The sequence below is a fragment of the Carcharhinus amblyrhynchos genome, chromosome 16, assembly GCF_965287045.1.
Source record: "Carcharhinus amblyrhynchos chromosome 16, sCarAmb.v2.hapA, whole genome shotgun sequence".
Classification (NCBI taxonomy): Eukaryota; Metazoa; Chordata; class Chondrichthyes; order Carcharhiniformes; family Carcharhinidae; genus Carcharhinus; species Carcharhinus amblyrhynchos.
Window position 1 is genome coordinate 23,356,739 of NC_137339.1, and position 138,237 is coordinate 23,494,975.

Here is a 138,237-nt window from a genome sequence, read left to right on the forward strand (position 1 = left end):
TATAACATTTGTGTGGTGGCACCTGAGCCACCTGGTCTATTGAACAGCATGAGTGAAGCAATGCAGTGTATTGGCGCTGTTGCGCCAGAATGATACCTACCAGTTTCCAGATGAGAGTTATTTTTGTCTTTTGACGCTCATATATCTCTTGCTAATGGGCTTTCATTGTAACTGCTTCCTTTATTATTGTTTGTCACCCTTTGCTAGTTTCTGAAATATTCCATTCTTCTGGCTTACCACTAATCCTCACTGTTGTAGAACCATGGAATTCCTAAAATGCAGAAAGAGGCCAATTGACCCATTGAGTTTGCACCTACTCTCTGAAAGAGCATCCTGCCCAGGCCCTCCCCTCTGTCCTAGACTCGTAGCTTTGCATTTACCATAGCTAGTCCACCAAACCTGCACATCTTTGGACAGTGGGTAGAAATGGAAACATCCAGACAAAAGCCATGTAGAAACAGGGACAACATGCTGACTGCACAGTCCCCAAAGGCTGAAATTGAAGCTGGTCCCTGGTGTTGTGAGGGAGCAATGCCAACATGCTGCCCCTTTTCAATTGATACCATCCTTGGGTCAATTTTGACCTGTCATTGATGTATCTGTCCATGATGGTATTGGTCTGAGTGAGCAATGTCTAGTCCTTTGTGGAGATTTGATTTATTATTGTCATGTATTAGTGTAGTGAAAAATATTGCTTTTTGCATGCTATACAGCCAAAGCATAGCAGTCAGAGCACGAAAGGAGAGAGTGCAGAATGTAGTGTTACAGTCATAGCTAGGGTGTAGAGAAAGATCAACTTAATGCAAGGTAGATCCATTTAGAAGTCTGATGGCAGCAGGGGAAAAGCTGTTCTTAAGTCGATTGGTATGTGTCCTCAGACTTTTGTATCTTTTTCCTGATGGAAGAAGGTAGAAGAGAATGTCTGGGGTGCATGGGGTCCTTAATTATGCTGGTTGCTTTTCCAAGGCAGTGGGAAATATTATCAGAATCAACAGATGGCAGGCTGATTTGCATGATGGATTGGGCTACATTCACATTCTTTTGTAGTTTCTTGCAATCTTGGGCAGAGAAAGAACTCTACCAAGTTGTGATTCAACCAGAAAGAATGCATTCTATAGTGCATCTGTAAAAGTGTTGTATTTGCATTGAAGATGCTCTAGTATTGATAGGAGTGAGCATTGCCTGGTCCTTGTGGAGATGAAGTGCTGCCTTTGCGTTGAAGATACCCACTGCTAATTGGGATAAATTTTGAATGAGATCTAGCAACTCGAATCATGATATGCTGCGGATCATTAACTGCAGACTATAATATCACGGCCTGGTATACCTCTCACTCTCCTATTACTGGGTATCAAAGCTGGTTCTCTGTATGCTCTCCTGCACGCTTCAAAGGGTAGGACCAGGCATAGCTAAAAATGAGGTGCTGATCTGGTTAAGCTCCAAGATAGGATTACATGCCACATCCTGTCATGAATGGTAATGGATAATGTCCCCATCCTCAGTGATGGGGCAGCCAAGCAGATCAGTGGAAAAGACAATACTGAAGTGCCAATTGGATTATCTAAATCTGTGTCCTGAGGACTCCAGCATCACAGATGCCAATCTTCAGCCAATTCAAATAAAGATTTGGGGCAGACAACATTCCAGCTTTAGTTCTAGATCACAACTCTTCAGAACTAGCTACACCCCTAGCCAAGCTGTTTTAGTAGTGAGAACACTGACATCTGTTCAGCAATGTGTAAAATTGCCCAAAAATGTCCTCTCCACAAACAGCAGGGCAAATCCAGTCCAGCCAATTACTGTCCGAGTGAGATTGCAACAAGAAATGTCCTAGAAAAGGTTTACATCAAACCAAGCTTGCCACTACATAAGGAGCATACTAATCCACCTGCTTGCCTCCCATCACACCAGCCTCTAGCTAAGATCACCATGCCAAGGAATAACAGCAGAGCCCCTGTGACAGCAGGAATGGAACCAACACACAACCATTAAAAAATACTTCCTCGCCACAGATCCCGCAACCCAACCAGCTTCAATCCACAGGCCAACGCTGGACACTTGACAACTATTCCCACACTGACCAAGGTCTTTGTGCAGCAAGTGGAGTCTTGCAGAATCCAGACTGCAGCTGTGGTGCACCCAATCCATGACTGATATAATTGAAGCCTGCCCTCTGACAAAATTCAGCTGAGAGACAATTCCCTATTGCCTAGTCTGGTGATTACTGGATACACTAAAAGGTTACCATCAACTGTGTTATCAAGCAGCACCTAATAAACTGAGAGCCAGCCAGCAGGTTATGTTCCATCAGGGTCCATTTCTGACCTCATTAGAACTTAGATCTAAACATGGACAACAAAGCTGAATTCAAGAAGTGAGAATGACTTCCTTGACATCAAGACAGCATTTGACCTACAATAATGTTAAAGAACCCTAGCAAAACTGGAGTCAATGGGAGCCTACCCTGATTTAAGTCACTCAGTCCTGGGACTCACTGCAGGAGTTTGTCAGGGTAGTTTTCTAAGGCCCACCATCTTCAGGTTTTTTTCACCAATAGCCTTCTCTTCATCATGCGGTCAGAAGTGGGGCTGTTGATGGATGTTCGGCACTATCCACAACTCCTCTTACTGTAGCAGTTCATGTCATTACACAGCAAGACCTGGACATGATTCATGCCAGGGCTGATCAATGGTACATAACATTAACATCACACATTTGAGGAATCAGAAGATGAGTTACTCTCCACAAAATTATGACCTTGGACCTACTTTTGCAGCCACAGCATGTATGTGGCTGTTCCAGTTCAGTTCCTGGTAAATGGTAGTTCAAATCAAGGCACCTCAAGTATAAAACAACTGGTTAAAGCAAAGAGCATGAATCATGTGGAAAAGGAACAGTATTCTTGACATACTGATTCAACCTCATCCTCTCCAATTTTGGTGAGTTTAGAAACACATGTTTTAACTTTTTTACAATAACCTACAAGTTACAGCAATGGGTAGAGTACTGCTTTGGGACTGATTTATGTCAAGAAACGATTTTTTTAAAAAAGAAGTTCCCCATTAAGATATTTGTAAATATAAGTAAAAGACAAGAAGCATCATCAGATTAGCAAGATTATTTATTTAAATTTTAACAAATTTTCTTATCTGTGCTTGTAAAACATCAATAAATCTCAAAAATTATAGTAAGGACATTTTTTGTTTCCATATATTTGTTGAGTTATTTTTCATCTTGTTGGTAAGCCTCGATATATTTAAAGCCCTTTATTTACTGGTTACCTGTGCTAAGAAGAAAATTCCACAAATATATACCATCATTAGCTGTAATGGATGGCTATCACTAGTTTCCTCATACAAGTTACTACCAATTAAGTTGTGCAGCATATTAAACTATAAATCATGAAGAAAAATTAAGGGACAGAATTTAATTTGTCTTATACATTTGTTCTAGAGTCAGATTGGCAATATAACTCACACGGACATCTTGGTTCCCTTTCAACAAGAATTCGCACTTACCTGGCTACCTTCTCATGAAAGCATTCTCTGCTGATCAGATCATTTATTATATTGGCTTTGAGCTACTGGAGCTTTGTTGTTACTGTGCCATCATCATTGAATTCAGAATTTTAATCTGCATGTTTAAAGGCTCAAAACGAGATGGAAAATAACATATCATTGCAGTCACATGACCGTATGAAGTTGGGACCAAATGATTTTGCGACAACTGGTGGAACCATAGCAGCAACACTGGTGTTTTTTTTTAAGATGCAGGACTGCACTCATTACATTTTTAAACATTCTTTTTTGTGCCTTCTCTGAAACAATGTGAATAGATAAAGTAAGATCCCTTTATTTTCAATGCAAATGAGCTCAAACAAATCTGTTCTGAAATTATTGGAATAAGAGCAGTGTTGTTTTCAGATCTCATTTTTATGTGGTTGGTACCTGACACATATAAGGGTTTTATGCAAAACTGTTTCTCCTGCACTAGGTTTATTTACTAATGCTTACAAAAACATAAAATTCAATATCATTATTTAAGCCATCACTAGAGTTTTGCACAGGTTAATCTGAAGCTGTTAATATTCAGTTCTTTAGTGCTTCTTGCATTTTATTAGGCAACAGGAAATCAGTAGTAAAATAAACCTGAGTTTAATTCTTTTCTCTTGGTGATGACCCTGTACCTTCAGTAGACAATTTGATGCCTGTATACAAAAATTGTTTTCTTTTCTGCAATGTATAGTTAAATATCTAGGATTCTGAAGATGTGCTGGTTGGCCTCGGAAACAATGACTTGTATATAGAAGAGTTCAGGAACCTTGGATAAGAGTCTCTGTGCATTAAGGTATAAATCTGAAGCTGTGCATCGTCAAATGTATGAGTTGATGGCTCCACCATTTTCTTGTTAATGACATCACGGACCCGTGAATCGAGGCTAACCTGGATATGAAACAAAGTATATCTGTATAAACTCCAATAACATATTCTTTACCTATTTAATTTCAAACAAACATTCATGTTTCTCAATACTATACTCTTATTATCCACATTTGCTGCAAGTTTAATGACATTTTCACCTTTATCCCCAAATTCATCCTGTGAATCATTTTAATCGCTTCTGCAAGTCTGGTGGAAACTGATTTATAAATCTGATTATATTGAATCATATTAAATATAGCTTCTTCCTCTACTAGCCATGATGAACAGTGGCACAGTGGTTAGCATTGCTGCCTCACAGCGCCAGGGACCAGGATTCAATTCTGGCCTCGGGAGTTTGCACGTTCTCCCCGTGCCTGCGTGGGTGACTTTGGGGTGCTCCAGTTTCTTTCCACAGTTCAAACATGTGCAGGTCAGGCTGATTGGCCATGCTAAATTGTCCATTAGTGTCAGGGGGATTAGCAGGGTAAATACATTGAGGTTACGGGCATAGGGCCAGGTAGGGTTGTTGTTGGTGGGATTGATGGGCCAAGTGGCCTCAATCTGCACTGTAGGAATTCTATGAATTCCTAATCTAGCACCATAGCCAGTATTGCACATTGCCATCAACTGTAGAGGCCTAGATGTTGGGCGTAGATAGTTCTATAAATTACATAATGTGTTGGTACCTTCATCACCTCCAGAATATAATTGGCTATCTGGTCATTTTTGATTAACCTGGTGATTTCTTCTATAGGTACCACGTTATTAGTGACCATCATTCATAGCTGCTGTTTGTGCTCTTTATATTCTAAATATTGTAATATATATAAGAACTGAAATGCTGAGATGCAAGAAAATGTAGTTGCTGTTGGCCCCCTTGTGGATACACTGGTTACATCTGCAGTTGTGGCTGTGATCATAGCAATGGCTGGGTTTTTTTCTGCATTGAATGAAAAAGGCTTAAAGAAGCCAAAATGTTGAGAAGGATATCAGTCTGCTTTTTTTTCTCATTTTCTTCCATTTCTTTAAGTTCAGGAGGACAACTTCTGATTGCTGAAATTCAGTTTCAAATGCTTAATGCAATATGAAAATGTTCCGCATAGGAATGGAGTATGAGGGTATTTAGGTGCTCACATATAAACTGCATTGATCAGATCTTCCCTTTTCAGACTTAACTGGGCTCTAATGAAATATCATTTTGTTACTAGAGTGAACAGTGTGATGTACCAAATTTAATTGAAATGGACAGAAAACGTGTTGATTAAATAATTTTATGTCCCTTTTAGAACAGCTCAAAAAGAATATACAGTTTTCAAAAGGGAATATGCTGGGTAGTCTTGTTGCAAGGTGGCAGATTTTAGGTTGGACCCTTTATCTGGCGACCTTTCTGGCCCCTTTGGAAATGTTAGTACTACTGGAGCTAGTTCCAATTGTGAGCGGGAATATTACAATCCAAAGAAAATTGGGGAAATGTACAATGCATTTCCATCATTAATGTCCTAAGCAATGCTAGATAACTGAAGGAGGGGATGTTCTAAAATTGGTAACTAGAGTTAATTTAGGGCAATAATTATTTAACTCTTAAATTGATATTATTTATTGATGTGATAGTCAATTTTCCAATGAGTCTGCGCAGGAGTAAAAGCCAGTGCACTGCTCAGCTCAAGTCAGGATAGAGAACAAGGTGAAGATAGGAGAGAGATGAATGGGAGGGGAAAATGGAAGTGAGGAGAGTGAGAATAGAATGAGAAAATGGGAGGGGAAGAAAGAGGGAGAATGAGAAAGGAGAGGAAGAACAGAAAAGCAGACTCACTGTCTCATGGACCCTGAGGAGATTGAAGAAGATTTTTCTTAGATTTTTCTTCTCCCTTATTGACCCAGGTGTTTTGGAAGGGGGATGGGGGGGGTGGATTATCTTTTCTAGGTAGTTACATACATACAGGGAGATTAGTCTAGTCATGATATTTCAGGTATCATGGACATTGAGCAGGCTTGATAAACCAGCCAATCGTCTCCTGGCCCTTAGTTGTGTGTGTTTGCAAGTGACTCCTTGAATTCAATTAAAAAAATCTGGAATTAAGAATTACTGATGACCATGAAACCATTGTCGATTGTCAGAAAAACCCATCTGGTTCACCAATATCCTTTAGGGATTTCCTTCCGTCCTTACTTGGTCTGGCCTATGTGCAACTCCAGAGCCACAGCAAAGTGGTTGACTTTCAACATCCCACGGGCAAGTAGGGATGGGCAATAAATGCTGGCCATCCAGTGATGCCCATGTCCCATGAATGAATGAAAAAAACCTCCTAGCATAGGACCCTCTTCTCCTGATTCCACTGCTGATAACGGTTGCCATCAAAAGGGATGTGAAGAGGTTTTACCATTTAGGCAAGTGGGAAACTCTGAAGACTGTGTGATCCAAATGGGTAGGATTTTCTTTTTGTTGTGTATGCACGCGTGTGTGTGTGCGCATGTGGGGGATGATTTGATTTGGTGAGGCCTGATCCTCACCGAATTTAAGAAAGAAGTCAAGCAAATCATCTGGAATTTGGTCCCAAATATAGTTTATACAAAGGAAATTGTTAATGTTTGCACCCACTGCTGCTGCTAGCATTAAAGCCAGAAGGCCCTTACATCTTGTATTCTCCAAATCTCACCAAAGTAACTATAAGGAAACTAAAAACAGTATGTTGTAAAGGGGTGCAGCTTGTCATCAACTCTCCTGCCCAAAGAGGCTGGAGGGATGCTTGTTGTCTGTAATTGCTGAAGCAAAATTCATGCTTTAGAGTCCATCAGTATCCCCTGATCTAATACTGCAGTTTTTCAATTTTTAAGAACTGAAATGCAAAAGATTGTCAACTTAGTTTTGCAGAGTTAATGCTATTTTGACCAACATCAGTTGTCAAACCATCACAGCAAAGCATTTGTGTCTCTTTAGAATAGCCAGCACCCTTTGTGATAACAACCACAGAGATGGGGAAAAAAAGCACTGTCATCAAATACTATTACTCCTTTTTTATCAGCTGCAGACATTTAAGGTAAAATGTCTGCAGCTAAGACACAAGTCTGCTTGGAGTGGTCGAGGCTCAAAGTAGAAAAAATACCCTGGGAAGAATTAAACAAAAGAAAGGCAGTGAAGTGGAAAGAAAAAAATTGAAGAGGGAGAAAGATGATAAAGCTAGAAATCATCCATGTCATGTTGATGGATAAATCAATAGTGCATTCAAATGACACTCCTTTGTCTGTTACTTAGTAAAAGCAATAATTCATTTATTTTAAATGGTTGCATCCCTTTCCTAAGATGTGCAGGTTTGTTGAATTGGCTGTGCTAAATTGTTCCTCAGCATCAGGGGGACTAGCTAAGGAAAGTGAACGGGGTTATGGGGATAGGACCTTGTTGGGATTGTGGTCGGTGCAAACTCAATGGGCTAAATAGTCTCCTTCTGCACTATTGGGATTCTATGATTTCTTAACATAGCAAAAAGTGGAACTTCATATCAACGTGCTAGTCACTCCCCTGCTAAAAGCAGCAATGACGATCCGCATGTTTGTGTTCATTAAAAACTAGCATGTTTTTGTCAGTGATTTCTAAGTTAATTTGATAAAACAATTAGCAGCCCTTAATTCATCATTCATCCTCTGTCAGGCCCTGTTGTTACTTGTGGGTGTTTCTTCAGATTTTCAACCCAAGATGCACCACTGGTTCATCTGAAATTGCTATACTAATAACATCGCAAAACAGAGCTTTAGGTTTAAGAATAAAGTTTACCTCTTTAGGAGAAAGTATTGAAATAAAGTCTTCATATATCATCCGTGCTTTCTCTTCAATAACACTTTTGTTTGCTTCATTTTTGAGATCCTCACATGCTAGCCAAAACAGCATATTTTCTTCACTGTATTCAGTTCGTAAGAATTCTCTGAAGGTATTTCTGCCTGCAGGTGTTTTCATTAGCTTGTCAAAGGATTCGGCCCATGAATACACTTCTTCTGCTGTTGGTGTTGTGCTGTATGTGGCATAATTAAGGAAAACAATATGAGTGCAAACACAACAATAATTTTATTCATAAACTGCTTTACTGGACTGGTTCCAGATTGTATTACTATTCTGGTGCAATTAATTCACAACAGCAGAGATTCACATGTTTGTGTTTATTGAGAGTGGGCATGTTTTTGCTATTGTTGACTTATGCTGGAATACAAAATGTAGGTTGGCCGTGGAAAGAACCTGAATAATTGTGGTTTATTTCTTTTAACATCTCAGTTTGCAACTTGTCCCTGCTATTTGTACACCAAATATTGAATTTCCTTGCTCGTTTATGCCATTTTGAGGTATATTCACCAACACCCTTTAAAGTCTATTTATATAGCTTCACATCCATGTCAATGATTTGGGAGGTCTGTGGATTTATGTGAAGAATCTATGACCTATGCCAGAAATATCAGTGCAACATGGTCCCAAATCATCTCATTTTCATGTCAGTGAGATTTCTGGACATTGATAGCAAATTTCTTTGCAACTTTCTAACGCTTTTTACTGAGAACCGCACCAGAGTTACCAAAGTGTTATGGAACATGCCTTTTATATTATGGCAAATTAACCCAATGGGTGTAGGTTTCTATTAGTGGAGAAATTGGTGTAAATTTTGAAACAATTTCTGCTTAATTAAAACCATTTCAGACTAATCCATAGGAATTATGCTGCTTTTTAGAATGAGAATTCATCTGATTGCTTTGTATAACAACCATGCCATAACATTTATGAAACATTCATTGTTAATACATTTTAGGAGAACAAGCTTGCAATATTTCTAATGTTCCTGAAGGGATATTATTACAGATGTACTTGTCATATTACTTCACATAGTAACTGCATAAATGTCTACCCTCCATATTTATTGTGCTGTTATTCTTGCCAAAAATTTTAGAAAATAAAATTATTTATACATTTCTTGAATATTCTGAGTTGTCTTTTATTACCTCTGGACATTTCAAATGTAAACCAACTAATCACAGTGCCCTGTGAGTGAGGGCAGTAAGGTGCACAGTGGATAGCACTTCTGCCTCAGCGCCAGGGACCCGGTTTCAATTCCCGGCTTGGGTCACTGTCTGTGTGGAGTTTGCACGTTCTCCCCACGTCTGTGTGGGTTTTCTCCGGGTACTCTGGTTTCCTCTCACAGTCCAAAAGATGTGCTGGTTAGGTGCATTAGCTATGCTAAATTCTCCCTCAGTATACCTAAACAGGCACAGGAGTGTGGCGATTAGGGGATTTTCACAGTTACTTCATTGCAATGTTACTGTAAGTCTACTTGTGACTAATAAATAAACTTTACTTTTAAAAATAAGCAAATTATCTAAAGGTTGATGTTATAGGTGTTTTATTACCTTAATGGATGTCTGGGCTCTCAGTGAAGAATACATAATGCAGCTTTACTGAGGGCTCAGTAATCCATGATCCCTTCGAAACACCTGAGCCCTGGAGAAAATATTGCTTTATTTACAGCTCTGGTGATCAATGGTGTTTATTTACACAAGATTAAGTGGTTTTAAGTATTTGCAGTTTCAGCTATTGATACATTAAATGATCTAGATGATTGCTACTTTTAACGGGATATAGCAAAAAGGATATTTTTAAGAAAGTGGAAAGTTGTCAATGAATGACTTTTCAATGTTGTTACTTAAACACATTCTACTGTTATTACAAGGTTCATGGATTCTAAATAGTATTCTGAGTAAATGGGCATTAGTTTTAATATGATGTAAATGTTAACAAAACATATGTTAGTTAAATGGATTTCTGTTAAATTGATGTTTGACTTCTGATCACTTTTTTACGTGGAATAATGAGTTGCTGGAAATGTGTTATTAATTACCTGATAGTCATTGCTTGTTTCGAAGCTGGTAACTATATTGAAAAGCTCAGTGCATGTTACAATGGGAATTGGATATCAGTGCCCAAACTGGCACTGAATGTAAACAAAGCATGATTCCCCCCTCCAAGGAGTTTCATTTATGTTTACACTCTTAACTATAAAGTTGTGCAATGTGAAACCACTTTAACTGAAGTGAACTTTTAATGATCCAGTTTTGCCCAACTGTTGTTTTATATAATGCACAGAACATCTTTGTTTAAAAGAAATTAATTTTATGTGAGAGTTGAGCCTTGAATTTGTTCTTTTTAGTTTTTTCGTCCTTGGGATATTTTCCAACAATTTATAACACCAATATTTCAATGGTTTGTTGTCACAAGATACAGCGAAACATCAATCTTGTGCACTCCCATTTTATGAGTTTTCGTTTCTAACGAAGGATTTTCACAGCTTTTGGGAAACAAGTAGAAATTGGGATTCCCAAGATCTTTTGTCACTCATTACTCTGCTCCTGCCAGAAAAATCAGATGATGTTGAATGGCTATCAGCTGAGTTGAAGCTTGTAGCTCCTACAAACTCTTGGGTCATGGCTCCAGCCACTGAACCTGTCAAGCCTCCAAACATTAGAGTCAATATAGAGCCTATTTGTTGGTATTTTTTGCTGTTGAGAAACTCTCTCTAATTCAATGTGTACTCTATGCATCACTACAACAGTACGTTATTGATTTTAAAGCTGGAAGTTCCTTAGCATAGATCTTATTGACATTGCAAGTACGTGCACTATCTTCCATACTCATTTCCGTGGTTACTGTCAGTGTACTTTGAGTCAGCTCTCTATTGTAGTCCAGCAGCCTGAGTGATGAATGGGAGCATAGGGGAGTTCTAAATCAACTATTGCAATGCAAGCTGATCTTGTCTCCAGAAATAGGACAACGAATGAGAATAATGCTGGAAAAGACTTGTGGTATTAAGCATTATCCATAAATTTCCACAGCTCATCTACGCTATGGTTGCCAGGTCTGGTGAACTGTCAGTGTGATGGCTGGCTCATTTGTCAATAAGCAGTTAGCAGTTGCTACATGAGTAGATATTTCAAGAGTTATTACGTTAGTTCTCATCGGTGGCGGTTTGGGTTTAATCATGTGCATTTAAAATACACTACAATTCCTCATTAAATACATTACTGATGTCTGATTCAAGCCACAATGACGGTGAATCCATGTACTCGTTAGATTAAACAAATGAGATAAGCTTAATTAGTGTGATATGCTTGTAACTATGGGCTATTAACTAATGGCATTTTAAAATTAAGACCAAAACCTAGAAATGATGCTCAGTGTGTTTATGACGTTCTGTTATTATACTATGTTAACACAGTCATGAATCCATTTCTTAAAAAGGATTTATTCCTGTGTTGAATTAGAAAATGAAAGGAATGCCACTCAATTTAATTATGCAATTGAAGCTATCTCGTTGAATTTTTTAAGGCAATGATAGGTAGATTATTGAACAGTAAAGGAATTGAAGGTTATAGTGAGTGGGCTGATAGGTGGAGCTGAGGATCAGCTATGATCATATTGAATGGCTGAGCAGACTCAAGTGGCCAGATGGCCTACTCCTGTTTCTAGTTCTTATGTTCTTGATTGCAACAGGGTCATCTATTCATTTAGCCAACTCTAATTTCTAATTTTAAAGTTCTTCCAAATGCACTTGCTGATCTCATTTTGCTTTAATTCTGATTTGTTATTTTAAAATATATGTAGACCTGCAGTGATGTTCTGGAGCTGAGATAATTGACCTCCAACAATCACAATAATCTTCCTTTGTGCTAAATATAGCTCCAACCCTTGGAAAGCTTCCCCCTTATTCCCACTGCCTTTAATTTTTTTTAGGTTTCCTTGAAGTCACATTTGACCAATTGCTGTCTTGATCAATCTCATCTCCTCCCTCGAATTTGTTCTTTTGTCCATGTTGGGATCAAGGCTGAAATGAGGTCAGGAGCTGAGAGCCCTGGCAGAACCTAAGCATCAGTGAGCAGGCTGTTACTGAGTGCATCTTGATAACACTGCCGACAACACTTCCCTTAACAGAGAGTAGAATGATGGGATAGTAGGCCGGATTGGTATTAGGATTGGATTTGTCTTGATTTTTGTGGGCAGGGCATACCTGAGCAATCTTCCACATTGTCGGGTAGATAGCTGTGTTGTAGCTGTGCTGGAAGAGTTTGGCTAAGTGCACAGAGAATGATTCAGAGCACACTGACTGCCACATGACTCTTGTGGCAGGCTGGATATGATTGGACTGAATCTGGACATTCCCTACCAGGAGGTTGCGTGAGTAGCTCTATTGTTTCCTGGCAGCAAGGTACAGATGCACAAAGGACTAGGGTGCCCCTCCATCGCTTCCTTCTCAGTTTCACCCTTTGCAATTCCTCAGCAGTGCTTCAAACTGCACATCATCATTTTCTGAAAATAGTTTGAATTGTTCTTGTTTACTGCTATAAAGATGGTTTGGAACTTTTTACTGTTTTAAAATTGTGTAATATTTGAACAAATTTACATTGAAGGTGTTCCAGTTTTTTTTGCACTCTTTATAAAACTAACCATTACTTTTCAATTGACTGCCTCAATCAGGCTAGGTGGATTGGCCATGCTACATTGCTCCTTAGTGTCAGGGAGATTAGCAGGATAATATTGTTAATGTTCATTAGATTGATTCCAGAGATGAGGGGTTTGCCGTATTAAGAGAGATTGAACAGTTTAGGCCTGCACTCTCTGGAATTTAGAAGAAGGAGGGGAGATCAAATTGAGGTATACAAGATGATAAAAGATCTGAATAAAGTAGACATGGTGTGGAAGCTTTTTTTTGTGGGACATTCTAGAACAAGAGGCCATAGTCTTCGGATATAGGGTAGCAAATTTAAAACACAGTTGAGGAAAAACTACTTCTCCCAAAGGATTGTGAATCTGTGGAATTCCCTACTCCAAAGTGTGGTGGATCTGGGACAGTGAGTAAATTTAAGGAGAAGTTAAATTTTTAATTGATAACGGGTTGAAGGGTTTTGGGGAGAAGGCAGGAAAATGGGGATGAGGAGCATATCAGCCATGATCGAATGGCTGAGCAGACTCGATGGGCCGAATGCTCCTAAATCCTTTGAATTTATAATTCATGGTGTTAAGGGTTAGGGCCTGGGTGGGATTATTGTCGGTGTAGACTCGATGGGCCAAATGGCCTCTTTCTGCACTGTAGGGATTCTACAATTGTATGATTCAGCATTACCACTGATGTTGCTTAGTTCACAGACAGCGCTCAACGCAAGTTCCTTGCAGCACAGTTGTTACTGCTGTTAGCATTTTTATTGAAAGAATTGCCACAGAAAATGTATTAAATATTTACTTTGTTAAAATGCATGCCACTTCTTGTTGCTTGTTCCTGATGAGACCTTATGGCTGTTTTGTTTTAATTTGCTGAAGTTGGTTAGCTGCTACACTGATTAAAGTTCAGTTGCTTCTTGTTTCAGTCTTGCCTGTCCTTTATTGACTTCACAACTACCTGATTCCACAGAGAAATTGTTTCTGTCTTCCTGCTCCATTCTGCGAGTGGAACTCAGCAGAGGACAGTGGGGAGGGCTGGGGGAGTTTGTGTTGTCCACATTCCCCAACGACTAGCTGCTATCTCCTCTAGGAAGATACCTTGTTGGTGAGATGGAATGGTGTCATCAATCATAGCCCGGGGCCCAGGATACATTCACCTCCTTATCCCTGTGCTGAGTGTGATAGAACGACAGATGATAAAGGACATTGCGAGTGTTTCCCCAACTTGCCGCATTAACATTTGGATCCTCAGTTGGGCAAAATAGGAAATCAGCACAAAACTAGACTTCCAAAAGTGAGAATGTTTTAAAAATTTTGAGGGCAATTTGTTGACTGCTTTAAAGGCATCTTTGTTGAGCTCCCAAGAGGAGTCAGGTGAAAGCCATAAATCACATTAGCATCAAGTGACCAATACACTTCCAGTCTTGGGTAGCTTGATTAGTAATGAATAATTATATAAATGAAACAAATTGACCACCTCCATTGACTGCCACGACAGATTGAGTGACCAGAACAACACTATATCAGCTCTGAGCCTTTTAACAGAACAGTGCAAATGTTTAAGCTGGTAATAGCATAACACACTCTTGCTAAACCTTCACATAACGGTGCACAATGTTAATCTCTAATTACTAAAGCATGCATTTCAGCAAATTTTACAATACTTACAACAGGATTCAGTACAAAAGCAGTGAATACATTGATATTCCTCCAAGGTATACATATAAGGTCCTTTCACCCTCCAGAGTAATAATCGAAACTTACCTTGCCTCACAATTCTGCATGGGTTCCAATTTGACATCATAAGATATCCTTCGATTTCGATCGTCATCATTTCTCCTAACGAGAAAACTGGAGGTTAGTATGTGAAATTTGAAAAACAAATGTTCGTCATGCTATGGTAGCACCTGACAAAGATGTTTGGTTTACAATATGCTGCTTGCTTCTTGGGCAGTTTATATTGCAAATTTGGTTTTAATACATTTCTGTGTCCCGCACCAAAACAAAATCGAAAGGTACATCAGTTTCACAATGTAAATATAGATGAAAAGGTCATTTCTATTGTTAAGGACCATCAGAAACTTCAGGGTATATTATAATGTTAGCCTAGACTCTAACTTTTACATTTGATTTTGGCATTAGGGTGAGCATAAGGTGTTTTACTCCAGGTATGACTGAAGTGACCCATGAAGAAGCTTTCATCAAAACAAACCAAGAACATGGTTAGAATATAACAAAAATAATTAGCATAACTTTTAACAATTTAAATACTTAAACATGGCAAAATATAATTCTAGATTTCTGGTTTTATCACACTTCTGGATAGAGACCCAGATAACAACTTTCAGAGAAGGATATATCCTCAAAACAGCAACACTTCAGAGCAGTAATCCTAGTCTCTGGAACTCCCAGTCCCCAGATTCAGAGACAGAAAGGGATACCTCTCTCCGCAGCTTCCAAATCAGCAACTCTCTGAGAGAGATCCACTCTCGTACAGCTGAATCTCTGAGAAAGAAACTTATCTCCTGGAAAATTTCAGTCTCCAATGTCAAAGAGGGGAAAAGAAAAGGTCTCTGGGGTAAGGTACATGGTCAGCCAGTGCCCTGGCTAGACCATTGGCATGGCAAATTTGCCTGGCAGTAGCAATCTGTGCCAGAGACCAGTACCAGGAATGGACCCTGGGGGTGGAGCCTCTCACGTGGGGAGTCATCGATTTGTGGAGGGGCAGAGCAGACACAAGAGTAATGGGGATGCCAATGATGATTGGGAGGAAACGGGTGAAGCTGGCGATGATGGAGGGGGCAAGTGATATTGGTGATGGTCATGAATGGGGGGAAGGGGTGAAACTGGCGATGATGGAGGGGGCAGGCGATATTGGTGATGATCACGAATAGGGGAAAGGGAAGCCAATGATGATCGTAGTGTTGGGGAGAACGTTAACGGCAATGATCGACGGGAGGGGTCGATGGGGATGTCAGAGATGATCGAGTTGGGGGGAGGGGGGATATCGAGTTGGGGGCGAGGATGGTGCCCCGATCTCAGTGGAGCCGGTTCCTGGCTTAAAAGTCCGCACCTCACCAGAGTGACGACACAAACAATGCCAACTCTTTTTTTTAGCAGTTAAAGGAACAAGACCTGGAGAGAAAACCAAGGATTGTTCCACCTGGTTTTCTCATCAAAACTGACACTCTGCCAAATTCTTGTAAGATTCCGTCCAGAGTGTAGGGTTATTGAGCAGTCACACTAAATTGACGCACTAAGGTGACCAGTAGTATCCTACAAAGATCTCTGTTGGGGTTTTAACCATTTATTAACAGCTGAGATGGTAACATTAAAAAGCCACATATTCAAACTGGACAATGAAGACAGCTGGCACTGTAAGCACTAGATGGAAGCATAACATTACAAAGCAAAATTAATAAGTTAACTGAAAGGGGAAAACTGTGACATATGGATTTCAAAGTGACAAAATGTCTTTGGACCCAGACTTCCTAATCAATGAAAAGGCAGAAAAAATTGAGAGATTTGTGGGTCCTGGTATATAACTCATTAAAATGTCATGAACAGGTATAGAAAATAATTAAACAGTTTAATGGAGTTCTGGCCAATACACCTAGACTTCTAGAATACAAAACAGTAGAAATAAATACAAGGCCTTAGTTAAACCACACCTCGAGTAGTGTGAACAGTTCTGAGCAGCAGCCTGCAGGAACAGATATACTGACCTTGGAAAGAGTACAGTTGATATTTATCAGAGTGATACCTGGGGACAACAGTTAAGGTATGAGCAGCTATTATGCAAACTAGGGTTGTATTCCCTGGAATTGAGAAGGTTAAAGAACAAAGAACAACACAGCACGGGAAACAGGCCCTTCGGCCCAACGAGCCCACGCCGCCGTCCTACTATCTCAGTGACCTATTCATGATTTTAGTCTACGTCTAACGTGCGAGGATCAGGGAGGTCCAATTTAGGGACAATTTTAGTACCCAATCAATCAGCCTAAAAGCACATCTTTGGGGGATGTGGGAGGAAACCGGAGCACCCGGAGGAAACCCACGCAACCACGGGGAGAACGTGCAAACTCCCACAGACACAGGCCCAAATCCATGTGTCCGCACAGCAACAGAGATAGTCTCTGAGCTGTCATGTTGCCCTCGAGATGGTCCAGTTTAAGCACACTAACGACATGAAGCAATAGGCAACTCCCGAAGCAACATCCAAGAGCAGCCCACTACAACCTGCCGCCTGCATGCCCCTTGCTGGACTTAAATGCCTGTGGAGACAAAAAAATTCATTATTAAACAGGCAAAGACTAACATTCCTGAGGCAAAATGTATTCCCAAGCCTACAATGTTCAGTAAGGCCTACTATATCCCCCTATATGTAGCCCGCTCATATGGCTGTCCAAGTGACTCTTAAACAACCCTAGCGTGCCTGCTTCCACCACCTTACTCGGCAGTGCATTCCACACCCCCACTACCCTTTGCGTGAAAAACTGCCCTCTAATATTTGTCTTATACCTAGCCCCCCTCACCCTAAGCCCGTGACCCCTCGTTCTATCCATTTCTAGTAGCGGAAAAAGCTTACCACCATTTACTCTATCTATCCCCTTCATAATCTTATAAACCTCTATTAGATCCCCCCTCAGCCGACGTCTCTCAAGGGAAAACAGCCCAAGTTCATCCAATCTTTCCTCGTAAGACAGCCCTTCCATACCAGGCAACATCCTGGTAAATCTCCTCTGCACTCTCTCCAGGATCTCTACATCCTTCCGGTAGTACGGCGACCAGAACTGGACACAGTACTCCAAGTGAGGCCTAACCAACGTTCTATACAACTGCAACATCAAACTCCTACTCTTATATTCTATACCTCTTCCTATGAAGGCTAACATACCATACGCTTTCCTCATCACATTCTGCACCTGTACCGACACCTTCAGGGACTTATGCACTTGCACCCCCAGGTCTCTCTGCGTATCTATACTCCGGATAGTTCTACCTTTTATCGTATAACTCCCCTCCACATTATTCCGGATGACATGATCAAAGTTCACACAATATCAAGGGGGAGAGATAGAATAGGGAGAAACTATTTTAGCTGGACAGGGATTCTGGAGCTGGAGGGGTACAGTGTAAAAAACTGAGCCAGACATTTCAGGAGTAAAATTAGGAAACACTTCCACATTCCACAGGAATGGCTAAAGTTTGGATATTGTTCATCTTAAATTTGACATTGATACACCAAAGCTATTAAGGGATTATGGGGCAAAGGTAGGTATATGAAATTGAGTAGCAGATCAGCCATGATCTCATAGTATTACAGAACAATCATGGGGGGCTAAATGGTATAGAATCCCCATCCAGCTAAAATAGTCTATCCTACCTCTTTCCTTAATATTGTGAAAATTTCGATCAAGTCACTCTTTAACCTTCTAAATTCCAGGCAATAAAACCCTAGCTTGTTTAATAAATGGTAAATTCTTGCCAGGCAAGACTGTTGTAACTTGAACAATTAACTGAGGGGCTTCTGTCACTGCCTCTTTCAAAAATCTAAGCTTTCATATGTACACTTTTCCTCAGGGAACAGCAACCTTATTGCTCTGAGCCAATGAACTATATGGGGTGGGGAGGGCGGTTTACTTTAATTGTGTGTGCCTCCTACTATTTGGTCTCCTTCCACCTCGAGTGCTGTGAGCCCTTTCCTCCTGTTCCTCCTGAGCTTTCTCGTCTAAAAATGGAATTCCAATAAGCAAACCTCCTGAGGAACAGATGCAATGCCAGAATTTAACAGTAGCAAGTGCAAGCACTATGAAATCTTTTAAGTTCAAAACCTCACGAGGTTCTGAAAAATTTGTAACTCCTAAAGCTCACTACGCTTTATGTGAGAGCATAGTGAGAAGTCTCACAACACCAGTTTAAAGTTCAACAGGTTTATTTGGAATCACGAGCTTTTGGAGCTTTGCTCCTTCATCAGGTGAGGGGGCGGCGCTCCTAAAGCTTATGGTTCCAAATAAACCTGTTGAACTTTAACCTGGTGTTGTGAGACTTCTTACTGTGCCCACCCCAGTCCAACGCCAGCATTTCTACATCGTGGCTACCTCAGAGCAGATGATGGTAAGTTAAATAACATTTGAATTGATTGTCTCAGCACTTGTTCTCCTTAGATTGATAGATGGGAGCAGGGTACGGTGCTCAAGTGACTAGATTGGAAAGTGGTATTTGAGACTTTACGTAAACTGATTTTTATTTATTTATGAGATTCCCATCTGTTTCAGTTAGGAGCACTGGGCATCAATGCAAATGTCCCCAGATTTTCTCATCCTTTCCTAATAACTCAGTTGAAATTTTCTTTGTGAAACCTGTTTTTCCTCTCTGTATGCTTTATAATATTGTAACAGTATGTACTGATTATCCAGTCACTGCTTCAGGCTGGACCACATGAAGCACTTTTGATTCCTGCTCACTATTAAAACTTTGGCCTCTTCTATTTCCTATCTCCATGCTATTCCTCTGTAATATTGTCCGAAAACATTGCAGCACTGCTGCCTCACAGCGCCAGTGACCTGAGTTTGATTTCTGGCTTGGGTCACTGTCTGTGCCAAGTCTGCACAATCTCCCCATGTCTGCATGGGTTTCCTCTGGGTGTGCCGGTTTCCTCCCACAGGCCAAAAGATGTGTTGGTTAGATGCATTGACTATGCTAAGTTCTCCTTCAGTGTACCCGAACAGGAGCCAGAGTGTAGCAACTAGGGGCTTTCACAGTAACTTCATTACAGTGTTAATGCAAGCCTACTTGTGACACTAATAAATAAACTTTAAAACATTTAAGCTGATGACACTCAGCTCTACCTCAGCATCCGCCTTCTTGTCTAACATCCAGTAATGAGTGAGCAGAAATTTCCACCAACCAAATACAGGGAAGACCAAGGCCACTGTATTTAGACCCGCTACAAACTCCGTTCCCATTCCATCTCCCTCCCTGGCGATTTGAGACTGAATCGGACTTTTTGTAACCTTGGTGTTATTTTGACTCTGGAATGAGCGTCGGACCACATGTCAATGCCTTTATACAGACTGTCTACTCTCACTTCTGTAACATCTCCTGACACTGTCGCATTTCAGCTCATCTATTGAAACTTTCATCTGTTACTTCTAGAGTTGACTGTTAAACATGCAATTCTAATCAGCCTTTCACACTCCACCCTTCATAAAGTTGATCATCTAAAACTGACCTAACTCACACCAAGTCCCATTCAGTCATCATCCCTGAGCTTGCTGAGCTACATTGGCTCCTAGTTAAACAATGCCTTAATGTTTAAGATATCATTTTTTAAAATTCCCTTCATGCTCTAACCCTTCTCTATCTCTGTGACTTCCCCCAATTCTACAACGCTCTACCTTTCAGCATGCTTCCAATACTGGCCTGCTAAGGATCTCCAATTTTGATCACTCCACTATTAGAGGCTGTGTATTCAGTGGGCAAAGCCCAAAATTCTAGGATTCCTCCTGCGCCCCCCCCCCCCCCCCCCCCCCCCCACCGCCCACTAAATTTATTTGCCTCTCTTCCTCTCTTTACTCTTTTAAACACTCCTAAGCCTACCTCTTTGATCAAGTATTTGGTCATCTTTCCTAATATCTCCTTAAGTGGTTAAAAAAATGTTTGATAACTCTCCTCTGATGCACCTTGAGGCATGTTGCACATTAAAAGTGCCCTATAAATACAATAAGAAGTCTCACCACAGCAGGTTAAAGTCCAACAGGTTTATCTGGTATTCAAAGAGTTTTCGGAGTCAACTCACCCAGTGAAAGGGCAGTGTTCTGAAAATGCGTAATACCAAATAAACCTGTTGGACTTTAACCTGGTGTTGTGAGACTTCTGACTGTGCCCACCCCAGTCCAATCCCAGTATCTCCACATCATGGCTATAAATACAAGTTGTTGTAATAGACTATGTACAAAGTCACCATAGCCCCACATTTGCCTCATAGTCCCTTTGAGGGGGAGAGCTGACTGGTGGTGATTTAACCTGAAGATCACCACTCCTCAGACGAGGGGCAAGTTTGAGAAGGCAAGACCTTCATGAATAACCTCAGCTGGTACAGGAATTGAATCTGCATTGTTGGCATCATTCCACATCACAAACCAGCCATCCAGCCAACTGAACAAACTGACCTCTCAGTTGACTACATCGACTATATAATAGACTATGTAATCAATTTAAATGGCATGAAAGTACATGCTAGTTAACCAGTTCTTGAAAGTGTTTCATTACCACTTACTTTAATGATCAAAACTGTTTCTATTTATTATTATAAAAATGTTTTTATAAAAATTATTGTAAAATTAATTTATTATTATTTTTACTTCTATTTTTACTTACAGCATGGCTTTGAGTGTGGAAAATCATGTCCTATAAATTTGATTGAGTTTTTTGAAGGGGTAACCAAGAAGGTAATTGAGGGCAGTGGAATCGATGTTGTCTACATGGACATTAGCAAGGCCTTTGACAAGATACCGCATGGTTGGTTGTTGCAAAAGATTAAACCTCATGGGATCCAGGGTGAGGTAGCCAAGGGGATACAAAATTAGCTTGATGACAGAAGCCAGAGGGTGGTTGTAGATGGTTGTTTTTCAAACTGGAGACCTGTGACCAGCGGTGTGCCTCAGGGATCAGTGCTGGATCCACTATTATTTGTCATTTAAATTAATGATTTGGATGAGAGTACAGGAGGCATGGTTAGTAGATGACACCAAGATTGGTGGCAGAGTCGACAGTGAAGAAGGTTATCTCGGATTGTAATGGGTTTTTGATTAATTGGGCCAGTGGGCTGACAAATGGCCGATGGAATTTAATTTAGATAAATGTGAGTTGATGAATTTTGGTAGATCAAACCAGGGCAGGACTTATTCAGTTAATGGGAGGGTGCTGGGGAGAGTTATAGAATAAAGAGAGCTAGGGGTACATGTTCATAGCTCATTGAAAATGGAGTTGCAGGTGGGCAGAGTGACGAAGGAGGCATTTGGCATGCTTGGTTTCATTGGTCAGAACACTGAATACAGGTGTTGGGACGTTTTGTTGAAGTTGTACAAGACATTGGTAAGGTCACTCTTGGAATACTGTGTACTGTTCTGGTCACCATATTATAGAAAGGATATTATTAAACTAGAAATAGTGCAGAAAAGATTTACTCGGATGCCACCAAGATTTGATGGTTTGAGTTATGAGGAGAGGCTGGATGGACTGGGACTTTTTTCTCTGGAGCGTAGAAGGCTTAGGGGTGATCTTCTTGGGGTCTATAAAATAATGAGGGACATTGACAAGGTAGATAGTCAATATCTTTTCCCAAAGGCAAGGGGAGTCTAAAACTAGAGGGCATAGGTTTAAGGTGAGAGGAGAAAGAAATATAAGGGTCCAGAAGAATAATTTTTTCACACAGAGGGTGCTGAACAAGCAGCTAGTGGTAGTAGTAGAGGCGGGTACAGTTTTTTCTCTTAAAAAGCATTTAGACAGTTACATGAGTAAGATGGATACAGAGGGATATGTGTCAAATGCGGGCATATAGCTTTGTTGTTAAAAAAAAAGGCAGCATGGACAAGTTGGGCCGAAGGGCCTGTTTCCATGCTGTAAACCTTTATGACTATGACTTTGTGTATTAATGACCAATTCAATATTGGAGCAATAACTAAGAGGGATCTCAGTGATCCACAATCATTCGCATGATGTGGAAGAAATCCAGTTTTACTTTCAATAGGATTCACAGAAGTGGTGTGATGCCACCTTGTGGAGATTATTTTACATTGCTTCCTTTTTATTGTTTACAGTATATATTCTCTTCTAAGCAGCATAAAGTGAATTTTTTAAACAAGATCACGCAATTATTGCCAGTAAATTCAAATAACAACATGTATTTACACAGTGCTTCTAACAAAGCAAGGAACGTAAACAGGCAAATTGTTGAAGGAGAAGGGGTAAAGAGAACACAGGGAACATTTCCAGGCCCACATACAAATGATTAGCACTGCTGCCTCACAGTGCCAGAGACCCGGGTTCGATTCCCGGCTTGTGAGGAGTCTGCATGTTCTCTCTGTGTCTGCGGGGGTTTCGTTCGGGTGCTCCTGTTTCCTCCCACAGTCCAAAAGAAGTGCTGGTTAGGTGCATTGGCCACGCTAAATTCCCCCTCCATGTGCCCGAACACTGGAGTGTGGTGACTAATAGAACATAGAACATGTTGCGCCGACCAGTGGAACCAATCTAATGACTCTCTAACCTAAACTATTCCAATGTTATCCATATGCCTATCCACTGACCATCTGAACGCCCTTAAAGTTGACGAGTCCACAACTGCTGCAGGCAGGGCATTCCACGCTCTTACTACACTCTGAGTAAAGAACCTACCTCTGACATCCATCCTGTAATTACCACCCCTTAATTTAAAGCTATGTCCCCTTGCGTTAGCCATCACCATCCGAGGTAAAAGGCTCTCACCGTCCACCCTATCCAATCCTTTGATCATCTTGTATGCCTCAATCAGGTCACCTCGTAACCTTCTTCTCTCCAATGAAAATAACCTCGAGTCCCTCAGCCTTTCCTCATGAGACCTTCCCACCATACCAGGCAACATCCTGGTAAACCTCCTCTGCACCCTTTCCAATGCCTCCACATCTTTGTTATAATGCGGCGACCAGAACTGTACGCAATACTCCAAGTGCGGCCGCACCAGAGTTTTGTACAGTTGTAACATGACCTCACGGCTCCGAAATTCAATCCCTCTACCAATAAAAGCTAACACACTGTACACCTTCTTAACAACCTTATCAACCTGGGTGCCAACTTTCAGGGAGCTATGCACATGTACCCCGAGATCTCTCTGCTTGTCAACACTACTAAGAGTCCTTCCATTAGCCCTATATTCTGTACTCCTGTTATTCTTACCAAAGTGAATCACCTCACACTTTTCCGTATTAAAATCCATCTGCCACCTCTTGGCCCAGCTCTGCAGCTTATCTACGTCCCTCTGCAAACTGTAACATCCATCCTCACTGTCTACAACTCCTCCAACTTTGGTGTCGTCAGCAAATTTACTAATCCATCCTTCTACACCCTCATCTAGGTCATTTATAAAAATGACAAACAGCAGTGGCCCCAAAACAGATCCATGAGGTACACCACTCGTAACTGAACTCCAGGTTGAATATTTCCCATCAACCACCACCCTCTGTCTTCTATCAGCTGGCCAATTCCTGATCCAAACTGCTACATCACCCTCAATCCCATGCATCTGCATTATCGGCAATAGCCTACCATGGGGATTTTCACAGAAACTACTTTGTTACAATGGTAACGTAAGCCGACTTGTGACACTAACAAATAAACTCTAAACTTTATAATTCGAACTAATAAGAGGAGGATATTGATGAAACTGCAGCACACCTTAATATGAACATCAACTGCATAAATCTATGAAAAAGAAGTGTAAAACCTGTCTTTTCCTTGGTAAACTTGGTAAAACCCTGAGAACCTTGGGTCCATCTCAACCTAACGTGATGGAACGATACCTTGGGCATGTTGTAGAGGAATTGACCTCTAACCTCCCCACCCCACCCCACCCCCCCACTGGGTTGGGGGATTGCTTTCAGCTTCCTGAATCCCATGGTCCTGCCTACACCATGTCCCTGCCAACACCATCACGCATACATGGTTTAATCAACCTTAACAGTATAGTCCAAGAAAGTATGTGATGAATTTACATCATAAAACACGGCTTTCTTTCACATTTCAATTGTTATTTTTCTTCATTTTAAAAATTTGTTTCATGCAACTTGCCTTCTGAGACATTACATTTTATTATGACATGAGGGAAAGCAACAGACAGCACACCAAGCCAGGAACAATGAAGAGGCAACAAGAAAATGTTGACAGAAAGTGACATGCAGCAAGTGGAGAAATGGAAGTTAAAGGGGCTGGAGCAGAATGCAAGAGCAACCAGTGCTGGATCTAAGAAATTAAGAGCCTTTAAGGAAGCTTTGACTTAGGATGGGCAGCACGGTGACACTGTGGTTAGCACTGCTGCTTCACAGCACCAGAGACAGGGGTTCAATTCCAGCCTCGAGTCACTGTTTGCGTGGAGTTTGCTCATTCTCCCCGTGTCTGCGTGGGCTTCCTATGGGTGCTCCAGTTTCTTCCAACAGTCCAAAGATGTGTGGGTTAAGTGCGTTGACCATGCTAAACTGCCCTTTAATGTCCCAAGATATGTAGGTTAGATGGATTAGTCATGGGAAATGTGTGGGGTTACAGGGATAGAAAGGGCCTGGGTAAGATACTCTATCAGAGAGCAGACTCAATGGGCTAAATGGGATGTAGGGGTTCTAGGGAACATAATAGTTATGAGTCAAACCTAGAAAATGATACTAATAGTAAATCAGAGGCATATGAATATTGTGATGCAAAAATGCAAAAAAAGAGCCAGCTTAAATGTGTTGTGCAAATGGTAAAGTACGATTGCCACTGAATCTTCTTATGGGAGAAAGTTCACCAAGCAATTTCTTTATTTTGGCCCAAAAGAAGAATTTCTAATGTGGTCTATCATGAAATATTTAATGCTTCAACAAGCACCAAAAATGCAGACAGCCACACTAAAAATGCAGAGAGTGATACAATGATGTCTTTGACACTGACGTTAAACTATTCAGAGTATTAACAAATATAGAGGAACGAGGTGTAGATGTGGATCTTGATCCTTAGGATTTTCAGAATGAGACTGAAGATGTGGAGGATGATTATTGGAAATCATATTGCAAAAATTTTAGATCTAATTAGAGTCAAACCAAGGAATGTAAAGCAACTACATTGTGAAAAACATTTTTGTCAAATATTATTTTTGAGCATAATAATTTTGTGTGAATTTAGGCATTTGTTTCAAATTTGTGGGATTAACATTGTTGATTAAAATAATTGTGAAATACGCTGATTAAGTGAATTGTTGAATGAAATTTGTTGAATATAAGAAATTACTCCATAGAAACATTTTATGATCTGGTTTTCAGCTTTAATACACACCTCATTCAGTCCATATGCTCACAGGGTGAATATCACATCTTAACATTTCATAAAAAGATAAGATCATAAGAACTAGGAGCAGGAGCAGGCCATCTGGCCCATCGAGCCTGCTCCGCCATTCAGTAAAGTCATGGTTGATCTTTACATGGACTCAGCTCCACTTACCCGCCCGCTCACCATAACCCTTAGTTCCTTTACTGTTCAAAAGTTTACCTATCCGTGCCTTAAAAACATTCAATGAGGTAGCCTCAACTGCTTCACTGAGCAGGGAATTCCACAGATTCACAACCCTTTGGGTGAAGAAGTTCCTCCTCAACTCAGCCCTAAATCTCCTCCCCCTTATTTTGAGGCCATGCCCCCTAGTTCTAGTTTCACTTGCCAGTAGAAACAACCTCTCTATCTTATCTATTTTCTTCATAATCTTATACGTTTCTGTAAGATCTCTCTTCATTCTTCTGAATTCCAGTGAGCATAGTCCCAGTTTACTCAGTCTCTCCTCATAAGCCATTTTCTTTAATTTTTTTTAAGATTTATCCCTTTATTTCCCAGGCATAGACGGATAGCCCAACCTGCTAATAATATCCTAGAAATCTTAAATATTTATAGATGCAAAAATAGTACATTTATGCAAGATGGTACTTTAGTAGTAATATCAGGGGGCGAGTAATCCAGAGGCCCTTGCTAATGTGCTGGGGAGACAGATTCAGACTTCACCATGGCAACTGGTGGAATTTAAATTTGTCTACTTAATAAATAAAAAAAAACTGGAACTGAAAGCAGTAATGGTAACCACAAAACTATCATCAATTGTTGTAAAAATCCATCTGGTTCACTATTGGTCCTTTAGGGAAGGAAATCTGTGTCCTCACCTAATCTGGCATACATGTGACTCCAGACCCACAGCAATGTGGTTGACTCTTAACTGTGCTCTGAAATAGCCTAGCAAGTGACTCAGTTCTAGCACAATTAGGGATGGACAACAAATGTTGGCCTTGCCAGCAAAGACCACAACTATGAAAGAATTTTTTAAAATGATAAATATTGAAAAGAAGGAAGCAAACAAGGAAGACCTAATGGAAAGTATTTAAAACTTCATCACATGTCATGGTGGCTCAAGTGAGTTGCACCACTGACATCACCCCTGTTTTAATGAACTTGCTGCAATGCTGTTTACCAAACTCACGCGCAGCAGGACTTGAGGAATGATGCAAGCAACTGAGCCTTCATAACAAGCTTTATTACAGTTAATATGGAAAGAGGTTCTGGAAAGTACGAGAGCAATGGATGTTAAATTGAGATGCAGACTAGTTACTACATAACACGGTAATCAGAGACCAAGTGGGTGGTGGCGAGGTGAGATTTCCGCCTTCTGACTGCCCACTTCTAAGCTAAGAAATTATGAGCCAGCAATTGTAAACCAGTGTGGTGGTGAGTGTGGGGAGAGGAGGGTTTACCTGCTTTGGGAGCCTATAGTTTCTCTTTGCTTTCTCCACTGCGATACCTAGACAAATCAGAATTTACTTGCCAACCCTTTTATCCTGCAGTATTGATTGTTGTGATCGTTTGAAATTTGGTATCCTTGCACTTATCCTGATAAGTCCAAGATAAAAAGCTTCTACAACATGTCTCTCTTTTCAGCAGCTTCTACAACATGTCTCTCTTTTCAGCAACTTTAAAACAACATTAACAACATCAACAGCAACATTAACTGGTTGTTAATGTGATGAATGCAAGCTTCTCAAAAAATAGCTGAAGAAACTCTCAATTAATTATTTTGGTGTGTTTAGTAACAGCTGAAGCACTCCTCCTCATCTCCTAAGCTAAAGTCACCTAAGTCACGACAGTAACTGATTTCATAAGTAAGTGTGTAGAAGACTGTGTGCTAAAGAAGCAAGTCTGTGTGTTTCCCAACTGGAAACCATGGATGAACAGGAATGATATGGAGATGCTGGCGTTGGACTGGGGTAAACACAGTAAGAAGCCTCACAACATTGCGTTGAAGTTCAACAGGTTTATTGGTAGCAAAAGCCACTAGCTTTCGGGCCTCTGACCCTTTGTCAGGTGAGTGGAGAGTTCTGATCACAAACAGGGGATATAAAGACACACACTCAGTTTATAGAATACTGATTAGAATACGAGTTTTTACAGCTAATCAAGTCTTAATGGTGCAGACAATGTGAGTGGAGATTGCATTAAGTGTATGTTAGAGATGTGTGTTGTCTCCAGACAGGACAGTAAGTGAGATTTTGCAAGCCCAGGCAAGTCATGGAGGTTACAAATAGTGTGACGTGAACCCAAGATCCCGGTTGAGGCCGTCCTCATGTGCGCAGAACTGTGTGCGGCCTTCATGACACATGACAGCGCAGAACTGCTGAGCAGAAACTGATAGCCAAGTTCCGCACACAAGAGGACGGCCTCAGCCGGGATCTTGGGTTCATGTCACACTATTTGTAACCCCCATGACTTGCCTGGCTTGCAAAATCTCACTTACTGTCCTGGGTGGGGACAATACACATCTCTTTAACCTATGCTTAATGCTATTTCCACTCACATTGTCTGCACCTTTAAGACTTGATTAGCTGTGAAAACTTGTATTGTAATCAGTATTCTGTATACTGAGTGTGTGTCTTTATAGCCCCTATTTATGATCAGAACTGTCCACTTACCTGACGAAGGGTCAGAGGCCCAAAAGCTAGTGGCTTTTGCTACCAAATAAACCTGTTGGACTTTAACCTGGTGTTGTGAGACTTCTTACTGAACAGGAATGTCCACTGCTTACTGAAGTCCAGGTCTCAAGTGTTCAAGTCAGACAACCCTGACCTATATTAGAAAGCCAGATATGACCTAAGAAGATCCATCAAAGATACCAAAAGATCATATCAGACCAAGCTAGAATCTTATGCTAGGCACACAGACTCCTACCAAAAATAGCAAGGTCTACAAGACTTAACAGGCTACAAGATGAAAGCATGTAAAATTCCCAGCTCTAACGCACTTCTCCTTCAATGCATTCTATGCCCATTTTAAACAAAAGGTCAGTGAGAGCATGCCCTCCATCCCAAAAGCCTCAGACGAGTCTGTATCTGAGATCACCACTGCAGACTTCAGAGCAGCCTGGTATGGCTCCTGCTCTGCCCAAGACCACAAAAAACTACAAAGGATTGTGAACAAAACCCAGTTCCCCATCACTGAAACCAGCTGCCCACCCATTGATACTGTCTACACTTTCAGTGACCTAACATGGGAGCCAGGTGTCCCAGAAGTGAAAAGTAGGGAAGTTATGCTGATCTTATTAAGCCTTAGCTAGAATATGATGTGCAGTTTTAGTCATCCTTAAAAGCTCATTTATTGGTATCACAAGGAGGCTTATATTAACACTTCAATGAAGTTACTGTGAAAATCCCCTAGTCACCACTCTCCAGCTCCTGTTCAGGTACACTGAGGGAGAATTTAGCATGGCCAATGCACCTAACCAGTGCGTCTTTTGGACTGTGGGAGAAAACCAGAGCACCCGGAGGAAACCCACGCAGACAGGGGGAGAACATGCAGACTTTGCACGGACAGTGACCCAAGTTGGGAATCGAACTCAGGTCCCTGGTCCTCTGAGGCAGCAGTGCTACCCACAGTGCCACTGTGCCGCCACTAAACTTATAAAACTTAACAGAGGCACTGGAGAGATTTACAAGGATAATACCAGAACAGTATGGCATATTCACCAGGAAAGGATTGCGAGATTGGGCCTCACCTCTCTTGAAAAGAAGATGCTTGAGAGTGATCTAATAAAGGTCTTTAAAATGATGAAAGGTTTTGATCGAGTGGATATAGAAAGAATGTTTTCTCTTTTGGAGAAAAATGTAACTGGAGGCCATGAAAATAAGTCAGTCGCCAAGATATCCAATTTGGAATTCAGAAGAAACTTCCTCACCCAAAAATTGGTTAAGCATGTGGAACTTGTTGCCACAGGGAATAGTTTAAATGAATATTATAGACAGATTTAAAGAGAAACTAGATAAGCGTATGATGGAGAAAGGAATAGATGGTTCTTATGGTAGATTTAGATGAGAAAAGATGGGAGGAGGCTTGAGTGGAGCATAATGAGTGGCTTATTTCTGTACCATATTACCCAGAGTAATACGGTATTTGCAAGCAGGGAGCAGAAATCACTGCGTCCTTTGGACACTGGGGCCTCCGCAAATCTGGTGTCTGCTGAAGTTATATTAAGTTCAGCCTTTACTATGGGAGTTGGCAGCTGGGCCTGGAGAATAGCGAAGGCACCCTGAGTCACTTGGCATCTCTCTGCAGGTCCTCCTTTTCCTCGGCACATACCATTTCAGAAGATCTCAATTGCCAAAAGCTCCCTTGGCAATTAAGGGACAAATTAATGGAACAAAAAATAATGACACCTATCCTTGAGGCCCTTCAATAGCCATGAGTTCAAAAGGAAAGCAATTCATAGCAATATCTGTTGGCTTTTAAAAGGCCTTCCTGCTGGCAGGTTCACTGGAGGCCTCTTTCACATCAGGATTCTACTAGTGTGCCAGGGATTCAGTGTGGTCCACCTCTGCGGATTGGAAAGTGACAGATACCTTTTCCTTTCCTTATTACATTGGTTATTGAAACTCCCATCTGTTTTAGCCAGAAGCCAGCTGGGCGAAACTTTCAACTGTGGCAGGTATATAATGGAGTCTAATTGGTCGGCTGTCTGTTAAACACCCCACTTAATTTTCCATCACATTAATGTTAATGGGGAATTGGGAACCTGTGACTAATGGCCAAATCATCCCCTACTTACACTCCCATCTTAAAACTGTCATCCTCTGCATCATTAAAATCCTCATCCCAGAAATATAGACAGTGCCAAAATCATAGAATCCCCATAGTACAGAAGGAAGCCATTTGGCTCATCGAGCCTTACACCGACAGCAATCCCACCCAGGCCCTATCTCCGTAACCCCACCTATTTCCCTGTTCATCCTCCTGACATTAAGGAGCAATTTAGCTTGGCCAATCAACTTAACCTACACATCTTTGGACTGTGGGGGGAAGCTGGGGTACCCGGACGAAAGCCACAGAGTCACAGGGAGAACATGCAAACTCTACACACTAAGAAGTCTCACAACACCAATTAAAGTCCAAGTGGTTTATTTGGTATCAGGAGCTTTCGGAGCACTGCTCCTTCATCAGGCCTCTCACCTGATGAAGGAGCAGTGCTCCAAAAGCTCGTGATACCAAACAAATCTGTTAGACTTTAACCTGGTGTTGTGAGACTTCTTACTGTGCCCACCCTAGACCAACGCTGGCATCTCCATATCAAACGCCACACACACAAGTGACCCGAGACCAGTGCTAACCATTGTGCCACTATGTCATTGAAAGAGGAATTAACTGGGTAAGATTAAATCTTCCTTTAGTTTTCATGTCAGATGCAAATAAGATGGTGAAGAAACCAAATTATCATTGGAATTACCACGAGCAATAGTGTAATTTAAAATTCTTGCGTGAGAGAGAGTTAAACAGGCAACATTATATTACTGAGAGTTCTTTCATATACACAATTGTCTTTATCTTATGACATCACAACAGTGACTATACTTCCAAAGTTAAAGTTAATTCATTTGTCACAAGTAAGTCTTGCATTAACATTGCAATGAAGTTACTGTGCAATTCCCCTAGTCGCCACGTTCTGGTGCTTGTTTGGGTCAATGCATCTTTCAGACAGTGGGAGGAAACCAGAGCAGCCGGAGGAAACCCACGCAGGCACAGGAGAACGTGCAAACTCCATACGGACAGTGACCCAAGCCAGGAGTTGAACCCGGGTCCCGAGCTGCGAGGCAGCAGTGCCAACCACTGAGCCACCATGCTGCCCGCATCTCTGACTGCAAAGCAATTTGGGCCATTATGTAGCCACAAAAAATGTTATGTTTGTTATTTATTTTGCTTAAAGGCTTCATTTGCATTGGGTAATTCCCACCTCCCTAGCATCTTGCTCAGAGATCATTCTTTTCTTTACAGTAACTATTTTCCTGTTGAATGATATGATTAAAGTTTGTAATTAGTGGTTACAAATCATGAGCTAGAGTTTAAATATTTTCAGGAAATTTGTTTGCAAATAGAGCAGTGTTGGTGCTGATCATAGTGACACTGGTCTTGTGACACCAGTTCCCCAATTATGAGTCATACATCCAGGAATGAGTGTTGCAAGATTTATGTCGCCAAGCTTGTAACATTCACCAAAAGCTTACGGCAACTGTGATTTTTGATCATGAGTGCTTGTATTTGGAAATTGCAGACAAATGTTTAATTACAATGTGATTTACAATAAATACTGGGAGCAAGTTAACAAAAACAGTTATGTGCCGAACAGGATCCTGACACAGTTATGGTGCCCAGTGAGCAGTGCCAGTGCTAGATGGACACTTCCAGGCTAGCTCTGCCTATGGGCACTGCCCACTCTGTTCCCTACCACCCAGGGAGCTTCAATGGTCTCCAATTTCCCCCTCCCTGCCAAACCTCCAGTGAGGCCACCACATCTGGTGTCCTGCTGGTGGAGACCAGCTGTGATTCTTGCCAGGGAGAACCTAGACTGGCAAAGTGGTTACAGTAACGCTAGCATCTGGAACTCATTAATGGCATGCTAAGCTTGGATCATGTAGATCGAGCCCAAGACAGGAAGCGGCCATCCTGTCTTGTCAGCTCGGATCTGGAATGTCTCACTTGTTGAGACTTTGAATTGGACTTTGCTTGGATTGAATTGGATACAAATAAAATTTTTAAAAATGGCCTCTTCTGCACTGTAGGGATTGTATGGTAAATGAAGGGAAAGGTGATTGTCATCCTACACTAGCTAGGCGTTGATAGAGTAAAATCCACTGCTGTTCACAAAATCAAGGATTGTCTCCACAAGCAAAATACTGGATGCTGGAAGTCTGAAATCAAAACAAAAAGCGCTGGAAATGCTCAGCAGTTCTGGTAGCATCTGTGGAAAGAGAGGCTGAGTTAACATCGTGAGTTGAATAGAAGAGTCATGGGGTTAACTCGCTTTTTCTCTCCATTGACACTGCATTTTCCAGAACATTCTATAATTCTGGTTCAGTTCTTTAGCAGCAATCTGAGGCAGTAGCCTCAAAGAACCCATTTTACTTCATTTTAAAATTGCTTCAAAGTAGTCAGTTGTTCAGAGGTGAATCCAGTCCCACATGTATTCTGTGTCCTTTTATTTGCATGTTAAGGAATATCAAACATGATTATATATTCATGGCAGCAAAGAAAGCCTGACACCTCACTGTCATTTGAATAGCAAATTGGCGCTATTGTTCTGTACTATAGGTTGAGATTAGCATACGTGGTTAGTTTGGATCAGCAGCATTGAGAAGTGCACTGTTCTCTGTTGAAATGTGGAAGCAAAACTGCATTGTTCTTGTTGAATTTGTCTGGATAATTTTCTCTTCAAACTATTGAACTGGAATTTGGAGCCTACGTTTCATTGTACAGTAGGAGAACAATATTTTGACAAAGCATCATTGAAAATCTTTAGCCCTCTAATTAATGATTTGAATCCTAATGAATTGGCTGGAAAAGGTAAAACAATAAAAATGCATGCATATTTTCGCAACAGCAAATGTGGAATTAAAGAGGTAAAGTAATTTGGAGTAGCCATTATAGTGTGGTCTCCTTGCATAAGGAAGATTGTTCCACCTTCAAGGGCATGCAACAATGGTTTACTAGACTGGGAAACCAAATTTCCTGGTTTGAGAGGCTGTCCTGTAATACACTGAGTAGAATGGGCCTCAATTCTTTGAAGTTTAGAAGGCCGTGTAGTCATTTAATTGAAATGTCTACAATTCTTAGAAGGCACAGCGGTTAGATGCTGAAAGGCTGTTTTGCCTGACTGGAGAGTCTCAAACTAACGGTCATAAGTCCTAGAATAAGGCGTTGGCTATTTAAGACCTCGATGAGAAGAAATTTCTTCACATAGAGGGTTATGAATTCTTGGAATTCTCTAGCCCATAGCATTGTAGATACTCAACCGATGAGACTGGGGTGAATAGATTTGTGAGCACCGGGGGAATCAGTGGATATGGGGATAGGACACTAAAGTGGAATTGATATAGCCATTATCTTATTAAAAGGTGAAGCAGTCTCAAAGATCTGTATGGCTTGCTGTCATTTCTTCTGGAAGGAAGACTTGCATTTATCTGGTGCCTTTTACAACTTCAGGACGTCCCAAAGCATTTTACAGCCAATGAACTATTTTTGAAGTACGGTCACTATTCTAATGAAACATAGCAGTCAATTTACACACACCAAACTTCCACCACGGTGGCACAGTGGTTAGCACTGCTGCTGCACAGCGCCAGGGAACTGAGTTTGATTCCCTTGGGTCACTGTCTGTGCAGAGTCTGCACATTCTCCCTGTGTCTGCAAGGGTTTCCTCCAGGTGCTCTGGTTTCCATCCACAGTCTAAAGGAAGTGCAGGTTAGGTGCATTAGCCAAAGCTGAATTCTGCCTCAGTGTACCCGAACAAGTGTTGAAGTGTGGCAACTAGGAGATTTTCACAGTAACTTCATTGCAGTGTTAATGGAAGCCTATTTGTGACACTAATAAATAAACTTTAAAGAGCAGTGCAATAATGATCAATCTGTCTTTGAGGAGGGTAGCTGGTGGGATGATGTGTCTATTCCATCTAAGGAAGGGATTCTAAATGAAGGGGCCACAAGGGTGAGAAAAGTTCAGCAGCACCTTGATTTTTGAGGTTGTAGTAACTGCAGGAATGAAGGGGAGACCTGGACGCTGGTGCTCTGACTCCCACCTGGAGGCTCTGCTGTGGTATCTCAGCTGAGGTACAGGGAGGTGACCATGTCCAAGAACAACCTCTCCAAACAAGTAAAGGTGGATGAAAGTTGTTAAGAAAGTCAGCACAGGATTATGGTCCCTCCAACCTGCAGATAGTGCATTAAGAGAATCTAGCCCCAGAAGGGCATGCCCTGGCATAACACTCTGACTCTCCCAGCACTTTCTGCTATAGCACATCTCAGATCAACATATTGTGCAGATCTGCCCAATCCTCTTTCTGCACGGACTTGACATCCCTATTTGAACAGCCAACATTCACCCTCAGCCTATTGCTTCCTCCCAACCATCCCTCACAGTCACTCTCGACTAATGGTGGCCTTCCTTCCGCTCCATACAAGCCAATATGGCCTTTCCCTGCAGAAGTGAGAACACAACTAGGAGGCAAAGGCTCAACAGGTGGTGACGGGGGTGGGGAGGTGGGGCAGGGTGAATGGGGAGGCAGGGAGTGTCTTGATGCCCATTGTCAATGCACGCCCGACTGCTCCACTGAGAAGGAGGATATAGCCTAGGAAATTGCAGATATCAGCAATGTCCAGCTCTGAGATCCTGAGCCTCAGCTGCTTAGACATACTGGCAGGGCTGCTCCTCCATGTGTAGACACTGGCCAGGATTTTCCAGCTTCCCCACGTTGGGTATTCCCACAGCAGAGGTGGCTCGCCCTTGGCCACCGACGCGATCTCCTGGTCCCTCCAAAGTCAATGGCCATTGGCGTTGCTTGCTGGCTATGCCGTCGGGGAACCCATCGTGCAGGCAGGATGGTGAAGGGGGCAGGGGGGGATGGGGTGGGGGGGGGGGGTATCTTTGTTGGGACTGGAAGATCCCACCGGCAGGAAGGGCCTGAAAACCTGGGGTTGGAAATCTCATCTCCTCTTGACTGGATTTTGGCGTGCATCCCCTCTTAGCTGTGGAGGTGTGGGCTGCTGAGGAGAAGGTATTCTGTGCCGTTGCTGGGGTTTCTCTGGCTGCTGTTGAAATAGCTGGGGTGATGGTGGTGGATCATCATCCGACAGGGAAAGGGGAACTGCACAGGCCATAGTGAAGGCTAACAGCAGGGAAGTGCAGCTGGAAGTGAGTGAAGTGCTACACAAATGACATGCCTTCCAAGAAGCTGGCAATTTCCTGTCTAGCAGTGATAGCATCACTAAGGGAGGTGCTTTTAACAGCAGCCTTTCAGCAGGCACAACTGGAGCCCTAACTGACCAAAACATTTCCAGCTTAAAGTTTCACTAAAGGAGCTCTTCTCACTGTGCATTTGCCTTGCTGATCCTGGTGAATTTGCTGCTGACAGGACGGAAAACATCCGGGAAGTCCCGGATTCAGGGTCAAAATGGCTTCTTAACGACTGCAACCACTTTTTAATCACTTAGCTGATGGATTCATGCAGATTTTTCTCTTCACCTTCAACTCACTCCAGGGAAAGCTGGAAGAGGTTTGGATCATACTGGGATTCAGACAATTTCCAGAACTAACCCACCCTGCACTCTTCCAAACCCACCTCCACCCTGCTGGGAAATCTTTGCCAATTAAGTGAGTGGCAGATAGAGCATAATGTGGAAAAGTGGGAAGCAATCCAGTTTGCTGGGGAAAATAAAACATCAGAATACATTCAGACGGTGAGACTGGGAGATGTTGTATTTCAGTGTCCTCAAATACAAATCAGATAAAGTCAATGTGCAGATTCAGCAAGCAATTAGGTAAGTGAATGGAATGGTGGCCTTCATTACAAGCAGTTTGGAATATAAGAGTTAAAACGTTTTACTAGCCTCACTAAGGCCTCAGTGAGACCCCTGTACCTAAGGAGGATTGGAAAGTTATGGCTTACGCTGCCATCGTTTCTACTCTTACTTCCTAGCATGTATCTCAGACTGGGTGAGTTAGCCACTTCATCTGGTGCTAGCCTATCGAGTGCCTCCGCCTCTTCATTTTTATCCTATCCAGTATCCCTACAATCTCCTCACTCAATATAATTTTGACAAAGTCATCTCCTTGAGAAATACTGCTGCAAAGCCACTCCTTTAGTATTTCATACATGCCTCGTGGCCAATAGCAATTAATTTCCATTTTGGAAAGGTGTGTAGGTTAGATGGATTGGCCATGATAAATGCAGAGAGTTACAGGAATAAGGTGGGGGGTGTGGGCCTGGGTAGGATGCTCTTCTGGAGAGTTGGTGCAGACTCAATGGGCTGAATGGCCTCCTTCTGCACTGCAGGGACTCTATGGTCTCTGACAATGTTACTTAACTTTTCACTTTATTTTTATTCATTCCATTATCTTAAACCCAGTAGTCTTAGGAAAATTAACGTACAGGCGGATCTGGGCATGCAGGTCAACTGTTCCCTAAAAATGATAACACAGGTGGCCAAGAAAGCATATGGCTTCATCAGCCAAGGCACCGAGTACAAGAGTTGGCAAGTCATGTTGTAGCTATATGAAACTTTGGTTAGGCCGTACTTGGAGCATTGCATGAAGTTCTGATCATCACATCAGCAGGAGATGTGGAAGCTTTGGAGAGAGTGCAAAGAAGGTTCAACAGGATGTTGCCTATCCTCGAGGGTTTTGGCTATGAGGAGAAATTGAATAAATTAGGATTGTTTTCACTGGAAAGATGGACGCTGAGGGGAGATCTGATAGAGGTCTACAAAATTATGAGAAACAAAGACAGAATGGATAGTCAGAGGTTTTTTCCAAGGGTGGAAGTGTCAATTACAAGGGGGCTCAGGATCAAGGTGAGAGGGGAAAGTTTAAGGGACATGAATGGGGGGAAGATTTTCACACAGAGAGGAGTGGATGCCTGGAACATGCTGCCAGAGGAGATGGTGGAAGCAGGTACATTAGCAACATGTAGGAGGCATATGGATAGGTGCATGTATAGGGAGGGAATAGAGGGATACAGACCAAGTAAGGGTAGAAGCTTTTTTTTTAAGTTTAGTTAGAGCATCATGATCAGCACAGGCTTGGAGAACTGAAGGCCCTGTTTCTGTGCTGCACTTTTTTTGTTCTTGTTCTAAATGTTGGTTGGCACCACAGTAAACAGAACAGATTATTACGTTTGAAGTTATTCTAAACACAATTTGTAGTTTTCTCACTCGCATCTTTGAAACCACATTGCTATAAGGAAATCAGTCTGTCGGAGAAAGTGGTTGATACCCTTCCACACGCAGAGGAAGTTGATAGCCACGGTGTCATAGGTCACTGCATATTTATAAGGAGGTGATATATCTTGACCTCAAAATTCCAAAGGTTGAGTCACGTCACTCATACACCAATAAAAAAATACATTGCACCACTTTGTGGAAAGGAGGGATAGTTACGCAATGTTTCCTGAGGCAGCTCGTTTCATAACCATTGGAACAATACTTGGTGTCAAACTTGTGCAAAATCTATGAAATTGGCTCAATCACACCACCCCCTAAAAAGGGATAGAATTCAGCCTAGTATAAAGACAAAATACTGTGGATACTGGAATCTGAAACAAAAGCAGGAAGTGCTGGAGAAACTCAGCAGGACTGACAGCATCTGTGGAGGGAGAATAGAGCCAAAATTTTGAATCAGGACAAACCCTTCATCAGAGCTGGTAAACGGTCATCCAGACTCAAAGCGTAGGCTCTATTCTCTCTCCACAGATGCTGATACAATTCAACCTGCCTACTTCAGCAGCAGATAGAGGTCCAACAAAGGAAGGAAGGGAATAGTGCTGACTTGGGTCACTCAGTTGATTCTCCAATAACTTCCCTTCACGTCCTGTAGATCTCTTTACTATACCTTTCAAGAGCTATATCTACAGAATGACCACCCCACCAAGCAGCCAGGCAAGGCAGCAGGGCGTGACACCAAGGAGGATAAAAGGATTTTGAAAACCTAGCACTTCAAGCCTCATTGGAGGAAACTGAAGTTAGGGGGCACAGAATCATGCAGGAAAGTAGCACTGGTGCTGAATGGTAACTTGTTCTCATGGCAGCTTCACCAGGGCAGACAAAGTAACATTCTGGACACCCTTTCATTTTCACCTGGGCAATAGCACATTCTTTCTCTTCAAGCAATGCCTTCATAACTATTTCTTCACACTGCAGACTGGCCAACTTAGGATCTCGCACTATAATCAGCTAACGATTACATAAAATTCTATCTTCAGCTTTAAGAACTCTCAGCAGCACCTTAGGAGGAAGACTTTGCGGTTTTGGGGTTAATCACTCAGTCCTTGCCAGAGGAGCCAACAAGTCATTATGATTGTGTCCCCCGTATAGACCTCGCACCACTTGAGCTTGGACTTTCTCCCTGCAGGGCGGCACAATGGCACAGTGGTTAGCACTGCTGCCTCACAGTGCTAGGGACCAGGATTCGATTCCCGGCTTGGGTCACTGACTGTTTGGAGTTTGCACATTCTCCCCGTGTCTGCATGGGTTTCCTTCGGGTCCTCTGGTTTGGTGGATTGGCCACGCTAAGTTGCCCCTTAGTGCTAGGGGGACTAGCTAGGGTAAACATATGGGGTTATGGGGATAGGACCTGGGTGGGATTGTTGTTGGTGCAGACTCGATGGGCCGAATGGACTCCTTCTGCACTGTAGGAATTCTGTTCAATGATAATATCAAACCAAGCCATTCTTAAATGATAAAACTGTAAAGGACATAATGCTGCAGAACCCTGACAGAACAGTCCAAGCAGTGACTGTGCCATTGAGATCTCAATGGACCTTTTGATGATCAATCTTGTAGAAGGATGCGTCATGTTGTACTATCACTCAGTTGTTGGCCTGGTAATTCCTACTGGGGTTATTATACATGGAAACTGGAAGAAAGGTTTTGTCAATGAGAATCCATCTGCTAATGTGACTTCTGCCCTGACAAGATCAGAGGAGACAACGGGCGCAATCTTACCAGCTCACTGCGCCAGTCAATCAGTGTGGTGAAGGGAAGATGTAAGGGGAAAAACCCAATTTGCGCTGGTGTGAATCGGTTTGCTATCCTCCTGGGCCTGCTTTGCCGGCGAGAGCAGCTTCTCACCCAGAATAGGCCGCAAAACCCTATTAACATAAATTTAAATTGACCTACTTGGTTTGGCACGGCTGCTTCCGCCTCATTGGTGAAAGTCATGTCAGCGAGAATCATTACTGCTCTGCAGTTGCGAGCACCAAGCGGCATGACGGGCAGTGCCAGCCTTATGGAGCCCAGTTGACACCCTGGCAGCATCCACCTGGCACCCTGACAGTGCCCACCTGTGAGGAGTTCTACTTTCTGTCCCAGAAAGGACCCCTGGGCCTTCACTGCCTGAGGGTTCCACCCTATTGTTATTGAATGTGGAGTCCTCACAATCTCCCTTGAAACCCGTTTACCTGAAGTTTAAAGTTTATTTATTAGTGTCACAAGTAGGCTTCTATTAACACTGTAATGAAGTCACTGTGAAAATCCCCTAGTCGCCACACTCCAGCACCTGTTCGGGTACACTGAGGGGGAATTTAGCACGGCCAATGCACCTAACCAGCATATGTTTTGGGCCATGGGAGGAAACCGGAGCACCTGGAGGAAACCCATGCAGACATGGAGAGAATGTGCAGACTCTGCAGGGTGACCAAAGTCAGGAATCGCACCCTGGCATTGTGAGGCAGCTAACCACTGTGCCACTGTGAATGCTATGATTGGTTCCCTCAATCCTCAGCAGTGACCTCCTTTGACCCAGAATCTCACTTCCGCCTGCTGGCCAGCTACCACTTCCATTCAGGTTGAGAGGCCAGCCTGAATGTTAGAATATCCTGGGCCTCACACTGCAGAGGGCTAGTCAGTCTTCCATCTGCTTCTTCCTGCAGAACTCCATGCTGGGAGTAAAAACTGGAACATAATTTTCTTTGTGAATTACCTTGCTTATTTCAAACATCATTTATACTCACCTAAAAAAATGCATAGAAAAATAATACGAATATGACAGGTATCTGAGCCAAAGAGAATTAAAAAAATCAAATTTATGTATGTGCATGCATGTATGTATATACGTGTGTGTGTCTACATGATTATATGTGTAAGTGCATGTGTGTGTATGTATGATTGGAATTTAGAAATTAAGCAAGGGCTGTAACAGATTTAAAACAGGCCATAACCTCTGCGCTCCAGGGCAGTGTAACTGGCAAGGGGACTCCAAAGATGTGCTGGGGAACTACCCTTTGGCAGTGTAAGGTTTTACAGCAATTGCCTGAGAAGTGTAAACTTCCAATGGACAATTACTCTGCAATTTGAACTGCAAAGTTTGGATGCTCCCATTAGTCTTACATCAATAGTTACCCAGAAATATTAGAAGAATTAAAACCAATTCCAGATTCTGGCTAACTAACGTAACGCAACTCTCCTCCCTCCCCAGGCACACCACCCCTTCCCCCCACTCTCCCCTCCCCCAAATATCTCAAATCCTGAAGGGACCCCAGCCACCCAGGCCTGACTCCCAACTCCTATCCCTGCCAGCCCAACCCTGGTCACACCTGACTCCCCCCACACTCTACCTCCATCCCCTCAAAATCCAAGGCTCAACCCAACCAATGCAAGATTCCATAACCCAGCGAGGGCCCCAATTTGTGCAAGCATAGCAGCAGTTAAAGCTTGCCTGCGGTACTTGAAGCCTCTTGTACCTCTTAAAGGGAAGGTACATTCTGATTGCAACGGGTGCTGGAAGTGACTGGGAAGAATACCTGCACAGATGTAAAAGGGTGGGGGCACGCTACAAGCTTCTCTGATACAGCATTGGAGGCTCTGGTGTATGAGAGAGGTCCGCTATTGATAGGAATCCAGCAAGCTTGAAGGCACTGGGAGCTGGACGGATTGTGATGCGTGATTAACTTGTCAACTTAAGCCAGAGAATTCCCTCCAAATCGGCTCCAATGCGACCCTGCATATTAGTATGATTTCAATATGCTAATCTGGATCACACCTTCGCCAGATCTGAACCAGATGACTTCTGGGCAGATGGATGGGGGGGTGGGGGGGGTTGGTGCTTGGAGAATTCCAAAGGTGGTTCTTCAGCGCTAAGCATGCTAAGGCCCCTTCTCCACAGGATTCTCTGGTCTGAGCGCGATTTACACAAGAGTACCAAGGAAGCAAGCCTGAGGTGTGCACAAACACGAGTGTGGACAGCTTGTGCCACTCTGTACCAGGGGGAGGCGCACTACCCTGGCAAAGCCTCGTGCATGCTTCAGTCACTCTCCAGTCAGAGACAGAGCTCCCTTATCCTGATACATAGAGTGTCAGTCATCTCCCTTGTGAAGCAGTGGAAAGGGAACTGGGTGATGTTGCCTGTTGCAGCCTGCAATGAAGCCAACATAGAGGAATCCAGAGCCCCATTCATCATCACAGCCACTGGCACAGTTGCTCATGTCCTGTGCTGAGGCTGTAGATCTGCTTGCAAGAGGTGACAGATATCTGTGATCACCCCCTTCGCAAAGTGGAACTAACACACACTGCTGGCTTAGGCTGAGGTCAGAGAAATCCTTCTGGAAGAGCCTGGGTGGCTAAAACCTGCTGATGTCCCTTCTCCACCTCTTCCTCCCACTGTGAGCAGCTTCTCCTCCTCAGCGCTGTCTCGGTTCCATTTCCCTTTTATGTTGTCGAGAAGGGGAATGGTAACTGCAGGAGCTGTGACTGAGAGAATGTGATCATACCAGAACCCTTGAAGCTAAAATCAAGACCTGCTCCACATGCAGGCACCACTCCCTGTGGACTTTGTCAACTTTGAAGAACTGTGCAAATCACCAAGTCCTTCTGTAGACTCCAACAGGGCCATTAATCAGCAGCTGAGGTGACAGTAGTTGATGTCCGCTTCGAATGGCATGGGTGGGGGAGAGATGTCCTTCCTGCTGGTGACTGTGTACTCCGTGTGTGTGTTTAACAGAAGACAATAGCTGGGGCGATTATGTCAAAAATAAACAAAACACTGGCATCGAATCAGTGTGGCATGTTGCCGGTCATCAAAATCTGCCATTTTTATAGATTAATTGTGCAATGTGATCATCACTGGTGAGGCCAGTGTTTGATGCTCATTCCTAATTGCCCTTGAGAAGGTGATGATGGTGATCCAACTCCTTGAATTGCTGGTGTCCATCTGGTGTAAGCGTGCCCACTATGCTGTCCGGTAAGGATTTCCAGAATTTTGACCCAGCGACAATGATACAGGGCTGAAGCTTCCCTAAACATTTCGAAGTGTCACAATGATGAGAACAATGGGTGAACCGTGTCGGTGCCTCAGGCGCACTCAGCATCACCCTCAGCTGCAATGAAAGCTCCATCCCACACGGCCACAGCTGTGCGCTGTTAAACTGGGGGAGCTGTGCATAAACGCCCCTGCTGCTGCCACAGTCAGTCAGGGCAGGAAGATGGCACCGTGCAGAGCAGCCCCGCAGTTCACCGAGGATGAGTTGAGATGGCTGCAGGACCTCTTACAGGAGAGGAGGGCCATCTTCTTCCCTCAGAGCGGTTGATGGCCCAGGGGTCTATAATGCAGCCTGGGAAGCGGTGGCCACGGCAGTCGATGCCAGCGCACTGATACGGAAGGCCTGCACCCAATGCCAGTAAGAAAACGAGCGATCTCGATCGGACAGCAAAAGTGGGCGTCCACCCTGTCCTGGCATCAGTTCCATCTGTCATGCCAGGAATGTCCACATTGATCCACTCCCTGATACCCCGCAGCATTCCAGCAGCCGACCTCCTAGTACCTTCCTCTAACCCCTCTGGCACCTCACAGGGAGTCACGAACCCCAAGATACCCAAAGAGGCTCAGAGCGTCATTCAATGCGACTGAGATTCTGTAGCCTCACAATGAGACACAGCCTGGGATGGCATCCGCATTGCCCACTCGAATCTAGGACCAACGTCCCCCCACCTCCTCCTCCCCCACCTCCACCCCCCCCACCCCACACCCCAGTACCACCTCCCATCTCCAGAGCATTTGGTTGCATGGTGGTGCTCCTGATCCTCAGTCAGATGTGCACCTGGGTGCCACTGTGCGGTCGGAGAACTGGCAGGAGTCAGACTTGTGTGGTACTAGGACTGCATCACATTGTGTGCATAGCGAGTCATCACCAACCCCCTGCTTGGACCAGTAACTCACTAACACGGCCAACCCCGGCCCATCATTCTGGTGTGATGTCAGTGGGACCTATGGCAAGTTATTTGTTATAGAAAACCCGACCTCTGACCTGCTCTCCCTCCTCTGCACACTTTCAGCACATGCTCCTAACATACGTGCTTGGACCTCCTCAAAATGGCTGTCAGCTCGAGTCACACCAGAATTGTGCATGCACAGCACAGCACTGTTGAAGTCATGAATGTCATGTTGAAACTATACAGTAACTGCACAACCGAACAACACAGAAATGTGAGTCTTGACAGTGAGACAAAAGGGAATTAGTGCAAACTGGTGAAAAGGGCATTTGAACGGAAGTGATTAGCAGTTGGAATGGACTTCCTGGTAACGTGGGCAAAAAAATCTTGAGGTATTTGTGATGTTTTTGGAAGGATGAGTTCAACGGGGCGTATAAGGCTTCCTTATCAGTATTTATCTTGTAACTTTGTGAATAGCTGTTCGGTAAACATTAGGCCTATACATAGGTCCAAATTATATAATGATTTATTGAATTCTAAACAAAAAGGTTATATTTGATGGAGTAAATAAAGGCAAAAAGACAAAGAAACTTTTAAAAATAATCTCCCTAGTTTCATTTCTCTTTAAATCGTTGTAAATTTCATTTGCAATGAAAACCACATAGGAACTAAATTTCCTGTTTCATGGGTGTTTCAAAAACTTTCTTCCTTTGCAAGTAGGCATCAACTGAAACAGAACCTGAACTCACTTCCCTAAAACACTCCTCAAGAAGCAGTGCATTTTTTTCCCCTCCAATGACTTCTGTCAAGCCACTTCTGCTTCAGTGTACTGGGATGTTGCAAAAATTCATGTAAATTCATTTTCCACTGAATCTTACTCAGAGAATGAAAGCCACGCAATCAGTTTGTGTTTTATTTTTAAATTATTTGAACTGATTAGACATATCGAACAGCAAGAATGCAATGTTCAGCATGATATAATTGAACATAAACCTAAATGTGGAATAGGTAGTATGGAGAAATTTATTTATTTATGTTTACTCCATCCTTACAAAGCCAATGCTCAGAATGGACTGGACAAACCCAAATCCATTCCTTGCTTGCTCCAAAAGCCAAATTCAAATTCCAATTGAATCCAATTCAGAGCCCCACATGAGAGAGACAAACAAGATCTAAGCTGACAAGATAAGGCATTGCACCCAATCTTGGGTTTGATCTGACACTTGGGCTGGAATTTTACAGGCACGTCCACCTGAGGCTTGTAAGATTGCACCTAAGTTCACTGGAGAATGCCATTCTGCTGATTTTGGGGTGGGTGTGCCTGAAAAATCAGGGCCTTGATCTTGGCCAAAAGGCCAAGAAGCAATTCAAGGAAATTTATTCGGGACTAGGCTAACAATAAGTACTTTTCACTTACAGGACAAAATCTCACAAATGAATTAGTAAAACAATTAACAGAGAGTGGCGAGGTTTGCTGAATAAGTTGCCAAGTTAGTATCAGATAAAACCATGACCCCTAAAGATTTCTTTTGATATCAGTTGTGGCTCAATGGTAACATGCTTGCCTATGAGTGGGTAGTTTATGGGTTTTGCCCCAGTCCATTGCTCTGAGTGCATTATGTAGTCTGCACCTCAGTATCGTATTGACAGAGTGTTCAGTACCTGCGATGCCATCTTTTGAATGGGATGTTAAATTGGGGAAAACAAATCTCATTGCAATTTTCAAAAGAAGGAGGCGTTCCAGTCTCCTGGCTGATATTTATTCCTTAGCCAAAGTTCCTAAACCAGATTTTCTGATGATTTATCTCATTGATGTTCAGGGAATTTTGCTGTGCTTACATTGGATGCTACAACCTCCTACATTGCAATTGTGACTACTTTATTGGCTAATAAGCAAGTTGAAATGTCCTGGGGTCATGAAAGTTATTTCTTTTACTTCCTGTTAGGAGAAGCCAAAAGTCTGTTTGCATTGGGTTGGTTTTAGAAGAAACTTTTCAGTGGCCGAAAATTTCTGGCCGTTCATGCCGGTGGAATCTTTCAGTCCCACCGATGGCCAACCCCCACTGCAGGTACCCTGGCATCAGAAGCTGTGAACAACGGGAAAACCTGTTGACAGTGGCAGGATTGGAACATGCCCACTGGGGCAGGGGGGCAGAAAATCCTACTGAATGTTTTGAATCAAGGGACCAAATTCTTTTCTAATTTCATTTATGGGATGAGGGGGTTATCAGCTGAGCCAATATTTATTGTCCATCCATAATTGGCCTGGAGAAAGTGTTGGTGAGCTGCCTTCTTGAACCATTGCTGTCCATGTGGTGTAGGCACATCCATAGTGCTGTTAGGGAGGGGGGTTCCAGGATTTTGATCCAGTGACAATTAAGGAATGGCAATAAAGTTTCAAGTTAGAATAATGAGTGGCTCAGAGGCAAACTTCCAGATGGTGGTGTTCCCACGTACCTGCTGCCATTGTCCTTCTAGGTAGTATTCCTTGTCCTCCTAGATATCCTTCATGGATTTGGAAGGTGCTGTCTAAGCAGTCTGGGTGAGTTTCTGCAGTGCATCTTGTAGGGGGTGCAGGTTGCTGCCACTATGTGGAGGCAGTAACTGTTTGTGGATGGGGAGCCAATCAAGTGATGACCCCCCATCCCTCCCCCACGGGCATCAGGATCACCACCGCCCCCCTCACTTTAAGCTTTGTCTCCCCTCCCCCTTTCCCAACAGAGATTTCCCACATCGGGGCATTGGGGACCTCTATAGGACCACCACCAGGCCCCACCCCCCCCCCAGACACCCCACCACCACACTCCTCAGGCTCCCATTCCCCACCTCAGGCTTCTTCCTCTCAGACCCCACTCTCCTCAGGCCCCAATTCCCCCCTCAAGACCAAACCCTTCCCCCCCCGCCTCAGGCCCTGTCCCCCATCATACCCTGTGCCCCCTCAGGCCTCAACTCCCCCTCAGGTCCCAACCCCCCTCCTCAGGCCCCAAACCCTCCCTCAGGCCCCAGCCCTCATCATGTCCCAACCCCCCCTCAGGCCCCACCCCCATAGCACTGTTTTGGCACTCTGGCAGTGCCCATCTGGCAGTACAACCTGGCAGCTGATACTGCCTGGCTGGTACCGCCAAGGTGCCAGGTAGGCACTGCCCAGCCGTGTCCCCAACCCCCTAGGGGTTTCAATGGCCTGCGATTCCCACATTGTAGCTGTTTGTGGAAACCAGGAGTGATGCTCGCCAGGTTTCTGTGGCGCCCAAAGGTTGGAAAATCCTGGGAGCAGGGAGAATCTGGCTTGAAACAGACAACGAGGCAGGAATTTTACTGTCCTGCCCACCACAAAATTGGAGTGGGTGAGGGGCGGACAATGGAAATGTCCGTTGAACTCTGGTGGGATTTTATGGTTTCAGGGTTTATGAGTTTATGAGGTCATAAAATCCCGCCCAGCATATTTAAATATGCTAATCTGGTTCCTGATCTCACTGGGCGGGAACCAGATTATGTCCAAGTGCGGTGGCTGGGAGATTCTCAATGGGGGTTCGCGCCACAATTCTCGACTCCCTGCCATCCCAACATGATCCGCGCCAGATTGACACAGCTGGAAAATCGCGACTACCTTGTGTCTAGAATTAGCTGATTAAGGCACTTTAATTAATGAGAAATTATAACACAACGCCCCAGAAGGCCATTAGTGCAAAATCATTTGAAATGATTAATAGTTGAGACTGAACCTGATTTGGGAATTAACAATATTAAAGAAAAGGTTGGGAATTGTGTTGAAAAAATTGTGCTAACAAGGCCAACAAACATTGGTGCAAGTTTAATCGGCTGAATGGCCTATTTTATTTGATTTTTGAGAATGTCTATATAATGTAATGTCTGTATAGTGAATATTGAGAGAAAAAATACTTCTTCAACTAAATCCAAGCCTTGTGCACATTCTAATTATGAGTTGATCGAAAAATCCCTGCATATATTCCATATGGCAGGAATAAGGAATAATTGTCATGTAAAAGAAAGAGGGTTCGAACACTTTGCTAAAATGTACTTATTCTGAGAAAATATAAGAATTTGGTTCACTATACTGTTAGGCTTCAACCATCTGCTCAATCGTAGGATCTCTACAGTGCAGAAGTGGCCATCCAGCCCATCAAGTCTGCTCCAACCGAGTATTTTACCCAGGTCCTTTCCCTCACCCTGTCTCTGTAATCTCACACGTGGCTAATCCCATCTAACCTACACATCCTTGGGAGGAAAACGGAGCACCTGGAGGAAACGCACGCAGACACGGTGAGAACATACAAACTCCAGACTGACAGTCATCCAAGGCTAGAATTGAATCCGGATCCCTGGCTGCTGTGAAGCAGCGGTGCCAAGCACTGTGCCACCCAAGGTTCAGATGTGTTTAATAAAGATTCCATGGCACGAATAGAAAAGAACAGGAAGTTTTTCCAATATCCTCACTCACATCACCTCCTCAAGTAACATCACTAGAAATAGATTAATCTGTCATTTGTGAGACCTTGCCATGAGTGACTTATCTCTCCCCAGTTTGCCTGCTAAACAGGGACTGCACTTCAACAGTAATTAACTGGCTGTGAATTGTTTTGGGATATTTCGTGGATTCAAGGGATGCTTCATAAATAGAAGCTTGACCTTTCTAATGGTACAAGTAGACTGTGAGTAACTCAAAATCGGAGTTTATTATTCATTCAAACCTTTATGTCATTTCGAAGATGCTAGAATCTGTATCCAAAAATACTAACTGACAATACAGGCCAAATAGACAATCAAAAGGACATACCATGAGCAGTTGCAGCAACAGCACCAACAGATGCAGCATGTATTTGTTGTATAGTTGCGTGCAGATCGGGTTGTGGTGGAGTTCTCATTCTGCGACATCTGCTGCTTCTTCTCTCTCTGTTCAGATCTTGCGGACTAAAATAAGAAATACAGAGTTTGGAAACACGGTACCAATTGAATGCGTGCTACAAGCTCCCTTTTTAACATACCAGAGGAAAGCAAAGGTTCTGGTATTATACATAAAAATGATTTCCAATCATTGCACATTTTCTGGAGTAATAGACTTCACAAAGAACTTCTGAGACAACTTCCTGCTTCCTGTGGTGTAGTAAGCACTTTCCTGTACTATCATATGATTTTTTTTTCCTTACTGTAATATAATTGGAGTACACATTCTAGTGCGTGCTGTCTTTTACGACTGAACAATAAGGTATTTTGAATATACAAAGAAAACAGGTACAAAAATGTACCTCTTGTTACGATATACAGAGTAGGATGGGGTTCTCTCAAACTCTGCATTATTTAATCCAGAAACCTTGAAGAAACTGTGCGTTTTGGCTTTGCTTTAGTAAATAGTTACAGCCTTCAGTAGGCTTCAAAGAGAAATTAGGCCTCATCTGCTGTGAGTCCTACTGAAGTTTTTGAAATGAAGGATCGAATTCCCTGGTAAATCCCATGGAACTACACCTGACACACCCTTGATTTTATTCCTGAAGGAAGTTGGTGGCAGATCTGTCCAGAGGCCTGGCTCAACCCTAAATCAGAACAACCATGCGTGACTACTGGCAGTGGGGGATGCCACTCAGCCTTGGCCACTTAGCTTAAATGAAGTTCAGACCATTTGCACTCATTCAAATTACTTTGGACAAAAATGACTAATAATTCAGTCAGTGAACATCAATTCAAGGACAGACTTGCAATCATATAGCACCTTTCATATCCTCAAGACTATTGTAATGATGTTGCTTACAGAATGTGTCTGTTAAACAACCCTTCATAGTTTTCTGTACATTAATAGCAAGTCTTTATTATCTACTTGTAACTATGTACACATATAATGAAGGGCAGGGAGCTATCGCCATATCTAAATCTTAATCATTTCTGCCCACACTGACAGTAGATCTGGATGATTAGCCTTCTTAAGTATTGGCAGTACTTTACTTAGTCCACATTAATCCTGTATTTACCAGACCCTTATACTATAAAGCCATCACAACTATTGAAGTACTTTTGAAGTATAATCACCTTTGTAATGCAAAAAAATGCAGTCATCAATCTGTGTACAGAAAGCTCCCACAAACAGCTGAAGCAGGGTGATAATATTCAGATAATCTGTGTTAATGATGTTGATAGAGGAATCATTATAAACAGGGCACCAGGGAGATTTCCCTTAGTGTCCTTCCAAGTGTGTTGTGATGATATGGTGCCTTTAAGAATTGGATTATACCATGCTTCTTGTGAGGGGTATGTTTAAAATTCAGCTCTGTTTATACAGTGCCACTTTGTATGTACCAAGTGGCTCACATGCTGAGAATGCAGGTTAAAAATTAATCTTATCAAATGGGATGTTTGCTTTAATCTAAATAAGTGCATTTTTTGTTTATTTTGGTTTTTCCCCTGGGGTTTCAGAGTAGGGTTTTGATTAGGTTGATTGACAAGAGACAGAATCATGTGCTAATGAGAATAGCTGAGCTTACAGGGAAAAGCAAGTAGTTTCTATTTGGTTCTGAAAGAAGCAAGAGGTGTCTCTGTCTCTCTCTCTTTGGAGGCTGCTGTTATGGAGCTGTCATAAGACAGATATCTCTCTCTCTCTGTCTTTGTCTCTCTCTCAGAAGGCTGTAGGTGGTAAACAAGTACAAACACGTAAGCCTGTGTATAGCTAACTGATTTTGAGATGGGGTTTAAGTCAGTAAGAGGAATATTGCTTAAATTGGATATAATAGAGATCAATGTGCAGTTAAGAACTGTATCTTAACATATTTGAATATTTCAATTGGTAAAAGTTAAGCTCGTGCATTTGTTATATTAAACTGTATTGTTAAAATAAAGTTTGTTTTGATAAAAAGCTTCCTGGTGTGTCATTAGAATCACACTTGGAGTAAACTACCTTATCCTCAATTCATGTCAAAATAAAAATACTGTGGTCTGGTCAGGCTTTATAAAACATGCTTTCAGGTTTCTGCTCAGGTACCGTAATAGTATCATTAGATCTTTTATAATGTTTATGAAAGACAACATACCTCACAGTGCAACACCTTCAGTACAGCACTGAAGAGCTGAATCTTCCTGACCAGAAAAGATGAGTCAGGAGATGGAACCAGGAGGAAACTTGTAAATTTGCACATAGGCCTGACTGAGCATACTTGCCAGAAGTAGGGTCAAAGCGAGCGCAGCTACCCACCTAATAGCAGCGGGTAGCCAAATGTCCCAATAGGAGGCCAGCTACACACATGTCTATGGAGCAGTCTGGATCTTCCTGATCACAGACAGGCCCTCTGATGACACTGGAACACGACAGGGTAAGTGGAAGTGGCCGACCAGTAGCAGGCTGAACACTAGCAACACCTCTTTTAAATCCCTCCTTCCAAGAGCTGTGATGACCTAGCAGCTATGGCAGCCACACAATTATTTAAAAAATGTTGCAATACTTCAGAGGGCACCTCCATCCAGCAGTGCCCTTGCAGTCTCCTGCTTGAATCAGCAGTACCCACCTCTCCTGTCGGGGCTGATGGTAGGATGGCACTCCCAGAGGTGGCTTCTTAATTGGCCACATTCTGAATGATGTCAACATTGTTTGGGCCTGCATTTATTACCAATGGCCGAAAAACATCAAAGTTTCTGTCTGAAACGTCAGCTAATCTTCATCATTAACATTCAAAAATTTGTCAGACAATCTTAATAATGGGCAGTGCACTAAAACAATTTAATTGCTTTTATTAAGAGTTGATGACATTGTTATAATGAAAGCCCCAACACAAGACATAAGAACATAAGAACATAAGAAATAGGAGCAGGAGTAGGCCATCTAGCCCTTCGAGCCTGCCCCGCCATTCAATAAGATCATGGCTGATCTGTCGTGGCTCAGTTCCACTTTCCCGCCCTCTCCCCATAACCCTTAATCCCTTCTCTTATCAAAAACCCATCAACCCGCTTCTTAAAAATATTTAGCGAGGCAGCCTCCACCACTTCAACGGGCAGAGAATTCCAGAGATTCACCACCCTTTGAGTGAAGAAGTTCCTCCTCAACTCCGTTCTAAACCGCCTCCCCTTTATCTTGAGGCTGTGCCCCCTAGTCCTACTGTCTTTTTTGAGCGGGAAGAGTCTCTCCACCTCTATCCTATCCATCCCATTCATCATCTTATACGTCTCAATGAGATCTCCCCTCATTCTTCTAAACTCTAACGAGTACAAGCCTAGTTTATTCAGCCTCTCCTCATAGCTCAATCCCCTCAACTCCGGTATCAGCCTAGTAAACCTCCTCTGCACTCCCTCCAGGGCCAAAATATCCTTGCGCAGGTGCGGCGCCCAAAACTGCACACAGTACTCCAGCTGCGGCCTCACCAATGCCCTATACAGCTGCAGCAAGACCTCCCTACTTTTATATTCAATCCCCCTCGCTATGAAGGCCAGCATCCCATTCGCCTTCCTGACCACCTGCTGCACCTGCAAGCTGGGTTTTTGCGATTCATGCACAAGGACCCCGAGGTCCCTCTGCACCGTCGCCTGCTGCAGTTTTTCGCCACGTAAGTAATAGTCCTTCCTACCATTCTTCCTACCAAAGTGGACCACCTCACACTTGCCAACATTAAATTCCATTTGCCATTTCCTGGCCCATTCGCCCAGCCTATCTAGATCCTTCTGCAGACTCTCCACACCCTCCGCACAATTTGCCGTTCCCCCAATCTTGGTGTCATCAGCAAATTTCGACACCCTGCACTCGGTTCCCTCCTCCAGATCATCTATATAAATGGTAAATAGCTGAGGCCCCAGCACCGACCCCTGGGGCACCCCACTAGTCACCATCCGCCAATCCGAATAGCACCCATTGACCCCCACTCTCTGCCTCCTATTTGACAACCAATCCTCTATCCACGCTAACACCCTACCCCCAACTCCATGTCCCCTGACCTTCTGCAATAACCTCTTGTGAGGTACCTTGTCAAACGCCTTCTGAAAATCCAGAAAGACCACATCCACCGGCTCTCCTCTATCCACTGCCCTAGACACATCCTCATAGAACTCCAGTAAATTTGTCAGACACGACTTCCCTTTAATGAAACCGTGTTGCGTCCGCCCTATCAAGCAATTCCCTTCAAGATGCCTCGCAATTTCCTGCTTAATGATGGATTCTAACATTTTACCTACCACAGACGTTAAACTAACCGGCCTATAATTCCCCGCCTTTTGCCTGGCACCCTTCTTAAACAACGGCGTAACATTAGCCATTTTCCAATCTTCCGGCACTTCCCCGGAATCCAGCGACGTCTGGAAAATAAGACATGATCGGGTAAAGTATGCTACCATTTCAGTGTAACACTGTGGGCACAACGACATGTGAATGTGCAGTCAATGCAACTCCAACACACAAATAGGACCTTTGGGATGGGACTTTCCGGTTGCATACGTCCAAGACTGGGAATTCCCAATGGATCTTTACACGGCCTATTGAATTTTCTGTCCCACCCGCTATGATTCCCATGGCAGGTGGGACAGGAAAATTCCATCCTTGGTCCTATCGGTCAAAATTTGTGTTTGTTCTCCACTTGGCTAATAGTCTGTGCCTACCTTGTAACCATATTGTTTTATTATCTTTTTCTTCAATGGTCTAACGCATTCCTAACATGGAATCCGCATCAGCCAATATGTTTGGTGCAGGAATCCCAAAGCCGTACAATTTCACCACCTAAAAACCTTCTCTATTAAATGGGATGGCACGGTGGCACAGTGGTTAGCACTGTTGCTTCACAACACCAGAGACCCGGGTTTGATTTCTGGCCTGGGTCACTGTCTGTGTGGAGTTCGCACATTCTCCCCATGTCTGCACGGGTTTCCTCCAGGTGCTCCGGTTTCCTCCCACAGTCCAAAGATGTGAGGGTTAGATGGATTGGCCATAGTAAATTATCCTATAGTATCAAGGGGACTAGCTAGGGTAAATGCATGGGGTTATAAGGATAGGGCCTGGATGGGATTGTGGTTGGTGCAGACTCAATGGGCCGAATGGCCTCCTTTTGCACTGTGAGATTCTATGATTCTCTGATGAAAATCTTAGACTTGGGGGGAACTTTCCCATCCTGCCTACCAAGGGAATCACAGCAGACGAGGCGGGGGGAGGTGGTGGGAGAAACCATGCAAAAGTCCATGACCCCAGGCAGGTTTTTCCGGTTTTGGGGCGAGTGAGGCTGGTAAAACCTGCCCTTAATTTTATCTCCACATCCCCTCACTCTAGACCAAGGGTCTCCAAACTATGGGCCGCGACCGGATCGGAGTTTGGAGCCTGCTGCTCTAGACCCTGCAAACCTTTATAATTTTAAGTAATTCTATGAGATCAAGCTACATCTCCATTGTTCTAACAAAAAAGAGCCTCAATTTTTCAAGTCTTCCTTTATATTTGTATTTCCTCACCTCAGAGATTTTGCATTCCATCCTCTAACTGTTCCAACATTCTTCCTCAAACAGAGTCAGAAAGCAGTGCATTCCAGCTGCCATTTTAATAAGGTGTTTCATGAATTTAACATGACATCTTAATTTTTGTATTCAATGCATTTCACCATCCTGCAGTGGATTTTTAAACATCTTCTCATTCCCTTCAGATGCTCCTTGTAAACATGACCCCCTCTGCACATCTACAAACAGCCAGCCTTTCACATGCATAATTTCAATGCTTAATTATTTAATGTTTTATCGCCAACTTGTTGCATTGCACATTTATGACATTGAATTCTGTCTTCTACCATTTTATGATTATTCCCTTAAAGCTTCTTTTGATCTTCATAATTATTTACATGTATTCTGGTTTAGCGTTTTCTGCAAATTTGAATGCCAGTGATTCTAGACCACATCACTGGTATACACAGGCAAGGGCTGTTGTTCTGTTGGAGAGCGCTACAGATTTCTAGCTATTCACAAAATCTGTCCTTAACTCCTGAGGTAAGTGTTATTTCTATCATGGGAATACAACATGAAATGCAAGTTAATGACACATTTCAGCGCTTTTATTGTAGGTTTCTGAAAAAAACAAGTGGTGGCACAGCAGTTAGCACTACTGCCTCACAGCGCCAGGGACCCAGGTTCAAGGATGGGGACTATAAAATAAATGGCAGAACAATCAGAAGCATAGACCCACAGAGAGATCTGGGAGTACAGGTCCACAGATGCTCAAAAGTGGCAGCACAGGTGGAAAAGGTGGTGAAGAAAGCATATGGCATGCTTGTTTGCCTGCATCGGAAGGAGCATCGAGTATTAAAGTTGGCAAATTATGTTGCAGTTGTATAAAACATTAGTTTGGCCACATTTGGAATACTGTGTCCAATTCTGGTCATCACACTATCAGAAGGACATGGAAGCTTTGGAGTGAGTTTACCAAGATGTTGCCTGTATGGTGGGTATTAGCTATGAGGGCAGATTAATAAACTCCCTGGAAAGACGGAGGCTGAGGGGTGACTTGATAGAAGTTTATAAAATTATGAGAGGTATAGATAGGGTGGACAGTTTAAAGCTCTTTCCCAGGGCAGAACTGACAATTATAAAGGGAGAGAGGTTCAGTAAAGATGTGCAGGAGGGGTTTTTTTTTACACAGAGGGTGGTGGGGCCTGGAATGCACCACCAAGTGAGGTGGTTAAGACAATTAAGTTAGCCACATTTAAGTCTTATCTTGATAGGCATATGAACAAACGGGGAATAGAGGGATCAAAGTGCTTGGTTTAGATAGGTAAATGTGATCAGCAGAGGCTTGAAGTGCCAAAGGGCTTGTTCCTGTGCTGTACTGTTCTTTGTTTGCTCAGTTCCTGTCTTGGATAACCGTGTGGAGTTTGCACATTCACCCAGTGTTTGCATAGGTTTCCTCCCGTGCCCCAAAGATGTGTGGGTTAGGCTGATTGACCATGCTAAACAGGCCCTTAATGTCAGGGTGTTTAACAGGGTAAATACAAAGGGGGTTTACAGGGATAGGGCCCAGGTGCGATTATTGTTGGTGCAGGCTCAATGGGCCAAATGGCCTCCTTCTGCAAGGATTCTATGATTCCAACAATCTCATGAAAAGAGTATTTTTTTAAAACTATCTTGGCTGTTGGAGACATTCTTGAAATATAAACAGACACAGATGACTTTCTTGGGCAAAAATTATATAATGGACAGAATTTTCTACTCTTGCCAGTGGCAGAGACCATGGTGGGTGGGTACACTTCATTTGGTGGGAGGCAGCAGACTGGACAGTTTTTGGGTACTTTAGTGTGGATTAAAAGCAAGTCAAGTTTCCCAATGAAAAACGTTGGGAACCCCATTTGCATTCCCTAATTAAATGACCAGCTCCCCGCAATTAAGTTCACAAGAATGTAGAAAGGTCATTTTTACAACTGCATATAAGTGGTGTGCACGTGGCAGATTTCAGTTTTTCCACAACCTATGGATCCCATAGGCAACACCTATGGGATCCATAGGTGTCGCCCTCTCCTTCCTGGGGACCTTGCATAATTTCACTCGAGCACTTGCGGGATGGGTGGAATGGAGGTATAGAGTGGACAGGGGAGGCAGGCCTATTGGGGAAAGGGCAGATTGTCTGGAGAAGTGATGGTGGGAATATCTTAGAGGGCAGGGTCGGTCCTGGGAGGAGAACTCAGCGTACTTTTGATAGGAGGGAATACTCACAGTCAGAGGAGGGAGTGGGTTGTGATAGAGTAGAAGGTCCAGGGAAACAGTCGGGTTGGAGAAACTCTCATTGTGGGGTGGGGGGAGGTCATGGAGCAGAACAAGACAAGTAGCTTGGATAATGTGGGGGGGCATGGTGAGGGTAGGCAGGCAGGTGGATGGTAATGGGTTTGAGGAGAGGGAAGTGATGTGGAGGTAGGTCATGATAGGGTCCAGGGTAACGGAAGAGGTTCAGATGTGACATAGACTAGAGGAATGGTAATATTAAGTGGTTCTCGGTTGATGCAGGGTAAGTTAGTAAGTGAGTGAGTTTCTCTAGTATAAGCTGCAGTCACAAGGACTCTGATGGAGCAATACAGAGCTCCTGTCCTGCAGTGAGTGAATGTCTGCCTAGGTGTCCTTTCTATGTGACACCGGGGCCTTCAACTCCATGGTGTAATAGCAGGGCAATACTGCCCATGATTCTGCCGAGCTCCTCCACATCACTTCCCTCTCCTCAAACCCATTACCATCCACCTGCCTGCCTACCCTCACCATGCCCCCCCACATTATCCAAGCTACTTGTCTTGTTCTGCTCCATGACCTCCCCCCACCCCACAATGAGCTGAAAGGTGGAAGATTGTACATGTTCAACTACCCAGCGCCCAGAGGGAATCACTCCCATTTTCCCATCCACCACTGGACTTTGTCTCCAGCAATGGAAACTTTTGCTCAATATTACTCGACCACAGGTATATAATCAAGTGCCAACATTAGCTTGGGTATGGACAAGCAGAGACGTGGACAAAACGCCAACTCACCAACTCCTAGTGATCATTGTATTATACATCAGAGTTCCTGAAAACTACATCACTAAAATTCTGAAGCAGGTTGTCTGGTGCTCTCCATTGACTTCTGGTTCATTAACAATTACTTTGTATTTATTGCGTGCTTTTAAATTTCAGTATCAACTTCATGTGATGAGAGGTCTTTGATTTCCACAATTTAAATGTAAAAATCAGGTTTGTAACTTGATGGAGTAAACCTAACTTTCAGCTGGAATTTAACTTCAAGACGGTTAAATTGTGGTTGAAGGTGGATCAATAGATGAATAGAAGTAAACAAATATCTCCAGCATTTACGTCTTCCATAATTTGCATCATTACATCATGTTTTTCCTGTTGTTTACACATGCAAAAGTATGGAAATCATATTTGAGTCAGCACAGGGCTCAAATGGCTGAAAGATATCAAATCAATTTATTTGTTAATCCCTCCCTGCTGTATGACATTTTCTGATAAAACTGATTTCAATGCCCTGTTTCTACAAAGGACTCAGTGAGACATTTCCTACATGAACTCACAGCAAGGTCTTTATTTCTATCAGTATGCCACAATGGTTCATATTCTTGTACGATCAATAATTAATACTTCATTACTATTAGTACTCGTCACAATTGGTTCCACATACCACAGAGTCACAAGTTTTGGGTTGAAGTGTTTTGACGGCATGTAAATAGGCTGCCACATCAGTGTAGCACGGAGGCACAGTGGTTAGCACAGCTGCCTCACGGTACCAAGGACCTGGGTTCGATTCCCAGCTTGGGGTTACTGTCTGTGTGGAGTCTGCATTTTCTCCCTGTGTCCGCGTGGGCTTTCTCTGGGTGCTCACGTTTTCTCCCACTGGCTGAAAGGCGTGCTGGTTAGATGCACTAGCTGTGCTAAATTCTCGCTTAGCGTACCTGAACAGGCACTGGAGTGTGGTGACCAGGGGATTTTCACAGTAACTTCACTGTGGTGTTAATTTAAGCCTACTTGTGACAGTAATAAATAAACTTAAACTGGAGAGTGCTGAACTGTTGGAAGTGCTGTTTTTTAATCAACAGGGCAAATAAGGCCATCTAAAAATAATCCCATGGAAATGAATTGAAGAAGAGCAAAGGGTTCTCTGGCAGCCTTGGGCAACATTCTTCTCTTAAACACCATCACCAAAAATTAAGTAACTGATCATTGTTGGATTTGTGCACATGGAGCCTGACCTTGATGTGTCCAATTCAACTGCCATGTTTATCCAACTACAATTCAGCGTCACAGCATGGCTGGAAAATCCCGTCCACTCTCGCCACAAAACCAGAAAATCCCACTCAAGGTGAATGGACCTTTGAGTGGTCCGTGCCTGCCCGCTTTGATTCCCGTGGTGAGTGAGATGGGAAGATTCCCCTCATGGAGTTTTGAGGATATAATAAGACACAACATAAAATTCTACTCTGATGAAGGGTCACCTAGACTCAAAACTTTGGCTCTATTCTCTCTCCACAGATTCTGTCAGATCTGCTGAAATTTTCCAGCATTTTCTGTTTTGGTTTCAAATTCCAGCATCCAAGCATTTTGCTTTTATAATATTGAGTAAAGCTGGAAAACAGTTCAAAGATTGTGATGTGCCATTAACCCACACCTGTTGTTTCCAGTGCTGTCTGTTCATTTACAATTGCAGAGTGCAGCCTGTACTAAATGACTTTTGTGGCAAACTCGCCTGCCCCACCCCACCCCACCACCCCCCAACAAGCAGGGGGTGCAAAATGATGAGAGGCTAACATGAGTCCAAGATAGACTGTACTACTTAAAAACAGCCTGTATCTCGATGATAGAGGTGGTAGAAGTCTTAAAGAGATGAGTTTCTCCTGAGAAAGGGACAAGCATAACACAACATGGCAGAGAATGGACTCCAAGGTTCTCTGATGCAGCAACTGAAGACTTCGCTTCATGTAGAGATCCTCTATCCACAGCGGATCAGAAGACCCTTCAGGTAGACACTGCACAGTAGTGGGAGCAGATCATTGACACAATCAACACTCTAGCCCAAAGGAATTGGATACAGTGCTGTATGTAGTTTAATGATGTCACATGAGTGGTCAAATCGAGGGAATGCATCAGCAAAAGCCATAAGTTGAATCAGTAATATCGCATTGAGCTCATTTCACAGCCCATTATCTCTATCAACTGTACCTTATATATATTTAATTGCAGTTGGTTTAGTTGATTAGCGATACAGAGCTACACTAACAGTATCAGCTGAGGTCATTCATAAGGCCACCTTCTGCCTTGTCTGAGGCATAGTGATCCTCCGGTTAAATCACCACCGGTCAGTTCTCCCCGCTCAAAAACACCTATGGTCATTTAGGACAATGGCCATTTTACCATTTATATATCTAATTGCTCCACTATTGGTGGTTATGTCTTCAGCTGTCCTTCTCTAAAACTCTCCACCTCTGTTCCTCTCTCCCTTCCTCTAAGATGTTCCTTAAATTCTACCTCTTCTACTCAGCTATTAACCATCCGTTCTTAATTTTGCCTCGTGTTGTCCAATGTCAAACATGTCTTTATAATGCTCCTGTGAGCTACTCTGGGATGTTCTTAAGATGTTAATGACACTGCATAAATAGAAGCTGTTACTACTGTCATCTACACTAACAATCAGCACAAAATGTTGTCTGATGTGGCTGACACAAGACAAATGTAGGAATGGTGCGGACACCATTTTTGACTCAAACCAGCACCCGCAGCACAAGAAGTACAATCTCTATGCAATCAAATTGGGAAAGCAGTTTTGCTGAGGGAGTATGAGCCGTTAGGGGTGAAATTATATAGCAGAAGTTCAAAGTGTCAAAAACAAATTGGTGTAGATTACAATCAGGGCTCCGAGTCAGTTGGAGCTACTTTTGTGTATTTTCTTCAAACTAGTTGCGGAATATATGCAAATAGATTTGCAATAGACTCACCTCCTGCAAAATGTCAAAAGGTTTATTTTCTTACACTCTTATTAACCAGTTCAATATACTCTTGGTTTGAATTTGTTTGTCATTTTCATCTGTACCCTCTATAAGTTAACAGTAACGTTAATTTTAAAACAGAATTGTTCTGGAACAAAAGACCAAGGGTGGAATTTTGCCATTTTTTTTGAATGAGAACAGCGGAGGATAGCCTGCCGGCTGCACTGCCGTCGTATTCTTTCACACTTTCATTTAAAAAGAGTGCCCCGATTAAAAAAAACAAAAATGCAAAGCAACACCCCACCTCTACTTGAGTCCACCAGATTAAGCAAGCAGTCCATATCGAAATGTATCAAGATGTGGATAATATCCAGGCTTGGGCTGACAAGTAACAGTCGTGCTATGCAAGTGCCAGGCAATGACCATCTCCAACAAGAGAGGGTTTAACCACCGCCCCTTGACATTCAATGGCATTACCACTGCAGAATGGCCCACTATCAATATTTTGGGTTTACTATTGACCAGAAACTCAACTGGACGAGCCGTATAAATACTGTGGCCACAAGAACCGATTAGAGGCTAGGATTCCTGTGGTGAATAACTCACCTCCTGACTCCCCAAAGCCTGTCCACCATCTACAAAGCACAGGTCAGGAGTGTGATGGAATATTCTCCACTTGCCTGGATGAGTGCAGCTCCAGCAACGCTCAAGAAGTTTGATATAGTAGTGTGGCCCTTAAAGGCAGGCATGTTCAGAGGACCATGTGATCAGCAAGGATCCTGTGGATCGCCTGGCAGAAAGCTGAGCCAATCAGCAGGTGGGCATGGACCACAGGTTGAGGAGGTACTCACAGCTGGAGCCTGGGATTCTAGAAGAGCAGTCACACTTGTAGTCTAGTCTTACCTTGTTGTATTTGTATATAATTATTCTGCTGGCAATAAAGTCTGTACTGGCAAAGCCACTTCGAGTTGCTCTCAATCTGTTATACTCAACACCATCCAACACAAAGAAGACAGCTTGATTGCTATCCATCCCTTCCACAAACATTCAATCCCTCCACCATTGACAAACATAGTGACAGCCATGTGTACCATCCACAAGATGCGCTGCAGGAGCTCACAAAGGTTCCTTAGTAAGTAGTCTCACAACATCAGGTTAAAAGTCCAACAGGTTTATTTGGTACTACAAGCTTTCGGAGCGCTGCCCCTTCATCAGGTGAGTGCCAATCCTCCTTGTGGGAGAGACTAGAACTAAGACAGAGTTTAAAAATAAGGGGCAATGATTGGGGAGTCCAGAACTAGGGATCATAGTTTGAGGCTGAGGGGTAAACCTTTTCGAACAGAGGTGAAGCAAAATTTCTTCACGCAGAGGGTGGTGAATGTGTGGAATTCACTACCATGGAAAGTAGTTGAGGCCAAAATGTTGTCTAATTTCAAGAAGAAATTAGATATAGCTCTTGGGGTCAAGGGACATGGGGTGGAGGGGGTATTGAATTCGATGATCAGCCATGATCAAAATGAATGGCCTACTCCTGTTTCTAGTTTCTATGATCTCCTATTTAAGGAAGCAAGTTGAATTTTTGGATCACTCTTCCCCAGACAGCAGTGGACGCGGGGTTAATTAATATTTAATTATATTAATAATATAATGTAGATAAATTCTTGATTAACAAGGATCAATGTGGAGAGTGAGAGTTAATGCTTTAGGTCAATGACCGTTCTGGACCTGAAACAATGGGGGCAATATTTACTTCCTGACATGCTGGGAATAGTGTTGGAGAGTTTGCGGGACTAGCAGTAAGGCCCCCAGATCCTCCTGGCTGTGAAACCACTTGTCCTCTCCTCAGAATGACTGCTGTGGCGCTCGGGGCTGCGAAATCCTAGACAGCCACAGGCAATCCCGCAAAGCGAAGCAGGTTAAAACTGAGGCTTCAAGCTTGGTTAGAATATTTAAAATGCCAACCCACCACCTGCAAGAGGCTTGGCTGACCATCCTTTGACCTGGCTCAGTAAGACCCTTTCTACTGCCCCAAGTGAGTTGGAATTGGCTTCTTGGTGTGCTCAGAACTTTTGGCCATCTAACTACTTGCCCACAACCAATTAATCACCCATTTTATAATCCCTCACTACCTTTCCCTCCCAACCACAAACTCTGTTTTACTCCCTGTCAATATTTCCTGAGCTAAACCTGTTGTGAAATATATGCAAATTGCTTGCAAGGTCAAAAGTTTTTTTTTGCATTCTTAATAACCATTTCAATGTACTCTTAGTTTCAAACTGTTGGTCATTTTCATTTGTATCTTCTACAGATGATTGTTTGGTCCAAAGCTGCCACTTTTTGGTAAAGTGTCATCTTGGGTGGGAAAAGTGGAGGTTACCCCGCCAGCTGCACTCGATGGATTGCTAAATTAATTTTTTTAAAAGTTTGATGCTGAAACTTAAAACTCGAATACCCGACAGAACTCTGCGCCCCACTTCCCCCACCATAGAAACACCCCCCCAAAGAGAACCCACAGAACACAGCCCCCTGGCACCGTCCCAACCTGAGTATGACCAACTCATGACCCTCTCCCTCTCTGGGCGCCTACTCCCCTGTGCACATCCAGCGGGTTGTGTTTGCCAGATGCACATTGTGGGGACCTGTCGTGATTGAGGGCACAGCGTTATGAGTGGACACTTTAACGTGGGGCGACAATTGGTCATGAAGCCCTAATTAAGATATTAAAACGTGTGCAAATAGAGAACTGACTTTTAAATTTATGTCATTGCCAGGGAGCAAAGGCAATCAATCGGGGAGATCCCTCTGGCACAAAAGTGGTTTTGGGATTCTTGCACTTTTTTCCATTCTTCTCCTCCCCTGAAAACAGGAGCAGAAATTTGCCACCCCCATGCCCACTAAGCTGTGTTAAAATAATGGGGGAAAAGATAGGGGGAGGGGGGTAGTTGGGGCTAGATTTTCACTAACAAGGTGGGAAGCTTGAGTCAGGAAATGACCTGACGCGGCAGACCTCCTTCTACACAAATGGCCACCACACACACACACACACACACACACACACACACACACACACACTCCCCAACCCCACATGCACTACTTTTGCTCCAGGGAAGTTGCAATGATAAGGAGCCAGGTTTGCTGGCCCTGGAAGTAGTTCTAATGCATCCACAGAGATGATAAGTGTGGAGACAAGCTGATTAGAAGGCTTGCATCAATTCCCTGGAACTTTGACCCAGTGGTATTAAAGGCTGAGAAGCTCTCTAGCCCTCACCTCTTCCTCATGCCCCATATTGTCTCTGTGCTCCCCAAGCCTTCCCCATGTCCCTGTATTCTCAATGCTGATTCACTCAGTGTGCACCATGCACAGAATTTAATAACAAGCCCTTGAAATGGTCATGAAAGAACACTCATTCAGAAATGTGCTTTGAAAAAAAAAACTTATGAAAGTGTCAACCAGCCGCTGCCATCATAGGGTGGAATTCTCCCATGCTCCCACTGGCAGGTTTCATGGTGAGCCGGGGGGAATCTAACAGGAACATCCCAAGGGATCTTCTGCTGATGTCTGCCATGGTGGATCAGAAATCTCATTAGTGGTCAGCGTGAAACTGATTTGCACCCTGCCAACAGGGCATAGATAAGGGCCCGACTGGATTTTTTCACTCATACCCAATTCTCATCAATGCTGACAGAAAACATGCCAGTCCAGAATGCGTCTGGAATAACATGGCACATGGAAGTCAGGACAATTCCTGGGCCTAGCTCCAAAGTTAGGGTCCAGGTCGCTTATGGCCTCCATCCTTGGAACACTACAGCAGTGGATGGGGAGAGCATCTACCAGATGGATTTTCCGGTCTCAGTGTCGTGGAGAAGATCCATTTTCCAGCCTCAGAGTGTTCTTGGAGATCCACTTTCTTTCTTCAGAAGGTCCATCTTTTTTTCATCAATGGTGCGTCAGTGATGTTCGGCAGCTTCGGAATATTGTACCCAGATATAACTCCAGGATGCGCACCATCAAGCCTGCCCAGACACAGAATACGGCGCAAAATCCCGGATGTATAACTAATGAGGTTAAGGCCAGAAAAGGTTGCGTGGTTTCCCTTCAGGCTCCACATTGGGAAACAAGCCCCATCCCTGCCTCTGTCAGGACAGGAGTCTCAGATGGGAGAATCCTGTCCATAGTTTAATAGCAAAAACATTTCCTCAATTCTCAGCTCATAATTTTGTCCAGATTAAAAAACAGGCATTGAAAATAAATCATCGAAAATAAATAAGTTATTATAACTTCATAAAGATGACAATTAATCAAACCGATCCTCCAATTTAGTCTTTGTTAACAGACTGTTGATTCTATCGGTGACTCTTGGAGCATTCATAATGAGGCCATCTGGCAACTGTATCAGCAACTTTTTAAATGAACATTTCAAAAATTTTTATTGTTATTTTATGGCTCATTAGCTCAGTACATAATGCATAATGGATGGTAGGCATGGAAGATGCAGAGGAACATGGAGGTGGCATGGGAGATATGAGGGGAAAGGGGTCAGAAGTTTGAGCCTTACCTTTCACAGATTCTATATACAGATTGGTTCACAACTCCAATGAGGGTCTTGCCCACCATTTACAAAGGTTGTTGAAATAAGCACAATTCTGAAAATCCAAACTTTTGATTCTTGAACAGGCAGTTGCATTTCAGTTACACATTGCATAGGCTGCCCAATTGTCTTTTATGGTTGGGAAAGGAAATTCAGGTTGAGTACATAATGTTTTGCACTTTACTTAGTGGCCTTGATAACTAATCCCAGGGTGCTGCACTTCAGTGCAACTCAAATTCAACAAACACTTAAATCTAAAAATGACATTTGCAAGCAATTGTTTAACACATTTTAGTATACATCATTTCTCAGTCCAGTATTTCACAGAGGTATTATTCTGTATTCATTATAGACAGGGTAACCCTGTGTTAAAATAACAGACGGATGAATGTCATTTAATGGTGTTTTAAATGTTGCCCCTCTTGGGGACAAGAATGACTGCTTTGTGGATAAGCTTTACCCCACCTTATTTAAATGAAGCAACTTTTCCCTGATTTCATTAATGAATCAGAGACAGGGCTAGGGGTCGTGTGGGGGCAGCCCAACAGATACACCGGGAAGCACTTCCCTGCTGGATTATGCTCGGAGTCTCAAACAGACATTTGCCATCAATTTACTTCATATAGCAACTTGCTGGATGTTTTCATTTCCTCACAGTAATTTTCATGCAATATTCTCATTTAAGGCAGGGATTCTGATTCCAGGTATAAGTACTTTAATTTTCGATATTAAATGATCATTATGCACTAATATCCTTAAAGATTCTCAGTCATGTTATTATTTTTCATAAAGGATGTGGCAGCTTCTCATTTTTTGAAGCATCTTCCCACTATGTTCATATTTTGTACGATGAGATGTAATCATCTTCCTTTTTTGTTCAGCATTGCACTCAGCCAGAAGCATTTGGAAGCAGACAGTGCTTCGTGACTTGAGCACATAAATATCAATTGCCGTTCCAGTAGAGTATTGAGAGAGCACTCAAAGGTGCTGCTTCTCAAATCAGTGTTTAACCAAAGCCCCAGAGAACCCCAAAAGTGCAAAAGGAGGCCATTTGGCCCATCAAGTCTGCACCGAGTCAGCATCTTACCTAGGGCCTCCTCTCTGCCCTACCCCTGTAAACCTACATATTTACGATGGCAGAGTGGTTAGCACTGCTGCCTCACAGTGCCAGGGTCCTAGGTTCAATTCCTGGCTTGGGTCACTACCCGTGTGGAGTTTGCACGTTCTCCCCGCGTCTGCATGGGTTTCCTCGGGTGCTCTGGTTTCCTCCCACAGTCCAAAGATGCGCAGCTCAGGCGGATTGGCCAAGCTAAATTGCCCCTTAAAGTCAGGGGGACTAGTTAGGGTAAATGCATGGGGTTACGGGGATAGGGCTTGGGTGGGATTGTGGTCGATGCAGACTCAATGGGCCGAATGGCCTCCTTCTGCGCTGTAGGGATTCTCTGATTCTGTTCTATGATCCTGTGAACATTTACTGCGGCTAATCTGCCAAACCTACACATCTTGGGATATTAATGGGCAATTTGGCGTGGCCAATGCTGTGCATTGTTCGATTGTGGGAGGAAACAGGAGCACCCCTGAGGAAACCCACGCAGACAAGGGGAGAACCTGCAAATCCCATACAGGCAGTGACCCAGGGCCAGAATTAAACCTGGGTCCCTGGTGCTGTGAGGCAGCAGTGCTAACCAATGTGACACTGTGCCACCCTTCTGTTTGACTGAACATAAAGTATCCCATTGTACAATTCAAAAAGCAGAGTTTTCTTAGTACCAATCAATATTTCTTCTTCAACTAACACTCCATGAAACTAGTTTGCTGTTTGTGGAGCAAATTGTGTGCCCTGCTTACACTAGTAACAGAAGCAATTATACTGAAATCCTTGAGGTACAAAGCACTCTATCATAATTATTATTTTTTCTTCATTTAGTTTGGTTTGAAGCAATGAAATGGGCGCCAGAGTTTCTTTGGTCGACGTTTTGCATTTTCCACTGCCATGCAACAGTTTTTGGGAAATGGGAAGCTATCGAGCGGAACCCACTGGGGGCAAAAGGTATGGATAGCCCTCAGGGGTAGAGGGACACGCCCAGTGTCCTTATGTGTGTTGGGGAGAGAGAGATGGCCCTGATGCTTGCAGGAAGGGTGGGGAGGTTTTACCCTAGTGTTTGTGAGATAGGGGGTGCCCTGACGCCTGTGGGTGGAGGGTTGCTGCAATGCCCGTGGGTAGGAGGGGTTGCCCGGGTGCCTCTGGGAAGGGGGAGTGCCCCGATGCCTGTAGGGGTATGCAAGTCGTCCCGTGTTGAAGTTTCACCTGGTTGACACCTCATTTTTAAGTATGCTTGGTGCTGCTTCCTTGAAGGAATAATTTCCCTCTCTTTTTAATTTTCACAACAACTCATTCATCCCTTTGTGACAGACTAACACACATTTGGCTAAATGTGTGATTGACTCACAGTATGTTAGTCAATCACACATTTTTGGCAATATTTTTCCACAAAGTTTGGGTTCACCAGAGAACACATTGGCACAGTGGCACAGTGAATAGCACTGAGCCTCACAGCACCAGATACCCAGGTTCAATTCCTGGCGTGAGTCACTGTGCGTGTGAAGTTTGTACGTTCTTCCCAGTGTCTGCGTAGTTTTCCTCCTGGTGCTCCAGTTTCCTCCCACAGTCCAAAGATGTGCAGGTTAGGTGGATTGGCCATGCTAAATTGCCCCTTAGTGTCAGGGGCACTAGTGAGAATAAATGCATGGGGTTATGGGGATAGAGTCTGGGTGGGATGGTGGTCGGTGCGACTCAATGGGCCAAATGGCCTCCTTCTGCACTGTAGGATTCTATGCAATAGGCCCGGTAATTGAAATTAGCAAGAATTTTGCTGGATTTGACAACTTCCTCAAAACTCAAGTCAGATACTCATGGGGCACTTTGTTAATTTACCAGCCATTGATTTCCGATGGGATTCATCACCATAACTCGTTTTCCAGCGAATTTCCCAAATACTCACAGCAATTAGCCTTAACAATTTAATTATTTACAGAATTAATTTTCACCATAATCTTCCCACTTATTGCAGAGATTCTCCATACACTCCTTTCCAAAAACCCACCTGGCTTTAAGAAATCTTCTGAGTGTGAGACTATGTGCTTTTCGCCTCACAATAAGTCCATGGGTGCCTGGTTCACACGAATTAAAACTGTATTTTACAATCATTCTTCAACAAGTTATATAATCTATTCGCTTTTTTCCAGTTAAGTCACAAAACCCTACTTTCTCGCAGTAATTTCTTATTACGGCGGGGTATAAATTTTGCATAACTTTAGTGCTCTTGCTCACATTCTTTGCTGCTATGTTTCAGTTTCTTATTGAGAACAAACCAGATTTCTTTGTTGCGAACAAGAATTTGGTCCGTCAACTTACATTTTGTAAATGATATCCCTGAAATCAGAATTTTTATTGTCTTTTACTTGTGGTAAAACACAAGGATGATTACATTTGATCACATTTACTTTGATAATATTGCTTTGTCTGCTATTGTGCCTTGAGAATGAGAATGAGAAAGAGCAGCAAGTCACAAAGAAGAAACATGCAGCTTCCAGGAGATGAAGGAAAAGAACGGAAAGTGCAGGAGCCCTTACACCACACAGGTTTACAGGCTTAGAACATCTTATCTATGAGATGCACTGTGGGCAGCAGATTGAAAGATTCTGCAATTATCTTCTGCAGGTCACTGGAAGGAGACGGTGGAATGAATGAGGACTGTGTCTTTTACAGCCATTGACAATGCATGTCCCCTTGGCACAAAGTCTTCCCCAACAGGCTGCAGACCATCTGATGTGATCCCCTGAGTCTCCCGAGGCACTGGTGCTTAGGCCCCTCCAGGAAGAATTTCTTCTTCCTATATATCTTGTGAATGGGTTAATGCCTCGGTTCTCATTCTCTCTATCCTGATGGGCAGTTGGATGAGGAGATGATTGTTCCTGCTCCTCCTGCTGCTATTTGAGAGCTTTGTCTCAGATCCAAGATAAAGTTACATTAACAGAACACATGCGACACTAATGTTTGCTCAATGGAGAGTCTAATTCAATTGTACAAAACTCCAAGATAGGAGGAAAGACCTCCAAAATTTTGGAAATACCCTCCAAGGTCGTGAAAGCACACCATCAGAATATACCCTGTGAGCAAAATCCTTTCACGCTGGTAACGAAGCAGTAGGGAGACAACAGAAAAGGTCAAGGACAGCATGGAGGTTAAAGAGAGGACATTAAAACAGTAAAGGCAGTGTCAGTAATCCTAGTGCTAGCCAGATCAGGCAAGAGCAGGGCAGAGAGCAAGGGAAGTCTAGGTTAGACAGCATTTATTTCAATGCAAAAGGCTTGACAGGCAAAGCAGATGAACTCAGGGCATGGATGGATACACGGGACTGGGATATCATAGCTATCACTGAAACATGGCTAAAGGAGGGGCAAGACTGAGAGCTCAATGTTCCAGGATACTGATGCTAAGGAAGGATAGAACAGGAGGTAAGAGAGGAAGGGGTGTTGCATTTTTGATTAGAGAACATCACAGCTGTACTGCAAGGGGATATTTCTGAGGGTTCACCCACTGAGTCTGTATTGGTAAAACTGAGAAGTAAGATGGGGGAGATCACTTTGATAGGATTGTACTATAAGCCCCCAAATAGTCAGCAGAAAATTGAGCAAAAATGTTATGGAGATTACAGATAGCTCCAAGAAAAATAGAGTGATGATAGTAACTTTCACGTAGCATTACGGGGTTGGATGGAGAAAAATTTGTTGAGTGTCTTCGGGAGGAATTTCTCATTCAGTGTGGATGGCCTGACTAGAGACAGGGCAAAACTTGACCTCCTCTTGGGAAATAAGGAAGAGTAAGAAGTCTCACAACACTTGGTTAAAGTCCAACAGGTTTATATGGAATCATGAGCTTTTGCAGCACTACTCCTTCATCAGATGAGTGAGGGGCAGTGGTCAGAAAGCTTGTAATCCCATATAAACCTGTTGGATTTTAACCTGGTGCTGTGAGACTTCTTACTGTGCCCACCCCAGTCCAATGCAGGTATCTCCACATCAGGAAATAAGAAAGAGTAGATGACAGAAGTGTTAGTGGGGAGTCACTTTGGGACCAGTGACCATAATTCCATTAGTTTTAAAGATAGCTTTGAAGAATGATAGGACTGGCCCAAAAGTAAAAGTTCTAAATTGGGGCGAGGCCAATTTGACAGTATTAGACAGGAATTTTCAAAAACTGATTAGAGGAGTCAGTTGGCAGGCAAAGAGATAGCTGATAAGTGGGAACCTTTCAGAGGTGTGTTAACCAGGGTTCAGGGTAAGCACATTTCTTTTAGAGTGAAGGGCAAGGCTGGTAGAAGTAGAGAACCCTCCATGACTCAGAATATTGAGGCCCTGGTCAAAAGAAGGAGATATATGACATGTTTAGGCAGCTGGAATCAAGTGAAGAGTATTGGAATCCCTTGAAGAGTATAGAGGTGATCAGAGTAGAGTCAAGAAAGGAATCAGGAGAGCAAAAAGGGGACACAGGATTGCTTTGGCAGATAAGTAAAAGGAGTATACAAAGAGCTTATACAAATATATAAAGGACAAAAGCAGAGAGAATAGGACCTCTTAAAGATCAACAAGGTCATCTATGTGTGGAGCCACAAGAGATGGGTGAAATCCTAAATGAATATTTCTCATCACTATTTACTGTTGAGAAAGGCATGGATGTTAGGGAATGTGGGGAAATAAATAGTGATGTCTTGAGGAGTGTACATATTACAGAGAGGGAGTTGCTGCAAGTCCTAATATGCATCAAGGTAGATAAATCCCAGGGACCTGATGAAGTGTATCCCAGGATGTTGCGGGAGGCAAGGGAGGAAATTGTGGGTCCCCTAGCAGAGATATTTGAATCATCGACAGCCACAGGTGAGTTCCTGAGGATTGGAAGGTGGCAAATGCTGTGACTTTTTTTAAGGACTGCTGGTGAGCCTAATGTCTATTGGGTAAGTTGTTAGAAGGCATTCTAAGAGACAGGATCTACAGACATTTAAAGAGGCATGAACTGATTAGGAACTGTCAGCATAGCTTTGTGGGTGGAAAATCATGTCTCATAAATTTGATTGAGTTTTCTGAAGGGGTAACCAAGAAGGTAGATGAGAGCAGTGCAGTTGATGTTGCCTACATGAGCTTTAGCAAGGCCTTTGACCAGATCCCACATGGTAGGTTGTTGCATCAGGTTAAATATCATGGGATCCAGGATGCGGTAGCTAATTTGATACAAAATTGAAGACAGGGTTGTAGAAGGTTGTTTTTCAAACTGGAGCGGTGTGCCTCAGGGATCGGTGCTGGGTCCACTGTTATTTGTTATTTATATACTGTTGTGTATCATGATTTGGATGAGAATTTAGAAGGCATGTTTATTAAGCTTGCAGATGACACTAAGATTGGTGGCATAGTGGACAGTGAAAAAGGTTATCTCGGATTGTAACAGGACCTTGATCAATTGGGCCAGTGGGCCAATGAATGGTAGATGGAGTTTAATTTCAATAAATGCGAGGTGATGCATTTTGGTAGACTGAACCAGAGCAGGACTTACTCAGTTAATGGTAGGTCACTGGGGAGAGTTACAGAACAAAGAGCTCTAGGAATACAGTTTCATAGCTCCTTGAAAGTGGAGTCGCAGGTGGACAGGTGATAAAGCAGCATTCGGCATGCTTGGTTTCATTGAACAGAGCATTGAATATAGGATTTGGGACATCCTGTTGAAGTTGTAGAAGACATTGGTATGACCACACTTGGAATACTGTATACAGTTCTGGTCACCCTATTATAGGAAGGATATTATTAAACTAGAAAGAGTGCAGAAAAGATTTACACAAAACGCTTAGGGGTGATCTTAAAGAGATTTATAAAATAATGAGTATAGATTAGGTAGATAAAAAATAAAGAACAAAGAAAATTACAGCACAGGAACAGGCCCTCCAAACTTGCACCGACCATGCTGCCCCTTCCCTTCTGGGGACTATATTCCTATATTTCCATCCTATTCATGTATTTGTCAAAACATCCCTTAAAAGTCATTACCGTATAAGGTTCTGTGTGTGCGGAACTTGGCCATCAGTCTCTGCTCAGCGACTCTGCACTGTTGTGCATCATGAAGGCTGCCTTGGAGAACGCTTACCGAAGATCAGAGGCCGAATACCCATGACCGCTGAAGTGTTCCCCAACAGGAAGAGAACGCTCTTGCCTGGTAATTGTCGAGCAGTGTTCATTCATCCATTGTCATAGTGTCTGCATGGTCTCCCCAATGTACTATTATACATTGGCAGAATGTACCATGAACACCGCTCGACAATCACCAGGCAAGACTGTTCTCTTCCTGTTGGGGAATGCTTCAGCAGTCACAGGCATTCAGTCTCTGATCTTCAGTAAGCATTCTCTAAGGCAGCCTTCACGACACACGACAGCCCAGAGTTGCTGAGCAGAGACTGATAGCCAAGTTCCGCACACATGAAGACGGCCTCAACTGGGATCTTGGGTTCATGTCATGACTTGCCTCACTAACTGTCCTGTCTGGAGACAATACACATCTCTTTAACCTGTGATTAACACTCTCCACTCACATTGTCTGTACCTTTAAGACTTGATTAGCTGTAAAGACGCACATTCTAATCATTATTTTGCAAATTGAGTTTGTGTCTTTATATGCCCTGTTTGTGAACAGAACTCCCACTCACCTGACAAAGGAGCAGCACTCCGAAAGCTAGTGGTGTTTGCTACCAAATAAACCTATTGGACTTTAACCTGGTGTTGAGAGACTTCTGACTGTATTTACCCCAGTCCAACGCTGGCACCTCCACATCATGACGTCCACTGTAGCCAGTGAAGATACAAAGATTTCTCTCAAGGCCCCAGCAATTTCCTCCCTTGCCTCTCTCAGTATTCTGCGGTACATCTCATCAGGCCCTGAGGACTTGTCTACCTTAATGTTTCTCAAGAACCCTAATACCTCCTCCTTTTTGATCTCAACATGATTCAAACTATCTACACATCCTTTCCCAGACTCATCATCCCCCAGGTCCTTCTCGTTGGTGAATACTGATGCAAAGTATTCATTTAACAGCTCACCCATTTTCTCTGGCTCTATGCATAGATTCCCTTCCTTGTCTTTGAGTGGGGCAACCTTCTCCCTGGCTACCTTCTTGCTCTTTATATAAAAAGCCTTGGAAATTTCCTTAATCCTGCTGGCCAAAGCTTTTTCATGATCCCTTTTAGCTCTCCTTACTCTTTGCTTAAGTTTCTTTCTATTTTCCTTGTATTCCACACTTGCTTCATGTGTTCCCAGCCTCCTAGCATTGATAAATGCTTTATTTTTCTCTTTGACTAGGCTCACAAAATCTCTTGTTATCCAAGGTTCCCAAAACTTGCCATACTTATCCTTCATCCTTACCGGAATGTGCCAGTCCTGAATTCCTATCAACGTACACTTGAAAGCCTCCCACATGCCACATGTTGATTTGCCATCAAACATCTGCCGCAATTGACATTCGCCAGTTCCTGCCTAATATTGTTGTAATTAGCCTTCCCCAATTTAGCTTCTTAACTTGAGGACTACACTTATCTTTATCCATCAGTAGCTTAAAGCTTACTGAATTGTGGTCACTGTTCCTGAACTACTCCCCTACTGAAACATCAGCCACCTGGCCGGACTCATTCCCCAAAATCAGATCCAGTATGGCCCTTTCCCTAGTTGGACTACCTACATACAGTTTCAAGAAGCCCTCCTGGGTGGTCCTCAAACTCTGCCCCATCCATGTCCCTAGCACCAAGTGAGTAACAGTCAATATAGGGGAAGTTATAATCTCCTACCATAACAACGCCGTTACTTTTTACACTTTGCCAAAATATGCCTACTTACCTGTTCCTCTATCTCCCACTGGCAGTTGGGTGGCCTATAGTAAACCCCAAAATTGTGACTACACCCTTCCTATTCCTGAGCTCTACCCATATCGCCTTGCTGTATGAGCCCTCCAAGGTGTCCTCCTGCTGTACATCTGTGATGTTCTCCTTAACCAGTAGTGCAACTCCCCTACCCCTTTTACATCCCACTCTATCCTGCCTGAAACATCTGTATCCTGTTAAGCTGCCAATCCTGATCTTCCCTTAACCAAGTCTCTGTAATGGCAACAACATCATTCCTAATACTAATCCAAGTTCTAAGTTCATCTTACCTGTTATGCTTCTCACATTGAAACAAATGCACTTCAGTCCACCAGATCCTCTTTGTTAAGTAACCTCACCCTACCTGCTGTTTTACTGAGCCTTACTGGCCCTATTTCTGGTTCCCCTTCAGCTAATTCACCTTTGCTTTGGTTCCCATCCTCTACCAAACTAGTTTAAATCCTCTTGTGTGACACTAGCAAACTTCCCGGCCAAAATATTTAGCTCTTCCAGTTTAGATGCAATCCATCCTTCTTGTACAGGTCCCAACTGCTCCAATGGTCCAGATATCTGAAATCCTACACCAGCTGTTTAGCCACGCATTGAGCTGCACTATCTTCCTAATCCTAGCCTCATTAGCATAAGGTATAGGGAGTAATCCTGAGATTACAACACTAAGGAACCTGCTTTTTAACTTTCTACCTAAACTGCTGCTGCAGGACCTCATCAGTCTTCTTGCCTATGTTGTTAATACAAATATGTACCACGATAATCAACATTTTTTACCAATGGTAGGGGAGTCTAAAACTAGAGGGCATAGTTTTAAGGTGAGAGGGGAGAGATACATAAGCGTGGGGCAAATTTTTCATACAGGGGATGGTGAGTTCTGGAACAAGCTGCCAGAGAAAGTAGTAGAGGCGGGTAAAATTTTGTCTTTTAAAAAGCATTTAGACAGTTACATGGGTAAGATGGGTATAGAGGGATATGGGCCAAATGTGGGGCTAGCTTGATGGTGACATTTGGACTGCATGGACAAGTTGGGCTGAAGGGCCTGTTTTAATGCTGTAAACTTCTACAACTATGATTTTATGAGAAGCCTCAGGGATTTCTTGCCTGCCATTTATCAACCCCCTCAATTCCTGCTATCCTCTCACTTTTCTTTCATTGAGGGAGTTCCAGGAAGTCCAGGAAACCCATCCATCCTACTTAAAACCATTGCTACTTCCCTTTCTTTCAAGTGTTTTAAGTGTATTAGTGTCACAAATAGGCTTACGTTAACACTGCAATGAAGTTACCATGAAAATCCCCTAGTCGCCACACTCCAGCACTTCTTCAGGTTCACTGAAGGAGAATTTAGCATGGCCAATGCATCTAACCAGCATATCTTTCGGACTGTGGAAAGAAACCAGAGCATCCGGAGGAAACACATGTAGACACAGGGATAAGGTGTATACCCCGCACAGCCAGTGAAGCCAGGAACTGAACCCAGGTCCCTGGCACTGTGAGGCAGCAGAGTGAACCACCATGCCACCAAATATTATCACTGGAAACCTCTTCTCAATGCACTGAAGTTAAAAGTGGAAGTTGGCGAGTTGCAGCTGGCTTTCTGAAATGTTGTCAATTTCAGCCCTTTTAATCAGCCACCCATCCCAAACTCATTGACCAAAATTCTTTGATGTTTTATGCCCCACCACCATTGCTAGTGAGAACAGGGAATTTGGCACTCAGCCAAAACACCATTCACTGCAGTGGGTGAGGTCAGAGAATTCCGGCCTTTGGCCAGGATTTTCTAGCCCTTCGCTTAAGAGGGATCTTTCAGCAACACAAATTACCGTTGACTTTGGCTGCCGCAGGCGGATGTCCTCCGCCCTATGGGGAGTGGGGCGTGTGGCGCTGAGATGAGGCGTTGTTGCTGGGGGGGGGGGGGGGAGAGAAACGAGAGGAGGAGGGGAGTGGGGCAGAAAATCCTGGCCATTCACATTTTCCAAGTTAAAACATTACCCTAGGCAATCTTCCCTCTTCTGTGTTTCCCAAGCGAGCAGAACAAGCCAAGAGCTCTTTAGGATGTGCCAAATCCCTTTAAATTGTGTCAGGTCCACTCAAATTCCCACCTCACTAATAAGCAAGTTTCTCGTAATGACTGAGTATCACTGACAGCTCACACATTGTATGCAAATGAGGCACAAACCTGAATTTCATTCGGAGGACACAGCAAATGCCCTGATCATTGTATGCCCATTTTGGGCAGAAGCTGAGCTCTTTGACTGATGAGTAATTAATTCTACCCAAAGCAAGATACATCTTACCTTTTCTCTTTTCTCATGCTGTTTCAGTTATCCCTGCAAGCATATGCATAGGGATGTGGTACAATCTGAATGAGTGATCTTGATTATTGTGAAATCACATTGTAATGAGCTAAAAAAGCATTTTCCATTTCAATTTTTCATGATTGGAAATGGGGAAAAAAAAGATATAAACTAACAGTTATTACAATTTTAAAAAATCATATTATGGTTTAAATTACAAGTTATAAAAACAGAAAATTGCTTTTGAGTTATACATTTAGTATTATCATAATAACATGCTGTATCATTCGAACGATTATAATCATTGTAGATAACAGATCTGAAAGATGAATACTGATGACATGCTGGTCATATGTGTTATCACTGTTGTCCATATGTTGCTCTGGTAAAGCAAAGCAACTATTCACAGTGGTTTTGCATTAGAAACATTTTGCTAACTCATTAGCCAGTCTTTACATAGGAAACCACAAGGCTTGCACCCAGTTCCTCTTTCAACATTTCTCACGGAATTCTGCTGTGCTGCTCATATGCATATATGTTCTGATAAATGTATCAGTTTTTCTGAATGTTGTAATATGTCATTGCAGTAAGCTTAAAATGACCAAAAATTATTTTAAGTATCACCTGCTAAACCTGAGGGTCAGATCAAATAGAACAGGAAATTTAAGAAGAACATTCTTCAGTGAGAGGGTGATGGAACTGTAGAAAAGATTAACAGCAAGGGATAGTGAAAAAGAGAATCATGACAAATCTTTGAAAACAAAAGCAAAATTCTGTGGATGCTGGAAATCTGTGTTAACAAAAGGAAATACTCTTGCAGATTTGGCATCATCTGCGGAGAAGAACAAAGTTAATGGGTGAAATTCTCCCATCCAGGACTAAGTCCCTTGGCGAGGTGGGGGTGGGGTGGTGGTGGGGGGGGGGGGGGGGGCGGGGGAGGCAGCGAGTGTTTCCTGCTGCGGGACTTGATGGGAAACCATGCCATATCTATCATTCCGGGTTTAATGAATTATCCATCCAGGGCTTTCGTGTCCATCTTCAGGGGTGGGATTGGCTTGATGACACATGCCAGCTGACACATCCTGGTGCTACATTTGAAAAGTGCCCTTCGTCACTGACCCACGGTTGAAGAAAGAAGATGGATCTCTTGAGAAAGAAACATGCTGAGATTGGAAGATGAACCTTCTCAAATACACTAAAGTTGAGGGGGCCTATTAGAATATATTCAAATTAGCTTCCTGTCATTTGAACTTCAATACGTCCCTAGCAGAGTGGGGACAAGCAAGTGGGGAAATCCCGTTGGCACAAAAGCAGTTTTGGGACACCTCCTCGATTCTCTATCAGCTTTGTCATTCCTACCTTCCAAGGACAGAGGCAGGAGCCAACGCTTCCCCTCAAGTGTCTCACTAAAAGATGAGATACTGTTCCTCACACTTAATTTGGGCTTCATTAGACCAGAGTCGGAGGCCAAGGGCAGAGAGCTCAGAGTGGGAGTGGGGCAGAGAAATTAAATGGCTAAGTGGCAACAGATTGAGCAGAAGCTTTTCACAGAGTGGTTACATAATCTGTGTTTAGTCTAATGCACAGGGGACCACATCATGATCAGTAAATGCAGTGTATTAAAAGGAACAAAGTATATGTAAATCACTGCTTCACCTGCAAGGGGTGTTTAATGTGTTGGACAGTGAGGAGGTAAAAGGGTAGGTGTCTCACCTCTTCTGGGAAGGTGCTGTCAGCAGGGGAAGGGGTCTTGGGGATGACTGAAAAGTGGACCCAAGCATCACAGAAGGAATGCTCCCTTTGGAATGCTGAAGGAGAAGGGTAGGGGAATGGAATTTGGTGATAGCATTGCTCCAAAAGCAGCAGAAAAACATAGGATAATCAGTTGGATATGAAGGCTGGTGAAGATAAGGGGAAATCTATTGTGATTCTGGGGTGGAGAGAAAAGAGTAAGAGCAAAATGATGAGAAATCGAACAGACACATGATCAAGGCACATTGGTTAGCAGTGCTGCCGCACAGCGCCAGGGACCTGGGCTCAATTCCGGCATTGGGCGACCGTTAGTGTAGAGTTTGCACATTCTTCCCAGCCAGAATTTTACCAGCACACCAGCCCTAAGGCTCACAGAACGGAATTCTCTGTTGGCCTTGGGCAGGATTTTACGAGGCTCGCCCGAGCGAGGTCTTAAAATACCAACCCTCGTGTCTGCGTGGTTTCCTCCCACAGTCCAAAGATATGCAAGCTAGGTGGATTGACCATGCTAAATTGCCCCTTAATGTCCCAAAGTATATAGGGAATTAGTTGCGTAAACGTGTGGTGTTACGCAGATAGGCCTGGATGAGATACTCTGTCGGAGAGTCCATGCAGACCCAGTGGGCCTAATGTCCTCCTCCTGCACTGTAGGGCTGAAGGGCCCTTGTCAAGCAGTGACAGGAAATCCTTGGTCAAGGGAAAGGGAAGGCATATTGAAGGCACTGGTACAGAAAGTAGTATCCTCAGAAACTGAGGGGTGAATTGAAGTCCTTATGGGAAGCAGGATGGGAGGAAGTATAGTCAAGTGGGATATAGTGGAATAAAAATACAGAGAATGCTGCAAAAGCTGAGCAGGTCTGGCAGCGTCTGTGGACAGAGAAACAGAAGCCAGAATTTTACCGGCAGACTCGGAGAACGGCATTCTCCATTGGCCCCAGGCGGATTGTATGAATCTCAAGCGGAAATGCCGGTAGAATTCCACAGAGTTAACATGTCGTGTGCAATATGACTCTTCTTCAGATCTGAGCTGTTGGTTCAAATTTTAATAAAGATCTGGATGAATTGTCATTAAGAAAGGACATTCAGGGCTATTAGTTTTGGAAGCATAGCAATGAAGCAGATATTTAGTTAGACAGGGTAGGCTAAATGGCCATCTCCTACCCAAAACATGACCAGGAAGCTCTGTAGATCTTCAGATTATCTTAGTAAATTATTTTTAAAGAAATTATTTTTCTACCAGACAGATATTAACATGCAGCTAGCTGTTCATTTTATTAAATTTCTTTTTCTAAAAATTACATCAAATTATTTTTAATTTCATTATAAGTATTGCCTGTAAGGGGAAAAATAAAATGTAACTATGAACAGCAATGAAGGTGCATAATATTCAACGGTTCAAAATCTAAATGTTGATTTTAATGAGATCAATCTTAATATCACTTCACTTACACCTACCAACATCGATTAGTGTGAAGCATTGTGTGGAGGATTGACCCATCAACTCACTACTGGAGGTCCACAAGTATTGATTTACAGATGGACCATGTTTTAGGCAGCGCTTCCATCAATAGTAGGTGCAGTAGTCCCCATGCTCCATAGTAACAGAGAAATAGCTCTACTCCTTCAATGAAGCTATGCAGGTGCTCAGTGCCAGATCTAGCGTAATTTCTCTAGCACTGTGGATGGGGGGATAAATTGCTCCCTGCTCCAGAAAAACCATTTCTTTCATAAAATGTACTGGCCTTAGACACCAAGAGGCAAACTGGCATGGCCAAACAACCTAACCTTCACATCTTTGGAGTGTAGGAGGAAATCAATGCAGGCATATAGTTAATATGCAAACTCCACATAGACAATCACCTGAAGCCAAAATCAAACCCAGATCACTGGCACTGTGAGACAGCAGTGCTAATCACTATGCCACCATTCTATCCAACTCAAGATGCACAATTAACAAGAGAGGGTGTGCTGTTAAATTAACATAGCTCTTGGATTATTTTTCTTTTGGGAAGAAATAGTTTTATTTTTATTCTGCTGATTTTATAAATATGGTCAACATAGATAGGTTCGAAGTTGTATTTTAAATGAAGAAAGACACGTAGAAAGGTGGTGAGATTAAGGGAGAGAATTCCATAGCTTAGTACCTCAGCAGTTGAAGATTCAGAGGATTGTAAGGCTGGAGGGAAGTATAGAGATAGGGAGCGGGCAAGGCCATGGAGAGGTTTGAAAGCAAGAGGACAATTTTCAAATAGAGGCATCGTGCAAAACATTCTGTCCTTGTCCACTATGGGAATTGTAGCAGGTGGGATGGAAAATTTGACGGACCAGCAAAATGTCGGTTGATTTCGGGTGGCAATTTCTGGTCATAGAATCTCTACAGTGCAGCAAGAGGCCATTTCATCTATTGAGCCTGTATCAACAACAATCCCACCAGCCCATAACCCCACGTATTTACTCTGCTAATCTCCCTGACCCTAAGGGGCAATTTAGCATGGCCAATCCACCTAACCTGTTCATCTTTGTACTGTAGAAGAAAACTGGAACAATCGGAAGAAACCCACGCAGGCACGGGGAGAACGTGAAAATTCCATACAGACAGTGACCTAAGACTGGAACTGAACCTGGTCTCACTCCCATTGTCTAACCAGGAGTCAATGTAGGTCAGTCAGCAGAGGGAAATGAAGGAGATGGTGTGTGAGCTTGGCACAGACAGCAGAGTTTCGGAGGACCTCAAGTTTACAAAAGGTAGAATATGGGAGGCTGACCAGGAGCAAGATGGTAATGATCAAGTCTAAAGGTAATGAAGGGATGAGAGTTTTATCAGCAGACTGGCTGAGCCAGGAGTAGAAATGGGCTAAGTTACAGAAGTGGAAATAGGTAGTGTTTGTAATGACATGTACATGTGGTTGGAAGTTCATCCCAGGGTCAGATATGGTACTAAGGGTGTAAACAACCTAGTTCAGCCTCCAGAGAGGGAGGGACTCAGTGGCTAAGGAACGGATGTTGTGGCAAGGACCAAAAACAATGGCTTTGGTATTTTCAAACATTAGGTGGGTGTCACAACGGCACAGTGACTAGTACTGCTGCCTCACAACACCAAGGACCCGGGTTCAAATCTCAGCTTGGGAAACTGTCACCTGCCGAATTTGTCTGTCTACTTCGCACAAAGAGTTCTTCTTGTGTCTGTGTGGGTTATGTCCAGATGCTCCTATTTCCTCTCAGAGTCCAATGATGTGCAGGTTAGTTAGATAGTCCATGCTAAATTGTCCCTTAGTGTCATGGGGGCCAGCTAGGATAAATGCATGGGATTTTGGGGATAGAGCTTGGGTGGGACTGTGGTCGGTGCAGACTCGATGGGCCAAATGACCTCCTTCTGTATTGTAGGATTTTATGATCACAGGAGGAGGAAATTTCTGCTCATGCAGTAAAGGCAAACAGGACATGGCATCATAATTGCTGTTTCTTCATTTAAAATTGCATCAAAATGTTGTGATGAAACTCATTACTACTCAAATAGGATGAAGCGTTTCATTGCTAGGCTGTTGAGTTTTTCAATTCTAAACTGGATTTTACTGGATTGTCCAAAAACTGTGAAACAGAGAGACTGTGGGTGGATCACATGTTTCTTTAATGATCCTTATTGGTGGGATTAATATTAATATTAATAACAGTAATGGTGTTTTTATTCCAGAAACATGCAGTTCAATGGCTGAATTGCAATGTGACTTCTGTTAAAAAATTCATATGGACTAGTAAGTAATCAAGTTAAAAACATGGAAACATGTGAAAATTACATTGTAACAAAAATAGACAAATTCAGCAGGTGACAAGGAAGTGATGGATGGGTTATTGAAAGAATGAATACTGAATTAAGATTAGTTTAGAATTGCTAACCACTTCATCATTCCTACACTATAGGCACTGAAGTACATATAGATTTCATAGCTGAAGTACTGCATTGAGGACCTGAACCAAGTAAGGAACAGAGCTCCACTGGTATATTTCTGCCCTACATTATGTTTCTGTTTCTCAAGGGTAAACAGACACAAGGGGCAGTGTTTAGTGGAAGTGATCGGTGTCTTTCCTGACAGCTGGAGAGTCAAAGAAAGCCTCCTTCTGGAAAGGCTTTCATACATGGGTAAGATAGGTATAGAGGGATATGGGCCAAATGCGGGCAACTGGGACTAGCTTCGTGGTGAAAACTGGGTGGAGTGGACAAATTGAGCCAAAGACCCTGTTTCCATGCTGTAAACCTCCATGACTATTAAGTGCTTCTTAGACACCTATTTGGGCAGTGGCAGGCCTACCACATGATCCATAGACCCCAGGCCTGGAAATACCACCCCCAGGAAGCCACCAGCCAACCAAAAGTCAGCAGCTATCATTGCTGGAGGCATCACCGAGGGAGTGGTGTCTGCTGCCGGCAATGCCCCATGGGAGAGTGGGGAGGTAGCCCACTCCACAGCCTTAATGCTGTGCGAGAGGGCTAGGTAGGGGCAGTGTGGGACCTCTGCTCCTCACAGTGGTGGAAATCCCCCAGCAGGCAGCTCCATCAGTTTATCATGCCAAGAGTGCACTAGGACTACAATGAGGAAGAAAAAGACGGCCCAATGTTTCTTAGTTTAAGCCTGAGGTCTTGAGCAGAAAAGATTTGGACAGATTAGGGAGGGTGTTGGGGAGGTGGGGGTGCTGGGTTTCATGCAGAAGGCAAGCAGGAAGAAAGTTGGGGGAGGTTCTATCATAACAGGCTGTGATAGCCTCCATAAAAGGTCCATGGTGAATCACTGATTGATCTCCCTGTGGATCACTGAGAGACTAGGGCAAGTGACAGCAGGACAGTGGTCACGGGATGGGAGTCATCAATAATGTGAGTGGAGATTCGGCAGCAAGACCAGAGGCTGGGAGAGGGCAGCCCCAAGGGACAGGAAGGAAGAAAGTTGGTTGTACCTTTGCAGGTCGGGGGTGGCCTCTGTAATGGTCATGAAACGACTCGGGAAGCCTGACTGGAAAGAAAAGTAGTTTATTACAGAATGCAAAATAAAACCACTACCATGGTGTACACACACTAGTGCTGGCCTGGGACTACAGTACAGCAGGCCCAGTAATGAGTTCCAACTGGGCCAGGCCACTCCCTGTTACCAGGGGAACTCAACAAGCCCCACAGGGAGATCAATCAGTGATTCACCACAGACCTTAGGGAGGTTATCACAGCCTCTTATGATAGGGCCTCCCCCAACTGTCTTCCTACTTGCCTTCTGCATGAAGCCCACCATGTCCTCAACACCCTCCCTAACCTGTTCAAATCCTTCCTGCTCAAGACCTCGGACTTAAACTAAGAAACATTGGGCCATCTTTTTCTTCCTCATTGTAGTCCTGGCATTGTAGTTCTAGTGCACTCTTGGCATGATAGACTGATGGAGCTGCCCGCTGGAGGATTTCCACCACTGTAAAGGAGCAGAGGTCCCACACTGCCCCTACCTAGCCTTCTTGCACAATGTTAAGGCTGTGGGGTAGGTTGGTGTGGAGTGGGCTAGCTCCACACTGAGTTTGCTTTCAGAGGGAGTGGGGGGGATATAGGGCAAACCATCTCTTCCCCTCCTGCCCAGCTACTCGCCCATTCCAGAATTCTGCCCAATTATTTTTGGTTTTCAGAAAAGGTAGACTTTTCATTTGTAAAACTGGAGGTCTTTGGTCAGAAGGGTAGGGGATTTAGTTAATTCAGGCAGCATGGTCAGTGCAGGCTTGGAGGGCTGAAGGGCCTGTTCCTGTGCTGTAATTTTCTTTGATCTTTGTTCTAAAGAGAATAGGTAGTTTGATGGTGGGACTAAAAGCACATTAATGGATTTAAGCATAACCATGTCTGTTTCTCCAAGACCTCGATCATTAGAATCCCAGTCACCGGGACAACGTCATCCTCCAATCTCACCTTCCAGCTTTTTCCAGTCATCAGAGCCTACACCACGTTCATGAAGTCATAAATAACCAAGTATAACTCTGACTTCTGGTGTTAATTATCTGTTGAAGTTTCTGCTTTCATCTGTCTGGATTCTGCTTCAATAAGTTGGACTTACTGGGCCAGTTAAGCTCATCTTCTTCTTGATAGATTTCACAACCTCATCTTTTCTTTTTCTTACCTCTCCAATTCAAACCTAAAGTGAAATAGCTTGAAATGTAAGGTGTTGATGCTCCAACACACTACGCTATACACTGGCACTTTACTTTGAGATTCAGATTTTGGCCACCTGCTCCAAAAACAATTTACACCTGTCATTAGACTATAGCTACCCGAGAGCCAAGACTAATTTGACTTTCTACACAGGCCATGCCACAAGGCACCACCTCAAAGGCACACAGTGGCAAGGATGTTTACCAGTGTGACACGAAGGCCCTGAACATTGACTATTGCACCTGTCAGTCACTAAAAATTGAAAGAGAAAAATAGTGACACCACCTATGGACTGGCATACAATGGTAACCAGTGGCAACACATGCCAATGTGGAAAACAACAACCCACCATGTCACTTGGCAGCTTCATCTGCGGTACTTGTGGCAGGGCTTGCATCTCAAGGATTGGCCTCCATGGTCAGGAGCAAAGATGCACCAAATGAAGACTCCTCCACCTAGATGTGTTTGTTTGCTGCACATTCATTATCTCTCATAGATGGAAGGATGCCAACGATAACATGGCACATTAACAGAGACAAGGAATTAAAACCAATACATATGCCGCATTATGGCCGGAATTCTCTGGCGGACTCTCTAGCCTTGCCATGGTTTTCCCGGCCACATGAGTGGCTACAATGGGGATTCCCACTAACAGTGGCAGGACCACAAGCTCCTGCCATTAGCAAATGGCATGCCGTCTCTCACTGCCAAGAAACCTGCTGATGGGACGCTGGAGAATTCTGGTCTATATTGCTGAAAAAGATATTCAATCCATTCCACTATCATTCCAAATATTTAAAAATAAAAGGATACACGGAGGGCTGAGATGCTTTTCAAATGTTAGATTCATTATATGTCAAAATGTCAGCCTTAGTTCAGGAGCAGCACTGATGCCTCTGAATCAGAAGGTTATGAATTCAAATCTCAATCCAAAGACTTGAGTACATAATCCAGAATGACATTTCCATGCACATCTGAGGCATACAGCACTATCCCATATGTTATCTTTCCAATGTGACATTAAACTTTGTGATACAAAATCAGGGCATGCAATTCCTGGTACACAGTGGCAAGGATGTTTCATTATTTATCCACAATACAGTCCCCAGCTTCTCATAGAATTCTGGAGTGCAGAAGGAGGCCGTTCAGCCCATAGAGTCTGCACTGACCATAATCCCAACCAGGCCCTATCCCCATAACCCCATGCATTTCCCCTAACTAGTCCCCTGACACTAAGAGGCAATTTAGCATGGCCAATTCACCTAACCCACACATCTTTGGACTGTGGGAGGAAACCGGAGCATCCACTTAGACACAGGGAGAACATGCAAACTCCACACAGACAGTGACCCAAGCTGGGAATCGAACCCTGGTCCCTGGCACTGTGAGGCAGCAGTGCTAACCACTGTGCTACCGTGCTTCTGCTCACTCCTTATCAGCTGTTCATTTCTCCGCTGTTAGAAGCAGTGGTCTGCAATCAAATTCCAGAAGATTTGACAAAACACACCACAGGCTGGATAAAACTTCCACAGCACCAGTCAGGACAACAAGCCATACAACTGATGCCTCTGTTTCGGGACAAGTCTACATTGCATAGGCTGACTTTTCAATTCAGCACTGAGGGAGTTGATTGTTGCAGGTGTTATAATCCTCAGATGAATCTCTTCTCACCTTCTCCCTTGAATGAGACTATCAACTCCAGTGATCCAACTGGATGTCATAGATCCTTGGATTTCTCAATTGCTTGCTGTAATTTGAGCAGGGGTTGTCTCTCATGCTTTTCCCCACCCCCACTGGGCATGTTCACAGCAGGGGAGCCCATTAAAATGTCAGGTGCTGCCATCTTCTTGCCTGCCCCAACCTAGTCCCATTAGATATGGGGAGTGGGTAAGGCACCCAGCATATTGAGAGGCTCTTAAGTGGACTTAATGATCATTTAAGGTCCATAATTCCCCTCCACTTTCATAATACTCAGGACTGTGGAACGCAGATTGGGGAGTGAAGGCCATTTTTTTTTTCCACCTAAGTTGCTTCTCTGACTGGCCTTCAAATTCATTCCCCCCACTTAGGTGGCTGACCAACTCATCCAACAAGGCCTGACTTCACGGTCGCCAGCATCCAAGACACTTATTCCTGGGGCCTAATCCCACCGACACTCGTTGCAGAGATCTGGCGCCAATGAGATGACAAGAGATGCCAGCCAATCTGATTGGCCGCCAGCTCTTGAGGATGGGATTTCCTTCCACTTAAGGGTGGAAATCCTGCTTGTCAAGGGACTTGCAAGCTAATATATTAATTTTTAAATCAGTTTGCTAGCAACTTTGCTTCCAGGGAGGGGCAAGCAGTACCAGCCAGCCAACCCTGCTCCCACGAAATCCAGTCAGAGTGGATCACCTAGAACACTGATGTCAATGACAATTTGCACCGTTTGTCCAGATTTTCTGAGACATGACCAAAAGGTTCCATGAAATATAATATTCTTTGTTTTATAATGAGTTTCAATAATAAACAAAACAGTAGACTGTCTTCAGGAAATTATAGTATAAGTTATATTTATTAATTTACTGGTTAATTGGAGGTATTTTAACTTGTCATGTAGAAGCATGTATGTAAATTATCAACAGAGGAACAATGCTGAATGAAGCATATTGGATAGGATTAGGAAAAGGTGAACTGAAAGAGTAAGTATTATGTGAAGACTCAAAGGGTGGAATTTTCCCATCCTGCCCCCATGGGAATCACAGTGGGCAGGACACAGACCATGCAAAGGCCTACAGACATCGGTGGGATTTTCCAGCATTGAGGTGAGCGTGGCTGGAAAATCCCACCCAAAACGTCCATCAAGGGTCAAGCATGAAAACATGGCCAGCGCTATAGATTTTGCTCTGATGCATATTATCATAACCGGTAGAGTTCAAACAAGTCCTACTTACACATTGCTCAGGTTTGGCAAAGCAAATCTTAGTCACAACTGGTTTAATACATTTGCCAAATTCACATTGATCTTGCCGGTTATATTTCATTATACTTCTCTCTGTGCTCATTGGAGGATAGTTATTGTAACAAAATTTTTCTGTGTCAGATTTTGTTTTACAATTCCTTCAAAAAAAAACTTTATTCACAAACGATTATAAAATTACATTCTGTAACAGTCAAAATTGAACATTATTGAAAGAGCTAAATGGTTAGCTTATTTCCATGAAGCATGTTGCATTCTGAACTGCCTCAATGCAATTACAATTTACATGTGATATTTGCAATAGATATTCATGTTCGACAGACAGTCCGAGGACTGTGACATTTTCCAGCCCCTCAGGTGTACTATGGCAGATTGGCCTTAGGTCTTTCAGTGGGCCTTTCCCCACTGAGCCTCAGCGGCAGCTGCCCTGAGTTTTAGTTCTTAGCATGGAGGCAAGGACTGAAACACTTGTTGCGGATGACTCTTTACACTGGACAATGAACGGGTTTCTGGCAGACCAAAGAGCACCTTTCACCAAGTTAATGGTCCTGCAGCTACAGATGGTGTTAATTTTGGTGTAGGTTTTCCAGACCTTCTTTGCAAAGACACATTCCAGAACAAAGTGGACAATGGTCTCTTCCATACAGCAGCCACCTCAAGGGCAGCATGCAGTGGCGCTGAGACTCAAGGGGTGGAATTTTCCAGTCCTGCCTGCAACAGGAATCATAGCCAGCGGGGGTAGACCATGCAAAGGTCCCTTGATCCTGGGTGGGAATTTCTGACACTGGGGCGAGTACGGCTGGAAAATCCTGCCCAAGATGTGCATGAAGGAAATGGAGGTCCCTTCTCACCACCATCCAAATGGCATCTTGGTGCTTGTTTGAAAGTTATTGTGATGAGATAATCTGCTAAATAACTTTGACAGACTATTCAGGGAATCATATGACAGGAGTCACTCTTTTCTTTTTCTCCAGGACCTGGGGAATGTTGTGTGCAGATCGCTGTCTGATAAATTTGTGGTCAAAAGGGGTTTTTTTTTTTTACACACAAATTTTGCCATGAGGGACAGATGTTCCAATAAGGCATGATCCAATTGGTTGCAGCATTCAGTGGCAATATGGCCAGGTCAATCCCTCGTAACGCTGAGTACAGGTGGAACTTCAACACAGTGATGTTAATGTCTTATCAATTATATTGTTAAGGTTTGTTAATGTCGTATCAGTTACACTGTTAAGATTAAAAGAAACAGGTGTTGGGCATTAACCATCTTTCAGCACATATAATTAAGGTAAGCTGGGACATTGGGTTGTGTGGGAGGAGAGCTATCAGACTGAGTAAGGCAACACACTCTCAATAAGGAAAACATCTGCGTCTTGGTTTTGGCTTCACCAACAAGTTGCGATGCTATTAACCAGTGATACTTGTGATGGTATTTTCCCATTCCACCCGCCATGGGAACCGTGGTGGGTGGGACATAAAATTTAGCGGATCATTGACCTGGGGCTGGAACTTCCGCTCTTGGAATGTACACAGCCAGAAGGTCCTGCCCTTGGTGTTCTGTGCACTGAACGTCTACACAGAGCTAGATGATGGCTACCAGGATGACAGCAACATTGAATACATCTTCCCACCTCTAAAGATGTCTACATGGTATCTCTGTTTTACAAATTAAACAGGAAACCAGATTGCAGCCTAAGTAACCTGCAGTAGGCTCAATCTGTTTGAATGTCTCTTGGTTATCTTTTCTGAGTGCCTATTCTTTACATGTTACATGTCGCTGTGAGATGAATAAAACTGCTCAATAATGGAGGAAGAGGCAATAAGCCATGCTAATTCTGTCATCCTAAAAGACACACACACAGAACACAGTGAGCAGGAATTGCCACTCTTGGGTGTGGCCAATTGAAGTGACCTGTTACTATTTTGGAGTTTGAATTTGGGATGATTCTGAAGCTCACTGCACAAATTCACAGCTTGGAGCTGCATTTTAAAGAGCTTGGGAACAGGTCACTTTTCTACTCCATTTTTTAATTTGTGCAGAGCCATCTCGAACTTCAAGGATCGCTGCTTCCAACTCACTAAATTCTCAACTGCATTTCTGTTGCTTCGGAGATGTGACACCAACTACCTCACCACAAAAGGAGTCATTTCTGTTATGTCGTATCTAGCTATTAGCTTTGAGCTGCATTTTAAAGAGCTTGGGAACAGGTCACTTTTCTACTCTTTTTTTTAAAGTGGGCCAAAAGAAACTAGAAAACAAATGAAGGGAATTCATGCAGTCAGGAAATGAAATAAATGTGGACTTTTATTGCAGGTTTTATGGTGCATTCCACAGTGTGAGTTCTGTAATTATGGAAGTGAAACTTAGAAAAAAACCCACAGTGGAGCTGCATCACTTTTTCTGTTGAGAAAATGAAGATAAAGCAAGTCTTTATTTCTTTCCGTTTTTCTCCCTCGTTTTATTTTACCCCAATGTAGATAAGATTTTTAAACTCTGATTATAAAATTCCTTAACGTGTACTGAGTTGGTTCTTCATATTTCACTGCAGATTAGACAAATATTGTTTCAAAAGACCCTCAGGTTTTACTAGTCACCACTACTGGCTCTCACAATATTCCAAAGAATATAAGAAAGCTTGAAAAGAGAAAACCCACATTGGTGCGTAAGGTCCCTTCCTCCAACTGCACCATCTGCCATCCGTTCTATCTGTAATTTCTCTGAAGCTTTCTCAATCTCCAAAAGTTCATCAAAGAAACCTCTTTTACATTATGGCTGGAAGTTGCTTTTGGCAATATTAGTTTGTAATCACAATGAGTAGAATAGCCTCCTTGTGTACAATATATTACTATCGTCCGACAAATGCATTAAAGGCTTACACGATAATGCAAGTCTTTAAAGAGATGCTATTAATGGAAGTGTTAGAACTCAAAAAGAAGATACAAAATCTAGCATGAGAGCACTTTATATGAATGCTTGTAGCATTCAAAACAAGGTAAATGAGTTGGCAGCACAAATCATTACGAACGAGTACGGTGGCCATTACAGAGACATGGTAATAGGATGGTCACGACTCGCAGTTGAATATCAAACTGTTTGGAAGACTGATAGGAAGATAAGGGAGGTGGTGTAGCTCTGATATTTAAGGATAATCACAGTAAGAAGTCTCACAACACCAGGTTAAAGTCCAACAGGTTTATTTGGTAGCAAAAGCCACTAGCTTTCAGAGCGCTGCCCCTTCATCAGGTGATTGGGAGTTCTATTCACAAACAGGGCATATAAAGACAAACTCAATTTACAAATTTACTCAATTTACAAAATTTACAAATTGTCGTTATTTGCCCTGTTTGTGAATAGAACTCCCATTCACCTGACAAAGGGACGGCACTCTGAAAGCTAGTGGCTTTTGCTACCTAATAAACCTGTTGGACTTTAAGCTGGTGTTGTGAAACTTCTTACTGCGTTTATCCTAGTCCAACGCCAGCATCTCCACATCATTTAAGGATGATATCGGGGTGTAGTGAGAGATAATATAGGTTCTATGGAAAAAAAAGGTTGAATCCATTTGGGTGGAAATTAGAAATAGTAAGGAGAAAATGTTACTGATAGGCATAGTCCATAGGCCACCAAATAATGACATCATGGTGGGGCAAGAAATAAACAAAGAAATAAATGATGCACATAAAAATGGCACAGCAATTATCATGGGGGATTTTAATCTACATATCAATTGGTCAAACCAAGTCAGTCAAGGCAGCCTTGAGGAGGAGTTCATAGAACGTATCCATGATAGCTTCCTTGAACAGTATGTAATGGAACCAACAAGGGAGCAAGCTATCCTAGATTTGGTCCTGTGTAATCAGATGGGAATAATTAATGATCTTGCAGTTAGGGATCCTCTTGGAAGACGCAATCACAGTATGATTAAATTTAAAGTACAGATGGAGCATGAGAAAGTAAAATCCAATACCAGTGTCTTGTGCTTAAACAAAGGAGACTATAAAGGGATGAGGGAGGAGTTGGCTAAGGTAGACTGGGAGCAAAAACTTTATGGTGGGACAATTGAGGTACAGCGGAGGACTTTCAAAGCGATCTTTCACAATGCTCAGCAAAAGTATATACCAGTGATAAGGAACGACTGTAGAAAAAGAGATAATCAGCCATGGATATCTATGGAAATAAAGGAGGGTATCAATTTGAAAGAAAATGCATTCAAAGTGGCAAAGATTAGCGGGAACCTAGAGGATTGGGAAATCTTTAAAGGTCAGCCGAAAAAAGCTATAAAGAGAGGTAAGAGGTAAGGTATTATGAGAGTAAACTAGCTCAGAATATAAAAAGATAGCAAAAGTTTCTACAAATATATAAAACGAAAAAGAGTGGCAAAAGTAAACATTGGTCCTTTAGAGGACGAGAAGGGAGATGTAATAATTGGAATTGAGAAGATGGCTGAGGCATTGAACGGGTATTTTGTGTCAGTTTTCACAGTGGAAGACACTAATAACATGCCAAAAATTGATGACAGGAAGGCTATGCCAGGTGAGAACCTAGAAACTAATCACCATCACGAAAGACATAGTGTTGGCCAAGTTAATGGGGCTAAAGGTAGACAAATCTCCTGGTCCTAATGGAATGCATCCCAGGTACTAAAAGACATGGCGGGAGAAATGCACTAGTGGTAATTTACCAAAATTCGCTGGACTCAGATGATTTCCACAGATTGGAAAACAGCAAATGTCACGCCATTGTTTAAAAAAGGAGGTAGACAAAAGGCAGGTAACTATAGGCCAGTTAGTTTAACTTCTGTAGTAGGGAAAATGCTTGAATCTATCATCAAGGAAGAAATAGTGAGACATCTGGATATAAATTGTCCCATTGGTAAGACGAGCATGGATTCATGAAGGGCAAGTCATATTTGACTAATTTGGTGGAATTCTTTGAGAACATTACATGTGCAATGGACAATGGGGAACCTGTGGATGTGGTGTATCTGGATTTCCAGAAGGCATTTGACAAGGTGCTGCACCAAAGACTGCTACATAAGATAAAAGTGCACAGTGTTAAGGGTAATATATTAGAATGGATAGAGGATTGGTTAACTAACAGAAAGAGTGGGCGTAAATGGTGTTTTTCTGGTTGGCGATCAGTGACTAGTGGTGTGCCTCAGGGATCAGTGTTGGGACCGCAATTGTTTACGATTTACATAGATGATTTGGAGTTGGTCCTTTAGAGGACAAGAAGGTGGGTGTAATAACTGAATATAAGAAAATGGCTGAGGCATTGAACAGATATTTTGTGTCAGTCTTCACAGTGGAAGACACAAATAACATGCCAAAGATTGATGAGAGGAAAGCTATGGCAGGTGAGAACCTAGAAATTGATATTTTGTTCTCACCGGAGCAACAGAGGTTGAGGGGAGACCTGATAGAAGTATACAAGATTATGAGAGGCATTGACAGAGTGGATAGTCAGAAGCTTTTTCCCAGGGTGGAACAGTCAATTACTAGGGTGCATAGGTTTAAGGTGTGAAGGGCAAGATTTAAAGGAGTTGTACGAGGCAGATTTTTTTTTTACACAGAGAGTAGTGGGTGCCTGGAACTCGTTGTCGGGAGGTAGTGGAAGTGGATACAGTAGTGACTTTTAAGGGCCGTCTTGACGAGTACATGAATAGGATGGGAATAGAGAGATATGGTCCCCAGAAGGGTAGGGGTTTTAGTTAAGTCGGGCAGCATGGTCGGTGCAGGCTTGGAAGGCCAAAGGGCCTGTTCCTGTGCTGTAATTTTTTTTGTTGATTGTTCTTGGGGACCAAGTGTAGTGTGCCAAAATTCGCAGGTGACACTAAGATGGGTGGAAGAGCAAAGTGTGCTGAGGACGCTGAAAGTCTGCAAAGGGGTATAGATAGTCTAAGTGAGTGGTCAACAGTCTGGCAGATGGAGTAAAATGTTGGTAACTGTGAGGTCATCCATTTTGGTTGAAATAACAGCAAAATGGACTATTATTTAAATGGTAAAAAATTTCAGCATGCTGCTATGCAGAGGGATCTGGGAGTCCTTATGCAGGAACCTCAAGGAGTTGGTTTGCACGTGCAGCAGATAATTAAGAAGGCAAATGGAATTTTGTCCTTCATTGCTAGAGAGATAGAGTTTAAAAACAGTGAGATTATGTTGCTGCTGTATAAGGTGCTGGTGAGGCCACACCTGGAGTACTGTGTACAGTTTTGGTCTCCTTACTTGACAAAGGATGTACTGGCATTAGAGGGGATGCAGACGAGATTCACTAGGTTGATTCCGGAGTTTAGAGGGTTGGCTTACAAGGAGAGACTGAGTAGACTAGGGCTATACTCATTAGAATTCAGAAGAACGAGGGGAGATCATATGGAAATATGTAAGATTATGAAGGGAATAGATAAGATAGAAGCAGGGAAGTTGTTTCCACTGGTGGGTGAAACTAGAACTAGGGGGCATAGCCTCAAAATAAGGGGAAGCAGATTTAGGACTGAATTGAGAAGGAACTTCTTCACACAAAGGGTTGTGAATCCATGGAATTCCCTGCTCAGTGAAGCAATTGAGGCTAGCCCATTGAATGATTTAAAGCCAAGGATAGGTAAATTTTGAACAGTAAAGGAACTAAGGGTTATGGTGAGCGGGTGGGTAAGTGGAGCTGAGTCCAGAAAAAGATCAGCCATGATCTTATTGAATGGTGGAGCAGGCTCAAGGGGCCAGATGGTCTACTCCTACTCCTATTCCTTATGCTCTTATAATATTGTCTCACACAATTTCCAGGTCAATAGACTGAAAGTGGTCTCATCAAAATCACAGAATGGTTACGGCATAGGCAGAGACCATTTGACCCATCAATTCTGTGCTGGCTCCCTGCAAGAGCAACCCAGTTAGTTCTAATCCAACGTCTGCCCTTTCTCCTGCAAATTCTTCCCCTGCAAGTACATATTCAATTTCCTTTTGGAAACCACAATTGAACCACCCTCTACCCATCTTTCGGACAGTGCATTCCAGGTCATGACATGCTCTGCGAGAAAGAATTTTCTCTGTTAGCATTTGGTTCTTTTGCCAGGCACCTTACATCTATGCTTCTATTTCCAGACCCTTCTGCAATGGGGACAATTACTATAAGCTGTGCTCAGACAGATCATTATTTTGAACACCTCGATTGTGTCCCCACTCAACCTTTTCAGTTCCAGGAAGGATCCCAATTTCTCCAGTTTATCCAACTTTGTTTCACATTACCTACAACTACAGCGAATTATCTTTTCCTCAGATCACTTTTATTAAAAGAGCAGATGTGATTACAAAGCATGTAAATCACTTTGTACTCATGTCCTTTTTGGCTAAGCTTAGTGCTGAGTGAAAGATATACTCCCCAGATAACTAGTTTGTATGACTTAACTGTTCGATTTCACAGTTGTGTAGCCTCTGCAGGTACCATACTTAATAAAGTCACACGATTGTGTTTGGGTAAAGACGTCAATGACACATTTTCTTACTTAAAGACAATTGCTGTAAAAGGTTTTCAGTTTAGGCTACTTCCTGATTACCAGAGGGAACACTTCCTGTTCTGAAGTTAGAAAAAAATTTGCAAACATGAACCATCCATAATTACAATTTGCCAGCTCAGAAATTGATACCTCAACTTCTAGCCAGCATTGTACTGCCATCATTTTTATTTTGCATTTAAGACTGCAAATAAATTAAACATTTTACTGATCTAAATGATGCACAGGGCTCTACCACTTAGATTATGAACACTGCAATCTAATCATTGCCCACTAATACGGTGTCTATCGTATTACAGTGTTTCCAGAGAGAGAGAATCAACAGCTTCTAATGCATCCTTCAAGTACAAGGAATAAGGAAGTTGGTCTTTATCAAATTCAAATTTAGAAGCCTTTATTTACTGCTAAAGCAATATGACAACTAGACTTCCTTCAATCACCATGCAGGAGTTTGAGTGATTTTAGAAACATTGAACATAACCTTCAAGATTCAGCAGGCAAGAGATTCTATTTCTGGTGTAACAGGAACTAGTTTTTCTCTAAGTTCATTGACCATTTTGTGAGAAATCAGAAAAGATCATCTCAGTGTTTGCATTTTCATCAAAAAACCTTCCGACCCACATGTTTTAAATATTAATGCAAGGAGTTCCATCAGTATTTTAAATAATTTTGATTGAAGTTCTGTCCTGCTTATAATGCTCTTTCAAACACCAGTAGGAGGGGCTTGCATGGGTCAGTTCTACCCTGCCATGCCCTAGGGACTCATCTGGAAGGGCTCCTGGGCTTTCCTGTGAAATTGAATCACTTCTAAACTGAAAATGCTCTCTCACGCTATCGTTATCAGCAGGCCAGGGATCAAACCTGGTTCAATGAAGAGTGCACGCAAGGGATGGCACCAAGCATTTGTAAAAATGGTGAACCTATGGGAAAGGATTACACACCTAAACAGCAGAAGCAGCAAGTGATTGACAGAGCTAAGCGATCCCGTAACCAACAGATCAAATCAAAGCCCTGCAGTTCTGCCACATCCAATTGTGAATTTTGGTAGAAAGTTAAACAACATTTGTTGAGGAGGCTCCACAAATATCCCCATCCTTAATGATGGGGTATCCCAGCACATCAATAGAAAAGACCAGGTTGGAGCCTTCGGAATCATTTTCAGCCAGAAGTACCGATTGGATGATCAACCTTGGCCTCCAACACCACAGGTCCCAGACGTCAACCAATTTGATTCACTCCAGGCCAAGATTTTAAGGATGGCGACGTTTCCCACCCCACCACCCAAAGAGTCAGTGGAAGATATCCAGCTGCCAAAGGCCCCACAGCCATTCAATGCTCCAAGAAGACAGGACTTCCACACTTCACTCAGGAGCAGGTCCCACTTCACGGAGCTAGCAGTGGCAAAAGCTGCCGTGCCCAGATCTCGGACTTCAAGAATTTCAGTCCTTGGAGACCAGCACCAGATAAATGTGATGGAGACACCGGCTGGGGGAGGAGGGAATGAGCACTGAGCACTAACTGGGGGGGGTGGGGGGAGGTTTCTCAGTATCTCACGTAGGGGGAAAGCACTTGATGTTGAAAGGGAGCTGTTATTGGAGGTGAGCCCCCACCTCCCATTCCTGCACCAAAGCCTGAACAGGGTCAATGCCAGACGGCCCCAGAAACTGTCCCTCCAGCCCAAAAATTGGGGGTGGAGGTGGGGGGGGGGCGCGGGGGAGAGGCTGTTAGGTAGAAATTAATTGACTACTTAAAGGCCTTCATTGGGACAAGGGTGGGTGAGCTACCGTGGGCCTTTACCATAAAATTGCAGAGAGGTCAGGACAGGTAGGATCCTGGTGAGAAGGTGATCCAAGAAATTTTATGGGCACCACATCCCCCCACCCTCAAACTCCCTCACCCCACAAACATGTGCAAACCCACAAGTGGAGGGATGTAAGATTCTACCCCATGTGGGGTAGACACCAAAACCGGTAAAGATTTTAGGCCCGGACAACATTCCGGCAGCAGTACTGAGGACATGTATCTCTCTCCTGTTCCTCACAGCCTCCAACAGCACATCAAGGAAGGCATCTTTGAAATAGGACACAGCCTTTATGTATCTATTTCCACACCTTTCCTTTATTTGCTTCAAACTCCTCCAAACTGCATATTTAGGTTGGTCCTTGAAAAGCTGTGGTTTGGACTGAGCCATGTGTTCTGTCATCATGCCCAGTGCAATGAAATTGATGCCAAACCTAGAAGTAAAATGATAATGACCTGGCTGTGTTCAAATTCTTCTGACAGATGCACTGAACTTATTTTTGAATTTCCCATGTGATATCAGAGCTCCCCGCTCCTAACATGTCCTCAAGTTAATTTCAGGGCTTCAGAATCAAGTTCACAGTCCTTTTTTGCATCATTTATGGGGATTTGAATTTCTTTAGTTTTTCAGTGACTAGAACCAACCATTGTCTGCAGCCTAAGTAGGGCACTTTTCAGCAAGATGAGTCCAGACTTCATTGAAGTGTACTGATTTTACATAATTACCCAGTTGATTCTGCTCTTCAATAACTAGATATGATTTCATTTAAGACTGTTATCAATCCCGCAACTTTCCCATCCTTTTGCCTAGCCAGTTCAATTCAGCCTGTTCCTCATTTTTTATTCTACTTCCAACTAATCGAGCTACTTTTGCTGCTTCGCCCATGCTCCTTCTCCACTGAACCCAAGCTTGCCCATGTCTTAGCCTTCGTTCCATACTCTTCTTTCATTTCCCTCCTCGAGCCCTCCCCAAACTTAGCTTGTTGCTGAAACCCAATTGCTTGGCCCCTTACATTTGAGCATACAAATTAGGAACAGGAGTAGATCATTCAGCCCATCAAGCCCGCTCATTCATTCGATAAGATCATGGCTAATCTGATTGCAGCCTCAATTTTTCATTCTACTGACACCAACTGCCACACCCCCCCACCCCCGAATAACCTTTGACTCCCTTGATAGTTAGGAATCTACCTCTGCCTTAAAAATATTCACTGACTCTGCCTCCACCACTCTATGGGTAAAGAAATTTCAAAGAGAGAGGAAAAAAATCTTCTCATCTCTGTCTCAAAGGGCCTTAGGGACCCTTTTTAAACTGTGTTCCTTATTTCTCATGGGAGACTAGTGCTAGTGACTCCATTCACACTAAATTGTTGACCAGCCAAGTTTCCTTTCTTCTGCCCATGCTGGCTGTCATTATAAATAGTTTCTCCCCCACATCATGTAATGTCTCACCCACTTTCAAAACAGCTGTTATCACAGCCCTCCTCACAAAACCTCCCCCACTATCATCCTCGATATCTTGTCACCTTTCAAATCTCTTCATTTAACTTTCCAATTCTGCCACAGCATTGGAACAGCGTTAATTAAAATGACAAATGGCATCCTCTGTGACAGTGCTCTGTCAACCTCTCAGCAATCTTTAACATGCTAAGTCTCTTCCAATGTCTCTCCTCTGTTCAGCTAAGAAAAATCTTGCATGCACACAACAGCCTTCACAAACACCAGACATCTCAAAGCACTTTCTTGTCAATTAAGTACTTTTGAAAGGTAGTCACCGTTGTAATGTCGGAAACATGGTAACTAATTTTCACACAGAAACGAACCAGATAATCTGATTTTTGTGATGTTGACTGAGAGATAAATATTGACTGGGACACCACGTTAGCTCCCCTGTTTCTCTTCAAAATAGTGCCGTGGGATTTTTACATCCACCTGACAGGCAGACAGGGCCTCAGTTTAACATCTCATCCAAAAGACTGCACCTCTAACAGTGCAGCAGCCTCTGATGCCTTCCTTGATGTGCTGTACTACACTGGCATGCCAGCCTTGAAAGATATATTTAAATCCTTGAATTCACAATCCTCTGACTTTGAGGTGAAAGTGATATCCACTGAACCACAGCTGACACTTTAAAAAGCCAAACGCTTGACACCAATTCTATTCTTTTTCCCTGTCTAACACTATTTCAGGTTAAATCACAATCTCAGCACTCTATTCAATTCAGAGCTGTGCAACCGACCCACATCCTCTCTATTGCAAGAGACTGCTTCCTTCCATCTCTTGTTACACCTTTTAGCTTATCTGCTGCAGAAATAGTCATCCAGATGTTTGTTACCTCAGAACTCAATTGTTCAAACATTCTCCTGAATGACATCAGTCTCCACTTTTTACAAAGCTTTTCTGTCCATATTCTGACATCCCATTTGCACCTAACTCTTGTCCCTTCTGGCCTATAGTGGATCCTGGTCTCTTAATGCCTCTAATTTAAATTTCGCAACCTTCACCTTTAAATCCCTCCATGTCCTTATCCTTCCTGCCTCTTTAATTTCCTCCACATACACAGCTAGAGCACCCTACCCCACAATTCTCCATCCCTTTGATCTATGCAGTCCAGTGGCAATTGTGCTCTCAGCCAGCTACCTTCTTCTCAAGACCCTATTTAAATCACGGTTCTTTGTCCAAGCATTTTGTCACCACTCGCAATATCTTCTTCGGCTCAGCTTCCATTATTTTCTGATTACTCTTCTGTGAAGCACTTAAGGACTTTTTCTATGTCAACGGCACCATATAAATGCCAGTCATTGCTATTGCTGTTCTTGCAACTGTACACATTGGACAGGACTTTCCGGCCACCTTTCCCCCCAAAACTGGACAATCCCGCCCGAGTCCACCCCTTGCCTGCTATGGCTCCTATGGTGGGTGGAATGGGAAAATTTGTCCCATTATCTCTGAGTTTTAACAATCATAATTTTGCACACTTACTGAGGCCTGGGTTTTTCCGTGATGCCCCTCCACCATGGCATGAATGGTGGATGAGCCCAGAAATCCATAGTCATGCCTCCCAACATGGCACTTCTTATCTTTGCAGGGGCAGTAATGGAGTTGGAGCCAGAGTTCATGCATGGGCGGTTTGCAGAGGCAGCTGGCCATTTAAATCATCAGCTATCTCCATTGAAGTGGGAATTTAGTAGGGCAGGAGTGTGAAACCCAACGTGTGTAGATTAGAACAGGTAAGAGGAGGTCTAAACTTGATGGATTCATTTGCAAAGCCTGGATACCCCTTTGAGGAGGTAAGGTACCCCTTTGAATCTAGTCCCAGGATGCCTTTGGTGAAGGTTTTGTGGTGGATCAGGCACTCTTTGGAATTGTAAAACATAGGCATAAATGCGCATATAAATTGCATAAACTCATTACTGTCAAGCGCATTTTAATTGCCAACAGACCTATCAAAATCACCTGTCAGAAGCATTTCGCAGAAACACTTGTTTAAGGAAGCTAGCTGTCAGAACTGGCAAGAGGACCTGTCAAAAGCAACTGTCAAAGGGAGCACTCAAGCTGTTAAATCGTTTAAAAGTTCGACCCATTAAATAAAAAATATTCTAGAGTGTTGAAAAAAATGCTTCCTGTGGGTATGGGGGTATCTGTTGACATGGCAGGAATAGGGGTTATGGGGGCACGTGGGGAAATGGGTTTGTATGGATAGTATGGGCATTATTGGAAAAAAAAACAAAATGCTGAAAAATCTCAGCAGGTCCGACAGCATCTGTGGAGAGAAAATAGAGCCAACTGGATGGTCCAGTTAGAATAAGAATAAGCATCGATTAGTAGCGCTGTTGACAACACTTAACACTTTGCTGAGGATTGAACGTAAGCTGATGCGCTGGTAATTGGTCGGATTTTAACACAGGAGGGTAAGGTAACGCATTTAGGGAGGTCAAACAGTTATCGGGAATACTTAATAAATGGAATAAACTAAGAGAGGTAGATGAAATGAGAGGTCTTGACATGCGAGTACACACTAAAGGCAGCAATTCAAATAGACAAGATTGTAAAGAAGGCATTTGGAATGCTCTCCTTCATGAGGGAGGATCTTATAGAGACTTACAAGAGAATGAAGGGGATAGATAGGGTAGAGGTAGAGAGATTCTTCCCGCTTAGAAAGGATAGCAGAACTAGAGGGCACAGCCTCAAAATAGGGGGATGGGGGGTGCAGTTTAGAACGGAGTTGAGGAGGAACTTCTTCACTCAAAGGGTGGTGAATCTCTGGAATTCTCTGCCCATTGAAGTGGTGGAGGCTACCTTACTGAATATATTTAAGTCACGGTTAGATTGATTTCTGATAGACAAGGGAATTAAGGGTTATGGGGAGAAAGCGGGAAAGTGGAACAGGTTCACTTCAGATCAGCCATGATCTTATTGAATGGTGGGGCAGGCTCGAAGGGCTAGATGGCCTACTCCTGCTCCTATTTTTTTTTCTTATTGGCAGAGGTATAGAATATAAGTAAGGATATAATGCTGGAATTGCATAAAATACTGGTTAGGCCACAGTTGGAATATTCTGTGCAGTTCTGGTCACTACACTACAGGAAAGAAGTAATTGCTCTGGAGAGAGTGCAGAGGAGGTTTACAAGAATGTTGCCAGAGCTAGAAAAGTGTAACTATGAAGAGAGATTAGCTAAGATAGAATTATTTTCTTTGGAAATAAAGAAGGATGATTTGATAGAGATGTACAACATTATGAGGAAAAGAGAGAGAGTGGGCAGGATGTAATTGTTTCCCTTAGTGGAGAATTCTAGAACGAAGAGACATAAATTCAAGTGACAGTAGGTATAGAAGGGACATGAGGAAGAACTTTTTTTTTAAACATAGAAGGTGGCATGTGTCTGGAATTCGCTGTCCAAGTTGGTGGTGGAGGCAGAGACTCTAAACTCTTTAAAAAAAAACATGAATCTGCACCTTAAGTGTTATAGGCTACAGGGTATGGGCAGAGTGCAGAAAGGCGGAATTAAAAAGAGCACCTGGGTCCTTGGGCTGGCATGGACAAGGTCGGCCAAATGGCCTCCTTCTGTGCTGTAACTTTTCCATGGTTCTATGGATTTGACCTTCTTTACGCGTACAGAAGATAATTAGGCAATCTTGCACTTTATTGCATTGATGCACTAGAAAAGCCTTGCCTAGATGCAATTAATTCTGGAACACCAAATCTTCAATGCTACTGTCAGGATGCTGTTGAGGCCCACAGTCTTTGCTGTATTTTCCATATTTAGCCATTACTAGATATTGCACAAAGTGAATCAAATTGGTTGAAGACTGTGATGTCTGTGCTGATGGGAATGTCAGGAAGAGACTAAGATGGATCATAAGACCATAAGACATAGGAACATAATTAGGCTACTTGGCCCACTGAGTCTGCTCCACCATTCAATCATGGCTGTTTTTCCTTCAGCCCCATTCTCCTGCCTTTTCCCCATAACCTCTGATCCCCTTATCAATCAAGAACCTATTTATCTCTGTCTTAAAGACACTCAATGATCTGACCTCCACAGCCTTCTGCAGCAAAGAGTTCCACAGATTCACCACTCTCTGGCTGAAGAAATTCCTCCTCATCTCCATTGTAAAGGATCATCCCAATAGCCTGAGGTTGTGCCCTCTGATTCTAGTTTTTCTACTTGTGGTAACATTCTCTCCACATTCACTCTATCCAGGACTTGCAGTATCCTGTAAGTTTAAATAAGATCCCCCCCCTCATCCTTTTAAACTCCAATAAGTACAGACAGAGTCCTCAATTGTTCCGCATACGACAAGCTCTTCATTTTCGGGATCATTCTTGTGAACCTCCTCTGGATCCTTTCCAAGGCCAGCAAATCCTTCCTTAGATATGGGGTCCAAAACTGCACAAAACATTCCAAATGGGGTCTGACCAGAGCCTTATACAGCCTCATCCTTGCTCTCGTATTCTAGCCCTTTTGAAATGAATGCTAACATTGCATTTGCCTTCCTAACTGCCGACTGAACCTACACGTTAACCTTAAGAGAATCTTGAACAATGACTCCCAAGGCCCTTTGTGTTTCTGGTTTCCTAAGCATTTTCCCATTTAGAAAATTTTTCCTTCCAGCGTACATAACCTTACACTTTTCCACATTGTATTCCATCTGCCGCTTCTTTGCCCACTCTCCTAACCTGTCCAAGTCCTTCTGCAGCCCCCCCACCCAACTTCCTCAATACTACCTGTCCCTCTACATATCTTTGTATTGTCTGCAAACTTAGCAACAGTGCCTTCAACTCCTTCCTCCAAATCATTAATGTATATTGTGAAAAGTTGTGGTCCCAACACTGACCCCTGAGGCACATCACTAGTCACTGGCAGCCATCCTGAGAAAGACCCCTTTATCCCCACTCGCTGCCTTCTGCCAGTCAGCCAATCCTCTATCCGTGCCAGGATCTTACCCTTAACACCATGGGCACTTAACTTATTTAACAGGCAGAACTTATGGCTGAAACTGTATTCAAATACTCCAGCCTTGCCTTTTGCATAAATGTGCTGGGCTTTGCCATCAGTAACTAATAAGAATTTTCACAGTGCCTCTTCTTTCTCTTCATATTAGTTGCTTAACTTTCCATCATCATTCATGATTAGATGTGGCAGAACTGCACAGCTTTTGTCTGAATCTATTGGCTGTGGGATCACTTACCTCCACCTATAACATGCTGCCACTACTGATTTTAATGTGCATATGCTTTGTGCTGTAGCTTCAGCAGCTTGACATCTTATTTTTAGGCACACCTGTTGTTGCTTCTGGCACGCTCCTTACTGAGCCAGGGTTGGTCCCCTGACTTGTTGGGAGAGTGAGAGGTATGCCAAACCATGAGGTTACAGGTTGTAGTTAGCAATTAATCCCACTGAATATCCCTGTGATTAGGTCAACAGCAGAATATTACATTAATGTATAAAGTGCCTCTCTGCTAAAAGAGTAAACAGCAGTTCTTCCACATTAATGTAATATTTGCTGGACCATCCTTCAGAAAAGAAATTAACATTAATTGATAATAGTAGCATCTGAAAAATATGCTACAGAGAATGCTTTGCTGTAAATGTCATTTCAGAAATTACACATATTTTAAAGAGGGGTGACAGAACTAAATTTGGGGCCATATTATGGCAGCATTGATCAGGGGTTAACATTTCATTCATCGTGTTTGATGAATAAAATTTTACCACCAGACATTTTGAATTCTTTCAATGTCAGGTGGTGTCAGGTGTTTTCTAACAATGCAGGGGGAATCCCGAAAACATCATTTATCCTATACATAAGAACATAAGAAATAGGAGCAGGAGTAGGCCATCTAGCCCTTGGAGCCTGCCCTGCCATTCAACAACATCTTGGGTGATCTGAAGTGGATTACTTTCTCCCCATAACCCTTAACTCCCCTGTTTTTCAGGAACTTTTCTACCCGTGACTTAAATATATTCAGCGAAGTAGCCTCCACCACTTCAATGGGCAGAGAATTCCAGAGATTCACCACCCTTTGAGTGAAGAAGTTCCTCCTCAACTTCAATCTAAACTGCGCTCCCCCCCCCTATTTTGAGGCTGTGCCCTCTAGTCCTGCTACCCTTTCTAAGCAGGAAAAATCTCTCTACCTCTACCCTATCTTATATGTCTCTATAAGATCCCCCCTCAGCCTTCTAAACTCCAACGAGTACAGACCCAGTCTATTCATAGGCTAACCCCCTCATCTCCGGTATCAGCCTAGTGAACCTTTTATACATAAGATGAATGAGCTCTGATTAGTGAAAACTGAGCTCTCAACAGTTCAACATTGGCACATATGCATTACACAATTCACTGGTGAGATGACTACTTGTTTCCTCTTAAAAAAGTTGCACATTGAATAAATTGTACAAAATAATTTAATAACAGTTATGATATTGAATAAAAGGGGCAATTTTGCCATCGTATTGTCAACCATATAGCTAAGTCAATACAAATGTATGGGACACAAACGTGGATTAGAGCATATCCATAAGCTACGTCAAACTGCTCCAGCCCAAGGCGATGCTTAAAGTTAAGGTTTGTTTATTAGTCACAAGTAAGGCTTATATTAACACTGCAACGAAGTGACTGTGAAATTCCCCAAGTTGCCACAATCCAGCACCTGTTCTGGTCAATGTACCTAACCAGCACGTCTTTCAGAATGTGGGAGGAAACCCACGCAGATACAGGGAGAACATGCAGACTCCACACAGATAGTGACCCAAGCTAGGAATCAAACCCAGGTCCCTGGCACAGTGAAGTAGCAGTGCTAACCATTGTACTACTGCACTGCCTTAATTCACTCCTTGGGCCATTGTGTACACAAACAAGATGTGGGTGTATTTTACTGGAATATTGATCATGTTTGTGATGATATAAACTTTACAAGGTTTACAAAAAATTGGTTAGAATGTGATAATAAATGTTAATGTAAAGTTAAAAAATACTGACTGCAGGAAATCTAAAGCAAGAGCAGAAAGTACTGGCAACACTTCCCAGGTCAGGAAGCAACACAGTTTTGGAAAAAGTTAATTAGCTTGTTCTTTCCAGATTCTATCTGATCTTCTGATAAGCGGTTATTAACCATAAAATTTATTTCTTGTTTTCTTCTGTCCTTTTTAATTAATGGACATCCTGAAAGAAATTGGCTTGAATACACTTCTGAGCCCAAATGTACTTATTGCAGGTAGACCCAATCAATAATTCAGGATAATAATGCACAATGATAAAGTAGTTTCAATTCACGATTTTAATTCCTAAATGTCATGGCGCTTCAACACAAGTATGTGACAGGAAGTAAAAAGACAGCAAGGCAAAGAAGAGAAACCATCTTAAATAATTCAAGACTATGTCCATCTTACAACATAGCGGGAATGAGGTTTTATGTTTTGGGAAGGAGGGTGTGCAAGAGTTCTGTCTCTTTTGTCACAACAATAATTCCACGCCAGTGCTGCAACACTTTGCTGAGAGATGACCAAAATAATGACATGATATTGGTTTCCCCGCCAGCTTTGCTGAGACAATGTGCATCTTTGGTTTGCCACGATGTATGAATTCAAAGCATACAACAGTACTCTTGATTACCCATCTTTGACTGCGCTCATGCCCATGGGGCTTTACTTGATCTGTGAGGAGAATAAATAGTGTACCTGCATTCTGCCAACCACTCCTCCAGACCCACTACATCAGCACAGTGAGCATTACCTGCAGTTTCTTTCATACCTCTGCAGCCTGTCACACTTGGTGTTAAACATTTGTGTGCACACTCTATTATATTCCTCTTGTGCACTGAAGAAATAACTAGCCCTACACCTTATATCGACAACAACGACAACCTCTTTAGAGCAAGATGCTTGTGCAACTTAGCTTGGCCCAGAGGGCAATACATCAGACCTGCTATTCATCAGCCACACTGAATGCAGTACATTATCAAGCTCTATTCATTTGAATATCCTCAAATGAATATTGAATAAGTTTGTGAACATTGAGAAACAGCTGGGTGTAAGTCTGTAGCCATGGGAATTTGGAAATGGATGAAAGTGCTTCACAGAATCTTGAGTGGAGAACTGCAATTTCCCCCTCCCAATGTAGCTGCCCCCTTTTCCACACCTCGCCAGCACCGACTCTTGGTCATGCCCCGTTATCTTGCTGAACAATCAACCAAATCCACCCCCACCCTTCCCTACCACCCCCGCTGTAAGATATTGACAACCGTCATTTACTGGAGTATTAGCAAATAAAGGTGCCGGCTTCGAACCGAAGAAAGGCGACGGGAGTCTGAAGCAGTCAGCAATTCTGACCGCAAGTGAGACACTTGGTAGATGTAGCGATCCCAGTGACATACTGTTGTGGCTGGAGAGGAATAGAGACAGACAAGAGAGAGCGCTGAGGCACATCAATGCATAGAAGGGAAATCAGAGGCAGAGAGCATATGTGTGTGTGCTGGAGCCTGGAATCCAGCAGCAGCCACAGGTGGCTGTGGCCAATAACAACAGGGGAAAGGGGTCAAAAAGTGCAGCAAACTGGGAATCCTGTGTGTTACCTTTCCCCACTGAAAGCATCCTGACAATATCAGCTCTTCAATACTGTGACAGGAGCCAGAGAGAATGGCAAAGACTGGAGTCCCGCAGTGTGTGGCAGTCTCACTAACTGGGGGGGGGGGGGGGGGGGGTAGAATGCAGCAAGGGCTGAGGTAATTCTGCATTTTTCCCCCAGCACAGGTTAAATAAAACACAAGAAATGTTTCACTGGCACCCAGAAGCATCAGCCCAGCCACCAGAGGGTAAGAAACACCAGCCCTCTCCTCTGTGCCACAATATTGCAATCTCACTCAGTAAGTGAGGGGGCCGGACGGACAGCTCTGTGATGATTTGGAATTTGTCTGCAAAGTCTGCCATACAAAAGGAAGATTTGTCAGATTGTAGCAATGTGGAGCGGATACATTTGGCAGCCTCAGACTGACAGCTCCCACAGCCCAGGCTGGGGCATGTTCCAAATACACATACACAGCAGCTAGGAAAAGGTGAGGATAATACTCACAGTTTGTCATTAAAATCCGCGCTGTTGCTCTTTCCTTTTTCTAAAGCACATCCGTTTGGGGTTTTTTTTTAAGTCAGATCGACACCCTGGGCGGCTGGCAGCGGGAGACGGGCTGCGCATGCGCTCGCAGACCCATTGACTTCCTTGCACTGAGTGGGAAAGCCCAGAGCTTCATTCAACAGATATCTCCTTACCCCCTTCCCACCTCCGCATCCAGCCTCTTCCCAAACCCCCTCCCCAAAAACCCCTTCCCCATTAACCCCTCACCAAATACCCCTAACCCCCTTTGAAATACCCCCTTCAATCCCTTCCCCCAACCCTCCCAAACCCAGCCTCTTCCTAAACTCCCTCCCCAAGAACCCCCTTCCCTATTCACCCCTCACCAAATACCCCCTACCCCCCTTCCCAAACCCCCTGCCCAAAATCCCCCTTCCCCATTCACCCCTCACCAAATACCCTTTACTCCCTTTCCAAACACCTCTCAAACCCCCTCCTCACCCCCCTCCCAAAAACTCCCTTCACCCTTCTCCATTCGTCCCTCAACAAATACCTCCTCCACCCCCTCCCAAACCCTTTCCCCAAATACCCCTCCCATAAACCCCCTTCACCCTTCCTCATTCAGCCCTCAAATACCCCCTTCACAAATCCCTCCCAAACCCAGCCTCTTCCCAAACACCCTCCAAAAACTCCCTTCACCCCCTTCCCAATTCACCCCTCACCAAATACCCCTTCACCCCCTTGCCAAACCCCTTCCAAAAACCCCTTCCCCATTCACCAAATACCCCTTCACCCCCTTTCCAAACCCCCACCCCACCGTCCCAAACACTTTCCCCAGACCCACTGACTTCCTCGCACTGAGTGAGAAAGCCTAGAGCTTCATTCAACAGATACCCCTCACCAATCATCCCCTTAACCCCCTTCCCAAACCCCTTCCTCCAACCCCCCAAACCCAACTCCCAATCTCAACTTCAAACCAAACTGCCTCTCAAACCCTCTTCCCCAAACCCGCTTTTCCCTCCCAAACCCCTTCCACAGCCTCTACACCATGGCCCCTTCCCCAAGCCCCTTCCACAGCCTCTACACCATGGCCCCTTCCCCAAACCCCTTCTCCAGCCCCTTTCCACCTGTCTCAGCAACAACTCTCACACCTTCTGTCAGCAAAATGCAGCTCCGTTATTTTGCATTATAAATGGAACAGAGGAAATATCTGTTTACAGACTGTAGGGATTCTATGATATATGTGTACACATGCACAAACAGGCGACTATGTTGTAATTCTCCAAGAACAGAGATAGCAAGATCATCACAGAATAGAATACCATCGTATAGAATCACTACAGTACAGGCCATTCGACCTTACTCTGCGAAAGAGCAGCCTAGCCCTATCCCCATTATTCCTCCCATTTACCTTGGCTAATCCACCTAACCTACACACCTTCACAGTGACTGATCTCAGAAGGGGCTGGTATTCTAACTGGTGATTGATGCACATCTTTAAACTGAAATTGAAGCAAATTAAGTTCAACTCTGGACCATTTTGAGCAATGAAATGTCAGGAGAAGGCTCCGCCCAGTTTCTTTGGTGACTCGCCGCAAATCAACACATGTTACAACTGCTCAGAAATAAAGGCGATGTTTGAAAATGAAATGAATATTTTCTTTCGCGAGTTTTGAAACCACAAGCGCTTAAACAAAAAATCCTGCTGCCCTGGTCTGGATTCCCCTAAAGGATTTCATCCTTTCATCTCCGCGGATTTAGTAACAATTCTACCAAAAAAACAAAATCTGCCGGGGCAGAATCGATAAAAAAGACCCCAAACATCCCATCCAACAAGTTATAAAGCTGTCAGTTATGGGGATAATTAACGATGCACTTACACTCGACAAGTTTATCGTGGAGGCTTTTTCTCGGCTGGTGTGAAGTGAATGTTAATATTCGCAGATTGGAAGTAGAAATGAGAATTTAAAAAAAACTTTCTACTCCTGAGCAGAGTCTCAGACTTGAGACTGGAGTTAAGAAAGTGCCTGAAGGGTTCTCAGTGCTGATCCAGCACAGTGTGAGAGTAAAACAAAATTCTGATTCATGTTACTGCCAACAGTAAGAAATTGGTCAAGCTATATTTTCACGCAATACCCGTCTCAATTTATCGCGTAGGCAGATAGCGGTATGAAACTAAGATTTATTTACAGGTTGTATGTTGCTTGTTCAAAGTTTTTAAAGTTCGTTTTTGGGTCATCGTTTTGACTGACAGTAAACAGGACAGAACACGGCGACGTAATTGCCAGGTCGTTCCCAACAACCTTCTTCTTCCACTGTCACCAAATGAGAACTGTGTGTGCTCTCCACACGATCACCATGCATCACTTTTCTTTTTTGTCTAAAAATGCTTCACCGTCCGTCAAAATGCGTTTCCGTACGACACATGAACAAATATCACCTCCTAATTAACAATGTGTGTCTCAATTGAAAGGTGAGTCACTTCTGTTATTTGCTTGCAATTGTCTTTAAAACAAGGTGCTACTGGAAGCATTAACGCAACATTTAGAGTCCAGAGACAGAAAAAAATCACTCCAAATTCAATGAATTGGTATTCGATTTTAATCCATACGCACAAAAATCTGTCCTCTTTATTTAAAAAATAGTTACTATTTATACACCATTTCAGCATCTTAAATACCCCGATTAGCAAGTAGCATTCAACGTGTTACCATTTATTGGATTCGTTCCTAATTCCCTTGCCAACACCGCACGCGAATTACCTGAATTCAATTCCAAATTCATTTGAAGGAATGGGTAAATTGTCACCACTTCACGATCAAAGCATGTTTCATTTTAAGATTATCAAAGCGAATGATTTTCTTTTGGCCTCAGAAGGTGGCGCCAGACACCACAAATGAATCCCGACATTTCAGAGATAAAATCCCGATAAATTTCTGTGCCATATTATTTACCGATTTTCAAGATATGTCTTTTGCATCAGGACAGAGAGGGATGAGGGTGGGAGGAGGTGGGAGACGGCGGGGGGGAAGGGAGAGAAAGATAGCTTGGTGAGAGGGGTTGGGTTATTTTATGGGGTTCGGGATATTTGTGTGGGGAGAGGGGCTATAGTGTGGATGAGAAAGGATTCGTGTGTAGGTGAGGTATGAGAGATTGTGTGTGTGTGTGTGTGTGTGTGTGTGAGGGTCGGGGTGGGGCGGGGGGAGGAAGTGATGTTTATGTTGGAAGAGGGAATTTGGTGTTTCCTGGGAGGGGAAAGGAGTAAGAACATAAAAATAGGGATGGACCATTCAGCTCCTTGAGCCAGTTCTGTTGTTCAATAAAATCATGGCTGCTCTGTCACATATCTTCATATATTTAAAACAAGTGGAACGGTGGCACAGTGGTTAGCACTACTGCCTCACAGTGCCTGACACCCAGGTTCAGTTCTAGCCTTGGGTCACTGCAAGCTCCATTTTCTCCCTGTATCTGTATGGATTTCCTCCAGTGTCCAAAGATGTGCAGGTTAGGTTGATTTGGCCATGCTAAGTTGACCCTGGTGTCATGAGGATTGATTGTGGAGATGCTGGCATTGGACTGGGATAGACACAGAAAGAAGTCTCACAACACCGGGTTAAAGTCCAACTGGTTTATTTGGTAGCAAAAGCCACTAGGTTTTGGAGTGTTGCTCCTTCATGAAGCTAGTGGCTTTTGCTGCCAAATAAACCTGTTGGATTTTAACCTGGTGTTATGAGACTTCTTACTCAGGAGAATTAGCAGGGTCAATATGTGGAGTTGCGGGATTGGGGCCTGGGTGGGATTGTGGTCGGTACAAACTCAAAGGGCTGAATGGCCTCCTCTACCATGAGGATGCTATGATATTCTTTGGTCCATATTTGTTAATTATCTTGGATAACAAAAAAATCAATCTCCAATCAAAGTTAATAATTGATTTAGCACCAATTGTAGAATTCTAAATTTCTACCTGTTCTGAGAAAACCAATTCTGACTTTTTCCACTGTGTTTACAGGTTCAACAAGCACTCCAGCTGAGATAGTTTCTCCCTACCTTCCCAATCTCTTCCTTCAACATTGTGAAAACTTCAAGAAAATTATCAATTAATCTTTTAAATTCCTGAGAATACAACCTGGTTTGTGTAATCTCTCTTCATAATTTTTCCTTTGGAGATCAGGCATCAGTCTGGTAAACGTACACTGCACCCCCTCCAAAGCCAATACATCTTTTCCTAAGGTGTGCTGTCTGGAACTTGTCACAGTGTTCCGCATGCGGTTTAACCAGGGGTTTGTGTAGTTGTAAAACATCCACCCATTTTTGTTATTGTCCTCTAGAAATAAATACCAACATTTCATTCACCTATTGATTACTTCTGTAACTTTTCATGACATTATACTGATCTATGTGCCTGGACCTTCAAATCCCTTTGGATCTCCATGGTTTTAAGCTATTCCCATTTAGAAAGTATCCTATTCAATCCCCACTAGGTCCAAAGTAGGTGATGTCACATTCACTTACATTAAATATATTTAGCTATGGTTTTGCCCATTCACTTAATCTATCAATATCTCTGTAATTTTATTTGTCCACCTACTCCCCTGGCAATTCTGCCTATCTTTGTGTCACCAGTACATTTGATTTTGTGGCTTTCTGTCCCATCATCTCATGTTGGGCATTTTTCGTGTGTATCTGTGTAGCTTGTGTTTTGTGTGTATATGTGAGTGCAAAGTAAATGACTACAGAAGAGAAATTACTTTAAAAAGGTATAAATGAAACTGCCTGACTACAATAAGCTTTGCAATAATGCTCACTTCCAATACCTATCCTTTCTGTAAAAGTTGAGAAACAGTAGGAGCATCTTGATGAGCAAATACAATTGAATGACCTCGTGAGCTTACTAAATGTTACTGTAATAAGACTCATTTTACCATGGAAAATTCAAGTTAAAAATAAATATCGGCCTCAGGGCTGATGAAGAAGCTTTTTGTGTAAGTTGAAAGAGTATAATCTCTACTACCTTGTAATGTTAGACTCGTGACAGCCTTCATATTCCATTTTAAATTGCACATTTACTTACGCTATGAATCTGGCAGCACTTGAGTAAAGTCCAAAGCAGTAGCAAAGTATGGATTCATTAGGACCAAATTGAAGATAATAGTCCAGATTGTTTGTGTGTGTGTGTGTGTGTGTGTGTGTGTGTGTGTGTGTGTGTGTGTGTGTGTGTGTGTGTGTGTGTGCTTGTGTGTGTGTGCTTGTGTGTAAGAGAGAGGGGATGGTTGGTGGAAGGGGGGGGCAATGTTGTGGGGATGGGTGGGGGGAAGGGATAAATGTCATTCCTTGGACGTACACATTCTCATAGACCTTCTATAGGCTTTCCTATGATGAGTTACTGTTAATCAAGCAGTGCAGTTTTCTATAAAGGTTATCTAAGGTCTATGTAACCAAGGTAAGCAACTCTGTAATCTCCCAAATTTATCAGATTGAAAAATATTAATGAACAAAGTTAACACTTGGTTAAGTGCAAGGAGTGCAAGTTAAAATCAGAACTCAACATCGAATCAGATACAGAAAACAAACTAAAGAAAAGATTTGAATATAAGGAACAAAGAAAACAATGAAACAATGAAACAAGTTATTAATTTGTTTTAAAGTTGCAACAATACCTAATAACTGGAATGCCACAGTTGTCAAAATTTTGATTTTGATTTAATATTGTCACAGTGAAAAGTATTGTTTCGTGCGTGCTATACAGACAAAGCATGTTGTACATTGAGAAGGAAATGAGAGAGTGCAGAATATAGTGTTACAATCATAGCTAGATCAACTTAATGCAAGGCAAGTCCATTCAACAGTCTGACAGCAACATGGAAGAAGCTGTTTTTGAGTTGGTTGATATGTGACCTCAAACTTTTGTATCTTTTTCCTGATGGAAGAAGGTGGAAGAGAGAATGTCCAGGGTACGTGGGATCCTTAATTATGTTGGCTGCTTTGTTGAGGTAACGGGAAATGTAGACAGAATCAGTGGATGGGAGGCTGGTTTGTGTGATGTATGGGCTCCATTCACAACCTTTTGTAGTTCCTTGTGGTCTTGGGCAGAGCAGGAGCCATACCAAGCTGTGATACCATCAGAAAGAATGCTTTCTACAGTGCATCTGTAAAAGTTGGCGAGTGTCATACTTGAGATGCCAAATATCCTCACTCTTCTGAGAAAGTAGAGGCGTTGGTGGGCTTTGTTAACTATATGTCAGCATGGGGAGGAACCAGGACAGGTTGTTGGTGATCTGGACACTAAAAACTTGAAGCTCTCGACCCTTTCTACTTCGTCCTCATTGATGTAGAGAGGGGCATGTTTTCCTTTACGTTTCCGAAAGTCAATGACAATCTCCTTCGTTTTGTTGACATTGAGGGAGAGATTATCATCAGATTCTCAATCTCATTCCTGCACTCTGTCTCATCATTGTTTGAGATCCAACCCATTATGGTGGTGTTGTCAGCAAACTTGAAAATTGAATTGGAGGGGAATTTGGACACACATACATAGGTGTATAAGGAGTATAGTAGGGGGCTGAGAACACAGCCTTGTGGGGCATTGGTGTTGAGGATGATCGTGAAGGAGGTGTTGTTGCCTGTCCTTAATGATTGTGGTCTGTGAGTTAGGAAGTTCAGGATTCAGTCACAGAGGGAGGTGCCAAGGACCAGGTCCAGAGTTTGGACATGAGTTTCATGGGAATAATGGTGTTGAAGGTTGAGCTGTAGTCAATAAATAGGAGTCTGACACAGGTGTCCTTGTTCTCTAGGTGTTCCAGGATTGAGGGCTAGGGAGATGGCATCTGCTGTGGACTTGTTGTGGTGATAGGCAAACTTTTGTGGATCTAGGTGGTCCGGGAGGCCTTTTGAAGCACTTCATAATGACGGATGTCAGATCCACCGGCCGATAGTCATTAAAGCAAGCTGCTTGGTTTTTCTTAGGTACTGGGATGATGGTTATCTTCTTGAAGCAGATAGTGACCCCAGATTGTTGTAAAGTGAGGTTGAAGATCTCTGCGAATACTCCTGCCAGCTGATCCGCACAGGATCTGAGTGCTTTCTGGGTACCCCATCCGGGCCAGTCACTTTCCGTGGGTTGACCTTCGAGAAAGCTGCTCTGACATCTGCATTGGTGACCTCAGATATAGTTCATCCAGGCCTCCCAGGGTGGAGGGCATGCTCCTGCTGACCTCTTGCTCAAAACAGGCATAGAATGCATTGAACTGAGCACAGAGGGGTGCACTGGAGCCAGTGATTTTACATGCCTTCATCTTGTAGCCTTGTTATGTCTTGCAGACCTTGCCGTAGTCAGCGGGGTCAGTGTGGCTAGTCTGGGACTCTAACTTGGTCCAGTAATGTGTTTTGGCATCTTTGATGGTTCTCCTTAGATTGTATCTGGCTTTCTTGTATAGGTCAGTGTTGCCTGACTTGAACGCCTCAGACCTGGACTTCAGTGGATATCCCTGTTCATCCATGATTTCTGGCTGGGGAATACACGGATTTGCTTCTTTGACACACAGTCTTCTACACACTTACTAATGAAGTCAGTTACTGTTGTGGCGTATTCGTTCAGGCTGGTCACAGAATTTTTAAATAATGACCAGTCCACTGACTCCAAAAAGCCTCAGAGGAGATCATCTGATTCCTCAGACCAACATTGTGAAACTTTCTTTGATCGATTCTCCCGTTTCAGTTTTTGCTTGTATGCTGGGAGCAGGAGCAATGCCTTGTGGTCTGATTTACCTAAGTGTGGGCGGCAGATAAAGTGGTAGGCATGTTTGATATTTGTGTATCAGTGGTTTAGGATGTTTGAGCCTTTGGGTGAACAAGGCCTTGGGCTGTTTCATCTCAAGCTATTTGTAGTGGTGCATATTTCATCCAGCGTGATCTTCACGTCCTTATAGGTTGGGATGTAAACTGCCATCAAGATAATGGAAATGAATTCCCATGGAAGGTAGTAGAGGCGGCATTTTAGCGTCAGGTATTCTAGGTCTGGGGAGCAGAAAGTTGCCAGTGTTGCTATGTCTAGGCACCACAAGGTGTTGATTAGGAAGTACACACTACCTCCCCAGCCTTACCTGAAGCCGCTTGCAATCCATTCAATGGATTGTGAAGCCCTCTGTTTGGAGGGCACTGTCCGGTGAAGCAGGAGTGAGCCTGAAATGTTCAGTGCCAGAGAGGTTATGTGGCAGTAACTAAGACTTGCTATGCTCTTTAAAAAGTATCTCCTCTGGAATGGTGGCGCCCTTACTTTAATTGGCAAGTTTAGTCTCTATCTACAATGTTAGTCAGGGAATTTTATGCCATTCAATACATTTGAATGGGGAGCTAGATAATGATATGCTGTTTTGGTGCAATTAACTGAGGGGTAGTGTCTTGGAGACAAACTTCTGGATTTCACATTGAATTGTGCAAGCATGGTCCCTGGAAGATGCTTTCCAATTTGTGTATAAATAACGGTGTGCTAGCCTCACCATTATTTTTATAGTAAAATCTGGCGATTGTGTTTTGTTAATTATGGTTGTATATTGTATCTGGTTGGTTTATAGGCTAGCAAGGAGATTTGTTCTGGTTAGTATGTGCTAGTAAGATGGGGAATGAAGTGTTAAGATTTCCTTTGGTGGCTGAATTTTACGGCAAACATTAACTCATACATATTCAACATTTTTAGATGTTCTATACAGAATTGAAATTATAACTAATTCTGACCTCAGGCCACTGTCTATGTGGAGTATACACATTCTCTCTGTGTCTGCGTGGGTTTCCTCTGGGTGCTCCGATTTCTTCCCACAGTCCGAAAGACATGCAGGTTAGATGCTAAATTCTCCCTCTGTGGTACCCAAACAGGCACCGGGATGTGGGCAACCAAGGGATTTTCACGGTAATTTCATTTCAGTGTTAATGTAAGCCTACTTGTGACTAATAAATAAAACTTTGCTTTACAGTGCAATGACCATTAACTGTATTTCAAATTATTACTATAGTGCCATTTCACGCAGCAATGGATTTGGCATCATGGTTTAGTCTCACATTTGGATAAGGTAAAAGGTAAAATCACCATAATCCCAGATGACCATACGCTGCTCTTCCCTTTGAGGGGGAGAGTTGACTAGTGGTGATTTAAGCTGAGGATCACTACACATCAGGCGTGGGCAATGTTGAAAAGCAAGGTCTTCATGGATAATCTCAGCCAGTATGGGAATTGAACCCACACTGTTGATGTAATTCTGCATCATGAACCAGCCGTCCAGCCAATTATGCAAAAATGTTCATCATTGACTTGTGCTTTTAGTATAACCATAGAATCTTGGCTATCTTGACAATGAAGAGATACAATGACTTCTGGTGCTTTGTAATGAAAATATATCGTGCCTTTCACATCCTCCAAACTGGTTAACAACGAATGAAATATGAGCATATATAGCAGAATAAATTTATTAGATTATTCATAACCATGGAAATCCCAAGTTTTGCTCTTTTTAAAAATTTGTTTTTTCATGGATTGTGAACATTGATGGCAAGACACTCATTTGCTTCCAATCCCTAATTGTCCTTGAGATTTATAACATTCTTTAAAAGACTTAATGTGGATACCTTATGGGAGTGGCATCCAATATAGCCTAGGGTTGCAGCATAATGTATGTAATTTCTTAAATTTTGGATGGGAAAGGTTGCAGTTTAGGTGGTCTTGTGGCACAGTGCCTGCCTCTAAGCTGGAAGCTCTGGGCTCAAGTCCCACTTTGGCCAAGTGTGTTCATGACAAGGCTAAGCAGGCTGAATATCAGCTTGAAAATCCTTCCAACACATACCTCTGGTAGCAGTGAAGACTGGAAGAGATTGCTGGTCAGCCATATGATGGAAAGAAAATGGAGCCTCTACCATCACTATCCAAGTTCCAATGTGCATATGGAAGTGTATGTCATCACTGCAATCTGCAGTCCTTGAGGGACCAGTTAGCACTAGTTGGATGGCTGGAGTGGATCAGATTGGTGGCAACTGCCCGAGGTTTGATCTGTGTTTTGGCTGGGGTGGATTCAGGGCCTTATTCATTATCCTGTGGGTTGGACCTATCTTTAGGCAGAGAACTAAAGAAGAAGATTGCAATATGACATTACATTGTCTTTGAGACACTTCTGTTACTACAAAATAAATATATTAAGTCAATAAAGTTCATGTACAGAAATAAATCACATCCCACCATTAGAGGAATGCAATGCAGAAATCATGGAAGAACTGTGCTAAGTTGTTACTTGCTGTTTTGTAGATTATATATCATGTAATGACAGTAAGGTTAATTCAATTTCTAATACTGTGGAAAGAAGAAACAGCATAAGAACAAGTAAAACCATGTGACACAGTGGTTAGCACTGTTGACTCACAGTGCCATGACCCAGGTTTGATTTCAGCCTTGGGTGGCTGTGTGGAGTTTGCACATTCTCTGCATATCTATGTGGGTTTCCTCTAGAAGTTCCGGTTTCCTCCCATGTTCGAAAGACATGGTGGCTAGGTGCATTGGCCATACTAAATTCTCTCTCAGTGTACCTGAGCAGGTACTGGAGTGTGGCAACTAAGAGATTTTCACAGTAATTTCATTGCAGTGTAAAGAAAAGTAAAGTTTATTTATTGGTCACAAGTAGGTTTACACTAATACTGCAATGAAGTTACCACATTCCAGTGCCTGTTTGGATACACTGAAGGAGAATTTAACATCTAACCAACATGTCTTTCTGACTGTGGAAGGAAACCCAAGCAGACACAGGGAGAGCAAGTAGACTCCACACAGACAGTGACCTGGGGCCAGAATTGAACTTGGGTTCCTGGTGCTGTAAGGCAGCAGTGCTAACCACTGTGCCACCCAGTGTTAATGTAAGCTTACTTGTGACACTGACAAATAAATTTGTTTTTTATGATAAAAATGAAATTGCTCCTTAATGTCCAAAGATGTGGGGGTTAGGTGGCTTACCAATGGTAAAAGTGCAGAATTATGGGGATAGGGTGGAGGGGAGGGCCTGGGTGGGATGGATGTTGGAGAATCGTTGCAGACTTGATGGGCTGAATGGCCACTTTCTGTACTGTAGGGATTCCAAGGATTGATGACTATTTTTAATTTATCTTTTTATCAATTATTTTTTGTTCAAATTCTGCATCATAAATAAGCTTATCATTTGCCAGCCTGGTTTGAATAAAAGTGGCATAGAAAACCAACATTGTATAAGAGTTATGACTGCTGTAGGATATGCGCAACATTACAACAGTGGCTACACTTCAAAGTACGCAGTCAGTTGAAAAGTGCTTTGGGATGTCTTGTGGTCATAAAAGATGTCATAGAAATGTCTTTCTTTTCCTCATTAGATAGGTTGGTCTCGTGGCTTGATATTGAAAATAATGTGAAGGATAGGCCAAACTATGTGGTTCCAGGCTGCGGTGGAGTACAATTGTGCTGTAGCATGAGAATCATGGTTGCCCAACTTTAAGCTACCTCATCCATTCTGAATCTATCCTATTTAACAGTATGGTAGTGCCACTCCACACAAGACAGGGCTTTGAGGCCACAAAGAGTGGAGAGATGTCATTCCTGCTAAACTGCCATGGACAGAGACATTTATGACAAGTAGATTGGTGAAAAGTGCACCAAATAGATATTTGTTTTACCATCTATTGCAAGTCTAATCTGGCAGCTATGTCTTCTGGATTTGACGTGGAGATGCTGGCGTTGGACTGGGGTAAACACAGTAAGAAGTCCCACAACACCAGGTTAAAGTCCAACAGGTTTATTTGGTAGCAAAAGCCACTAGCTTTCGGAGTGTTGTTTGCCACCAAATAAACCTGTTGGACTTCTGGATTTGGCCAGCTTGGTCAGTAGTGGTGCTACTGAGCCATGTGGGTGATAGACTTTGAATTTCCTTACTGAGAGTACATTCTGTCCTCTTGTTGGCGTTCAAGATGGAGGAGTACAAATTCATCAGTTGAGGAAGGATAGCGGATGGTAATCAACAGAACGTTTACCTTGGACATGTTTTCCCTTAGTCATGTTTTCTCTGATGCCGTGTTGCTTTACTGTATCTGAATTCAATGTTCAGGAGTCCCACTCCTTGCCAACTCTATGTCCTTGTGCCGTTCCATCAGATGGCTCTATCCTGCCCATGTCCAGAAGTGGTGATAAGACAATTGTGAAATATTGACTAAAAGGTTTGACAATGTCAGGCTGTGGCTTCACTAGTCTCTGAGACAGCTTTCTCAATTTTGGCACAAATCCCAAGATATTAATGCAGATAACTTTGTACAGTTGACTGGGCAGCAATGAGGCACAATGGTTAGCACTGCTACCTCACAGCGCCAGGGACCCAGGTTCAATTCCTGGCTTGGGTCACTGACTGTGTGGAGTTTGCACGTTCTCCCCAGCATGGGTTTGTGTGGGTTTCCTCCGGGTGCTCTGTTTCCTCCCACAATTTAAAAGACGTTAGATGCATTGGCCGTGCTAAATTCTTCCTCATTGTACCCAAACAAACTAGGGGATTTTCACAGGCTTACATTACCACGGCAGTGTTAATGTAAGCCTACCTGTGACTAATAAATAAATTTTAGGAGCCCTATTTAAATTAAGTATTTTGTGATTTGCATGATTTAGATGAGCATTTCCTAATGTGAAATTGTCCACTTGCACTGATATGGCAGGTGGCAGTCCTTCTGCTCCTAGTGAGTGTGCACTTCCTGCTCACTACCTTTGAAGATCAGAAGGCCACAAAGTACTCAAGACAATCTCCAGGCCACCCTGCTCAATTCAAAATAAAGCCTCGATTTTGAGACAAAATCTAGTCCAAAAGTGCAAGATACTGAATTATGAAGTTGCTGAGAAATTGCTGTGGGTGGAATAAGAAGTAATGAGGGTTTAAGTGAAGTGAAAAATGTATCTGTACTCAGACAAGATCATCTGACATTGGATCAGGCTGTAAGACAGATGACATGTGTGACTTTTATGTATCTTATATATATGGGATACGAAAGCCTAGTTACAGGCAAAGAGGTTGTGTGCTATAAAATCAAAATATTTATAAAATGTTTGGATCAGATAGATGGATGAGTGATCAGATTAAATTTTGGATCCTGAAAATCCCAGCTTATCTAGGGCAGAATCTTCCACTCCCACCTGTAGTGGGAATCATGGTGGGTGAGGAAGTAAGATTAGGCAGGCTGCTAGAAATCATATTCCCAATGACAAAAATCAATTTGAAATCTTGTTCATCTGATTTTCACGACAGCTTAAAGGTGAGTCAAGTATCACTGAATCCTTACAGTGCAAAAGGAGGCCATTCAGCCCATCATGACTACACTGACTATCTGACAACAATTCAACCCAGAGCCTATACCTGTAACCCTCATATTTACTCCGTTAAATCGCCCTAACTTACAAATCTTGGGACACAATTTTGCATGGTGAACCCCCCTAGTTGGAGAAAACCAAAGCACCCAGAGGAAACCCATGCAGATGTGGGGAGAATGTGCAAACTTCACCCAAGGCCAGAATTGAACCCAGGTCACTGGCGCTATGAGGCAACAGTGCTAACCACTGTGCCACCGTGCCACCCATCCCATGGAGCTGTTAGGAACCCCATTTGCATCATATGAATACTTACTAGAAGGCCAACAGAATGGAATATTGTTCCCTCCCTCCAAATTAAGCACCCACCGGTGGGAATTTAGAGTGTGTGGTTTCAAAGCTGTACATGACTGGCATGCTCCTGGTGAACTAGATTTCTTCCTGGATCTTGAGGTCAGCAGAAGCTACTTTGGCTTTCCGTCACTTAGAGATGCCAACTGCCTGCAACACAAGCTGCCCCAAGGTTGCGCACAGGGGAGGAGTGAGACCAAGGCAGGACTTGGGTTGGGGTCAAGAAGCAGAGTTGAAGCATGAATGGCTGTTAGGGTGCCGGTAAATATGGCACCCGGATGTTGGAGTCTGTGAGGTGATAGCGGGGTGGGCCACTTCCTGCCCAATCTGCCATGAGATTTCATGTGTTCCTCACAGGTACATAATTAATGAGCCAAACAACACAAGATCTTGTCTGTTCACCTCCCCCGTTCTCCAGTGGAAGTCAGTCTGAAGTCCAAGTCCAGAATTAAGCTCCAGAACGGAAGGTTCCATCGACAGGATGAAAATTTGGACATTTAATCATCCCTATTTATAAATTAATCCTGCAAAATTACTCTGATATATGGGCTGCAATTGCAAAGCCCCACTTGTCTATCTTTAACATCAGAACACAGGAAACATCTTGCAGTTAGGAACAAGAGATCTGTATCTTCAACTGCATGCAGTTGTCATAAGGTTAAGCCTAAAGTGTTCAAACCATAAAGCTAAAGTAATTCCTGCCTCAGTAAAATTACTATAAATATACTGTAAACAACAATTGTACAACTTTTCCTATTTTGCCATTACAAGGTTATTTTAGAACTATTTTACTTGCAAAGTAAAAACAATACTTCCTGTTTTAAGTTATTCATATTGATTCAATAACTTCAAGCCTTTTATGGCAAATATCACCACTTTTTTGTGCGTTCAGTAAAACAGGAAATCCGTTTGCAGAAGCCTTTTTCATTCATATAAAGTGTTTTAGCTTGTTTAGCTCACAGTTTGTGAGAGTAACTTCTACATGATTTGAAAAACACACACTTCATATCACCACAGTGATTTATGGAGTGAATTATTTTTTTCAGATCACATAGGATTCTGATGATGGTGTGAGTTCTATTACTGAATTTGGAGTTCGGGGGAACTATTTGTTTTGATTACCGGAAGCCCATCAACATATTTAAGAGTATTGAAGCCAAATCTACTCCCATAGAATCATGGGTGATTCTGAAGTGTTCATGCTACCTCCATAAAGATGCACCCACATTACCCAAATCCAGAGAACTCAGGGTGACACAATGGCACAGTGGTTAGCACTGCTGCCTCAAAGTGCCAGGGGCCCAGGTTTAATTCTCGGCCTTGGTGACTGTCTGTGTGGAGTTTGCATGCTCTCCCTGTGTCTGCGTGGGTTTCCTCCAGGTGCTCCCGTTTCCTCCCACAGTTCATTAGTTAGGTGCATTAGCCATGCTAAATTGTCCCTTAGTGTCCCAGCATGCGCAGGTTAGAGGGATTAGCGGGATAGATATGTGGGATTATGGGGATAGAGCATGGGTGGGATTGTTGTCAGTGCAGACTCAATGGGCGAAATGTACAGTTCCTATGATTCTCTGAACTCAGATGTAGAATGATAAGGACAGTCAAATGTGCAAACGGGTTAAGGGCTGAACTACCTAAAACAGTGGATTACCAGTGCAGGATGCTCCACACATCCGTCTAGTTGTTTACCACCTTATCCATTACGAGTTTGTATGCAGGGTCTAGAGCTGAGTGGGAACAATCCCAGACGCAATGATAGGTGTACCATCCTAGCTTCTGGTTAGAGCAGCTTATTGATTGTTGGCAATGTCTTGGAGCACTGTAAACCTGCCTGGTTCAGGTATCAGATTAATTACCTACAAGCAGATTAGGCAGGATTTGGAGGCTGTTGTTTGGGAGAGACTGTTTGAGAGTAAATCTGCATTTGCCACGTGGGAGTCTTTTAAGGAGTGGTTGATAGGAGTGCGGGACAGGCATGTGACTATGAAAAGAAAGGGCAGGGAAGGCAGGACTCAGGAACCGTGGATGACCAGGCAAATCATTAGTCGAATTAAAAAGAAAAAGGATACATAAATGAGGTCTAGGCAATTAAAAACAAATGAAGCTTTTGAAGAACTGAGGATCTGGGGAGGGAGTATGAAAAGCTGGGAATGGAATTAAAAAGTAGAACCGACAAGGTGGTTATCTCTGGACTACTGCCTGAACCGGGTGCAGACGGGCATAGGGTTGACAGGATTAAGGAAGTGAATGGGTGGCTCAGGGATTGGTGTGGGAGGAATGGGTTTGAATTTATGGGGCATTGGCACCAGTATTGGGGTAGGTGGGACCTGTTCGGGCGGAATGGGGTTGGTCTGAACCGTGCTGGGACCAGAGTCCTGGCGAATCGTGTAAAGAGGACTGTAGACAGGGCTTTAAACTAATTGGGGGGGGTGGGGGGAGGGTGCGAGGGTAGGTGACATTACGAGGCCTAAAGTTAAGGAGACAGTACAGGTAAGGGAAGAGGCCGAGGATGTCCCAATAACAAAGGGAGTAGGGGGCGTGAGTATGGTTGGTGGCGTTACGGCAAATAGGGTCCAGGTGAAGGCTGGGATGAAGGCACTGTATCTGAATGCACAAAGCATTCGGAATAAAGTGGATGAGCTGGTGGCGCAGATCGACACAAATGGATATGATCTGGTGGCCATTACAGAGACGTGGCTGCAAGGTGACAGGGACTGGGAGCTGAATGTCCAGGGGTATCAAGTGTTTAGGAAGGATAGGCGGGAGGAAAAAGGTGGGGTGCGTAGCTCTGCTGATTAAGGATAGCATCAGGGTGGTAGCAAGGGATGATCTAGGAACCAAAGAGCAGAAAGTGGAATCGTTGTGGGTGAGATTAGGAACAGCAAAGGGAGGAAGACTCTGGTGGGTGTCGTTTATAGGCCCCCAAATAATGATCTGGAGGTGGGGCAGGCTGTTAACGCGCAAATAAATGCAGCATGCAGGAATGGAACGGCGATAATTATGGGGGATTTCAATCTACATATTGATTGGTCGACCCATGTTGGACGCGGTGGGCTTGAGGAAGAGTTCTTGGAATGTTGCCGGGATAGTTTCCTTGAACAGTGTGTGTTGGAGCCTACGAGGGAGCGAGCTATCTTGGATCTGGTGTTATGTAATGAGGCGGGTAGAATTAGGGACCTTGTGGTGAAGGATGCTCTTGGGAAGAGTGATCATTGTATGGTGGAGTTTCTGATGCAGATGGAGGAGGAGAAAGTGGGTTCCCGGACATGTGTCCTTTGTTTGAACAGAGGGGAGTACGGTAGGATGAGAGAGGAATTGGCGAATGTTGATTGAGGGAGCGCGTTGGAAGGTAGGTCTGCTGAGGAGCAGTGGAGGATCTTTAAGGAGATCTTTCTTGGTGCTCAGCAGAAATTTATTCCGATGGTTAAAAAGGATCGTAGGAGGAGAGGTAATCAGCTGTGGATAACGAAGGAGGTAAAGGAAAGTGTTAAATTAAAAGCGGATGCGTTTAGAGTAGCTAAGAGTAGTGGGCGAGAAGAGGATTGGGAGAGGTTTAAATATCAACAAAGATTGACAAAGAAGTTGATAAAGAAGGGTAGGATAAACCATGAAGCTGGGCTAGCGCTTAATATAAAAAAGGATAGCAAGAGTTTTTATAAATATATAAAAAGGAAGAGGCTGGCTAGGGTGAACATTGGACCCTTAGAGGATGAGAGGGGGTACTTAGTGGTAGGGGATGGGGAAATGGCTGAGGCCTTGAATAACTTTTTTGTTTCGGTCTTCACGGAGGAGGACGTGAATAATTTGCCGGGTGTTAGCGATGGAAAGATGGTAGGAGTGGAGGGCCTGGATGACCTTATTGTTACTAGAGAGGCAGTGCTCGACAGACTGGAGGGACTGATTGTGGACAAGTCCCCAGGACCGGATGGAATGCACCCAAGGGTTCTGAAAGAAATGGCGGAAGTGATAGTGGATGCCTTGGTGATTATTTTCCAAACGTCGCTGGATTCCGGGGAAGTGCCGGAAGATTGGAAAACGGCTAATGTTACGCCGTTGTTTAAGAAGGGTGGCAGGCAAAAGGCAGGGAATTATAGGCCGATTAGTTTAACGTCTGTCGTAGGAAAAATGTTAGAATCTGTGATCAAGGAGAAAATAGCAAGGCATCTTGAGGAGAATTGTTTGATAGAGCAGACGCAGCACGGTTTCGTTAAGGGGAAGTCGTGTCTGACAAATTTATTGGAGTTCTATGAGGATGTGTCTAGGGCGGTGGGTAGAGGAGAGCCGGTGGATGTGGTCTTTCTTGATTTTCAGAAGGCGTTTGACAAGGTACCTCACAGGAGGTTATTGCAGAAGGTCAGGGGACATGGAGTTGGGGGTAGGGTGTTAGCATGGATAGAGGATTGGCTGTCAAATAGGAGGCAGAGAGTAGGGGTCAATGGGTGCTATTCGGATTGGTGCTTGGTGACTAGTGGAGTGCCCCAGGGGTCGGTGCTGGGGTCTCAGCTATTTACCATTTATATAGATGATCTGGGGGAGGGAGCCGAGTGTATGGTGTCGAAATTTGCTGATGACACCAAGATTGGTGGAATGGCAAATTGTGCGGAGGGTGTGGAGAGTCTGCAGAAGGATCTAGATAGGCTGGGCATATGGGCCAGGAACTGGCAAATGGAATTTAATGTTGGCAAATGTGAGGTTGTCCACTTTGGTAGGAATAATGGTAGGAAGGACTATTACTTACGTGGTGAAAAACTGCAGCATGCGACGGTGCAGAGGGACCTCGGGGTCCTTGTGCATGAGTCGCAAAAACCCAGCCTGCAGGTGCAGCAGGTGGTCAGGAAGGCGAATGGGATGCTGGCCTTCATAGCAAGGGGGATTGAATATAAAAGTAGGGAGGTCTTGCTGCAGCTGTATAGGGCACTGGTGAGGCTGCAGCTGGAGTACTGTGTGCAGTTTTGGTCGCTGCACTTACGCAAGGATATTTTGGCCTTGGAGGGAGTGCAGAGGAGGTTTACTAAGCTGATACCGGAGTTGAGGGGGTTGAACTATGAGGAGAGGCTGAATAAACTAGGCTTGTACTCGTTAGAGTTTAGAAGAATGAGGGGAGATCTCATTGAGACGTATAAGATGATGAATGGGATGGATAGGATAGAGGTGGAGAGGCTCTTCCCGCTCAGAAAGGACAGTAGGACTAGAGGGCACAGCCTCAAGATAAAGGGGGGGTGGTTTAGAATGGAGTTGAGTAGGAACTTCTTCACTCAAAGGGTGGTGAATCTCTGGAGTTCTCTGCCCGTTGAGGTGGTGGAGGCTGCCTCGCTAAATATTTTTAAGACGCGGGTTGATAGGTTTTTGGTAGGCAAGGGGATTAAGGGTTATGGGGAGAGGGCGGGAATGTGGAACTGAGACACAACAGATCAGCCATGATCTTATTGAATGGCGGGGCAGGCTCGAAGGGCTGGATGGCCAACTCCTGCTCCTATTTCTTATGTTCTTATTAAGAATACAGGGAAAGTAGAAAAGAGCTCAAACAGGGAATTAAGAGAGCAAGAAGAGATCATGAAATGTCCTTGGCAGATGGAATTAAGGAGAATCCAAAGGAACAAGAGGGTGGCTAGAAAAAGAGTTGGTCCACTTAAAGATAAAGGAGGGAAATTCTGGGAAGAACCAAAGGCAGCAGGTGAGATTCTTAATGAGTATTTTGCACTAGTATTCACAAATGAGAGGGACACATCGATTGCTGGTGTCTTGGTGGGGTGTGTAAATCCTTTAGAACAAGTCATCATTACGAGGGAGGAAGTGCTAGGTGAATTAAAAAGCATTAAGGCAGACAAATCCCTAAGTGGCATCTATCCCAGATTACGGAGGGAGCAAGAGATGAAATTGCTGGAGCTCTAACAGAAATCTTTGTTTCTTTGTTGGCCACTGGTGAGGTACCAGTGGATTGGAGGATAGCCAATATTGTTCTGTTATTTAAGAAGGTAGCAAGGATGACCCAAGTGTTCTTTTGCATGCCAAACAAGTAAACAAACTCAAATTAACTTAGGGGCAAATTAAAAGGGGCAGCCCCCCAAAAAAGTAGGGGGGGATGGCCTGAACAAAAAACAAAGTCAAAAGGAAACTTAAAACATTAAATCAAAGTGTGATTGTCAGGATGACCCAGGTAATTATAGGTCGGTGAGCTTGATGTTAGTAATAGTGAAACTGTTGGATAAGATTCTTAGCAATAGGATCTACGTATATTTGAAACTGAATGGTCTTGTTAGCGACAGACAGCATGGTTTTGTACGTGGAAGGTCACGCCTCACTAATTTAATTGAGTTTTTTGAGGAGGTGACAAAAATGATTGATGAGGGAAGGGCTATGGATGTTGTCTACATAGGCTTTAATAAGGCATTTGACAAGGTGGCAGCCTAGTACAAAAGATTAAATCTCACGGGATCAGTGATGAACTAGCTAGATGGATTCAGAACTGGCTTGGCCGTAGAAGACACGGGATTGCGGTTGAAGGGTGTTTTTTCTGAATGGACGTCTGTAACTAGTGGTTTTCCACAGGGATCAGTGCTGGGACCTCTGCTGTTTGTAATATATATAAACGACTTGGAAGAAAACATAGCTGGTTTGATTAGCAATTTGGGGATGATACTAAGATTGGCGGAGTTCTAGAAAGTGATGAAGATTGACAAAGAATACAGCAGGATATAGATAGGCTAGAAAATTGGGTGCAGAAATGGCAGATGGAATTTTATCTGGACATGGCGAGGTGATGCATTTTGGTAAATCCAATTCAGGCGGGAGTTATAAAATAAATGGCACAACTATCAGGAGCATAAACACACAGAGATCGGGGAGTACAGGTCCACAGATCCTTAAAAGTGGCAGCACAGGTGAAAAGGTGGCGAAGAAAGCATATGGCATGCTTGCCTTCGTCGGACAGGGCATCAAGTATAGAAGTTGACAGATTATGTTACAGTTGTGTGAAACGTTGGTTAGGCCACATTTGGAATATTGTGTCCAATTCTGGTCACCACACTACCAGAAGGACATGGAGGCTTTGGAGACACTGCAGAAAAAATTTACCAGGATGTTGCCTGGTATGGAGGTATTAACTATGAGGAGAGATTGAATAAACTGGGATTGTACTCCCTGGCAAGATGGAGACTAAGTTGCAACCTGATAGAAGTTTATAAAATTATGAGAGGTACAGACAGATAAGGTGAACAGTTGGAAGCTTTTTCCCAGGACAGAAATGACAATTACAAGAGGGCACAAGTTCAGTATATGGGGGGAAAGGTTCAGTGGAGATGTGTGGGGTTGAGGGGACTTTTTTCACACAGAGGGTGGTGGATGCCTGGAATGCACTGCCAAGTGAGGTGGTTGAGACATTAGCAACATTTAAGACTTATCTTGATAGGCATATGAACAAACGGTGTATAGAGGGATATAAGCGGTTGGGTTAGATACGTAAACATGATCAGCACAGGCTTGGAGGGCCAAAGGGCCTGTTCCTGTGCTGTACTGCTCTTTGTTCTTTATTCTAATGGGTTCAAACCTGGGTTAGAAATTCTGTCAACTCAGAGTTTATTTAACTCACAAATATCTCCATTTTTCAATCCCTCAGGTCCTATGCGATCAATAATCAAAACTGGTCAATCATTTGCTTCTTACTAATTAGTAACTTCAAGCTGACTCCATGTGAAAACTTTTCATATGTGTTACATTATGTTTAGATACACAGTCTGGAGTTTCCATGGGTTGTCCACCTGAACTACAACAGCTGATTCAAGGAATCACCAGCAAGATTCAACATTGAAGTTTCCACAAATAAATTAAAGTGTGTTATGTGGAGCAACACAGTTGTAGAACACAGTCATTGTTAAAGGGGCATAACAGCCAAATAAACTAAATGGTTGCCCACTGAAATAATATATTTAGGACAAAATAGTGCCAAAAAACAGAAGAATGGCTACTCTAAAAAGGTCTTCCTTATTTATTTTGTTTGGCTTATTCACATGGGATACGAAATACCAATCATTTATGACTTAATTAACTGCCGGGCTTTATGATTTCTTTCCACTAAATATGTTGCTCTAAAGATGTGTGATGGCACTAAAGTGGGTGCTTGATGAAACATTAAACATGAAACATGCCGACTTTTAAGATGGGTAGTTGAAAAAAAGTGGACAAAGCAAGTGGCTGCATGGTAGCATAGTAGTTAACACTGCTGCCTTACAGTGCCAGGGATTCGGGTTCGATTCCTGGGCTTGGGTCATGGTCTGTGTGGAGCTTGCATCTCTCTCCTGCGTCGACATGGGTTTCCTCTGGGTGTTCCGGTTTTCTTCCATGTTCCAAAGTTGTGCAGGTTAGGTGGATTGGCCATGATAAATTGCCCCTCAGTATCAGAGAGATTAGCACGTGGTAAAAATGTGGGGTTATGAAGATAGGTCCTGGGTGGGATTGTGGTCGGTGCAGGCTTGATGGGCTGAATGGCCTCCTTCTGCACTGTAGGGATTTTATGATTCAATCTGGAAAGAAGGTGGGCACAGTATTAGGACAACTGTTCACCCAGGTGATAAACAGCAACATGGGCTGCTTGAGATGAACAATTTCTGTGATCCTATGTGTACTAAGCTGCTGAACTCAAGTGCTTTGGTGCAGGGAAGCAGCAAGTGGTATCTATTTGTAAAGTATCCGAAAGGCTCTGTTATGACGAACAGGAAAAAAATTAGTTCTTCAGCTTGAGAGAGGAACATACGGGTACAGGTGACATGTTAAATAGAATTGAAAAGATAACTCTGGAGTATCACTTCTAAGTAAACTTTGACAGTGGAATGGCATGAGCTTTAATTCCAAATAGTGAAAAGCAAATTTAGAATGTCAAGAAGTTCCTCACACAAAGATAGATCAAAATATGGAATGAGTAAAGTAGTGAAGGCAAATCTTAATTCCAGACAGTTGGGTAGAATAGGGAGACTAGGTTATCCCAGAAGTTAACATCTGGGAGTTTTGCCTTCTTTACACAAATTTGTATGAAGTGAACCAGAAAGCGGGAAAGCACCACTCATTGTCCTGCTCCTTCTTAAAACGCAATTAGAGCATCATTGGGAGAGGCCTGAACTCATTATTTCTTCTTTATCTCTCTACGTGAAGATAAGGGGGCAGCATGGTAGCATAAGAACATAAGAAATAGGAGCAGGAGTAGGCCATCTAGCCCCTCAAGCCTGCCCCGCCATTCAATAAGATCATGGCTCATCTGAAGTAGCTCAGTTCCACTTTCCCGCTTTCTACCCATAACCCTTAATCCCCTTGCCTAGCAAAAACCTATCTACCCGCGTCTTAAATATATTTAGCGAGGTAGCCTCCACGACTTCAATGGGCAGAGAATTCCAGAGATTCACCACCCTTTGAGTGAAGAAGTTCCTCCTCAACTCCATTCTAAACTGCGCCCCCCCTTATCTTGAGGCTGTGCCCTCTAGTCCTGCTGTCCTTTCTGAGCGGGAAGAATCTATCTACCTCTACCCTATCCATCCCCTTCATCATCTTATACGTCTCTATAAGATCCCCCCTCATCCTTCTAAACTCCAGCGAGTACAAGCCCAGTCTATTCAGCCTCTCTTCATAGTTCAACCCCCTCAACTCCGGTATCAGCCTAGTGAACCTCCTCTGCACTCCCTCCAAGGCCAAAATATCCTTGCGCAAGTGTGGCGACCAAAACTGCACACAGTACTCCAGCTGCGGCCTCACCAGTGCCCTGTACAGTTGCAGCAAGACCTCCCTACTTTTATATTCGATCCCCCTCGCTATGAAGGCCAGCATCCCATTCGCCTTCCTGATCACCTGCTGCACCTGTAGGCTGGGTTTTTGTGACTCATGCACAAGGACCCCAGGTCCCTCTGCACCGTAGCACAGTGGTTAGCACTGCTGCTTCACAATGCCAGGGACCTGGGTTCGATTCCTGGTTTGGGTCACTGTGTGGAGTTTGCATGTTTCTTTCCATATCTGTGTAGGTTTCCTCCAGGTGCTCCAGCTTCCTCCCACATTCTGAAAGATGTGCTGGTTAGGTGCACTGAGCAGAACAGGTGCTGGGCTGTGGCGACAAGGGGAATTTCACAGTTTCTTCATTGTAGCATTAACATAAGCCTTAGTTGGGATTAATAAATAAATTTTAAATTTAAAAGTGGAACTCCTGCTCTTGAGTACAAATAAAGAAAATAAATGTATTTATAAAGAGTTTCTTTCTGCAGCTTTATAACATCCAACTTGTGGGTATTAATTGACATTTCATTTTAAACTGCTATAAAGGCCTAATGGGAAGATCTGTTGCAGTTTATGCTCAATTATTTACCTCTGGCTAAGATGATGAAATGTCATCCTAACAGCTAATTAAGAGATTAATGGGTTTATTTAAATATTTGATCTTCAAATATTGACTATATCTCTGCACGGAGAGATCATTTACGATTTGATACATGGTACGGATACTCATAATGCGTTGAAAAGCAAGTGCTTGGCACAGCAAAGCTCCTTTCATATCCAAATAGAATAATAAAAATATTCATGATTTTAGTGTTGGACTTCAAATTCCTCTTTACTTTTTTTTTCAAACTATTGGTTTTTACAGATAGGTACATTGTAAAATACAGGCAAAGAAAATGTTAGAAGAAAAAGAGACAAAGGAAAAAGGAGTAATAGAATTATTTAACTTTTAGAGAAAAAAGAAAGAATAAAAGGTTGAATCAAATTTTTTAATTGATCAGTGTAAGTTACACTTAATTTGTTCAAGTGTAAGAAATTCATAGAATCGTCGAATCCTGAGAGTGCAGAAGGAGGCTACTCAGCCCATTGAGTCTGTACTGACCACAATCCCACCCAAGCCCCATTCTCATAACCCCACATAACCCTGTTAATCCCCCTGACACTATTGTCAATTTAGCCTGGCCAATCAACCTAACCCACACGTCTTTGGGTTGCGGGAGAAAACTGGAGAAGCCGGAGGAAACCCATACAGACACAGGGAGAATATACAAACTCCACATAGGCAATGACCCAAGGCCGGAATCAAACTCTAGTCCCTGGCACTGTGAGGCAGCAGTGCTAACCACGTCACCACCATGCTGCCCAAGACATCTCTGTGACCCATTGGAAGTGGGAGGCTGGATTTCCAATTGAATAAGAGAAGTCGATGTGTAAGCAATGAGGTGAAGGCCAAAGCAGTTGACTGGTGATAATCTACCTATCCCAACAGAGATTACTCCCAAAATACCAACCATATGGTTAATATCAAAAGATCTGTTACACATATGAAAATGTTGAGAACACAGAGTACCAGAAAGTAGCCAGCCTTGGACAATAACCAAAACATATAAAACAACGTTGCAAGTGAAGATCCCCAAAATTATTGATCAGGCAAGACCCCTTAATTTGTCACCATCTGTCTGGAATACCCCCAAATTGTTACACACCTGGGAATGACTGGCTCTGTGTCTTTATTCAACCCACCCTCTGCTGCTAGCAACAAGGTTTAATCTAACCAGGTTCCCTTTCCCTTGGATACCTTTTCCAGGCCCAATAGTTACATTTTAATTAGGCTTTCAGCGTAAGTTTATTAACTGCTGAAAAGGTAAGGGAAAATGATAAAACACATGCATCTACATTTGTGTGGATTGGGAGTGAAAATTGAGTTCAAAAGTAAGTAAATATAAATACAAAGTTATTTGGAAATTTGAGTTGTGAAAAGTAGATGATGAAGCATTGTGACCTTACAAATTGACTCCAGTATTTGACTTCTGCCGGCAAGGTGCTAATGCTTTGATTCAGGTGTGCTATGGTTTGGCAGAATTAATTTAGTTCTTTTTTTCCAGTTGTGATCCTTTTTTTGCTGGTTGATTGGCTTCCATATTCGGAGAGAGAAGTTTTTTTGATACTCCTGAAAAAGATGGCTATTTTTGCAGTGGTCCTGCTTTGGTTACTGAATCACATACATTCAGTTTGGAAAACTTCCAGCTGCTGCAGCACACACACACACACATACACAGGTGCACAAACACACACACACAAGCAAGCAATCCTGGCTGGCTCTCTCAGCTAGCCTTTCACTTATTTTCTTGTGTATTCCAATCTGGAGTCCACTAGTCAGCCTAGGGAGGCAATGACACCCAGGCTGTATTTGATGGGATGTCCCTTTGCCTATATAGGAGATGGTAATCAGTTTTTGGATGCTTGGATGTCTGGTAGGAGGAGAAGATTCATTGATCCTCTGAAAATACACTGCAACCGTTCCTGTCAGTGGCTAACTGTACATTCTGCTTTGATTGATATCTTGAGTTAAGAGAAGATTATTTAATGTGGACCTGTTAACAGGGTTCAAGGTTGGAATATCAAACTTGTCAAAAAATGAACATAAAACTTGAATTGTCTGAGTACCTCAGTGGAGCACAGGTCAGAATAAAACATTTTATATTGATCATTTATATGCTTGGAATCTAATGCAGAGTCCTGCTTTGGTTACTGTACCACACAGCTTCGGTTTAGAAAACTTGCAGCTGCCGCACACACATACATGCATATACACACACGCACAAACACACATGCTCACAGACGTACACACACACGTACACAGGCAAGCAGTCCTGGCTGGCTGTCTCAGCTAGCCTTTCACTCCTTGTCTTTGTGTATTCCAATCTGGAGGCAACTACAGGATGTATTAGAAGGCACTCAGTGGGAATTTCTGTGTTTAGAGGTCACTGACTTACGAAACTGGTGAGAACGAATTGTGTTGGTTTTTTCACCATGATCATAGAACTGTGGTCTTCAGAAACAGTTGTCAACCTGGTTGGTGGATGAAAGATCAAACACTGTCTGTGAATGGAGTCTTTCATTATGAAGCTCAGGAGTTGGAGCAGATGCGTAACGCCGGTCAACTTGGAGTATAAGGTCAACTAATTCAGATAGATGATTTGAGTGTTGCTTATTTATCCTTAGTGTATGAAATGATCTGACCATGCGTATAAGCCTGAAATGCTACTCAAATAGTGGTTACAGTTACATCAGGGGTCGTATTGCTGTTTAAGAATCAGTCAGGGAGGAGATAAATTTAATAGATTCTCCATCAGAGCGAAGAACAGGATCAAAATGCCAAGAATGTTGAAGGGCAGGTTTTCAGGAAAGCAAAGTACAGAGATTTTTGATAGTGACAAGATTCCCTCTCCTCGCCTAGCATCATTATTTGCTGTACCTAATGTGTGTTTCAAATTACACTGTGCTACTTTATCCTATTCATCGACTACCTTCTAGCTTTCACCACTGACTCTTTACAGCCTGTCACAACAAATCACAGTCTGCGGGAAAGAACTCAAGCATCATAGACTTGGCTGGCTTGTGCAAATTTATGTAAAATACCCAAACACTTCCCTGACAAATTTGAATGGAGATATTCTAACATATAACTATTATTTAACCCTTCCAGCACCTTGGCTGGATCCCTCTACAAACTTGGCTTTTGATCCCCAACCCTCTCCAATCAAATAGAACCCATGGGACAACCAAAATCAAAATTGAGCACACTAAAGGGATGCTGAAGGTAATATTCAGGTGGCTTGACTAGTCCCAGGCTAGGGGAGCAGCATCTATGATATGCCTTATGAAGAGTTCCTGCATAGTTGTTGTCTGCTGTATTCTTTACAACATTGACTTGCAAAATGTTTGAAGAGTCAGAGGAACCAAGCTTCATCGAACAAGACAAGCAGAAAAGTAGCATGGAACAGACAAATCAGCACCACTGCAACAAAAGATATAAGGGATCACTCAGACAATCCCTATGTCAATTAAATACAGAGAGAATGCACAGTTCTTCAGCAAGTTCCGTTTCTGCAAAGAAGGGAATTCAAGAAAGAGTTACGATGAGAAATAGATGCTGCACATTTGCTGGGGGTAGTCTTGAAAAAAATAGTTTGAGATTATGTAGCTTGCTTCACCTTTGCTGAAAGGAAGGATTCTCAGTCTCCCCCTCTAGCATACTACTAGCCTTGCCTTCCCAAAGATTCCTGCAAAATGGCGTGGCTACAGGTACTGCATGGGCCCCAGTTATTCCTTTTTTTTGTACAGCCTGTAGAAAATTCCTTATTCCAGTCCTTATAGGACCCCTGCCACAACTCTATCTGTTACACTAATGACTGTATTAGTGCCTGGATCTGGAAAAATTTACCAATTTTGTTTCTAATTTCCACCCCTCTCTCATCTTCAAATGGTCCATATCTGATACTTCCTTTCCTTGGCCTATCTCCATTTGTAGTGATAGACTGATCACCAATATTCATTATGCAGCAATCTCAAGACCAAGCAGAATCCAAGAGAAAAACTTATTTTTTGGCAGCTTCCAGTCTCCAGTTCAAACAGAACAAGTGATACAGAGAAAGTAACCTCTCTGTGAAGATCACAAAAAGTAGACTGCCTTGAGTTCTCTGTGAAAGCTTAACTGTACCTAGTCGCATGACCTGTCAATCAACCTAATCAAGCCCCACTCTATAATATCCCAGAAAACAGAGAATGGGGATAAATTGGTCTTTTTCTGGTTTGTAAATGGCAACTAGTGGTGCGCCACAGGGTTTGGTCCTCAGGCTATTTGCAATCCGTATTTAAGAGTTGGATGAAGGGATAGCGTGTACTCTGGCCAAAATTGCAGACTATATTAAAATAGATGGGAAAGCAAGTAGCAATGAGGAAATAAGACATGTACAAAGGGATATAAAGTTTATTTATTAGTCACAAGTAAGGCTTACATTAACACTGCAATGAAGTTACTGTGAAATTCGCCACACTTCAGAACAGGTTCAGGTCAGTGCACCTAATTAACACATCTTTCGGACTGTGGGAGGAAACTCACGCGGACAAGTGGAGAATGTGCAAACTTCACACAGACATTGACCCAAGCCGGGAATTGAACCCAGGTCCCTGGTGCTGTGGGGCAGCAGTGCTAACGACTGTGCTACTGTGCCACCCATATATGGCTAGATTAGGTGAGTGAGCCTAAATTTGGCAGATGGAATTTAGTGTCAGATTATTCATTTTAGTCAGGGGAATAAAAAGGCAAATTAATATTTAAATAGTTCACTGCAGAGGGATCTGAGTGTCTTTGTGCATGAATCATGGAAAGTTAGAATACTGGTGCAGCAAGTAAGAAGGAAGGCAAATGTAATTTTGGCATTCATTGATAATGGAATAGAATATTAAAATAAGGAAGTGCTGTTACAACTGTATAGGGCATCGGGAATACTGTGCAGTTTTGGTCCACTTACTTGAGGAAGGATGTAAGTGCAGTAGATGCAGTTCAGAGAACTAGATTGATTCTAGGGATGAAGGACTATATTTGCTGGAATTTAGAAGAGTGGAGATCTAATATGATGGTAAAGGGGATTGACAGGGTAGATGTAGAACTGATGTTTTGCCTGGTTGGACATTCTAGAATGAGAGACCATAGTTTTAGGTTAAAGGAATCTGTGGAATTCTCTACCTCAGAGTGCAGTGGACACCAGAACACTAAACAAACTTGAGATAGGTTTTTAATTAGTACCGGGATGAAGGGTTACGGGAGCAGGCAGGGAGGTGGAAATGAGGCTGAGATGAGACCAGCCGTGACTATATCGAATGGTGGGGCATTGCTGAACGGCTGAATTGCCTATTCCTGCTTCCAGTTCTAATGTTCTTATGCATATTCTTAAATCTGTATCCCCGGATAATTGACCTCGCTGGTAAATAAGACTGGTCTTTCCTGTCAACTGATCTTTCCTGGCTACTCTATTTAGGGCCTCATAACTATGTACACCTCAATTAGGTCATCCCTCAGGCTCCTCTATTCAAAGAAAAACAACCCCGGTCTAGCCTATCTTCTCTCATAGCTAGAATTTTCAAGCTCTAGCAAATTATAAAACATTCTTGTAAATCTCCACTGTACTCTCTCCTTGAGCAATTATGTCCGTCCTGTAATTTGTAACCAGAACTCTACACAAAATTCCAGCTGTGGCCTAACCAATATTTTATACAGTTCCAGCATTACATCCCTGCTTTTGTATCCAATACTTCATCTAATAAAAGAAAAGCTTTCTTTACCACCTCTCCTGCCATCTTAAGGACATGTGGACATGTACTCCAAGGTCCCTCACTCCCTCTCAATATACTCCTATTTAATGTGCATTCCCCTAGCTTTGTCTGTCCTCCCCAAATGCAATATCTCATACCTTTCCAGATTAAATTCCATTTGCCACTTCTTTGCCCACTTATATCCACTGATGTTATTCTGGAGTCGATGATTTTCCTCTTCACCATTAATTGCATGGCCAATTTTTGTATCATCTGCAAATTTTCCAATCACATCTCCCACATTTAAGTTCAAGTCATTAACATATACAACAAACAGCAAGGGACCCAACACTAAGCCTTGTGGAATGTCACTGGAAACCGTTTTTTATTTGTAAAAACATCCATTGACCATTATCCATTGTTTCCTGTCAAGAGTTAATTTTGGACCCAACTTGCCACATTTCCTTGTATTCCAGGGGCTGTGACTTTTCTGACTAGTCTGCAATGTTGGATCTTGTCAAATGCCTTACTAGAACTCATGCAGGCAACATCTACTGCGCTAGTCTGATCAATCCTCCGTTACTGCCTCAAAAAAAATCAATTAAAATAGTAAAACACAACCTTCCTCTGACAAAACCATGCTGACTATTCCCGATTAATCCATTATTTTCTAAATGACAGTTTATTCCGTCTCTTAGAATTTATTCCAATAATTTGCCCACTACTAAAGTCAGACTGACCAGTATATAGCTATTTGGTCAATCCCTTGCAGCTTTTTAAAATAATGGTACAATTATCTTTATCAAATTGGTGAGCTATGTCAGGACATTTGTTTAGCACTTCAGCTAACAAACTTAAACAAAGTGAGAGCTTGTTTCTTGATTTTTAGAAGGCGTTTGACAAGGTGCCTCACAATAGGTTATTACAGAAGGTCGGGGGCATGGAGGTAAGGTGTTAGCGTGGATAGAGGATTGGCTGTCAAATAGGAGGCAGAGAGTGGGGGTCAATGGGTGCTATTCGGATTGGTGGTTGGTGACTAGTGGAGTGCCCCAGGGGTCGGTGCTGGGGCCTCAGCTGTTTACCATTTATATAGATGATCTGGAGGAGGGAACCAAGTGTATGGTGTCGAAATTTGCTGATGACACCAAGATTGGTGGAACGGCAAATTGTGCGGAGGGTGTGGAGAGTCTGTAGAAGGATCTAGATAGGCTGGGTGAATGGGCCAGGAACTGGCAAATGGAATTTAATGTTGGCAAATGTGAGGTTGTCCACTTTGGTAGGAATAATGGTAGGAAGGACTATTACTTACGTGGCGAAAAACTGCAGCATGCAACGGTGCAGAGGGACCTCGGGGTCCTTGTGCATGAGTCGCAAAAACCCAGCCTGCAGGTGCAGCAGGTGGTCAGGAAGGCAAATGGGATGCTGGCCTTCATAGCGAGGGGGATTGAATATAAAAGTAGGGAGGTCTTGCTGCAGCTGTACAGGGCACTGGTGAGGCCGCAGCTGGAGTACTGTGTGCAGTTTTGGTCGCTGCACTTACGCAAGGATATTTTGGCCTTGGAGGGAGTGCAGAGGAGGTTTACTAGGCTGATACCGGAGTTGAGGGGGTTG

The 138,237-nt window shown here is 43.1% G+C and overlaps 1 protein-coding gene across 1 annotated transcript; it reads right to left on the minus strand.

Moving 5' to 3' along the window:
* Positions 1–3,150: 3,150 nt before the first annotated feature.
* LOC145353645 (regulator of G-protein signaling 19-like) lies at positions 3,151–108,800 on the minus strand. Its single transcript, XM_080204412.1, has 5 exons — positions 108,752–108,800; positions 48,664–48,797; positions 14,647–14,721; positions 8,191–8,425; positions 3,151–4,442 (listed from the first exon to the last, which is right to left on the minus strand). The coding sequence occupies exons 2-5, from the start codon at positions 48,759–48,761 to the stop codon at positions 4,254–4,256; spliced, it is 597 nt and encodes a 198-aa protein (XP_080060538.1). The 5' UTR covers positions 48,762–48,797; positions 108,752–108,800; the 3' UTR covers positions 3,151–4,253.
* Between the last annotated feature and the right edge of the window lie 29,437 nt (positions 108,801–138,237).

Bases quoted from the DNA above. Each gene is read 5' to 3' on its own strand.
- LOC145353645 (XM_080204412.1), bottom strand. From the start codon at position 48,761: ATGTCGCAGAATGAGAACTCCACCACAACCCGATCTGCACGCAACTAT. The intron at 8,426-14,646 runs GTAAGTTTCGAT...TGCCACATACAG, and splicing joins ATGCAGAATTGTGAGGCAAG to CACAACACCAACAGCAGAAG. The intron at 4,443-8,190 runs GTAAACTTTATT...TTTCATATCCAG, and splicing joins CAATACTTTCTCCTAAAGAG to GTTAGCCTCGATTCACGGGT.